At 39.1% G+C, this 122,691-nt stretch overlaps 2 protein-coding genes and 2 non-coding genes across 7 annotated transcripts; all 4 read left to right on the top strand.

The window, feature by feature from the left end:
• The first annotated feature begins 1,032 nt into the window (after positions 1 to 1,032).
• On the top strand, positions 1,033 to 5,864 carry RPL27A (ribosomal protein L27a). Its single transcript, XM_075755135.1, has 5 exons — positions 1,033 to 2,151; positions 2,472 to 2,535; positions 3,043 to 3,118; positions 3,944 to 4,118; positions 5,246 to 5,864. The coding sequence occupies exons 1-5, from the start codon at positions 2,149 to 2,151 to the stop codon at positions 5,372 to 5,374; spliced, it is 447 nt and encodes a 148-aa protein (XP_075611250.1). The 5' UTR covers positions 1,033 to 2,148; the 3' UTR covers positions 5,375 to 5,864.
• On the top strand, positions 3,497 to 3,628 carry LOC142602216 (small nucleolar RNA SNORA3/SNORA45 family). The gene has a single exon (XR_012835896.1). It is a non-coding gene; the product is annotated as a small nucleolar RNA SNORA3/SNORA45 family (small nucleolar RNA).
• LOC142602217 (small nucleolar RNA SNORA3/SNORA45 family) lies at positions 4,460 to 4,591 on the top strand. Its single transcript, XR_012835897.1, has one exon. It is a non-coding gene; the product is annotated as a small nucleolar RNA SNORA3/SNORA45 family (small nucleolar RNA).
• TRIM66 (tripartite motif containing 66) lies at positions 5,731 to 62,618 on the top strand. 4 transcript variants are annotated; one of them, XM_075755115.1, is made up of 22 exons: positions 5,731 to 5,863; positions 7,943 to 8,282; positions 9,007 to 9,181; positions 19,870 to 19,973; positions 24,891 to 25,038; positions 29,482 to 29,614; positions 30,252 to 30,368; positions 31,992 to 32,106; positions 33,470 to 33,616; positions 33,762 to 33,879; positions 35,224 to 36,113; positions 37,066 to 37,227; positions 46,412 to 46,684; positions 46,896 to 47,124; positions 50,306 to 50,366; positions 51,079 to 51,253; positions 52,034 to 52,341; positions 54,503 to 54,626; positions 55,566 to 55,640; positions 56,799 to 56,951; positions 57,552 to 57,770; positions 58,086 to 58,429. In XM_075755115.1, the coding sequence occupies exons 3-22, from the start codon at positions 9,016 to 9,018 to the stop codon at positions 58,143 to 58,145; spliced, it is 3,777 nt and encodes a 1,258-aa protein (XP_075611230.1). In that variant the 5' UTR covers positions 5,731 to 5,863; positions 7,943 to 8,282; positions 9,007 to 9,015; the 3' UTR covers positions 58,146 to 58,429. The 4 variants fall into 4 exon arrangements, 3 of the variants coding, with proteins under 3 accessions (XP_075611230.1, XP_075611229.1, XP_075611228.1); XR_012835787.1 differs by lacking the exons at positions 5,731 to 5,863; positions 7,943 to 8,282 and adding an exon at positions 59,677 to 62,618 and having other exon boundaries at positions 8,947 to 9,181; positions 58,086 to 58,204; XM_075755114.1 differs by lacking the exons at positions 5,731 to 5,863; positions 7,943 to 8,282 and having other exon boundaries at positions 8,947 to 9,181; positions 56,799 to 56,912.
• The last annotated feature ends 60,073 nt before the right edge of the window (positions 62,619 to 122,691 follow it).

The raw sequence follows: 122,691 nt of genomic DNA, 5'->3' as shown, positions 1-122,691 counted from the left end.
TCAGTGTGAGTATCATAGATACTGCTCCTGAACAGTGGTATTTTCAGGTTGGTTTTGTGCTACCTTGGTTAGATGATCAGAGTATGAGCAGCTTGGAGCAGACAGAGCCTTCGCCTACATTTCTGATGAGCTATTTCATGAGGGTTTGCTTTTCTTTTACATTAGCTGCAGTCCGTTTAGGTGGTGGTTGCATTTGAGCGAAGGCTGTTTGGCAGGACAGGAAAGATTAGCTGGCCACTGGCCTTCTGCAGAGCAGTGAATTAACATTTCTGATCTGGTTACTCGTGTTGAGATTCTATGAGCTTTTTCTTAGTCTGAAGAAGGAAATGTAAAATACTTGAATATATTTGCAAATCTGACAGCTAATGAAAATTAGCTAAAGTTTCTTTCTTTTAAAAAAAAAAAAAAACAACACCACACTGTATTTTTCTTCATTTGCAGCGTGATTTCTTTAGTTAGAATGGCTCTGAGGCTTGCGCAATTCCTAACCTGACAGTGGTTCTGGTTTGCTGTCAGCCTCACAGAACAAAATTGAGGGATTATTCACTAAAAAGGTGAAGTCGTTTCCTTTTTGCTTACCTCCCTCACACAAAAGCTTGTTAAGTGTACATGAAATGTCTGTAAAATATCAAGTGCTTTTGATGCAATGGAAATGTAATCGCAAATGTTAATTTCCATCAGTTTTCCTCTGTGATATGCTGTAAGTTCCAGAATGACTTGTAGATGTAGTTCTTCGGAGCAGAAGGAGTAACTTCACTTGTACAGGTGGATTCTGACTATTTTATAAACAACAGCTGCTAGTAAATATATGAGGAAATACATACTCTTCTTACAAAAATGATGGATAAAACATCATCGGCTGAAGGAAGAGCTGCAGAGAGAAGAATGCAGTACAAGAATGCAGCACTGTAAAACCCATCTCCCACACCAAAGCTGTTTTCCTCCACCTGCACTTTAAGTAGGAAGCTTTTAAACATTATATAACTCATCACCATGTTCCACTTGTAACGTGAATCAGAATACTGGACAAGGTGAGATCACCTTTCAAAAAATCTTTAGCTACTTTCTTGATACTCAAACTATGGCTACATAAAACAATCTTAGTGTTAGCCAGAGGTCTGTGTTTGAAGGCATCAGTTTAATGAAAAATAGGGAATGCGTTATTTTGCTTTCTGCGTAAGTAGTTCAAACTACTAACGGTGTTCCTGAGCGTGGAACGTTACTAGTGCACCACTTAACTGAGAAGGAAATCCTGAAGAAAAACAAATCCAGTACTGAGACCTGTGTTTCAAATTGGTAAAGATTTGTTTAAAGCCTTATGGTATAAAATACATAGAAAATAAGCTTGAGAGAATAGTAACTCTTCAGGAATTGTTCCTCTAGTGTGGCAGATAGTTTAAGTACATAGTATTTATTTTCTCATTGTTATCCATGTTTAATAAAGCAACCAAGCTTGTGCATTTTCCTAAATTCTGCTCAAAATCCTACTTTTGCTACAGATCACAGAGGGACGAGAAAGCAAGTTCTGTCTGTAATTAAGATGGAGCAGCACTTAGCGCTGTCTGCCTGCTAAATTCAACCCCCTGGGAAGGGCAGTTGTTCAGAACTAGAGTTACAGGGCAGCGAGCCCCAGCCGCAGGCGCGGGGAGGGCCCGGCAGCGAGCTGCAGCAGGTAGCTGGTGCGGTGGCAGCGGCCCAGGGACCGGTGTGTCCCCTCTGGAAGCCGCGGGTGACCGGCGAGCTGTGCCGGCGCTGCGGCCTGAGCGATCACACGACACGGCGGAGCGCCGCGCTTCCAGACTGCTCGCACTTCAGAAACCGCCTGAAGCGCTGCTGAAGCGCAAGTCGACTCGTCCTGACTGGCTACCGGCGCCTGCCTCGCCAGGGGAACTCTGCTCGCTCCCCCTCACCACCACCCTTCCCGCCGAGCGCGGCTCCCCAGCCCGTAACAGCCGGTACCTCAGCCGCTAACGGCCGCCAAAGCTGCGCGGCGGATGTCGCGAGACTCAGCCCCCGCCCCGGCCGCCTCAGCGAAGCCTCGCGAGAGCTCGGCCACGCCCCACCCGGCCCCCACTTCCGCCCCCGCCGTGCCTTTCCCCGCTCTCGCGAGCGCTGCGCTCTTTCTCTTCCCTCGCGCACGCCGACAAGATGGTGGGTGCCGCCGCCGGGGCCGCGCCGGGCCGGGCTGAGGGGTCCCGCGGCCGCTGCCCCTCGCTCCCGCAGTGGGATGTGGCTGGGGAGTTAGCGGGGGGGGTGGAGGGGTAGACGCTTCTCCGAGCTCGCGGCCTGTTTGGGGTGCGGTGCGGCCGCTCGGCCTTCCCTCGGCGGCCGCGCAGCCAGGCACCATGGCGGCCCGGGCCCGCCGAGAGGACTGCGGCCTCGGAGCAGCGCCGGCCCCGGGGGAGGCCGAGTGGTAGTCCTGCCTCTTGCTGCCCGTCTTGCTCACAGCTGCTCTCTTCCCTTTCCCGCAGCCTTCCAGACTAAGGAAGACCCGGAAGCTGAGAGGACACGTTAGCCACGGCCACGGCCGCGTTGGTGAGTGGAGGGGCGGCCGCTGGTGGGCTGAGGGCCTGCAGTGAGTGCGTACCCGTTGGTACTTCCACAGTACTGAGGGGACGCCGCCCTTCTTCACGGGTCGCAGAAAAATGCGGCTGTGGGGGCAGATACCACAGTGATGGGCTAATCTGAAGTCTTGCATGTTCTTTTAGACTTCACTGGATTTATAACTTAAGTAGTGCTTAGGTAATAGGTACCAGTTGTGTCACATCTTAAGCTTACAGGGCAAAGCTCTGTCCGTTGTAACTGGCCATTCCTGCCTGTTCTTGTGACCCCGCTTGTGCTAGCACTGGTGTCTTCCTGTACCCCTGTAAGCTAGCCAGAGGCATGCTAGGGTTATTTTTAGTTGGCTCATCTTGTTGAATTGAGATGGATGCAGAAGAGGGGATAGAATCAGAATAATTAGCTTAAATTGACATTGAATGTACCTCTAAGTTCAAGTATTATGTATATTTTTAGTGTAACAAACTTAATTTTTCTTTTTAGGCAAACACAGGAAGCATCCTGGAGGGCGTGGTAATGCTGGTGGTATGCACCATCACAGGATTAACTTTGATAAATAGTAAGCTGGTATTTTAAATACATATGTTTTAAAGCAAAATGTATGTTCCTGAAGTAGAAACAGTAACTTTTATATGTGAATAAACAAAATTCCCTACTATTCTGTGTATTTTTTCTTGTAACATGAAGTGTGGCATTATAGCTACCGTCAGCTCATGTCTCCATTTACCCTAAAATCAAAGACCTTTTCACTTAAACCAGGTGCCTTCAAGAATTCATTGCAGCATTTGGTAAACTTGACCAAATTTGCTTGTTACTGTGGTCCCTGCTAAACAATGCACATACAAAATGTTATGTAAATTCAAAACGTTAAGTTAAATCCAAACTCCATCCAATTTAGGTGCACACTGTAAAGGTAAGGGATGTTGTCTTCCTTATTGCCGAGACTAGAGTCACATCTGGACGCTGCCTGTTGTCCTGGTGTGCTAGAGTACTCGGACAGTAACCACTAATCTATATTCACTGGCTGTGACCATTCTTGTCTCAGTCAGTCACCAGGTTAGTGACAGCACTAAAGCTCCTCAGGCAGCGCAGCCCTCCCTGGATTCACTGAGGTAGGGTGAAATACAGAAATACAGGGCTGGGCCTCACCGATGAGGATGGAGTTGGGAGTTCAAGGGAGAACAAACACTTTCAGAGAAAATAATTTTCCTTTGATTTGGATGCTAATGATTATTACACTTAAATACTACATGTCTTAATACAAATAAAAGTATAATGTGACATTTTTATTAAGAAAGATGCTTGTTTTGGTGTTACTTTGTAGTTCTGCCTGTTCAGGATGAATTAAAAGTGTGATTTAATGAGATGTGTGTTTCTTTCACAGTCACCCTGGCTACTTTGGAAAAGTAGGCATGAGACACTATCACTTGAAGAGGAACCAGAAGTTCTGTCCTACTGTCAATTTGGATAAACTGTGGACGCTTGTCAGTGAACAGACGAGGCTCAATTACGCAAAAAACGAGGCTGGACTGGCCCCAGTCATTGATGTTGTGCGCTCAGTAAGTTTCTGCTCGTAATCAAACCTGCAGTTCCTGGTCACTTCATGTGTAACTTAGCTTTGCGTATCCAAGTAGGAAAATGGTGAACTGCAAATAAACAACAGTGCTTGAATATTTGTGAACTTCTCAGGACAAATATCTTGGCATATAAGTAGTTACGCAGATACTTAACACTGTTGATGTTTTTTCCTGTAAGAACTTTTTCCTTGTATTTGTGATTGTGGACAGGGACTTCCTTTATTTTGGAAGGTGGTGAAAGATTACTTGTTTAAAATGTTACTGAAAGCATGTGTAAAACCATGGCAGAACTAGTCTCATTTATATAGGGTCATTTTTCCAATATCGAGACTAGAGTCACATCTTAACATGTTTGATTGTCTTGGTGTGCTATAGTTCTCGGACATAAACATCTGATCCCTATTCGCTGGCTGTGATGTCTCATGTCTCAGCCAGCCACCGAATCAGTGACACTAACTAGTCTGCCACGTGGGCATGTTTGGTGTCCCAAATTGAGATACCGTGTTGGCCGGTTACGCCACTTCTAGCAACCGATGACTTCAGCGACCGTAGTATTAAGGGACCGTCTGCCATGATTGTCCTTTTAACGTAAAGGTCACGAGTGACAGGAGGGGATTCCAGTGGTAGAGAACAGCTATTGCTGCGAAGCTTGCAAAAGCTTTGGTTGTACATTTAGGATGTGCAGAAGCATCCTCTGCTCTGTCAGCAGCACCGGGATTCCCTGCAGGTAAAGAGCACCAACCAGAAGTTGTTGGGTAGTCGATAGTCTTGGAAGTGCAGCCAACTGCTCTCTCCTCTGGAAAAGTGGGGAAGGGTTGGTGACTTCTTTACCAGATTTCATGGTGTTTTCTGTATATGGAGCATCGTGGAAAAACATCCAGCTTTTAAATTACAGGAAAAGTTCAGTTTACCATTTCCACTTTTTCTCTGAACAAATGCAACTGCAGTAGGTCATGCAGGGTATTTTTCTTTCATTGGCATTTTATATTGGAGGCAGACACTGAATGAGGTCATGGTTTTGGTTTTAACTGGTGCCTGCTAAAAAGTCTGAATCTAGGAGCCTGCAAACTGATTACAAACACTTAATGGGTTTTTTTTTAATCTTTCAGGGTTACTACAAAGTCCTGGGCAAGGGGAAGCTGCCCAAGCAGCCTGTAATTGTGAAAGCAAAGTTCTTCAGTAGAAGAGCAGAGGAGAAGATCAAAGAAGTTGGTGGTGCCTGTGTGCTGGTGGCATGAAGGCCTTTGTTTTATTCAAAAATTTTGAATAAAGACAATGTGTAAAAAATGTGCTGATTTACAGAAGTTTCTGGTATTTTTTTTCCTGTCAGTTCCCAGACACTGTTCACACTTAAGTCTGACCTGCTTAGTTGTTTCTGGCAGTTTTTGATGAGTGGTTTGACTGTTTCTCGCTGTCTTCTGAGGTTGCCTGGCTGCCGTGTCCAGCATATGGCCTGTACCAACGCGTCATCCTTCCGTCTCTGCGGGGCAGCGGGGTAGGTGGCTCCTTCCCGCGTTGTGCGGCTCGCTCAGCTGGTGGTCCTCCTCACGTCAGGGTGAAGCCTCCTGCGGTGAGGGATGCCGCCGCGGCCTCGGGGAATGAAACGATGGGCGTGCGGGCAACGGAACGCCGCGGGGCAGTGCGAAGCGGGCGGTAGCCTACCAAAAATGGCTCTGGAAGGAGACGCGGTGCGGGAACTTGTTACCGCCGAGCTCCGTGACCGACAGGTCCTTGGGGGGTGGCGCCGGGAGCGGCGCTGGGCGGGCCGCCCCTCGCCATGGCAACGGCGTCCCGCGCCCGGCGCTACCTCGGGGAGGCCACTTCCGCTGACGTAGGGCGGCTCCCGCTCGCAGCTCGGCCGGTGGGGTCCCGCCTTAGTCCCGCCTCCCCCAGCTGTCTCGTGGCTGGGCGCGGCGGCCGTTGGGCGCGCGGGGGCGCCTGCTGCCGAGGCGGTGGCTGTGGCGGCGGTTGGGCGCGCGCCGTCCTGTCACAGCGGGGGTCGGGGCGGCTGCCTGCCTGAGCCTGGGTCCTTCACGGCGGAGAGGGTCTGGGGGGCTCGGCCGGGCTCTGCTGCCCTTTGGCCGCCCTGCCGTTTCTTGGGGTAAAATACCGGCGAGGGGTATTTCCGAGGTGCAAGAGGGCCGAGTAATCACAAACTAAGTGCATTTACCGGCTTAACAAGCTCCTGTGAGGGCTGATAGGAAATCGCCAGGATGGCTGTCCACGGTGTCAAACTAAGGGATTTTCCTGTATAAAAATAGGAGAAATTAAGCCCAACTAACTTCTTAAATGTAAAACCTGGGCCTTTTAATTTGTTTGGGGTTTTTGTTTTTTCAAAACTGATAAACATTATGCTTTAGTAGATGGGGATACTTTTTTTTTTATTTGATGTTTTCCAAATTCTTGGCAACTCACAATACTGCTAATGAAGCAATTATAGACAAAACTGGAAAAGTTGGTGTTACAACATTTTAAAATGCTGTAATGAGCCTCATGTAGCGACATCCACATTTAACGGAGGGAAGAAGATCCAAAATAAAATCATCTGGTTAAATCTGAGGAAAAGGAGGAACACAAGAAATTGAAAGACTTGCATAGAGAGTTTACTCCTAAAACACAGAAATTATAAAGTTCTGAGAGTGTATCATTACAAACTTATCTTGTATGAAATGTGTTAATGCTTTACTGGAAGTTCCATCTTGTGGTACCAGGATGCTTCCCTTCCGTTGGTGTTGGGGTGGCCACTGCCTTCCCCAGGCCAGGAGGCAGCCCCCAGTACGAGGCCTTCCCTTCGCCCTCCTCTGGGCTGATGCACCAAAAGCCCAGCACTTTTCTTCCCATTGCAGGTGTGGCTCAGTCTGCCAGCTGCCTCCCCAGCTCTTCCTGCCTTCACCCGTTTCTGCCTTGCGTCCTGCCTCGTTACCCTCAAGCACATCTCCAGATGCAATTGTTTTCTTTGTAAGCACTGCTGCTGGATTTGGTGTTTCTCATCAGTGTAGCCAAATCACTGGTAGTGTAGCTGCCTGACTGCTGATTTGCATACCTGTCTCAGCAGGAAATTTTAAACACTTTTTATCATCCTCATCCTTCCCCCTCCTACCAAAAAGCTTGTATGTAGTTTCATATGTTATGCAAAAAAGCATAAACTAAAATGTATGGTAACCCGCTTCTCAGTCAGCCGCAGGTTTGGCCTCTACGGTGATACAGCATTTCCCAGTATTATGCTTTGTTAGCACTGATTCTCTGTGCATGGATGCTTTGGTCCTGGGCTGTGGTTTCTCTGTCTAAACAATGTGGTAGTCTAAGACCTCAACTTCCCACTGCAGAAATTACATGTTTTTGTAGGTGCTGGTTTGTCTTCTTAGCAACAGCAGTTTCAAGAAACAATAGAGATGGAGCAAGCTGAGAAGCTGTGCTGCTCTAATGACATTTACCTCTCAAAGATGGTTGATGAAGAGGCACTGTATAAAGTGAGCTCACATAACAAGCACTGATACAATGTTTAGTAGTTCAACCACAGGTACCACAGTTCATTTCTAAAGGGACTTCTAGTTTTGAAATTAGAATCCTAAGTTTTAGAGGTAGATTGGAATTTGTCTAATGATTTCAGTAAAGTTGGTGGATATCTACCTATTTTCATTTGATCCTAGAATGGGTCTTGGGTATGAAATGTGATGCAGACTTTAACATATAGTCCATTTTTTCCTAAAATATTTTAAATAGCAATGACTTCAGGATGCAACACTTAAAAAAATCCTGGTTGTAAATTTCTGAGACATTCATTTTAATTTTTTTTTTCATTGCAGGGGAAAAAAGAAAGACCCACTTACTAACCATTTCCACTGCAATCTGCCCTGAGACAGAATCCCTCAAGAGAATATGTAGCCATAAGATTAGAACTGCTGCTCTTCTGTGCTGGAGAAATCTGAAGATTGTAGCTGCAAGTTATGTACTGCTGGTAGCAAGGACACCATGCCAAGGCAATGGGCAGTGACATGGGGCTCTGGCCCCAGGAGGTTCAGTCAGCTGGAAGGGTGATTCCAGGGGAGACGAGACTGTATTTGCTTTTTCTCCTCCGATGCAACTTGCAAAAATGTCCCTTCGCAGGCTGGATCTGAGCAACATCTCTCAAAATCTCAGAATCAGGTATGGAGCATGGTAAACTCTCAGTTTGCCTTGGGGAGCTTAGGTTGGCAGGAGGAAGACCGTCCTGCTTATGGGAAGTCCAGGTTTGCTCTACAGTTTGATCTGTGGTCATCTTGACAGTTGAAATTTGATTACAGCAAAGTGTATTTTATTAAATTTCTATTAAGAAGATTGGCAGAAGATGCTGTACATTTATCAAGGCAGCTTTCTAACCTGCTTTGCTGAAATGATGAATGTAGGATCAGTTACATTTATTATTTGCTTTACATTAAAACTGTAAAATATTAAGGTGAAATTGTAAAAGCAGTTGGAGAGTATTGTCATTTTTATTGCACAGTTTCAGTGCTTCTAGCAGGAAATGTACAGCATGTGACAATTCAGCCTGGTAACAGCTTTGTAAGTAGATCAATAGAACAGATTACTTCATTTTTTACAGAAGTTGCAAATACTATAGAGAGATAGTGGGATCATGGTTTGTAAACCTTAAACCACACTTTCCTGCACAACAATCTGCAAAGATATTCTTTTTTGTAAAGCAGGTATGTGATTTTCAGCTGCAAGGGACTTCCTCTTTCTTCACAAGGACTAAACAAATGTTGTTTCTGAGAACGTGCATCCCGCTGTTGCCTTCTAGTTTGCGCTTGAGTGATCAAGTGTTTTGTTCAGTGAAGGGGTTGTCATGAGCCATTTTGTGACTCTTCGTGTTTTCGATGTTAAACTTCAGCCAACAGAAATGGAGACCCTGGATCTGTTGAGGAATTGTTTGGTGTGCAAATGGGACCTGCGGAGGAGAGACCCAAGAATGCTACCTTGCCTTCATTCCTTTTGTAAGGACTGTCTTCCGGATTTGATTCAAGGATATAGCTGTATTCCCACTGAGTACGAAGTTCTATATGAAGGTAATATTTAAGAATCTCTAGCTTGTGCTCTTTGTACAACAGTATTTTAAAAATAGATGGATTGAGAAGTACTTTTTGTAGCCTATTCCTTTACAGCACTACTTTAAAAGAACAAACTAGGAGATTCAAGACTTGTATGAGCAGAGGGTGGATTTGGAACACGCCTCCTTCATTATGTTTTTCATCCAACAGCAATGTTTTGAAGAGAGATGACAGTGTCAGGCAACATTTAACATTTTCCAGAATGGGCTAAGTTTCAGTTATCAAGTGTGACATGAACATTTTATTTCCTTAGCTTAATAAATGAATAAATGCTACAAGGTAGTTTCTAGGCTACATCTTTATCCAATCTTTTGGACATGTTGGACCTTTGTATGGTACTGGTTGTGGTGATTGATAGTTTTATTCTTCCTTCTCTCCCCCTTCTGCACTCCCCCAACACAAAAACATCCTGTTCTTTGTTCCTAACAGAGGTCATAATAATTATTATTAAAATTTGTGTATTGTGGTGCACTGAAACTCTTTCTTCTGCCTCATTGTAAATGTGGTTTCTCTCTATCTGCACCTTTCTGACTGTAGGAGATACTGTAACTCACCCTAGCAAGCTGAGTAAACTAGTGAGGACAAGAAGCATTTTGTGACTGTGGCTTTTGAAATCCTGAAGCTATTTGTACAGTTTTTGGTAGTGATGTTAATAGAAAATACAAAACTTTTTTTGAATAAGACAGGACTTAGGTCACAGAATACAGTCATTTTAACTGAATGAGTCTTAATTGCCATGGAGAAGCATTCCAGAATCATTACTAATTTATAAGAAGAGCAAAGGCATGTAGATTGCTTGTGTTTTCACAGGCTTTGAACTTTAGATGAATAAGGGGCGTCATTCACTATCTCTTCCATGGCAGATTTGAGAAACATGTAGGAAGAGAAGATACCTTCCCTGAGGTGATGGTAATCTGAATTGACAAGGTACCATAAACTAGACAAGTTCAGGTTTGAGAACAAATGGAAACAGTGTAAGGAGATCACTGTTGAAAGGCTAGCAAAATGCAAAAGATGAAGGGAAAAGAATAACTTAATGGCAAAGGAGAAAGGCTATTCATGCGACGGGTACAGACAGAAAAAGATATAAAGGTAGGAGAAGACAACAAAGAGAGCAAAGCAGTCATTTCAAGTAAATGTCTCCTTAAAATTTTAAATGCCCAATCATAGCAGGCTTAAAGTCTGAGGAACCTACTTTATAATAAAATGCTGTTGAAAACAGCTACTCCATCACTTTTTATGTATCCTCATTTGACAGCTAAGCCATTCCTCTCTCCTTCTTGTTTCCGTTTGCCAAGTGGAAAAGTGAATCTATACCACTTGGTGGTCTTGGATGAAGTGCAGCTAGAGGTTCTCATGAGTTGTTAAAAGATTAGATATTTATTTAAGCTCCTGAGTGGACCGGGAGTTATTTGTCTATAGCAAATTGGAATAAATACTAGTTTATTTCTGTATTCTGGAAGTTTCTCTGTTTACTTCCTCATTCCCTTGTAGATAGGAAAGAGCAAGATTAGAGAAAAGAAATAATGAATGATGATGACCCAGTAAATGAAGTGAGACACCAGGTGCAGAGACTCAGTTAATATATGAGCAAGGAGAGCAGCAAACCCAAAACATCTGTGTCTTATTTAAGTCAATGACTGAAACTGCAACCATGATAGGTCAGTCAGGATAAATTTGTGAAATCTTCTGATGGTATGATGCTAAAAGTTGCTTATCTTATCTGCACTGATTGGTGACTTATGGGCAGCACAATACCAACTCAATTTTCAGTGTTATCTTTAAGTATGATCATATATAAGTGCTAAACTGCAAATGCTTAAATCATTTTAGCTGAGTGAACATGAAATATTGTCTGTAAGAAAAGTGTATTCCTTACTCACTATGAATTCTTTAAGCAAAATATAAGAATGGAAAAAGTGAATGTATTTCCAAGTGAAGTCAACCTGACATTTGCTACAAAAGCACACTTGAATTTGTGGTTTTTCAGTATGCTTCGCTATAAATAGTAATGTACTAACACAAAGCTCTTTTCTAGTTTATTGTTGTTAGTATTAAGATCGTCGAGAAGATGGAGGTAAGTGGTCCTGATATTTGATGAATGTTGATGTTGGAAACTTACTCTTATACTGTATGTGTTTAAGATGACTCCTGAAAGAAAGCTCTGAGATAGCCAGAGCTCTTATGGAAAAGCTGCATACACATCAGAGTTTATTCAAAGCTGTGAGAACTAAGAATTTGGAAGTAATTTGAGTGGAAAATGAAAATTAACTTTGTGAGTTTGGCTCCTAAATATGCTTCTTATATGTAGGGGACTTTAAGTTTTTCAGTCTTTCTTTTCTTTTTCTGCAGACCTCTGTCACTTTCCTTTTTTTTATTCCCTGTCTTCATGTAATAGAGAATCCACATTCTTTTCCTCTGCAGATCTGCATGTTGTGTGCTTCCAGTCTGTTCAGTACACAGGAAGGAATAATTTTAAAGAGATGAATTGGGTAAGAAAGAGAGAGACAAAATTCCCTCATCTCCTGAGATGGAAACTTCTCAGATAAGGACTTTCTCAGGCTCCTATCTGTGTGAATTGCTACCCACCGTACAATATGAAAACACACAAAATTGGTTCTTGCACACTGCTTTGGCTTCTTGTGTCTGGCTCTTTCTCACTGAGTTCTGAATATATTCAAAATCAGCTTCATCCAGGTTCCTGTGCTTATCCCTCCTTTCTGAATTGGAGGTGGGTGCCAAAATAAATTACCGTTTATCTGCATATCTTCCTCTCCATAAGATGTTCAATGATTTACATCGTTTTAGTGCTTTAAATATCACCAACATATTAATTTCAAAAGTAGTTGAATGGTGACCATTGTTGTGAGAAGTGCATTTTTTTGCATGACTGTCTCAGCTCAAGGGTTGGGGTTTATTTTTTTCCTTAAAAAAAAAAATCACAGGTAATCAATGCTCAGTCACAATTTAGACCCCTGAGAACAAGGCAGATCAGGAAAGATGTACTGGAACAGTTTCCAGATTTCTGCTAATTGATATGAAGCCCTGCTATTATTTACATTATGTGACTGAATTGGGTAATTTGTCTAACATGTAAAACGTGATTAGTAGCTGCCCAGCTTTGTAAATTGCTTTGGGAAGTGGTAGATTTAATTGTATCAAGTTTTTGTATTGAACTTATGCGTTGAACTATTTTTTCTGAAATTCTGTTCTAATAATGTGCTTTGCCCTTTTGTACTTCTTCAGGTTGGATAACAAAAATCATGGAAAATGACCACATAATTTCTATCCACATTCTGTGTATGTCAAAAACTGTCCACATCTGCATTATGTTAGTTTCCCACATGCAAGAGAGAGTCTGAGATCCCTGCTTAAATGCCAAGAAATGTAACAGGTTTATGCATTAGAGAAATGCCCACTGGTCGGATAAAACTAAGAGAAACCAGACTATTAAAGAGAACAACTGTGACTTCAACTGTTGACAGATATTCACTTGCTGCATTTTATTATTTCCAGCTGAAAATATACAGTTTTCTTTAGCTTGTAAGATAGGTGCTAGGTATAACTATAGATCCCTAATTGTGAACACTTTTTAGGGAGGCATATCCAAAACTCAGCCAAGTATTGGTCACACTTGTGTTTAATGTGTTCAGCGATATCTTCAAGGGGGTTTATTTCAAGAAAAGGATTGAGCTCTAGGACTCCTCTGGCTCTAGGCTCATTTTCAGTATGATGTTTTGGCGTAAGAAGTATGGTGTACTGGCTTCAGGAGACTCCAGGTGTCGACACACAGTGCCTTATCTTGTACCAAGTCTGTATGTTTAAAAAAAAAAAAAAAAAAAGCAAGCACATCCACAGAGTTCCTTAAACCATATTTAGGCTTACAGTGGAGTACAGTTTGGGTGCTTGGTGTTACAGCTGTTTTATCTCCAGGACCCAAATAACCTTGTTTTGATGCAATCATGTAAGGCAAGTGATGCAATGCATCACATCTATTAATTCTGAAGGAGAATACCCATTTGCTTTTATTAGATCCACTTAACACCAACTACATGTTTTATTTCTAAAAAGGGAAGTTGAAAGGTAATTCTAAAGAGGGAAATTGTTCATAATGTATGTGTTTAGTCATCTTCAAATGGATTTAAAGTTACTCAGCCCTTCTCACTGTTGTTCAGTTGCCAGATCCAAAAGGCAAGCGAAACAATGGGGGGGGGGGTTAGTTATATAAATATGAAGCTGTAGAGTGGGAGGTTGTCTTCAGAACTGTTTCCTATAACCTATAATTGGGTCTCCAAGGAAGTGTAAATTATGCCTGCAGCTTGAGCTGTAGCAGTAGCTAATGCTCTCTGAGAATAATTATTCTGATGGTTGTTGGAGGAAAAAGAATGGAGGAATAGATGCAACATGTGGACTGCAAGTATAAATGTGGTGTGTATGATAGCTCCACTGTTTGTTTCTTTATGCTAATCAATTCTCATGATAATAATAGGATAATTATCTGCATTGATTTATTCCTGAGACAACTAGCTTGAGGGTTCTTTCTATTTAAACCTGACCAGACTGGAAGACCTTGAAACAAAACTACAAGCTGTGGCTTTTGATGTTCAAAAGGTCTTTGTACTCAGTTTCCATACGTGGTGAAGAGGTTACAGTTTGCACTTTCAGAGATGATTGCTGCAAGTTATCCACAGCTCTGTCTGTAGAAATTAGATTGCTACAATATAGGTGGAGTAAAAACTTGAGAGCACTCAGAAATTTTAGTTTGTTCTTTGCTTGTGCTTCTGCAAAGGAACACTCTGTAAGAGGGTCACTACCTTGATGTCTGCTTACTATTCCCTGTGTCTGATGCAGTGTGGCAAATTTCATTAACAGAAATGAAAGTGTTGTGGGATGTGAGATCTGACCTGTGGGGAATTAGGGCTTGAACTGTATATGGCAGAACCTTTTTGTTTTCCTCAAAGCTGGTTTTGGATATCCCAGGCGTGAAGTCGGAGTGTCCAGACTGGGTATCTGTGTCTGACTACGGGATCCACTGCCTTTTTGCTTCTATTTTCCCCAACCTGCTGTCTAGTTACTATTCCTGATGGGAGTGTGAGAGTAGAAATAAACATGTGGCTTATAAAAAAAGGGCTGCAAACCAATTAAACTAAGTAAACATCTGCTGCTGAAGCTTTTCAGGCCTCAGATGTGTGCATATAAACATAACGCATATGTATGTCTGTACACATGTCACTTACTAGTGCTGGTGGCTTTTGTGGTGGTGGTCAGGTGCATTAGCCTACTATAGATGGTAGTTCAAGGAGTAGTGAAGCTCTGGAAGGATGTAGGTGTAGGAATATTCCTCCACATCCCTCATGTGATGAAACTTCGTGGGAGTCTGTTTAATACAATGTGGTCTTCAGTGATTGCTCAGTACTAGCTGATAACTCAAATACACTGAGAATAGCTTATATGTAGTTTATTCTGCATATAATTCTGAAATGGGGTTTTGTTCTGCATAGCACAGTGAAATGAGTCTTAAATCCAGTATTAGGATCCTTACTAGCCTTTCTAAATTCATGGTCATCTCTTTAGCAGTGAAATGTGATGTCATAAATAATGATTTCAAATGATAAACAGTAGGAGGTAATGAACTTCTGAAAATAATTTATGCAAATGTTCCTACCTCCTTCCCACTGATATTATTTCCATACAAAAACAGAGCATGTCAACAGCTCTCTTAGCTTTTTGCTACTTCTAGAGGTTTTGATAACAATAATGGACTTCATTTGGACATCACAGTTGCACCATAGCTGAATTTGGCTCCTGATCTCTTAATATGTAAACTGTTGTTTGAATCCTGTAATTCCATGTTGAATTGCTATTTAGATCCAGAAATTGCATCATTCTCATACGTACAAACAGTGAGTCTCTAGGGCTTCTGACTACTCTTCCCTTCACCCACAGTGCTGTAATAATGATATATTTAAATGAGCTGTCTGTAAAGTACAGGTTCTTAAAACAAATGTTGTTTAGAGGCAGCGATAAGGTAGGAAGGCAAGAACAATATTTAAGTAATGGTCTGCAAAAGTGGGAGTGAATGGCATTGTAAGACCTGCTGCTACCTGGATCTGGAAAAGCTCTTCTCTTTCCTTCTGCACACGTGCTCCAGGTTACTCTGAGGACCCAGAGAAGACCCAGGCAAGAAGGGAAGTAGCATGCTGCTGTTCATTCTCGCTATGGGATTTTTATTCCACTGCTACAGGAAAATTACGACCAAGGCAAGTTAACAGAGGCCTGAATGAATCTGAGAGGCAAGAGGGGGAAAAATATGCACCTTGTAGTGGTCCAGTATGTCTTTCTACCCAGCTGATTTGTCAGCGTTTCTGGCTGAAGAAGGGGGAGCAGGCCTAGATAGTCCGCGAGAGGTGTAGTGACTTCAATCTGCAGTATGGCAAAGCCTGATCCCAGGGAGCATGCTGTGTGTGCGGTTCTGCTTAATAACCACCCACTCCCGGCACAAGTGACTTTGTGTGTACATCTCTAAGTGACTGTTTATCCAGAGGACAGGTAAGGGGTTTCTAGGAAATTGTATTTTACTGGTGATGTGCACTCTGAGAACGAGCACAGTGTAGTGCAGTCGCTTTGTATTGTTGAAGTAGCTGCTGCTTGTGGCTATTTGTAAATATGTAAGTAAGGTTTGCTTAATTTCAGGGTAATTGCTTCACAAACTGTTCTATAGTGTATTTGTTATACCAAGCTGTCATAGCTTCAGAGATCGTACTTGTTCAGCTAATTGTGCTTCTTATTTGATTCTTTCTCCATTTAATAAAAATCTGTGCTCCCTGGAAATGCCCAACCTTTTTCAATATAAATTTCCAGAACAATCTACCACATTCAGGGAATCCCTCTTTTAGCAAGATGCAAATCCGTCTCCTGTGCTTTTAATAAAGTCTTAAATATAGAATTCAGTATTAGGACAGGCAAGAAGATGCTTACTGATTAGTCCACCTATGAGTAGGAGACTACTTCCAATACAGTATTGCCATGGTGTCCCCATTATTTTTCCTGTTAACTGTTATGCTCTTTGTTTTGATTTATTTTTTCTATTAAGCTCAGGGCTATACTTGTCTTATGCTCCTCTCAAGGGAGTTTTAGATTTGAAATCATAATTCACAGTTGCTTGGATATTTAAGACACACTTTGATGTTTACACAATGAAAGCTGTACTTGGCAGTCTGTGGTAGAGAGTCTAATACAAAGTTCTGACCTCTGTGTGTGTGTGACTCGATCCGTGTGTGTATCTGGAACAACACTGGTTTCAGTAGTATAACTTGGATCTAAAACCTGGGGAAAAAAATTGTCCCATGGCATCCAGGACATAACTTTTAGATATCCCCTAAAATTAATCAGTAGTAGCGTCATCTACATCCAAAATCATGACTGTTCCATATTTCTTAATACCACTGCATTTCTCTCTCTCTCTCTCTCTATATATATATATAAGGAGGCTTTTGTACAGAACTGAAATCCATGCATGATATATGTTTTCTTAGGGTGAAAATTATTGACATTTTCTTTAAATACATTTTAAATCATTAAAAAGACAGTCTTACCCATTGTCAAATTAATGCATTCTTTATACAATGTATTTTATACTTCACTGGTTTGTAACAAATTAGCAGAATTTAAAGTTCACATGAACGTGCCTGAGGCCTTGAGCATGCCATTAAATTATCATCCAATTGGTATAATTTGATTTAACATTCTGCACTAACTGAATAGTGTTGGGATGTAATAAAATAGTACCTTCAATATTAACTTCTTCTGCCTTACATGGTGTGTAGACAGAAGTTGTCCTTGCTATGGGAATGTCCCGAGCACTGCTTTTGTTTCACAGTAAGCAGCTGTTCCCAGGAATGTTTTGTGTAAGACTGTGCTCACCCATGTGGCATGTAGATGAAAGAATAACTGTGAGAGTCATGGATTTCTTCAGAAAGTAACCTGTTGATAATTTTCCCCTTTGGTCAATTTGCGTCATGTTATATAGTCTCAGTATGGAGGTTTTCTCTCTGTTAGCCAGATCAAGAACTGGCACTGCTTGGGCAATGCTGTTATGGGAGTAAGAAACTGGGTCACAGTCTCAAAGGGCTAGAGGCGATTCCCTGTAAAGTCAGTAGATGGTTTCCTATCAACTGCACCGAGAATTAGAGCAGGTCCTGTGAGACTTACTTGAGAAGCTGCTTGCAAAGTAGGTATTTTGCTTCCTAGCTTATCAATCAAAATGTATCTGTCTCTATTTCTGCTGCTGTTATAACTCTGTTGCTCTGTAAGGTGCTCACAGGAAAACTTGAAAACTGTTTCACCTTCTAGGAATTAGCACTACAATTCACTGGTGCTTGTAGTGTGCACCATTTACAAGGAGTAGGAGGGCGCTGTCTGTATAACACATCTTGTCTTAGGTACTGCAGCGCTACTACTGTTGTTACATTTCTCTAGAGAACTGAGCTGTTAACGGATATCTAAAAGACACACCACACCACAATTTGGGAAAGCATGGAGACGTTTCAGTGTGACTAATAGAAAAGCATTCTCTTGCCCTAGGGTGTAACATGAAGGTCATTAGCTACAAATACTGTAGGTAAATAAGATACTTTTTCAGTTGTGCCCCTTAATATAAGGGATGCAAAGTAGAGGCAGGGTTTAAAAGACTTCCCCAGTTTTCTGCCATTGCAGGCATCTTTATCAGACAAATTTTTAGCCTCTTTGTAACTGCTGTCACCAGAACGCACTTAAACAAGACTCAAGTTACGTGCCCAGAAGATGAACAAACCACTGGCAAGTGCTTGCATTGCCCTTTCCCTGGGGTGACTTGTAGCTGAGTAGCACAGGCACCTGTGGATACTGCCTGTTCCTTCTCACATCTGCATGAACACTCAGTGTTGTATGAAATGCACAGTTGAACAAGTGTGAGGTGGATCATAGTCTGTCACTTCGACCCCCAAATCACAGTTCTATCGTAAATGCAACCTTGGAAAATAGTAAACAATATACTTTTGCTTTTATAACAAGATTTAGGCTAAAAAAGACCTAAACCTCATGGAAGCAGTTCTTAGTAAGTTGTCCTCTTCAAAGGAGGTGTAACAGAACTCAAAGTTTCTTCAAAACATTTATGAATGAAAGTGAACGTATTCAGACATCTGAGCGCATAGTGCTTTTGTCAGAAGTGGTAATGTAGGATGGGTTTGGGGTTTGTGTGTGTCTGTCAATGTAAAGTGCTGTTGTTAAAATAGTAGCCCAGTTTGGAAAATGGGAGACATTCAGGGTTAGAATTGTGCCCTTGGCCAGGGACTGCAGGAGCCGTGTCCCAAGGGCAGGTAATACTAAGCACCTGGACAACACGAGAGTTTCTGATAACTGTCTAATGCAGAGAGTAATAAACATCTTAAGCTTTAATTAATTCACAGGCCACTCTCCTTATTAAAAAATAATTTTAGTTAAGGAAAAGAGCACATTGAACATTGTCAGTCCAGTAGAAAGTTGTCATTGATCTTGCTTTCACAATCTTGCTTTAAGTGAGTTTGCATCATTTAGTGATGGAAAATACTGCTGTTAGTTATCATAAACAGATCACTTGGCAAGGTGAGCATAGCACTGAAATTCTGTTCTCAACAGAATGGAAAAACCTAGATAAAAAAAGACTTGATAAGATAAGGTAAAAATAGACCAACACACCAGCACCATCTCTAAAGGACTGGATTCACATCTACAGTAGTTTACAGAAATGTGGTCAGAAACATGCACACTCCTTTAAAAAAAACCAACACCAAAAACCAAACCCAAACAAAACCAACCCAACACACTAGACCTTCTAGATACATTAAATGTAAGTCCTAGGCTAAGAAGTCTAGGAATGAAATAGCAGAGGTGCAAAAATGCCGGCATGCAGTTAGGGACACCTTCTTGAACTTTAGTTCTCAGCTCAGGCAAACACTAAGATTCATGCCAGTTGCACTCAGTAGCTAATGAAGGTGAAGCCAGGTTTGCAGCTCATGCTGCTCTCTTTGCTTTGCATTGCTTTGGGGGTGATTGTGTTTTGCCACCTGTGGATTTGTAGTAGTAGATGGTTTCCAATTCTGACATCTATTTATGAAACTTTTTTTTTTATACTTTACCTTTATTCTGACTTGGTGCTTCGGCATGTTACTCCTCTTTCATTTCACTTGGATAGCATGCTGCACTGGAAACTGTGTTGTATGCTTTGATATACCTCTGGTAGTGTAAAGCTGGTCTAGAAGTGCTGTGGCAAGTATCAGAAAGCATGAGTAGATCTGTAACAAGGGAATACAGTTTAAAGTGCAGCTCAGTTCTTATCAAAGCTGTGAACCCTAATGAATTAATGAGAATTTGGACATACAGATATCATTGATAAACACTGAAATAAGTCAATTGAACCACAGTGTATTTCTAGGGATTTTGTTACTTTGTTTTTCTTTCCTATGTATTAAACTAGGTCTAGCCACAAGTAACTTATGGCTTGAAGAATACCTTAGTTTCCTGTAACTAAGTGTATCTGTGTGCTAAGTGTGGTTTATATAATTTCCTGGTTCACATGGCTGGTGTGCATTGTTTTATTTGTGGTGGTTTTGTTTTTTAAAAAAATTCAGGTATCCTTTCCTGCCCTGTGTGCAAACAGACCTGCTTTGCAAGGGATGTAGTTGAAAACTCCTTCCTCAAGGACTTTCCCACTGGTAATTCAGCTATGGCAAAGGTAAGTGAAAACCACTAAGTTGTGAGTTGTTGAAACACAGCCAGATGAACACTGTTTCAAAACAGAGCAAACCTTGTAGTGAACAACAGACTCTCTTACTCTCTCTGCACTAATTACTTCATGCCTGGAGATGGACATACTGCCTTCATAGTGTTTTTTTAAAAAACTTTGTTTGAAGAATGAGTTTGACTCTATATACTTAAAATAGAGTTGGTTGAAAAATATTGATACTGGTGGCATAGGACTGGATCTGTGACAATATATTAGGAAGATACTGAATCTCTTGGATTCCTCATTGTCCCCTTTCTGCTCTCAACACAAAGTAAACAGAAGCAGACTATTGGCTGAATGATTACACCGAGATTACCCATTAGATCCTGTGGGCGATTATCATTTTCTGATTGCCTGTTTTAATGATAAAAAGTCACATCATATTTCAGTTTCCCATTGAGGAATGGATGCAAAGGGTAGTTGGGAAGCATAGGATTAGTGCCTTGTATTGACAATGTACATAGATGTTAAATAGCCAGTTAACAGGCAGAACTATCCTCACAGTTTTTTAGTTGTTACTACTTCGGGTCACAAGGAGGAACAGAGAAAGGTGTGTATTTCTTCCCCCTGTTAGAAAACATTATTCCATTATTTGCATGAATAAGATTTATTTCAGAATGTGGTAGCATTACGTGTAGCTGGGAGTTAAAACAGGTGAAAATTTGTAAAAACTATTCTGTAATCTGCTGACTGCTTTATCCAAAGTGATCCAAAGCAAGGGAACAGTAACAAAGAAGCAGGGGTACTGGGCTTCACCTTCTGAACCAGCTCCTGGACCTCAGTCTCTTTTGTACTTTTGATTCCTAAGTAAACTGATTAGCCACACCACATTGGTATTCAGTTTCAGGGCCTTTGGGTGAGGGGGAACGCTTGTTCCGTAACGTAGGACAGAAGATCTATCTTTCTACTCCTCTCAACTCCTGTAGGGGCAGCAACAATTTGTAGGTCAGTTCTGTCCTATACAGAAGGCTCAACACTTGCTCAGTGACATTGTTGCAAAAAAGTATAGAGGGGATGTACTTCTTTCCTGTCAATAACTTCTGCGTTTCATTTTCTCCGTTATTAAAAAGAAAAGAATGTGTAACCTAGTCCATGGAGTGTTCTGGGGAAATTAAAAAATTAATGCAAGCAATATGTGTTGACTTCAAGTATAAGGTGCTTGAAGAGCATTGGGTCTGGCTGAGAGGGAGTTAATTTTCCCTGTGGCAGCCCTCACAGTGCTGTGCTGTGTATTGGTAGCTAGCAAGGTGTTGATAACACACCAGGGTTTTGGCTGCTGCTGGGCAGTGCTCCCACGGCATCAAGGCTGTCACTCCAACATTTCTGCCTCCTCAGCAGCAGGCTGAGGAGGACAGGTTCTTGGGAGGAGACACAGCCAGGACAGCTGACCCAAACTGAACAAGGGATATTCCATACCATATGATGTCTGCTCAGCAATAAAAGCTGAGAGGAGGAGCGAGGGTGGGCATTTGTAATTTATGACACTTGTCTTCCGGAGCAACTACCACACCGACTGAAGCCCTGCTTCCCGGGAAGTGGTCAGACATCGCCTGCTGATGAGAAGTAGAGAATAAATCTTTTCTTCTTCCTTTGCTTCCATGCATGGCCTTTGCTTTTGCTTTATTAAACTGCCTTTATATTGACCTATGAGGTTTTTTTTCCATCTTATTTTCTCCCCACCTGTCCTGTTGAGGAGGGGAGTGATAGAGTGGCTTGGTGGGCACCCAGCGTCCAGCCAAGGTCAACCCACCAGAATAACTTTTAGATAAACAGGAAAAGGTTTATTCACATGCACTCTTCAAAGAGAAAAAGAAAATTCATAATATATTGCTGAATGTTTAGAATGCTCATATTCTACTGGGATTTCTTAATTACCATGACTCACATCATTTACCTTTCAATGAGAATTTGCGTAGAAAGGAAATCAAATAAGAATATCTAATATCTTCAAAAGCACTAGATTATTTTTTCAAACCTTCTTTAAAAGAAGGTTTTTCTTTTCTGTAATCCCTTAGGAGTCCTAAGAGCAGTTCAGCAAAGCAGATTTCTCACTGGAGCATAGGAGTATCCTAGAGGGACTTGTGAACGTTCCTCATAGGTTTTAGCTTACTTCCTTTTTATTAACAGTCAAGTCATGTATCACTGAAGCTTGCTTACTGTCTTTTAACCACCATCCCCACCCCATCCCCCCCCCAAAAAACCCCTAAAGCTGTAGTTTCACCATCAGTGATATCGAAAGGAGAAGCACCAGCTCATCCAATTGAGACACAGCTGAACTGCCATCAATTTCTTAATTTACCTATTATGTTCAAATGGGAATCTGTCAAAGCTTGTAACAAAGTGTTTGGAAGCAAGATGTTTCTCAGTGTGTGAGATAGTGAAGCATAAATGATAAAATGTACTTTATACCAGCAACAGGAGTTTCAAAAATATGCAATTCAGAATCTCTTGCCCAAAAGCCCATTTCCACATCATAAATAATGTAACTCTGGGAACACTCTGTGCTCTGCAACTTAAAAGTAACGTTAACACAGTACAATGCTAATATAAGTTCTAGTCAGACTGACAGTTGAACAGTTACAGGTAAACCTGTGATTAAGCAGTTTTGGTTATTGCAGAGAAGGCAGAGCATCCCTCAACTTTTGACCTGTTCCCTAAGCTGGTCCTTCATGGGTACGTTTTAGATTAGACACTTCTTTTTATATAACAAGCTTTGCTTCCCAGAAAAAATACCCTTGAATTTTGGTTATATAAGTTTTATTAGACTTTTTGGTTTAAATTATTACATATAACTTTTGGAAAACACTGTTTATAAGCAAATGGCTAAAATAGAATGGCTTACACAAATACTTCCCTACCTAGACAAACACACACATTTAAAGCTTTACTTTGTTGTCTTATTGTCAAGAATTGGCCGCTCTCTTTGAAAAAGATTGGGAATACTTACAAACTCTTGAACAATGAGTCAAGAGACCTGTTATGAAACTCCAGCCCCACTGAAGGGATTGATAAAACTTAATTTCAGCAGAACAAAACTTTTTTTTCTTGTGCTGAAGTGAATCACAACTTAACTCACTTGCGTCTCAGAATTTAGGTGAACGTAGATGTTCTGCTTAGTTTTAAAGCATGGCTTTAACATTAAGATGACCAGAAAAGAAATGTGATTGTTCTTCCTTCAGGCTTAGTGTTCCCTGAGACACTGCGAAGAGAAAGTCTTCTATTAAATTCACCAAGGTTTGCATCAGGGCTTATGTGCTGAGCGCACACTGGTATATCCTTCTCTTCACATTTCCCATCAGAATAGTTGGGATGCAATTGTAACTCAACTGAAGATAAACTGATGCCTAACAGAAGGGACACCATAGGAAGTAATTTTGCCATCTATTATTAATTGCTTATGTAGCCCTGAGTAGTAGCAATATTCAGGAACTATGCGTAAGTACTGTAGATATATTGTAACCTTGTAGGAAATGTTTGAGTTTGATGAAGTGGGGACAAAGCTTTTATGCTTTGATGATGGTAAAATTACATCACTATCTTCACTCTGCCCATTAGTACCTATTTGTGGTTATGGTAAGTCAAAACCATTAATATGAGGAGTTTTCCAACAAGGTATTTTATGCCTAGTGCAAATCCTTTTTAAAAGAAGTATTGAGTTCATTCTGGATACCAAAGATCAAACTACCCGCTTCATTTACATGCTGCTGTATGCATTTCCACTTTAGTGACACTTCCAGACAGCATGGCCTGTATAACAAAGGGCACTCCTAAATTTTTGAATCAATAGAGATGATCATTAATTAAGATTTCCAGTTGTTCTTATGTGCCTGTGTCTTATGTTTCCAGTTTACCATATGTGATACCAATATACAAATTGAGCTAACTTCTGGTCAGCTCTTTAAAGAATAGGAACTAAGTTTTTCATTAATAGTATGTGGGTGTCCCCATATTGTTTTCTAAATTGCCTTACCATTGGCATGTTTTATGTATTTTTCTGACAGTTATGCTGTATCAGAGTGATTCATACAATGCTAAAGCAAATCAAGAAAGCTCTAACTTTGAAGAAAGCAATGTAGATTTAGAGTAGCTCTGCTGAAGTAGCTCTGATTTACATTCATATACTTGAAAGCAGAAGTGGATTCTAGCCTATGGATTTTTTAGTTTGTTAATAAATAATTAGTAATGGACAGAAATTAATGAATGACATGGAAATGATATGGTAAAATGTTTCTGCATAACGTTGTGATTAGAGAGGAAATGGTAGTTAGATTAAAAAACTTTTTGATAGGCTCTTTAACACTTCAGATATTTACTTGGCAACCTAGACTATTTTCTGAGGTAGGAAACATCTATCTAAATATATATACATATATAAAAGTAAGGTGTACACTCATTTGATGTGTTAAAGCCATCAGTAAGTAGTACAACACTAACAGAAAGGGATTACAAAGCACACTGCTCATTTTCAAAAGTAACTTATAATGTAACCCTCCTTAACTGAAATCAGACAAGTCTTATTTCATAGCTTTATGTCTTTTCTGTTCACAAGAAACAATCATTGTGATTAGTTCTTGAGTTCACATGTAACATGGACCGTAGAATTTTGTTGAATAATTCTTGCTTCATGTCTTAATTATGCTTGATTGTGCTAGGGCCCAGAAAGACAACCAATTTGATTTAAGAGCTTCAAATCTTAATTTTATTCTGTTCCCTTTTACAACAATAACCAGACTCTTAAAATCACTTGAATTACATTAGTCTGAGGAAGGAAAATATTAAAGTTGCCAATCCAAATCATATATTAGAGATAACAGTTTGTATGGCTAATTTGTTATCCCTTTATGTAATTGCACTTTTTGTTCTTAGAGCTGCTCCACGTGTAAAGAGAAGAGACCTGCTCACAGTCTCTGTACAAGCTGCAATAAGTGGTTGTGCAGCTCCTGTACAGAGGAACACAGACATGGCAAGGAATCTGGAGACTGCTTCCTCTCTGTATCCCTGAAGGGCTGCACAGGTACCAAAGACCCACTTTGAAATTTTGTTTCTTCTCATAACAGCTATTCCATTGGAAAAGGAGCAGCTGCAGGCTCTGTGCCACAGACATCATGCTCTGTGTGTGTGACTCAGAAGGATATGCGTGTGTCAGAGATTATGGGATTTTTCTATAACTTTAGGGGCATTGTCACAATCAGCATTCCACAGTATTTGAAAAATTTTGGATATTTGTGTTTACAGAGACATTTTTTTCATATGCCTTTTTCAGTCTATGAAGTCATGGGCTATGATTTGGTAGGCTACCACAGCAACAGGCCTTGCTCTTTCAGTATTTCTGTCCTACTTTGGGTAATTTCTGTCAGGAAAATAGCATAAAGCAATTCCCATGCTTATAGGCAAGGTGTGGGAGGGAGACTCACAGACAGCAAAAGGCACATAATCACTGTAGGTTTCCTTTTCTAAACCTGGAGTTAAAAACGTATTTCCTGAGCACGATCGCTATATTGCCATCAGCAAGCACAAATGAAGCCCACTAGCAAATATGTCTCATCCCTATACAATGATGATCCACAGAAAGTATTATCATCTCCTATTACTGCTCATTATTTTCTTTACTTATATGCCAGAAATCTGCGGAGGATTATGCTAACTGAAACTTATGTAAACAATTTGTAACCTAAAATAAGAGTTTTGCAATTTTATACAATAACTTAAGTTTACATTTTGCTCACATATGAAGTTATTTGTGCTAGAAAGTTTGTGCTATGCTATCATCCTTCATAAGGAAGATGAATGACAGAACAAGGAATAAACATAGGTGTGGCCCACTGATTATACATTTTATTTTTTTATCTTTTTTTTGCTTTAGGATTTTGCTTGTAGAAGCCTGTACTTTGTGCTTACCATAGATGGAGTTCTTTTAAGTCCTGGATGTTCATATTGAACAGAATTTGAGGCACTTGAGACATGAAGTGCTGTTGCCAAATAGAGTGTAAACAACAACAAAAAGTCTGTAAGAATAGTAATAATAAAAAAAGCACAGATGACACTTAAATGTTTTCTGTGTCTTTTCTAGAGAATAATATAAACTGAAGTCCCCCCCCAGCCCCCCTCAAATGCCCTGATTGGATGGACGGTATGTTTTTCTTCTTGAGCCGATGGCAAGATAAGGACTGTGGTTTTCAGGCTCCAAATGTTTATAATTTCATTTCACTTTGAGTAAGATTATCAGCTCATATTTTTGACAAATAGTGGTAACCCGTGGCTTAGTTGTGGTTTTGTGTGTGCTGTGTAAATAAAAAGATACAAATACATAAACAAAATCTTTCTCATTTTTAGTCCTAAATTCTGTGTGCTGAAAAAAAAAATGAACAAGGAGGTTGATAGTGTATATATAGGCTAGTTAATCTAAAAAATGATTGGGGGATGTAATCTGTGCTTTTAAAATTATTATTATTTATGTATATATTATTTATTTAGGACATAGATATCTCCTCAGGATATTTCAAAGAAAGCAAATACTAGGATATACTAGAACTCAGGCAGATTTTTTTCTTTTATTTTTTTTAAAATTCTGGAAATAAAGCATTCTCTGCTTTCAGATTCAGTAGCTACCTTCAGTCTGTGTATGGTGCTTCTGAACAACAGCCACCAACTTTGTGGACCCCTGTAACCATTAGAGGACTCTCTATCCCATTGATCTTGCACCTTGCTTTTCCAAAGTTGACATCAACTGGTCTGAGGAACAGATATTTAAAACTTTGTTAATTGTTAAAGAGATCGACCTGAGATAAAGAACATATATGCTGTAGAAAATGGAGACTTAAATGATGTTAATTCAGAATTTAGGGCAACTGAACTTTCCCTGTTCTTCAACTGAGGTTCTTCTAAAGAAGCCAACATGGATAGTTGTGGTCAAGGTGTCTGCTCTAGAAAAAACAGGCTTGTGCCCTTGTTTAGCATCCGATTTGTAAGAATTCAACTTATTTTAAAACTGGAGTGTAGCTCTGAGCTGAGTATAAGATAGGTCAAGAATACTATGGCTCAGTGTGAGTTCTCACTGATACGTCATTTGAATCAGGGAATTACTAGTGGCAGAGACTGTGCGTCTGTGTTGTAATTAGATAAAATTGATTTTTATCCTCAGTTTGCAATTGAAATCTGCTTGTTTCTCAAATCTGACACAATACTAAAACCCCCAATGATTCTCTGGGATGATTACAATCATCCAAAGGCTGAAGAACCCTTCAGAGAGAGAAAAATGGAGGAATTATTATACAAGATTGTGACTAGACTTCATTGTACTTGGACCTTAAAGACTGCATCTCATTATAAGTTGGAGTTTAATATTGATAATTTGATCCTGAGTTTTCAGAAAAAACAGCTTGCATGTTCTGCAGGTGCTGAACACTTAGAGGGGCTTTTCCAACTCATGAGAATTGAGATAGTTGTTATGGACTCTTTGTTTTTCTTGTAAGATGTAATATCTGACCCCATAGGGGAGGAAAAGATGATCTTTGACATCCACCTTGGTTATATTGGTTATACAACCTACTGAGTTACATATTACTTGCATTGTCAGCTGCAGGTTTTAGTGCAAAAGTACATATTTGCACTACAATCAAAAGAAATCTGCTGTTGAAGTGAGTTGCTTGTACCTTGATAGAAAAAAAAATATTGGAGTGGGCTAATAAAACCTCTGATCCATTTCGTCTTTTAATAATTCTGTTAGCATTTGATTCAATAATAATATAAAACAATAAACTTCCCTGAAGAATAAAGCATGATAGTCTAGTAAATAATTCATAACAATGTAAACTATGTAATGCTGTTACATAAAAATCTTGGCCTAATCTATCACAAATTATCTTCTTGCACATTATGTTAAGGCAGCAGATAGGAAAGGCAATTGAACTGGAAGAATTAAATTGACCATCTCAGAAATATTTAGAGTAGATAGCAATCTAAAAAGTAGGAAATTTGGCATATTTTCATTAAAGCATGTCATGTATTTTCTCCATATTTTCATTCTCTTTGTTCGCCATCAGATTTTCTTAGCCTTTCTACTTCTATATTGTGTATTTTCCAATTTGAAAATAAAGTGACCAAATTAGTATAGCTTGCTGTATGCAATGTGTCTGTATTATTGCAATAGTATCACTTCAGAGGCTTGATTCTATAAAGGGCTCCATTTTGCTACAGGATGAGAGTATGGTCCCTGCCACATGTTGATTTTTTTGATTTTTTTTTTTTTTAAATGTTTAGATAGGTAAGATGGTGTGAGAAAATGGAAACATTTGTCTTATTTTATATGAGTAAATAATGGTATATAAGTAATTTTTTATTTCATTTAAAGTTTATGTCAATAATTGTTATCTAACGATGATTGTTTTGTTTAATTTCTCATGTGTTGGTAAAGAATAATGGGACAATGTCTTTGTAGGAATACTTTGAGGATGCAATCACGTGCTTTTCTTGTCCCCATATATGTCCCTATATGCCAATAATGTTGATGGTTCTGTGGACAGAGGATTTGAACATTGACCTGCATAACTCTGTCACTGTACTTTATCATTGCTTGTGCTTTTTGACCGTTTTGAGAAAATGATGGTTTTTTCACTAGTAATAGCATGGAGGTCCTTGCACTGGTTAATAAAATAAGGCTCTGGGGTCTGCATTTTTTGGGATCCAAGAAAAGAGCTTTGCCCTCCCTGCCTTAGCTATTAATGTAGATGTACTTGTGAATGCCTAACTGCAGTGGAAGGGGTTTTGGTTTAGCATGGGTTTTTTGCATTCTTTCATTGACAGCATTCCTTCTTTCTAAAACAATTCTACCGTATCCAGGAAAGAAGACAAGAATAGATTGTACAGGAGCAACGCTTCCACTTTACATATCCACTGTTTGTTCTTACTCTTCATCACATTACTCTTTAGAAAATCCTTTTAAGAACAGGTTTTAGTGCCCAATATCAATATGTCCTAGCTGCTGAAGTTTATATACTGCATTTACAACAAACACAATTTTGAAAAGCAATTCCCCATATGACATTCTAAGAACAAAGGATTTCCTTCCTTCTGCTGTGACTTCAGGCTTATTTAATCTATTTGCTTTTCTATGTTTCACAATACAGTTTTGTTGACTGGCTTGCCAGACCAGGGCATTCAAAATTGTGAGGCAGCTGCCCAAAATCAAGAGAGATATTTAAAATTCATGAGAGTTTAGAAGACAATATGAATTTGGTTTGATGACTTCTTTCTGAACCCCTTTGATGTGCTCAGTTTGTAGGATGTATAAGGCCAGGAAATATAAACAAAATCTGCTTTGTGTAATTGGATGTTTTCAGGGTCTGGGTCTTTTAAAAATAACATCAAGACTTTCAATAAAATTGTGAGAGTTTGGAAACTTTTTTCTGAACTATAATAGTAATCCTTGTCCATGACACCATTGCTTTATATTCCTCAGCAACTGAAAATGAAGCAAGTGAGTTTTCCTTATTTTGTCCAGTGCACACTCAAGAGCCACTCAAGCTGTTTTGTGAGACCTGCGATACCCTTATGTGCCGCAGCTGCCTTCTGACAGAGCATAAGGAACACAGGTACCACACATCGATTGCTTAATCATAATCCTGTCTAATGCTCGAGCTAATTTAAATTTAAGACTGTTCATCTGCAGTTCCTGTCAGCTGAAGTTGCAGGCTGGTGCAAACTTAAAAGCCACAGCAAGCTCAGTTCGGTTGTCTTATGCCCAAGCAGTGTAACACATGGGTTACTGCCCTAACAGAATCACTCACTACTCTCTGCATTGTGTACCTTCCCAATTGTATTGTCTGCCCAGATATTATGCATGCATGTATATAGTTCTTGTGATTGTGCTCAAAGGCAAAAGTTGAACTCACTACTTAGCATGGTTCAAATACTTCTGTTTGTCTTTATCCAAGACATGACTGTACAAGACTGGAGTTACCAGCACTTAAGCATGCTGCTTGCCTGTAGAAGTATATGAGTCATGTAAGGAATTGTCTATACACAGTGACACTTTTTGTGAGATGAGCTTGCCTATGTGAGGAGCGATAAAGTTTAGCTGTCACAGAGAACATTTGTAGTAGGAAAGAAGCAGGGGACCATGTCCAGACAGGTATTAAGGCAGCTGGTCCCCTGAACATATCAAGTGCTAAGGTCATTACTTATCAACAGGAAAAAAAGACAGTGTGAGAATTTCCCCTTCTTTCATAGGTTCAGGCATCTTGATGAAGCTTTGCAAAACCAGAGGGTTATCCTGGAAAATGTCATAACTAAAGTGGAAGAGAAAAAAAATGGGATTCAGGTTTCAGCTAAACAGATTGAAGACAGGTAACTGCTATGCTTTTTTTTTTTCTTTCATGAAAGTGGGTGATCGGAAAAAATGTTATTTTCACTAAACGTAGGTTAACAGAAGTAAATGCAGATGCTCTATTTTTTTTTTCTTGGAGGGTAGGAAATAACAGGAAGATTAAAAATAACAAATTCGTGTTTAAGTGGTACTGACAAGTCATGGCATTGTAATACATGATTCCATAGTCTTTATAAGGCATGTGACTTCAGAGTTAAGATTTCTTTGTAGAATCTGTTTCCGAACTAGAATTTGAAAAGATTAGAAATAAAGACTATTTTTAAAATACCTTATGTCTTCAAGAAACCTCAAACAAGCTGCAATTCCAGTCAAGACTAGTATAAAAATGAAAATATTTCATTATATGAACTGAATTTCAGCTACTGGTTATCTATTTGTTAGCAGTTGGATCTCTTCTGCATTAATAAAACCATCTCAAACACCTTGAAAGAGTACAAATCTATTTGTACTCTAGTATGAAGTGAAAGTTTTTTGGATATGGCTTCTGCCTGTGTGTGTTGACCAAGAACTTAAGACTGTTCTTGGCACGATATTTGAGAGAGTCAATCAGCATTAGCATGTCACATCCAGAGAGAAGTGGTCAGCAGCTCGGCATCCAGATGGAGATCAGTGACGAGTGGCGTCCCTCAAGGGTCCGTATTGGGACCAGTGTGGTTTAATATCTTCATCTATGACACAGACAGTGGGATCGAGTGCACCCTCAGCAAGTTTGCAAATGACACCAAGCTGAGTGGTGCAGTTGACATGCCTGAGGGACAGGATGCCATGCAGAGAGACCTGGACAAGCTCAAGAAGTAGGCCCATGTGAACCTTGTGAGGCTCTGCAAGGCCAAGTGCAAGGTCCTGTGCCTGGTATCAAGACAGGCTGGGGATGAAGGGTTTGAGAGCAGCCCTGCCAAGAAGGACTTGGGGGTACTGGTAGAAGAAAAACTGGATGTGAGCCAGCAATGTGCACTTGCAGCCCAGAAAGCCAAACATGCTGGGCTGCATCAAAAGAAGCATGGCCAGCAGGTTGAGGGAGGTGATTCTGCCCCTCTACTCCATGAAGATAGGTTGAGAGAGTTGTTCAGCCTGGAGAAGAGAAGGCTCTGGGGACACCATATTGCGGCCTTTGAATACTTAAAGGGGGCTTATAAGGTGGGAACAAACCTTCTAGTAGGGCCTGTTGCAATAGGACAAGGGGTAATGGTTTTAAACTAAAAGAGGGTAGATTCAGACTAGATATAAGGAAGAAATGGGGTTTGTGAAACACTCGAACAAGTTTCCCAGAGAGGTGGTCAATGCCCCACCCCTGGAAACATTCAAGGTCAGGTCGGACAGGGCTCAGAGCTACCTGATCTAGTTGAAGATGTCCCTGCTCATTGCAAGGGAGTTGGAACTAGATGACCTTTGAGGTCCCTTCCAACCCAAACCATTCTATGATTATGTTTGAAGAGAAGTGTGGGAGAACTTGTGGGAAATGGTACAACTTTCATTGGAGATCTCTGTCAATAGTTAATCAGTTCTGTAACAAATAACTATTAAGCTCTGAATAAATGACATACCAGCTGGCTCATCCAGGGATGTGTATCTCTTACCCATAGGTTGCTTGAAGTAAAACATTTATACAAAAAGGTAGAAAATCAAATAAAAATGGCCAAGATGGTTTTGATGAATGAAATCAATAAACGAACAAACATCCTTCTTGAACAACTTGAAGTAAGTAAGGCTAGTTTATTTGCTACCTTGGGAAATTAAACTAAATTAAATTTAATCCCAGTGCCAATGGAAAGGATATAGACTGTGAGAGTTATTGTCCCTTTGCTTATGTTTTCAAATATTTTTTTTTCCTGCAGAATTTTATGTGGAATCAATGGTTGACAAAGATTAAGGATGAAGTGGCAAAATGCTTGCTTATCATGAGTTAACCACATTTTCTAATGCAGTTACAGATAATATGTGTACACCTTTTGAGTACTTACAAAACAAACTAGCTTCTGTTTTTAATGTTTAATTTATAGAACACAGCTAGCAGTATACTTACAGTTTTGAAAATGATCCTCTGGTCTACTTTCTATAACAGAGCCTACAGTTTTGACTCTTCAGTTTTTGGCTGTCCAGTTGAAGTATATATGATTTTATTTTGAAACATGCTGACCACAAAAATTGCTATCAGATCTGATCAGAATTTCCAGTTCTCAGTTATTCTTGGGTAATTTTAGCAAGTTTTGGAAAGACAAGGCACTCGGTGCTTGCTGGCTACCTTTGAACTTACATATTTGACTCAAACATAGCTACTCAGCTAAGTAGCTTTACAAAAAAGAGAAACCTATGTTCTTGTTTCAGTATTATTAAACATTAAGTAAATTCAGTGTTCATGTGTTTTGACAACATTTCAGTGTTTGTCTGAGTTATAGCCACAACCAAACTGTGCTTATACTTGAAGTATACTTGAAGTATATGCACAGTGCACAGTTGAAGTGCATGTAGGGGGCATCAAATGAAATCGGGAGGTGCTGGGTGCAAGTCAAACAAGGGCAGATAGTTCTTCATGTAATTGGTAAATAAGTGTGGAACTCCTTGCTGACAAATATTGTGCATGGGTTCAAAAGTAATTAGACAAATTCATAGATAAATATACTGAGGATGATAATGTAGCCTCTGGGTTTGTGGTCCCTGAATCATTAATTGCTGGAGACTGGAAGACTATTCTGAGGAAATGTTGCATGCTTCTCCTCTTTTTATATTCTTTCTTGGGTCTCTTCTCTTGTGTATCATAAGAGACAAGAAAGTGGTCCAGGTGCAAATTTGACCCAACTTCTACAGCTTTCTTGGGTTACATTGTTCTGTTAAACCAAGGCCAGAATGATGTAAGTTGATTGCTCCTGGAGAAGTCATTGTTCTTCCTGAATTCAGACATTTCTGTTCAATAGTATTTGCTTTCTTTTTGTCATTGGTGGTTTAAATGGATTGTAAATAACAGTGTCTCTGCAAATAATGCATAATGTAGTGCCAATGATTGTATGCATTATGTGCATCTGAAGAATGACAACTATCTTCTACTGATTCACATTATTAACAGAAAATCACCAGTGAAAGGAAGCAGAAATTGGAGCAACAATTGCAAGGTGTTGTGGTTTTAAGCAGACAGGTAGAGCATGTGCAGAACTTCATCAGTTGGGCAGTGTGCAGTAAAAACAGCATCCCATTTCTCTTCAGTAAAGAACTGGTAAGAGCAATACTTATTTTCTCAGTAAACTGAAATTGTGCAGTAAATGTGAGAACTTTTTTAAGGATTTAATGTTTCTCAAACAAAACATTTTGCATGATCTTATAATTGTGAATAAAATCATAATCCTTTGATTTGTCACCAGATTGTATTTCAGATCCAGCGTTTGTTAGAGACAAACTGTAACACAGACTTAGGCCCTCCTCTGAAGATCAAATTTACTTGGGATCCCTCCTATTGGACTAAACAACTGTCCAATCTGGGTAAGAAAAATATATTGTTGTTTATTAGGCAAGTGCCCAAAGCTAGACAAGACAGATCTAGACAATACAGTACTTTCCCTAAAGCGGTCTTTTTTGTTTTGACTTCTAGTTTTGTACCTCTTGCCATGTTCTGAAGAAAAGCTAGTGTGGTTGAACTTTTCTGGCTTTCCCTCCAGTTATATCAATTCACCTATTAAAAGACATTGTTATATATAAATAGTACCTTATAAACATTACCTAGAAATACGCTCTTTAAATATCATCTTTGATGGTCTTACAAATTCACAACGGAAGAACATAACTACTAGTTTAGTCGAAACACTGTGCAGGACTAAACAAATAACATTTAACTGAAATTACTTAAAATGTATCGTCACTGGCTATCAAACAGCCTTGACTTTGCCCAATGTATTTGAAATTCGGTTCTGTTCCAGCAAGCTATAGCTCTGTACAATGCTGACTCTGGCAGTCATGCAAGGAGCACCCCGGGGGAAATGGAGTATCTGCAGTGGGCCTTGTGCTATTTCCTCTGCCTCACCCAGGGGTAGTTGGGCTCAGTTGTGCTTGCGCTCCTCAGATCCTTTCGTATCTTAGTGGCGAAGGGACCTGAGCAGTGCTTGAGACACAATTAACGGGCACAAAGGTGGCTCTAAGACATTGACTGTGTAATAAGTACAGTGTTATTTATATAATGAATGTGCAGACTGTGACTTTGTTTCCCACTAGCTATAAATTTCCGAACTGCAGTGGGTTTTTACAGTAAATTCAGTTCGGTGGGCCGATCAATGGTCTGAAAGATTGGTTCTCTTCCCATTTTAAGATATTTAAAACTAGATAGAGTAAAACACTATCAAAAGTATTACAGGGAATAATCTTCTCAACTAAAAACATGGACAAGATCAGTTCATAGGTCGCTTCTATTTCTAGCTTTTACGATTCTCACCTACATAACATTTATCTCTTTTATTTTTGTCACTTTCACCCTGGAAGCAGTCTTTTGTACCTGTGCTTATGGGTGAGAAGAAATGCTCGTAGTGTAGTAAAAAATGAAAGTATAAGCCATATCTATACGTTAAAATAAAATAAGTTGAGATCAGTTTTTCAAAGCATTTGCTGATAATTCAACCATGAGTTCCACTGACATCAGTGGGAGTTTGCTATGATTTCAAATCACTGAAAAATCTTGAAAAATTTGTCTTGAGGGTATGTCGAAGGACTGTTTGGATAGGATATTTTAATATCTTTTATATTTTAAATGAAGACAAGGAAATGCCATTGTTCACAGTTTTTACTGTGTAAATTTGTCAAGATTTTAGGAGGGACTAAATTTGCTGTTTTTTCCAGGAGGTTTCACTATGGAAGGTGGACACGTTTCTCACTCAGATGTGCTAGTCTGTGGAAATGTGCAAGGATTACAGACCTCCTTGTATCATGGGCACTGTTCCCCAGCATCACAGCTGGAGCCTGTGAATAGCCAGCCACATCAGTTTCCACCTGCAGTTCAGTGTCCTATGCCTGTGTGTTGCTCGCACTGCCTCAGCGTACCTCACCCAAACAAAGCTCAACCTTCTTACCAAGACATAAACCGCCATCAAAATTTTCGACAACCTCCTGAAGTGCATCAGCAGCACTTTCCTCTGCAGTACAGCATGCAGCAACATGACAAAGAGCAACGGGGTGCCCCCCAGCCTATGAAGCTAACACAGTCTGCACTGGAACAGCAGTCACTGTCAGAGCCAGAGAATGTGTCTGGGAGGATGGGAAAGCACTTACCGTCCCAGCAGCTGCAGCAGGCTGCCCCCCTGGGCTATGCTGTTGTATCGCATGAGGCTCAGCAAGTTCACATGAGCCATTCACAGCCGTTCCGCACACAGGCTTCTTTGCAGACATCAACTGTGCAAGTGCAACTTGGTCATCTCCAGAAGATAAAATCTAACCACTTGCAGCAGCTGCCGCAGCAGCAGCAGCTGCCACCAGCATCACCACCGTCAGGTCAGAATGAGAACACGCACAAACAAGTCATCCAGCAGAGCCTGGACATAATGCACCACCAGTTTGAACTGGAGGAGATGAAAAAGGATCTGGAGCTTCTTCTGCAGGCCCAAGGACAGTCTAGCTTGCAGCTGAACCAAACCAAGCCACCTCAACATGTTCAACAGACCATAGTTGGTCAAATCAACTACATAGTAAGGCAGCCAGCCCCAGTTCAGCAACAAATCCAAGATGAAGCACAAGTAAGCTCTCTAAAAGTTCTTTCCTATTGTGTTTAGTCAATGTAAGCTCAGAAATGGGAGACACCTTTGAGATTTCATGTGTTTGGTTGAACTTTCTGTTGTTGTCTTGTCTATGTATTCAGCAGAGGCTTCATGCCTCATCCAGATTGGGCCAAAATTTTCTGTAAAGATCTGCATAAACAACCTGGATCCCAAAGATCTAAATCTCTAAATAGACAAGTTGAGCAGCAGCGGGGGGAATAAAAGGTAACAGGAGGACTGCAGTAGTCTCACTCTCCATTTCAACTTGTTTTTACTGGAAACTTAAGCCCTGAGTCCTTGAAAAAGATTCCCTTTTGATTCTGAATGATAAGTGAAAAGAGTGAAAAACACCTTTTTTTTTTTGGTCTGAGAGTTATTTCCCTTTCTACTAGTAACTGCTCTTGCTACTGCATCATGTCCAGTAAGGTTTTCATCAGTATTCATACATGCTGTTCTGTTACAGTTTTGTCAGCAGGGCTAATTTCTTCCCTTTTGCTCTGTTGGTAAGAATCCTGCTTTTGAAAAAAAGACAGTGCTGGGTGGTGAGCATCCAAACTACAAGGCAGATAAGGTGCACAACATTCTAAACAGTGGGGATTGCAGTGGAAAGGTGACTGGGACTTCCCTTTGTGTAAATCTGTGCAGTTCTCACCTTGAATAGCTCTCAAAGTGGCTTACTTGTAGGGGAAGACTGCAGGCTTTTGAAATAATTGTACATTTCAGCAGCTTTATTAACTTTTTTTAAAATTCATTAATGTTTGAGAGAACTCTTTATTAGTTTATCTCTCTGCTTAGGTTTACTTTGAACATCTTTGTTGTTTTAGAGTCTTTCCAGTCTTGTCATATTGTGTATGCTGTGAGTTGATGTGAATTTGTCACCATTTTTCTTTCTGAGATTTTGAAAACACAAATTCTTAATTGTGATTTGTAGGTCTGTGAGAGTTCCACTGAACTTGATGCCCAGAAGCCTGTAATTCCTCTTGACAACAGTGATAGTCCCTCCCTGCCACAGTCTCTAGATGAAGAAGCCAGTGTCAGCAGTCACTCCCCTGAAAGCACATTGCAACAGTCAGCTTTCCAACCAGTGAGAAAGGTATAAAGAACTTTTTTTTTAAAAAAATACTTTAAAGGGTAAATATGATTTGATAATACTGAATATAATATGGCATTGAAATTTGCAATCATCAATTTGAAAAAAAATCAAAAGACAGTAGAAGTTGACAAAATGACTTGTAAATCTTGGAAGACAGTCATAGCCTAACCTGGTGGGCATCTCCCAGTAAGATGCCTAGACACTGTAGCCAGGATCAGCAACTGTTCTGTAAGATGGTGTCCTGGTTTCAGCTGAGAGGGTTCATTTTCTTCACAGTAGCTAGTATGGGGCTATGCTTTGGATTTGTGCTGGAAACAACGTTGATAATATAGAGATGTTTTTGTTATGTGGACCTGTTGTTGAGCAGTGCTTACACAGAGCCCAGGCCTTTTCTGCTTCTCGCACCGCCTTGCCAGTGGGACAGCTGGGGGTGCACAAGGAATTGGGAGGGAACATAGTACAGGTGACCCAAACTAGCCAAAGGGGGTATTCCATACCATGCGACATCATGCTCAGCATAAAAGGGGGGCTGACCTTTGATGACAGAGCACAGGACTGAGGAAAGCCGTGCAAATTTTCTAGGATAGGGCCACCTTTACTTTAGGATGTGACTGTAAAAATTGAAGATATGTAACTTAAGGCCTGAGCAAGACAATAAACGCAAGCACATACTTCTCTTGAAATGCAGACATACTTTCAATGTTATTTGTGAAAAGGAATGGTGATGCTAACCAGCTAGCTTTCAGAGGCTTTTTCTACATGCATGTTGAAGAAGCTGGCCTTTGTCTTCTGGACCTGTAAAGGAAGGTAATAGCTTAAACAAGAAAAGTCAGAAAGAGGGAAGAAAATGGAAGCAGATGTGCAAAGAGAGACTAGTGTAGTCTGATGGGAAAAGGAGGAGAAAAAAAGGAAGAAGGGCTGATTTCTTTCTGTACAAGTTGAGAAGGCAGCAAGAGGAGGATACTCCTAGAAAAAAAAAAGGATTTTTTTCTAATGGTGCTGAGAAGTGTATGGTCCTGTGTAGAAAGCACAGGTGTGTCTGGGTTTTTTACTAGCTTCCTGGTACCTCTGCAAGAAATAAGGACATTCAACAGATACAGTACCCCATCTTTGGTTGTATTTGTCTCTTGTAATGAGCTGTTTGGGATGAAGCCATAAAGTACTGACGGGTCTGGCAATGGCTAACTAGAAATGGCACAGTAAGGAAACCCTTGAAATATATTCTTCATGAATGCTTTTTAAAGATGTCTGACTGCTTTTGCTGACAATTAGATTAGATCTAGGTTTAAATGGGAGATTGAATCCTATTTAAGAACAAGGAGATGTGTCTATTCATTCTCATCTGTTTCACCTGATTAAATATTTTCAGAGTCGTCTACAGACAAAAATTTCTGTATAGGTGTTTGCCCATTTACGCTCATATGGCCTATATTCAGAACACTTCATCTCTCTCAAGTTCTTGGAGGACATGGAAAAAGTGAATGTGGAGAAGTCTAAAATACTGCACTTGGAAAATACAGTAGAGAAAATGGCTAGAGAAACCTTTTGCTACCTGGAGAAGAACTGTATTCTGCCTTTTGGAGAATAATTGGTATTTAATTTCTTGGTTTTGTGTTGCAGTTCCGCTGAACTCTGGCAGCATTCCTTGTGGAGTAGGTAATTCTCTGGCTGCTGAGATTCTTTCATTAAAGAGAAAGCAGTGTGAACCAGGATGTAGCAAAACTCAGAATTAACTGTTTAGTGATATGTTTGCCAAGATCTGTCAAAAAATAAAAGCTTCCATTAGCCCAGTGGTTTCCTTTATTTTGGAGGGGGGCAAGACTTGATTGCTCATGTAATTAAATATTTGTGCATTAATTCTGAAACATGTTTATGGTATGCATTTGATACTATTGACTGATAAGTAGATGAATTGTCTACATATGGGATCATATTTATGTGTGAAGCAATATAGAGCAGATGCTATTAATAGCTTGGGATCACAACATTACTCATAAACGGGGAAACCACAAGTACGTTATTCAGATCATCCCAGACAAGTGCTAGCGCAGCCGTTACACCACGCTGTGAGGCACTTGTATGCCATGTAAATGCCTTTGAGTTCAAAGAATGCCTGTTCGAGTTATTCTGATGAATAATGCTGTCCCTCACATTTAAAGCTGGTTATTGATAAGCAGAAGTAGAGAAACAAACATGAAATGCTTCACACACTTGTAAAATGTCCTCATGTGTTACATTTCACCATCTATCAGGACAAATTAGATCCAGCTTCACTGAGCAGACAGAATTTTGGCTTTCCAGTCATATAAAGTAGGGTTTCCTAGCTGGTGTCAATCAGAAACGTTGGCATCAAGGCTACTGCTGTCTTAAAGTTCAGAGTAATTCCTGTCTGTGCCCACCTGCTCTGTATGCATGTGTATAGTATAGTCTCTAAACACGTAACTTCAGTTATGCGTGGGTTTGTTTTCATTTGTTTCACTGTTTTTGGAACATTAATGGTGATATTTTGTCAGCCTTTCTGTCTTCCTGTGTTTTCCTCTAACTAATCTTTCTCTGTGAATTGAACTTTTTGTGCAGAATAAATGTTTCTATACTTAGACCATTGATTGTTTGATATTAAGTACTGCACTTAGCATAACTTTGGGCTTGATTAGCACCTTTTAAGAATACAAGGCTAGAAATGAAGGTTTTCTGCCTGTTTGCAAATTGGATACATTTTCTTTTCACGCTCCCGTGTCAGTATACTTCACTCATGTAGCTGGGACCTCTGTTTTGGATTGTGGAGTTGTTCCGTCTCCGTGCCTGTCAAATACCTAGCCTCTCCCGTAAGAATGCCAGCAAGAGAGAGGACAAATCTCAGAATAACTTTTGTGATACCTGCACTTTTGTTCTGGGCAATCAAGCCAAGCTCTAGCAAACAGATTTTATACAAGCTATTGAATTGCTGAGTTGCAGTGTGAAGGAATGAGTACTCAATTAGATTAACAATTTTGTGGAAAGGGTTACCAACCTTCTGCAATGATATGGTCCTCCTGTTGCTTTTACATAGTATGATACTGTGTTATTAATTTGTGCACAGGACTGGAGAGGTCATCTATTCTGGAGCAGAGGCGAGAATAATAAGATATTTTTTGGCCTAATTGTGTTTTCAGGAATAATAAAGGGCATACAATCCCTGTTTTGCTTACACGTATCTAATTGTCATTTGTGGCTGTGATGAGCAAGAGGTCTAGAGGCTGTACCTAGCATTTGAAGAAATGTCATAATTACTGTATTTCTATAGCACAAATTTGCAGTTTGAGCCTCAACACTGCTGCAACAGACATTGGTGTTGTTGCAAGGCCAGCTGGACATCTCTCTTCCTCAGACTCCATAAGTGCACCCCTTTCTCTAGCTAGGAGCAGGGCCTTTACTTCTGGGAGGGAGGATTCCTTGCCTTTCCCAGCTGTTGGGTTGGGTCCTGGGCAGTGGAACATTCTGTGTCATCCCCACTCATCCTTAAAATCCTAACTGGCTTGAGCACTCGTGATTCTGCCTTCTGGGACACTGATCAGTTGTACAGCGTTTGTCAAACTTGCGTTAGGTTACATTCCTTAGCAACCTTTGAGGGTGTCTCCCCTTGAGCTAGTATTTCACCTTCTGCTTAAAATAAGTCTCTGAATATATCATGCACTGTATTAGTAAATTATTACTGAACAGCTGTATCTGTTCATTTATAGCTGTAGCCAATAGCAGATGTTTAGGAGAGGGTATAAGAAACAGACAAATGTGAAGTGATCCTTTGATGATACACTATTCCCCTTTCTGAAAACCAGGACTTCGGGGACTTTCTGAACTCAAGGTTGTACCCAGACAATTGTGTGTTGTAGCTCTTCATGGACCCCTCCTCTGAATTTGTCCAATCCATTTTTGAGCCCGTTTTAAGACTATTGGTCGTCTCAGCACTTGGCAGCAACCGAGTTTTGCATTGCAGGAGAAACTCCTCTGTTTGCTAAGTCTGTTGCCTGATAATTCAGTAGGATGCCTTCTAGTTCTTGTGTTAGGAAAACTAGTGAGTAATCACTCTGTATTTACCACCTTCATAATTTCTGTATTTTATAGGTCTGTATTGAATTTCCTCTCAAACATTTCCTTTTCAATCTGAAAAGTGACTGCTGGTCTCTCTATCATAGAATCATAGAATGGTTTGTGTTGGAAGGGACCTTAAAGAAGTGTTGTCTTTTTTCATGGAAGCCATTCGATACTTGGGTCCTTTCTATCTTTGGCCATTTTCCCTATACTTTGTGGTTTTAATAAATCCTTTTTGAGACAGGGTGACTAGAAATAGTAATCAAGGTGCAAGCACATGGAAATTTTGTGTAGTGCTATAACAGTGATTTTAGTATTGTTCTTTTTGGTTTGTAATAAGTCCCAGCTTCTTAGTTCAAGAGCTCTATTTGTCTCAAGCACCATAAAGTACCTGAAACAGGGAAATCCTAGAAAATATTCCATGCCATCCAAGGAGCACTCTTGAGAGCGCTCTGAGAGAGGGTTCTGTTTTATTCCAATTATGTGCAATGGTGGCATTTCATGCAAGACTAATACAGTGACAGTTCATGGTGGAACCTCTCAGCCTCTCCTGGGACTTGATATGTGTGAACTACTATGCTCTGACATGCCAGTGCTGCTGTTACTACAGGATTATGAGAGAGAACAGTTCTTCTCAATCTGCTGTAGGTGGCATTCTTGGGTATTTTGCCCCAATGGACCTGTCCTAAGCTTTATTAATGACAATTCTTCCATCTTTGTGGCAAGTGCTTAACTAATGGTTGTTTTGTTTTGTTTTTCTTTAAAAGCATGTGAAATTTATGGGAGAGTGGTTGGGGGGCACAGTACAGGTTTTATTTTTGTTAATATTGCACTGAGCATGTTGTGATTACTTGATGACTGAAATTAATAATAATTTAATACCTGACCCTAGGACTTCGAATCTGAGCTTGGGACTGGCTGGGTTTGTTGTTGGGTTTGGTTTTTTTTCCTAATTACTATTAATTCTAGGGGGATTAGAGGTGAAGGAAATAATGATAAAAGCCTGGAATTCAGGGTCCTGCAAATTCCTAAAATATCAGAGTATTTTTTTACTTTAAAGAATTGAGCTGCTTACAGCACAAATGCATTCATGCTTAATGCAATTAGGTACATTTCCCAGAATGTTAATTTAACAAAACCTTTTCCTTTGACCTGGAAAAAAGGATAAATAAAACATGATGCTTGCTCCATACAATCTCTTCCTCCTTCCGCTTTAAGCCAGCTCCAGTTTATTCAGACAAAATGTTAAGGAAGATTTGGATTCTTTTTTCTCATAAAAACTGGAAAGGAAATCCTTTGGATTCTATTCTGAAATTGGGAAATACAAATAGGAAGCATGTGTAGACTGTGTTATCAGTGCTGCTGTGTGCGGTGAGTTAAACAACTGGATTGGAGTAGTACATTTGTTTAACCTCCTAGCATAATGAGCTGCCAGGGGGATTGCTCCACTTAATAGCAGCCGTTCATTACTCTGCAACCATTTGCAGCGTGTTATTTCTCTTATAGCAAAGAGAATTGGCGGTTCCTAGTTTTAGCTTTCTTTATCTATGACACTTAATGTCAACAGCCTTGAGACTTTGCCAAAACAATCCTAACAAATCCTAATCCCAGTGTTTCAAGGTAAGTATTTGCTTCTCAGAATTCTTCTGTATTAGTGCTGCATGTTTACACTGGACCTTTTTTAATGCAACAGTGATCAAAGAAATATTTGAACTGAACAATATGTTTATTTTTTGTTCTCTGAAGGCACTTTGCATGTTCTTTCTTCTTACCTTGCACTACCATAGCTATGAAATTTGTGGTAGAAGGCATTTTGGGGTGGTGATGCTGCTGCTGCCATTATATTATAAGGATCATCAGACCAAAATTAATTATGAGACAATGAGAATTCCATTTATAGTGACACAGATGTAGTTCAATGTACCAGGCTGTACATTAAAATGTCAAAAGTTTCAAAATTAACCTACAGCTGAAGCCACCCTCTACCCAAGAGCATAATTAATGCTTGTTGTTGTTCAAAGGGTGCAATGTAAAAGCAATAGAGCTTTTATAAAACAGAGATCAATTCTTTAAAGGCATCCCATTTGCAAAAAGTAGCTGAACTGTCAAGGGAAAAGAGAAATTTTTGCTAATGGCAAAAGAAATGATTATTTTAGGGAGTGAATTAATAGGCTATTAATGAGCCTTGTTCCCAGTGCATTGTTCACTTCACACTTGACAGCAGCTCCATGGATCAGAATGGAATGTGTCTGTTCTTAACAGTGAGTTTTAATATTTTGCACTGAGAGATCATAATGTTGCTTCATCATTAAAATAACCACAAAATTAACTTTTGCCCCAAGGGAAAGACAGATGGCAGTTTGATGGCCTCATTATTCTTTTTTCTTTTTAACAAGAGTAAGGTTTTATATTGGCTTATATAATCTAAAAATGTCTCTGAAGAAACTGATGCTAGCTAGAAGAGTAAAAATGATATAGCCATATAATGCAACTGAATTTCACCTTTCTAAAAATTCTAGTATAACAAAGTCTTATGCGTGTGTCTATTTCTTTTTTTCTGCAGCAGGAGTTGTCCCAGCGACTACTCCCAGTAAGTAAACTTGTCTCACTGAAGCTAGGAGTAATCCTACCATTGTCTTAGTAGGGCTAACATTTTGCCTGCGGTATATACAGTTACACACAAATGGGTCTTCACAGGGTCAGGTCTCAATACGAAATAGATGATGGCACACTCTCATAACATAAGTAAAGGAAGATGCGTGTAGTGATTAGAAGTGAACAGCCACAGGGTCTTCAGTTAACTTGCTATGCAGCTTTGGGTGATGTGCCTCCCATGCGTGTGCCTCAGCATGCCTGTTTCCAATGGAGGACAGCATTAGGTAGTTCCTACTGACGCAGACAGGAATCTGTGGATGCTTCGTGCTTTTGAGAATCTGGCTAAATAAATATTTAACTACCTCACAAAGACTTAATTAATGCTCATAATGGACTTTGAAATAAGGGGAAAAGGCAAGGCTGATAACAGTCCATCTGTTCAGTTCAAGCACAAATTCTGCTTATTTATTTTCTCTAAGTGATATGAGAACATTTCATATGTTTATTTTGTCATCTGAAAAAAGGCTTGTGATAAAGAGTGATGGAATGAAAAGGAAACAGTGTACTTGATAGGCCGCATTTGTCACTGCATGTGCAGGAACCTGTCACAAGCAAATTATGACAGCAAATGAACATTTTTGATCTTTGTGGACTTCTTTAGTATGTGTGACCATATGTGGATTCATTTCTGACCTACATATATTCCTTTGGTTTGAAACCTGAGCGTTCTTGGGAATGCTTTATCAGACAGAGTACATGGAAAACTGTTTCCACCGATGCATTTCCTCATTTGCTGTGTTCTAGTTTTCAGCTCAAATGTAAGGTAGGAGGAACGTGCTTGACTAGTTCCAGCTGGTTCCAAGAAGTTGTTATAGCTCAGACAGTTTAGTTTCAGGGACATTCATTTGCCACAAGACGGAGGAAAATGGCCAACACCTTGGCTGCAGAGACCCGGTACTCTCTGGAGTGCCTTCTATGTGAAAAGGCTGTTTAAAACACTTATTTAGAGCACTGTGTGGTAGAATGGCACAAACCTTCCCTAGCATTGCAGAAGAGCTGACCTCTTTCTGTCTCAAATGCAGTCTGTTTTGTCTCATATGTGGTCACTGTTCAGGCAAAGCTCCTACTGTAGCATCTATTGCAAATCGAGGAAAAGGAAATTAAATTACATCCTAAGGTGGAAATTAATGTCTGGGGGCAGAGTGTTTTCTTAGCACATAGGTGATACGCATTGCAAGAAGAGAAATTCAAGACTGGCTTCGTTGGCACTATGTGGGATTTGTCAGGCACAACTGACAGCTCAATCTAGGCCCCTGTCTTTACCACTGTTGGATTAAGATGGACAAAGGTATCAAAATCCAAAATGGAGTAACAGTTGACAAAAATACTAACTAAATCTAGGAAATGGGTCCTGTCTCAGATTCACTTTTAAGTCACAGGTCCCTAGCAGAAAAAGAAGTACAACAATGAAATCAAACTAATTCAGATGCAATCAACACATTTCTTTTGTCTTGATTTATATTACAATGAGTGCTACTTACTGTATTGTAGTCAAATGAAAAGGATGTATTCAATCAGTTATCAAGGTGAAACACCAATGAACTATGATTAAATAAATGGAAAATTACATATTCAAACGACACAGCTCTGCATACTTAAGACTGCTTGTATTTGTTTCATATGGATGCTAGAAGAATCCTGATTTCCATACAGTCACACATTCCTGGATGTAAAGCAGCTTAAGCAAGACACCTAGATGGGTGGATTTGCTTTGTTTTGCATAACAGTATTTCTGTATTTTTGACAGATCATGAGACAGTAGAAAATACATGTTGCTAAAACTATTTCAGAGCCTTTGATAAATACTCCCTTTCTTTAGAAACTAGAGATGTACATCCTTTCCTCATTAGTAAGTGTAGGATGTTTCTGGATTTGCACTATGAAATTTAAAGGGCAAGTGACTTAGGTTTTAATGGGACCGATTCAATAGCTAGCATAAAGTTTTCAGCATCATTAACAGTAAAAATAGTTTCATCCACTTAGGTCTGAATCTTCTTATTTCTTCTGAATCTTCTTTCTCAATAAAGTGATCTGATGATTTTTGAATAAAATGATAAAATTTCTGATCTGAAACTTATTTCTTCTGGAATAACTTAACGGAAGCTAGTAGGGTTTATATCAAGGATTGATCTAGTACAATATTCTACATGCTTAGATTTCCCATTCGTTGTAGGGAGTTAAAAATCAGGATCCCTTGGACTGATCAAAGGAAGACTTTTGTAAATCACAGAAGAGTAACCTAGGTGTCTCCTTTTCCAGTTTTCAGTTTTAATGGTGGAAACTCTAAAGCTTTTGGAAATGGTGTAAGATCACAACAGATACTTTCAAGCCCTCATGACACAACTGGTCGATTACGTATAGCTGAAACAGAACATCTCATCCATTATACAAAGAATAGTAGCATTTTGCTGCTGAAAAGCTTATTAATGTATTGTGGGGTTTTTTGTTTTCCTTTTCCCAGCATTTGGCATCCTTAAGCATTGTGGACTTTTCAAACAGTTTAGAAATGGAATTACCTTCAACAAAATTATCTGGCTCGACCGATCCACAGATGCGACATGCAGCCACTGCAACAGTTGGCCCATCCCTGAATGCCCTGTGTGACTGTGATTCTCCACCAGAGTCGGTGCCCAGCTGCAGCTTGGTGTTGGGCAGAGCTCCGAGTGACCTGAGTCCTGGGGCTGCCACTGGCCTTGCACCAGGTGATGCACTCCAGGGCAGCACAAAGTGCAAGGTAGGAATCGCTCAAACTCCTCTACTGAAAGGGAATCCACTTTCATTGATAGCATGCATTACTGTTAGTCAGTCAGTCAAAAGCAGTTATTTCAGTAAGTAAAGTTTGCCTTATCTGGTATTTGAAGACTGATTACGAATTATTTTCTTAAGATAGAAAGAAAACTAATAATAAAATCTGAGTTTTATTTTTTTTTTCCCCCTCCCTGAAGCTGGAAAATGAAGACTTCAATGCTGTAGATCATCCTCTAGAAAACAGCTTGGCTACTGCTGGGCAAGATGTAGTTAATGAATTAACTCTTTCTATGCAAAAAGTGCTGGAAGAACCTATTAATCTTTCGATCAAAAAATCTCAACATTGCACTTCTCCTTCTGACCTGATCAGCAACACTTCTTTCCTGCCTGAGAATGCCAGAATGAGACAGCTTAGAAGCAAAGAAGGTATCAGGCTTTTCATTATTTCATTTAGGTTTTTGGTCTGTCTTAGCACTGTGCATTGCAAGCATTGCAAAGCAGTATGCTTATTAATGTACTTACATATAAATGTGCTTTTCCAGCAAGCTTCAAATATTATCAGAGTACTTAATCCAATGGAAAAATGTGTTTGATCTCATTTGTGGAGGAAAAACATGGAAATTATATGCCTTGAATTTGTAACGTTCTTCATCTATGAACCAGAAATGAGTGTGTGTGTGTGAAGTATCTGGAGTATTAGTTCTCTTAAAAGCACTCCTGTTGGTGAGACCTGCAGTTATGACTATGGAAGAGCTGGTTTGAAGAGTCCAAATTCAATTTAAAAAAAAAAAAAAAAATTACTTCCAAAATGTAGTGTGCCTTCTACTAAGTCCTTCACATCAGTAGCATAGCAAATTTTTGTTAGGTTAATATATTGCACAGTGTGTGCTTTTGCTTGGCTCTGTCTACTGTGGAACATTCCCTTCAGCCAAGGCCTATTTTTTCAGCCTTAATGGAGAATTAGACCTTACTTAATTCTTTTCATGGGCAAATTGCCAGCATCCTTGTGCTACACTGTAAAGCCTCATTCCTGCAAACTCTAAAAGTCAATGGGACTATTCATGCAAGCGAAGGATTGCAGGATCAAGCTGTTATCCTGTGACTTATGCCAATATTTGGCTGCTTTTCTCCGTAAAAGATGAATTAGTATTTCTATCTCTGTGCTGTATTTTTATTCAGAAAATTCTAATTAGTACAAAGGAGGCCTAGCTCAGTGAGCCAAGGAAATGTATTTGTCTTCTCTTACATGTACTATGCCAAATTGCGACAATTATGCCACAATCATTTGTGTGAGTTGTAAGAATCAGGCAGACCCCTAAAAAGCTGTGCTTCAGTCAGGCTTATGTGTCTCATAAGAGGAGCAGCTTTGTAGTATCTGGTTTGGGTTGTGTGACGCTACACACAGAAAGCAGCCCCAACATACAGAACCTCACTATCTATAACAGATGCTGCAAATTTGCTCTGCGCAAAGCATAGGTCCTGTTGTGCAAGAGGATGGAAAGACTAGAGCATTGAGTTCAATGCTGCTCCCTTTTCACGTGGAAGGACCAGGAGTGAGCAATTCCCATCCTGCTCTCACCATTTAAAGGCACGCACAGTGAGGGGAGACCTGGGGAGGTACAGTCACCATGTGCAGTGTGCGCCAGTGAGAGACACGAACTCTGTCCCAAAGGCAACGTTATCTTTACTAGTGGCTCTCAGTAGGACTCACTGGCTTCAGCAGTGCTGTGCAGCCAAACCCCACTTCTTCTGGTATATATCTCCAATAACTCATCCTTTTCTCATATCAAATCTAAACATTTCAACTTAATTTACAACAAAATACTTCTTATCCTAGCCCTGAGGGATGTGATAAAAATTGTATGTAATTTCATCATTTTCCCTATTACAGCCACTTTTCTTCTTATCATGGCTTGAGTAAACACCCTTCCCTCCCCTTCTGTTTCCTAGACTAAACAAATCTGATGGTTTCAGTCTCTCCTCATGGGTCAGGGTTGTGATTTTTTTTTTAAAACCATCTCATTCCTGCTGTGCTATTCTGGGTTCTCTGCAATTAAGGAGTGCTGCCCACAGCCAAACGCAATGCTGCAGCTGAGGCCTCTGGGGTGCCATGCAGAGCCAGGATATCAACTTCTTGTGTTTTACATTCCTCACTGCTGGTAGTACACTGCAGAATGCCACTCGCCTTTTTTTGCAGCAGCAGCATTTTGTGGTTGACTCGCATGTAGTGAGTGGTCCAGATTAACCCTTAGTTTCTTCTACAGAACAGTTCCCTAGTCAGTTATTTTCCTTTGTGATTACATTAATCGGATCCTTCATAAGCATAATACTTAGAGTTATCTCAATTCAATCTTACTGATTTAGGAGATTATTTTTTTTTCTCTAATGTGTTGAGATCATTTTTTAATTGTAAACATTCTTCACAGTGTTTGCAACCTTCTAGTTTGGTGTTTTCCACAAATTTTATAGGTACTATTATTTCATGAGCCAAGTTGCTGATGGAAATGTTGATTAATATTAGGAACGCAGTACCACTGGAACATCCTCTGGTTTGACAGCGTGCAACGAGAGCAGCTCCTTCACCCTCTAGTAATTCTGTCCAGAGCCATGACTACCACCTTTCTCCTGAGCAAAAATCACAAGTGCGTAATGCTTTAGGAGTGACGTGAAAGGCACCTTTCCTTGTCGGTCTTGACTGTATTGTGTTTCCTGTGGCTAGGAACAACAGAGTATCTTAGAGGCACGTGGCTTCTGCCATTCACCCGAGCTAGATTTTCTTTAAAAAAGCATGTGTTCCTGGTACTCGCTTATCTCCAGATAGACAATACTAACAATCAAATATCATGGCTACATCAAACTAATTCCTAACAAAAGAAGGAGTTACTATGAAATTTGTCAGTGGACTGGTATTGACGAGGACATCCACTGGGGCGTTCATCTCTACCCTGTCCCATCTCTTCACAGTTGTTTTGTTCCTCTTGTGTCTAGTATCAGTCAAGAGCTACAGTTACTTGCATGCTTATATAACGGATAGATTTGAATTCATGTGTTTATATGTTACATACTTTGGAGGATAGAAGAGAATCATACAGTGTAGCTTTCGTTCCTCGATGGCAGATGGGAGACACAATTTCCTTCCTGTTTTCAGGTAACTAGAATTTATCCAGAAGCTTCTTAGCCTTGAGCAGGGACCACAGAGACTTCCTGAGCCTCGGGGGTTCAGACCTCAGTAGATCTATTTTTCTCAAGTGAAGGCTGTATAGCAAAGAGGATTACTTATGTTGTTCCATGTATATGGATGAACGTGGCATGGCTGCGTACATATATAATTCCTTACGAACGTAACCATTTTGACAAAAATATTTTGGAATGGCTCCTCATATTCGGTACAGAAGCTGTGGTTAAAAGCAAAGAAAAAGACAAAGACTGTATCCCAGAATAGAAAATAGCATACACATTTTCTATACATATAGATGAAATGATTCCATAATTCACTTATGATATTATATTAAACACCAGTCAGAAGTACATGAATATTGAAGTACTTTCTACTCTAATCTCCCTGATATTATAAATATTTTATTCATTTTCTTATCTTCTGTTCCAGATTCCAATAACTGTGAAAAGGAACATTTTGAAATGGATATGAAAAGCAATCAGAATGTCAGGTAACAGAATCTTTTTTTTATACAAAAGCACTGGCCATGAAATTTTATGCATGTATTTAGAAAATTTGTCATACTTAATGATAACGGAGAACTTAAAAAGAATGCAAGGTTCCTTATAGATAATAATTCTGAAAGTTGTAAACTATTTTCTTAAACTTGAAAACAACAATTTGAAAGAAGTGGTGAGTTCATGTATTTCTGTTATTCTGTGTAATTTTCCAGAATGAATAAATATTTGCAAACTTATCTCACTCGAACAATTAGAAACTGTTTAGCCCCAATTAAACCTAAAAAATATAATGGGAACAGGATTAACTTTATCTCAACAATGTTATAAAATTTTATTTTCAGCTACTGCTGTGATAATATTTTAAGTTGGTGATGTGCTGTGCTTCTGCTTGAAGCCAGCCACACTGAAAAGTATCAAACACAACTTGATTTGGAATAATTAAAACAAAAATATACAGAGCAGGGCAAAGTTTTAGCACAGAAGTTAGTAATGCATTTACACATCTGATTAAAGTGATGGCATTTGCGTTTCTTAAAGAATCAGCATGTGAAAAACATCCAGATTTTCAGTGTTTAGCTAGCAGAGGCACGCTCACAAAGGAAAAGGAACACAAAAAAATACTGTGAAAAATGTCGTAACTGAGTAAGGAGGGGAATTTTGTGGAATATGACTGAATTTCACCATGGGTCATTTTGGTTGTAGAACGGACCCTAAGGAGCAGAAGATCCCCTATGTGCGACTGGAACGTCTAAAGATACGTACATCAGAAGTGGGGGAGCTCCCGGTGTTTAAGCTCCAGCCACAGGACAATGAGCATGAGGGCAATTTCCTCCTGATTATTGAATGTGGGACCCAGTCTTCAAGTATGTCTATAAAGGTGAGTGGAATTTCCCCAAGGCTTTACGTGCTTTCTCTCCATTGTCCCACTGGCTTGTACCCACAGTTTCTGAAAGTCATTATATACTAAACAAGTCTGTTAATTCATTTGACCTTCAGATACTTCTGTGATTGGTTGAAGTAATAGACAATGCAGCTTTTAGTTTGCTATGTAGCTCCCTGATACTTCAGTTTCTGAGAAGTGTGTATCAGGGACTGGATAACTGTAGTGTTTTTGTATTCTAACAAACAACCTGGCTCATCTGTCTAGTTACAAATATAGGATAAATAGCTTAAAGCTGACCTGAATGCATATTTGAGTGATAGGAACTGATTCATGAGAAATCACAGTGTAATAGGTTTTTTAAAAGCTTTGTGTTCTATTGCTTCATTGGAGTCTTTGAGTGTGAACTTTCCACAGAAGGAAATAGGAATTTCTGGTGAGAACAAAGAACTGTACTTTTTAAATTTTTTTGAGCTGTTTACTGTAAAACTTGCAAATAAGATTGTAAAGTATCCTGTTTCTATCATCTGTGATATGAAATCTGTACAGCTGTCTCACAGTTCTATTATATTGTGATACGTGGAGAAAATGACTTGACCAAGGTGACCTGGCCAGCCAGTGGCAGAGATTGAGCTGAGTGTGGTCCTGCTGAAACCCAATGCCCTCTCCAGTAGAGTTCACTGCAGAGAAACCATTTTGTCTGCTGATAACCACTGCTGTTATATGCTTACGTATGAAAATGGTGATTGTGTGATCCCAGATTTTTCTTCCTTCAAGATAAATAAAGATAGTCCACCTGAAACACCGAAATCCAAAGAGGAGCACTTGGAGGACAGAAAATTTCTCATATCCCAGGCTGCAGGACATACACAATCTCCTCCTGTAGATACTCCGTCTGTTGATCAGAAGCTCAGCAATGGCATTTCCATCATGAAAAAATCTCCAGTTACTCAGGAAATCAATCCAATTGAAAACGAGGATTTCTGTGCTGTATGTCTTAATGGAGGAGAACTGTTGTGCTGTGATCACTGCCCCAAGGTCTTCCATCTCTCCTGCCATGTTCCAGCCCTGCTCAGCTTTCCAGTGTGAGTATGTATGACATTTCGCTAATATGCTCAGTTTCTGCTCACTGCCTTGGGGCCGGATATATCCTCAGGGACGTATGTGTCAGCCTTACACAAGAGCAAGGTTCTGCATCTCTCACTTGCCTTTTTTGTTACTTTTCTGGCAAAGGGAAGAATTGTCTACATGCTAGGAACTAGGTGAATTATTAACAAGAACTGTTTCCAGCCGCGTACACCCTTTCTGCAGTTAGCTGGCCAGTACAACAAAGGAAGTGGTAGAGCTGAGCTTTAAAAACATTCTGAGGACTTGCTGGAGAAAAGTAAAATCCTAACTCTCATGTAACATCTGCGGTGTAGACATCAGCTCTTCTCTGCAAGAACAGTGACTAGCACAAGGAAAGGGCAATCAGTGAGTTCCTACTCAGTTTTCTAGCCAATTTTATGGGATTTCTTTAAACACAGGATTATTGGGGCTTTTGTGGAAATGTTTAGGACATTGGTTTCCCTAAGACGTACATTCCCTAGCAACTTGTCACAGATGAATTGTATACAACACAGAGCCAGAATTAGGTACATATCCACATACCAAACTTTAATAATGTGCATTACTGGTGGTGTATAATTCTGAACGCTGTTACAAATCATTACCAGGTGGGACCAGAGGCTACTTCATTTGCGCCAAGCCCAAATAACTGTTTCAGCTGAGAAAAATACATTGTGAGATACTAGCTTGGAGATTCTGGTTTGTTCTTTCTGTTTAAAAAGCAGAAATTTCCATCTCTTGGCTTTTCATTCTTTTCTCTAATAGTTAAGTCATTATTAAACCTCTAGTTTCAAAACAATATGAAAACCAACTTGTCCTTTTAAAATAAATTTCTTAAGCAAAGTTAAATTCTAATGAAGTGAATTAATTCCCTTAACTAAAGTTCTGTATTCATAGTTCTTTGATATACCTTCATCTATAGTTATTCAGGTCCTGATGTTGCAGAAGTTGCATCACTGCCCTCATGAAATTCTTCAAGAGGTTTCTGAAAATGAAGCTACTAGGAAGGACACTTACGCCCATGCAGAATTATGTCTGTTTGGTTTGGGAAGCTGTGTACTAGCACACATTATGACCTTTTCTGATGACGTTGATTTCTTAGTGTCGTGGTTTTACCCCAGCCAGCAGCTGAGCACCACGCAGCCGCTCATTCACGCCCCCCCCCACATCGGGATGGGGAAGAGAATTAGAAAAGTTAAAGTGAGAAAACTCATGGGTTGAGATAAAGACAGTTTAATAGGTAAAGCAAAAGCCGCGCGCACAAGCAAAGCAAAGGCAGGCATTCATTCACCACTTCCCATGGGCAGGCAGGTGTTCAGCCATCTCCAGGAAAGCAGGGCTCTGTCACGCATAATGGTTACTTGTGAAGACAAACGCCATTGCTCCGAACGCTGCTGCCCCCCGCCCCCCCCCTTCCCCCAAGCTCCTTATAAACTGAGCATGACGTCATATAGTATGGAATATCCCTTTGGTCAGTTGGGGTCACCTGTCCTGTCTGTGTCTCCTCCCAACTTCTTGTGCACCCCCAGCCATCCCGCTGGCAGGGCAGTGCAAGAGGCAGAAAAGGCCTTGGCCCCATGTAAACACTGCTCAACAATAAGTCCATAGAACAAAAACATCTCTATATTATCAACGCTGTCTCCAGCACAAATCCAAAACATATCCCAACACTAGCTACTATGAAGAAAATCAACCCTCTCAGCTGAAACCAGGACACTTAGATAAATATGTCAATTATCATATCAATTGATAATAAATATATCAGTTAACAAATGGATCTGGTTTTGTCTTATGACCCAACTGTTGACTATTTTTCCTTAATATTTTTTTTTTAAAAACAGCACTTGAATCAATGCAGCTGCACACACTGCTGGTACATGACTTCAAACACTTACTATTTGGCCGTTTTCTTTTTCTCTGTGACAGAAAAAGTGCAATGAGTAGAATCAGAAATTATTATACTTCTAATTAGATTCAAATCTCTTCAAGAACATCTAGTACAACGGGCTTCAGATTGCCTGCTATTGTAATACTAGTTAAGGATGAGGCTTGTTTCCAAATACAGTGATTCCTGAGGTTTGTTATTTGACAAGGTTGCTGGCAAAATTCGACACAAGTTTTTGGTTTCTTGTTTTGCAGGGGAGAATGGGTGTGCACGCTTTGCCGTAATCCAGTGAAGCCGGAGGTAGAATATGACTGTGAAAACACACGCTACAGCCACAGCAATAATGTACAATATGGCCTTGATGACTATGACCAGAAGGTGGGAATAACTATATAATGTACTATTTAGAAAAGGACATGATCTCAGAATGAGGCTTTGCCCTTTCATCAGAAAGGCGACTGTTTGGACTTGGTTGCTACTCCAATGTTTCAGAGAGTAGTAAATACAAGAAAAGCACTGTTAATGTTGTTATTCTCTTCTATCTAGACATTTCTGTTCAATTTTAAAATGAATGACATGTTATAGAAAGATGAAACAGGCAGAGCTGGAATTCCTTTCTCCTTTGAACAGGGAAGTCACACTCAGCAGCGGAGCCAACTTCCCTGAGTCAACTTTACCTGGCTTTCTGCCACTGAATCTTTTTCCTTTAATACTTGGCACCTTCTCAGGCATCTGGTCAGGCCAGTTGCAATGACATTATGAAGCCTAGACTAAGGCACTGGTCTAGTCTGGGCACCACACATAAAGGCAATGGCAATGGTTCTTAGAAAACTGGGGCCCCTTGGCAAGGCCTGTGAGTATAGCCACAGCACTACTCAAATTCATCCGTGCTGTTTCCAGACCTGAGCTACTACCAACTACATAACTGACATTACATCCGTTTGTATGAATGGATATGAACAGTGCGAAACATTTTCCATTTAACTGTTTCCACGCTGTTGCTGCTGTTCTTTTAGTCAAGAGCCAAGGAATAGATCTGGAGTGCAGAAAGTGACCTTTCCAGGAAAGATACATGCATAGAAAAATTTTTACATAGTGCTTCTTTTCTTGCATTTCTTGACTATCCTCACTTCCAAAGCTATAAAAATGCTATGAGGCAAAACATCCCCCAGGTTAGGGTGAAGTGTGCCATTTTGCATCAGAAATGCATAGACTACGTGAAAACTCCCCTTGTTGTTAGTATGATTGATTAACTAAGGGCAAGAATGAAAGTCACTTGTTTTGAATTAAAATGTATTTCAAATTTGGCTTCTACAGAAGTGTGAAAAGCTGGTGCTTTCCCTGTTCTGCAGTAGTATGAGCCTCCCATTCCATGAACCTGTCAGCCCCCTGGTAAGTACTACACATGCATGGGTCAGAGGGAATCCAAAGAGGACTCTGCACACCTTGCGAGTTTCTCCTTTGTCTTCTTGAAAGATGTTCATTAGCTTTTCTTCTGAACAGCATGGCTTCCTAGGGAAAGGTAGGTGTTTCCCTCATGCAAGTGCTTTGAAGGTGCTAGGTCAGAGGCAGGTAAATGCTGGCCAATGTCGTCAGGCCAGGTTTGGGTGCCAATTTAAGATGCTGGTAGGTTACTAAAGGTATATGAGGGGTTCTAGTGATTAAGTTGACTTGCTGTATACATGGAGAATGTTGCACTGCCATAAGAGAGGTCTGCTTTAGAAATAACCCTGGACTCCCTCTTTTCTGGTGTTTTGCACAAAGGTGCAAAGGTAATGTGACTCTGTTCAGGGGAAGATGCAGACCCTGCTGTTTCATCCACGTACTCAACATTTGCAATATTAACTGGCTATTTTAAGGAAGATATAGATTCATGCTATTGTAACAATAGAACACAATGGGAGACAAGTTAGAGGAGGAAAATGAGAGCAAAAAGAAAAAAGGTTTTATATGAAGGAATAGTCCAAATAACAATATAAAAAACATTCCACCTAATAAAGCTTGCAATGAACTTATGGAACACATTACCTAACAAGTAGGTTTTGACCCAGAAAGATTTAAGGAGTGGGATATCTTGGTAGCTGGTGTCCATTGAAAAAGACTTTTGCTGAACTTTAAAAAGAGCACATAGTAGCATATTTTAATTCTTGGCAGACTACTTCCCACAGTATTGGCTGCCACTATTTCAGCACGTTATTTTTATAATTGCTTGGGGGAAATGCTTGCTAATTGTCAGTGTTACATATACTATTGATTATGGTTAAATGATGACATTTATATCTGGGGATAAACTTTAGAAAGTTCAGATAGCAGAGTAGTCACTGAAGTGTGCTATTTTCAAGATCAATCTTGAAAGCAAATATGTTTTTAGTCAAACTGAAAAGCACCCAGGAAGATGATGTGCAAGTGTAGGCACCAAAAGGCTAGAAATTTCTTCCTTGATGCAAGGAATCCTCTGCAGTGACTTCCGTCCAAATTTGGATAGAAGTCACTGGAGAGGAAATGTTTTCATTAAAAAGATTACATATCTGCATTTTATTCTTATTGCAGGCTCGGCATTATTATCAGATCATCAAAAGGCCAATGGATTTGTCAATCATACGAAAAAAGCTGCAAAAAAAGGACAAGTCCCACTATTCTGCACCTGAGGAACTTGTGACTGACGTGCGTCTCATGTTTTGGAACTGTGCAAAGTTCAATTATGTAGGTTTCTAATATGCATGGGTGGGGATATACAAACCAGAAGGTTGCTCTTTCAGGCTGTCATACTCATGTAACTATTGCTTCCATTGAAATCAGATACGGGGTCGGGCTACACAGAAGTATTAATCAGTTTTACTCTTTGGAAATTTTCTAATTTTTTTTAATGACAGAAATGGAGATATACATGGGTCTGAGAATTTGAGATACATATGGATCTAAAATTAAAGAAGGACATCTTAGCATCATTCCAAAAAGTTGTCTGCTGAGTTTGCTGTGAGAAGTTGGTTATAGCCAGCAGAAAAGCTAGGGAAAATTCAGGTGCATAGAAATTCCTAAGCAATGATGACTGCTATTCATTCTAGTTCACTGCACAGCTCTTTTTCTTAGAGGTGCAGAAACGTATTCCTTAATACCAACATCTGGTTTTTACTTACATTGTAAATGCAGAGGGACTAATAGGCTGTAGAGAGTGTGCAGGAGACTAATGGATATGTAGCAGACAGAACCAAGGTGAGACATTAGGGTACAGTAGTCATTTGGTTTTGATCCTTGATGACTTCTGTGTGTGGTAACACTGAATGGTTATTTATTCTCTTACAGCCAGATTCAGAGGTTGCTGAGGCTGGACGATGCCTAGATGTATTCTTTGAGAGCAAACTGAAGGAGATTTATCCAGACAGGCATTTTCCTTCGATGCAGCAAGAAGACTCTGATGCTGAAGAAGTGGACAGTCAGAATAGCAAAATCCCACCCCAAGATTTTCAGTGGCCATCGTACGGACAGGAGTGCATTCAGCCTAAAAGGAGACGGCGCCATGCTGTAAGATTGCAAAAGCAAAAGCATTTGGTTGCTAAGTGGCCACCCTGCTAATTCTGTTTACAGCTACTGATGGGAAGTTTTGACAGGGCTGTGAGGGAAAACTGTCAAGCTTCTATCACAGAGATGTGATCAGTTCTGCAATTTTATGTCAAGATCCTCTGAGTGGAATAAAGTGTCAGTTGTGTATAATTGTGTGATCATGAACAAATGAAGTCTCTCAGGCTACACAGTTATCTTCCTAGCAGAAAAGTCTGTCAAGATTTTTAAAAAGACTAAACCCTCTAGCTATTCACTGTTTGTTTCCTTTGTACACAGGAATGTGAAAAAACTAAAAGAATGGGGTTTCAGCCAGCTAACAGCCTTCCTCAGGTGTGACTTCCTCAAGATATGAGATTTGCTTTGAGGAATTCAACAACATAGCTGACAGAGTTAAGGTGTGTGGGAGGAAAGCAAAGCACTTGGGCTGTTTATTTAAACTCTCCTAATCTGCTGACCATATGCCTTATTTCTAGATCTTGTGGATAGATAACAGATCCAAAGTGTTTGAATCTGTCGATATTCAATTGTTAAATCATATATGTTTTGCAGTGTTTACACTGAAGTACTAATGTTTTGGTGATAGGTAACGATGATGAATAATAAAAGTAACATGTTAATAATATCTAATACTGCAGTACCATTTTATAATCTGTTCAATGTGACATCTCTATTTTATAGCGCACAAGTGACCATGTAATAATCTTGCAACCTCAGTGTGAATGTTTACTATGTGATGTGTAGTCATAAAAGCTGTAATCCTGTTTTCTTATTCAATGATTTTTCTGGGAGCTTGACAGCTCAAGGCCTATGAGATACTGTCTAATGTGATTATCTGATTAGCTGTTTCTTTTGCAACAGAGCATTTTCATTAAATCGTGAAAGAACAAGTGCTAATAGTGCTAATACTAGGGCTTTGTGTGAGCTGTTTCTAAGTGCATACTGGATGCTCTGTTTGCAAGGAATGATTCTTCAGTATCTAATTCATGCTCAGTAAAGCAGTGTGGGATTTCTTGGGTCTCAAAGGTAGCATTTTTATACAACACAAGCCAGCTGTTTTTCTTTAAAGCAGATACTGGAATTCAGTAAATTAATTATGAAGCAAATTACATGGTTATAGAAGTGCCTATAAAATAATGTCATATATTCCTGATTTTCTCTTTGCTTATTTCTCATAGTTGTGATTACCAACAGTGCTAGAAGATGATGATAATGTGTATATGTAGAAGATCAAACAGAATGAAAGGATATCTAAGTTGTTTTGATTTTTTTGTTGTTGTTGGTTTTTGGTTTGGGTTTTTTTTTGGGTGGTGCTTTTTTGTTTTTTGCTAAATTCCACAATGTATTGGCAGAACACCACCAAGGGCTGGAAGAGCAGTTTTAGAGTTCACTTGAACAAAGAGTAGCATGTAATTGTAAAGCCTGAAGGGTGGGATAGGTAACAAGACATGACACCTGATCAGAGAGTGATGGTTTGCAAGCTGTTCTCACCTCTTCCAGAAGCAAGTGAGCCAGATCTTTGCATGGTCAATGGTTTCTTCATGTGTCTGAGGCACATCTTCCTCCTTAGAGCTCTGCCCACCAGTGTAAAGCTGGGCTGTGGACTGGTTCTGAGAGATAAAGGTCGTTGCAGATCTCAAACACAGTTAAAGTTCATTTTAATTAAGTTCCTGTAAATAAAGATGATATTTTCAGCATAGTTTATATGGGCTATTTGGTCTGGTAACCATGTATGTTATTTTAGATAACACTTCAAAGTAAAGGTTTATGTATTAAATAATAAGACGTGAACATTACCTACATTCCGCTATCTATGTGACTTAGTTTGCCATTAACTTGGTAGTGAGCTAATGTTTTCTTTTCTTTGGAGAAATGAAAATCTGGATATTATAAGCTGACTGGAAAACTGTGAGATGAAGGGACAGCCTTTAAATTCTCTGTATGTGAATTCCTATGTGTTTGCTTTCTGTCAAACTACTCAAAACAATAAGTGTCTTGGAACAGGGAAATGAGTGCAGGTTTGTAACTGAATGAATCATCCTTACCTGTGCTACAGGTATCACATTTTCTCAGTTGGTAATTACTTCCTCAACCAAAGACCTGTCTTTTACCATTAATAACGTAGAAATGATATGCTGTATGGCCTTCATCTAGGGGCAAAAGTAGAAATAGGAGAGACTATTGATGACTTCCTCTTTTCCTGGAAGAGCAGAGTCAACAAGAGCCTGCTCCTATTTCTTAAAGGCTGTAAGTTTAACTGTACCATTAGTTCTGGAGAACACCTGTTCTAATAAAATTTGTCCAGGGTATATTATACCTTTATTAAAAATAAAGTGTACTGGTTTGTCATCATATATAAGATACCCTTTGGATGTGTGCTGGCAGGACTCTATGGCCTGAGTGCTCTTAAGGCTAACTTTGGTTTTGATTACTTTTCTAAGACATAGTAACAGTTAAAAAAAACACTTGTAAACTTCATGTCGTGTTGGTAAGCAGAACAAAAACTGAACTCATACATATGACTTCACATACTTTCAGACACAAATCTGTGGGTCAGCTTCATGATTGCATGTCATAAGAAGATTATCCATCTCAACCATTGCCTTAAAATTGCTGGCTTGTGATGTTCCTGCTGCTGATACCATACCACCAGAGCCCGGAAATTCTTGGGGCTTTTACTCTGTTGAAGTCCAATTGCACACTGGTAACAGCACAGACAGGTGCGAAAGGAAGGGTCTCTTTTCTAAAAATCTAACAGCCCACAGAGCCCAAAAGAGAAGTGATAGGTTATGTAGTTACTTTTTTTTCTATCACACAGCCTATTTCACAATCCAGAATGCATACGAAAAGAAGCAAGGAGGAAGTCCTGAAATTTTCCACTGGAACTAAGTATAGCAGAAATAAATGCCGGGAACACTGTGGAAACCCCAGCAAATGCACTAGGCTCCTGCAAAAGCAACCAAGGGCACAATTTTCCCTTTTGTCTTTAGTAATGGGTTACATGTAAAATGGGAAAATCCTCTTTGTGCTTAAGCAGTTGGAAAAGAGATTAATTACACTTCAGTAATAGGTCTGTTGAAGAAGAAATGACAACTACAAATTTAACTTTCATTCCCCTATAGACAATTTGAAAGACATACTTTTTCTGGTATCGTTACAGCAGAATGACATTAGAGTTAATACAAACAGGTGTTTAACAATTCAGATTATTGAATGACTGCATGTTTATGTGTAATGTGCTTTGCTGAACAATAAAATATGTGAAATGTATTTTTGCACATCAATCTGAAATTTTTGCTCTGAGTACATCTGCTTTCAATTAATATACGTATTATATAATATCATTTAACACTTATTAGCTAAGTTGTTGATAACTACTGATAGCAAAGCAGAACTGGTTACAAAAGCAGCTATGCTAACACAGGAGATCAGCTTTTATTTCGGCTGGAATTTTCAATGCCGATTAGATATTTTGCCTTTTTGTTTTTTCAATTGGTATAAGTTAGTGGGAACCAATGCCACGAACAAGTAACAATAAATATTTGTAGTTTAAATGTATATATACATTAAAGTGCCAAGGAACATACCGCTTACTACTGAGATGAAAAAACTATTACAGTGTATTTAATCAGAAGGAATTAGAAAAGATTCTAAAATCAAACACGCTAGAAATTGAAGAATTATGGAATAATTTACAAAAAATAGAACAAAAATACTCTATTGGTAAAAAGTCAAGCAGACACTGCAAGTGTTTTTCTATTCTTATTGGTTCCTCTCAGTTTGGGTTATGGGAGTATAAAACTATCAGCAGCAACTTTCGGACCTGGAGGCCTACTGGCTTGAGGGGTAAGGAATCCTTCTGTCAGGGTTACAGCTGTGCTGCTCTTCCAACATAGTTAAGAGAGAATTTGTAGATAGAGGTAATTTTTTTATTGTATAAAGAGGAAAATGTAGGAAAGCTTCTAGGCATGCAATTCCTTCAAGTGTGAAATACAGGCAATAGACTTCAGAGATATACACCAGCTGAGTTTCTCTGACTTTAATTAGATATCAGCAAGAGAATCTGAGGGAAAATAAAGATAGGCAGTAGTCGTGGGCTACGGAGGGTGCACATCTTTTGAAGCTGTCTTTGTGGATCAGGAGCAAGTAGTAAGAGGTGGAGTGATTGGTTTTTGAGAGATGTTACCCCGTTGTCTGTTCCTGTCCTCTAATAAATGTATATGAAAGTCCATTTTAGTGTGCAGTTATTCACATTTTCATGAGAGTGTTTAGTAGATTGGTAGCATTTAGTCTACTAAGTAGACTTTTGTAGAAGTTTATGTTAGGATATGTAACAGTAAGAGCATGGTATTTGGATGGCTTTGTTGTGAAAAGTGTTTACTGTGGTGGGAATACTTCCTGTGGAGATGAGAAATTGCAACGTTCAAATCTGCTGTCAAATATCTAGCTCCACTTGCTCCATTTTCATTCCAAGTGTCTGAAAAGAGGTTCTTGAAAGATACTATTCAGATAACTTCTTCCTGAATAGGGTGTAATTTGTAACGGATTCCCTGTAAATTCTCTCTTGCAGTATATTTTCGCTGTAGAAAAGTCCTTTTTAGGTTAAGGAAATAAGGCATGCAAGTGCTTTTCCCAGAGCACGTAGGGTAGTGTCTGAAGGTCAGGGCGTATTTTGCTGATTTTAGAGAGTGTTAGAGATGGTTACCAGTTTTATGGAAGTAGCAACACTGATTTATGGTTGTGCTGTGAATGTTAGTTTGCAAGTTACTATTCTTGATCTTGATTGTAGCCCCTAGGATGACTATGTCAGTACAGAAGCATTCCAGAGGCAGTCAGATACTGAGGCAATGCTTATTAAATTTGTTGTGAAAGTCAGTGAGGGAATCCAGGTTTCTGACACAGATGATAAAGATATCACTTAGTTATTTTAGGCATAACATAGATGCTATGTTCCTCAATGTTCTGTGCTGAGATGATATATCTGTCCTTTATTCCAACACTCCTTCCTTACCTGATGCACCTGATTGCACCAGAATGACTTTTTGACAGTGTTTCTCATTAACAGTCGTGAGTTCACTTTAGATGGAAAAAAATACAATCTATTTTTATACACTGACATTTGGGCAGGAAATGAAACATACTTGAATATTTTTCGTTGTTTGCTTATTAGCCTGCTCTTGCTTCTGATGAAGTTAGAGCAGGAATAGTTCTTACATCTTTTATAAATTCAGTACTTGCTCATTATTCCATGATACCCTGCTCTAGAGAATGTGTTGGTAGTATTTCATTTTTTACAGGACACTTCCTATCGTGTCTTGATGTAGTGCAGTATGGGACAAGCAGGGAAGTCATGAGGTGACTTATGGGAAATTTACAGTGAAAACATTGTAAAATATTCAAATCGCAGCTAATGTTTGGATTGCACCTCTGCAATGGTGTGATTTGCTCCTGTGGATAGACGTTATAGACTTAGCTGTTTGCCAGGTCCTGTGCTGACTGCCTGCACTGGGCTGAACTTCTCTCCTGGCTGAATGAACAAACGTAGCGCCCTAATACTGTTCCAAATGTTGAGTTATGCTCATAGAAACTCATAGAACTTAATCTGGTTTTATATTGGGCCCAGCAAATGTCAGCGTAGAACGATGATGAAAAACCAGCAGAACAGTGCTATCTTCAGGCACTGAAAGTAAAACAGATAAACTGTGTTGTAGTAGGAAAGTTAGGGTATAGGAGTGGTGGGATAATTTATGTAGTCATTTCTGGATCATACAATAATTTACAAGTCAGTGTATTTATTCTATAGATAATCGCACTTTCGCTATTTACTACACCTTTAATGTTTCTTACGACAGCATTAAAACAGACCTAAATTTAAGTCAAGGAAACAGTTTCTGCACATGTCTATGCCACATTGTGTAGTCTGTGGTGCATAGTGCAATGCTTCTGAATTTACAGATCGCTGGGCCAAGCTACGCAGTGTTCTCCTGCAGCTGAACAGCAAATGGAAAACACCCTTAATCTCTAATAATGAAAATATTACTAGAGTGGGATGATAGCTATATAACCAGCAGACTGTGCAAAAGTGTTCTGTAAATCACAGAAATGAAACAAAAAACTTATAGGATATTTTATTCTATGGTATAAATAAACAATATAGAGCTTTGACAAAGTGAAAATCAATTCAAAATTCATCCATACATCCTACCCAAACTCTGTGCTGTATCTTACACATAATTGTAAATACCTCGGGTATCTGCAGTGCAGTATATTAACACATACAGGTGGGCTTCAGTTTATGAGAAATAACATTAAAAAAATGAGTGATTTAAGCAAACGCTGGACACTCCTCTGTTTCTTGTTTCCTGTGGTCTCTGAGGGCTTTAGAAACACTGGTAAACTGGCTCTCATCCATGTTTGTGATGTACTTATAAATATTTCCCATTTATAACTGAAAAACAGCATGATAAGCTAATGGAACAAGTGAACAGCAGAGATGGAAATTGAATATAGCCCTCGGACCTGGTTGCAGGATTATCATCTAGCAATGTTAAATGAAAGTATGTGAGACATTTCAGGTTTGGGATGCACAGCTAAAACCATGCATTATGGAGGAGGGGCTTTGGCTCTGGCAGTGTGCTGCAAATGATGCTTGAGGTTAGCATCTCCGGCCCTGGAGCGGTGCTGAGAATCACACAAACCTTTTACCTAGAGGGAAGTTTTATCCCGTGAAGGGGAACGGGGCAATGCTCAATCCACTGCTGCGAATCTGCTACTGCCTTACAGCACAGAAGCAGTCGCAGTGGCCTGGGCAATGCGGTTGCTATAACGATAATCTCCATCTGAGTGAGGTAATCTCAGGAATATTACAAACAGGTTGCATTTTCTCCAGAGAATGAACTTCATAAAGGCTCCCCAAAAGTAATATTCCATACCATTTGAGAAAAATGAAAGTCTTCATCTTTATTTTTGATGTTTTAAATACCACAAAGATCTCTGCAGTGCCAGCGCTATTAATTGGCGTGAGTCTGCTGGACAAGAAATAACAGCAATGATCTTATGAGTTGACAGTCTCACTGCTTGGTCGTAGCTCTTGCATCATATTCAAAGCTCTCCCCAGACTGCTAGTGCTGTGCTATGCTGTGTTGTGTTGCATCATGCCAGCCTGAGACCCATGCCATGGGGCCTGTAACTGTAATCCCCCGGGGCAGGGGAGAGGCAGCCTGCTGTGGATACCTGCTGGAGAGGTGGGAGCACCCTGGAGACATTCAGCCCTGAGCTGGGAAAAGTGTTGCTCCAGCACACCCTTCATCTGCTAACTAGATGAGTCGTATAGCAGAAGGATATTTAATAGAAGGAGAATATATAATTTCACTGGTCCTAATTAGGAAATACTGTAAATATCTGAGTCTGTCTATAGCCACAGAACTCAGCTTTCTATTCCTCTGGCAGCAGAAGGAAAGATATCTGCAGAATTAGTCTGATTCTGCATTTATTAGATTTTACTGCTTTCAAATAATGTATGTTCACTTTACAAATAAATTTACACTGGTTGCCTCACCTCTTCCCAGCTGTCAGTCTTATCATGCCCTTCTCATTTTGCGTTAACTTCTCCTGCATTATTAATTCAGTAGTTTGTAATCAAATGATTAGCTAATCAAATTGTTCCCTCAAGAGTACCTGTGTAAATGGATTGAAGACTGATTGATTTAACTGAGGTCACTCGGCGATAGTTTAGCCTTCAAACTCACCGTCATCAAGGATGAGAAACAAAGAGGAACAGATCTTGTGAGGAAAAGGCTCTCTGAGCTGGGGGCAGCAGGACTGTGCCTTTTAACCTTAAGCATGTTTTCTTGTAATTCCTGTGGGGCGGGGAAAGTGGTTCTAGAAGTAGAGATCCAAAATCACATGGACTTTTGTGTTCATATTACTCTGTCAAAACTGCAGACTTTAAAATGCGTCATGGTAAGTATCTGCTTTCTCCTTGGTTTTACACTGTCCCGTCGTATGGGAACAAGAAAAAAAGCCCACCGAAGGGCGATGCTATGGGGGTGCCATTGCAGTGTTGTTATTGCTGGTTTTGTCAGAGAAGTTAAGTTCTGTGTATAACTGTCCCCCCTGATATGAGCAAAACTGCTTCTGCAGCTCATATGAAAAGATAAAAAGCAGTAGTAAAAGGGTGGGAAGACATGAAGCTAATTTTTTAAATTTTTCCTTCAGTTAGATTTTGCAACCAAATGCGTGTTTTCTCAGATTCCTGAAAAGGTACCGGTCACTTCCAGGGATGGTGGCACAGCCTGGATGGGTCAGTAAACTTTAATGATGCAGCAAAGCTCAGGTTTTCCCAATATTTCCTTTAGACCAAACAACGCAGGGAGGCAACCTACTGCTCTCTAGTAAGGGGAGATTCTCCACCCTGTGGTAAAGCAATGTAAAGATTTGGCACGCAGGCTGCCAGGCTGACTGTAGGGTAGCAGAGTTGGCACTTGTAAAACAAGGCAGTTGGCTCCCTCTGCTGATTTGCAGCGTGATTTTAGTTCTTTTAAGCAACGAGCTTAAACCTCCTGCTCCTGGAGGTTCCGGTGTCATTGTGCCTTCTGCTTTTAATGTGGTTTCTTTCTCTGTGAAGTAGCTATGAAGCTGTATGTTCCCCTTTAGCTTAAGATCTCTACAGACCTTTGCAAAGATTAATATATGTATTTATCACCGAGAATCAAACTGTAATGTGGCAGCTGAGTATGAGCATTTTAGGTAAGACCTCCATAAAACCATAATTACACCCATCTGTTTCTCTTAAGTATCCAGTAGAAAACAGTTAGCACTTACATATCTCTTGACAGCTCTCTCTCAATCTGGTATTACAGGGAAAGAGGGAAAATAATTTTCCCCTTTATTTTCTTTCTAGAAAAAGATGGTGCTTAAATTCAAATATATGGGAAAACTAAGCTGAAAGTGTTTGTCAAAGGAGATTTACTTGTGTATGAATAGTGTCAAAACAGCAGAGTTTTAAAAACAATCTCTCTAACCCTTGTGCACTAATTATGGAAGAGATAGAACAGCCACATTTCTAATAAAGCTGTGGCCATATAAATAGATATTAACAATAAACAACCACTATTTCTTAAAAGTATGTATAGTTGCATCAAAGCTGTTGGATATAAAAAGAGCTTTGTAAGTAGCTGTAAAGTGAAATCTCATCGAGAAGATACACAAACGAGCCTTACTCTTACGTAGTTATTTCCCCAGGTGAGAATCTGGTCTAAACCAGGGAGCACTTCAGTGGGGGGCTGTGAAAGGCCAGTTTCCCCTGCGGCCCGACTGATGCACTGACTCTGCAACTGATATGTTTCTATAGTCAAAATAGAAACTGATTTGAGATATTATTGGAAAAAAAAAAAATTGGACTAAGTGAGCTTGTCTGCTTGTGGGGTTTTTATCACTTATTGGTAACTATTTTGGAGACATTAATGTTAGGATATTTGATATTGCACACTTGTAAAAAGGGTCGCATGCAAGAATTTGACAATCTGGGTGCAACCAAGTTACCTAAACCTAAGCTCCTCACGCTTTTTGAAATGTCCTCATGTACCATATCGTCTTCATAGCTTCTATGGAGTCTCAGTGATTCTTGAGCTCATTTGTTGGTACTTGAGACTTTCCACAGCCAAATGAAGATGACATGCTCTGTCTCTCCTGTGGATATCTAGGTGAATCTTTCAAACCTTCCACATGTCGTGTACCAACGTGTGCCTTTCTCCTATCACAGACCAATGAGATTGACTGACTGGACGCTCCAGCTGTCAGAGGGCTGAACATCGTGGCCAGGCGGTGTTTTCCCTTTGTGGGGGAACTTCTGAATTTGCAGCAGCATCCTCCCGGAGAGGATCGCGTTAAATTTGCCATTCCACCTGCGGGTGCCGCTGCCTCTTGTCCCGAGTGTTCGGGTGCGTGTGGCCTCCCCGCGGGCTGCTGCAGGGTCCCTGGTACCAGCAGATGGAGCTAAAGGATCCCCATCACCAAAGAGATGGTAAAATTAACGTCCAAGATCTTGAGATTTTGCCATTTTCGTGCGCTGCTAATGTTTGCCTTTTGCTGTGATGCCCCGCCCTGCCCCAAAATGAGCCTGCATTGAGAAATTAATTCAAGTGGAGCGCTTTGCAAGATTTGAGAAGTCAGGTTGCCTAAAAAATTTTTAGATAAGTATTTACTGCTCTGTCTGTCCAAATAACACTTCCCAGATTTCACCCGTTGTCAGTGACGCTGCAGCTCTTAATGTCATATTGTCACTGGCATGGCAATTAGTTAAAGGTACTGGCACTTGATAAGCTTCTTATGCTCTGTGCTGTGAAGGAAGTAAAAATTGCTGTGCATCTGTATATGGGCTCTTACTAGAATCACGTTACTGTATGATAAATGACATCATTTTAATTCTCTGGTAACTGTTGGCTCTGGTGTTGCTATTGATGGAGGGGGGTGGGGCTGGTGGTACTTTATCTACTGAGTATTTAATGCCATACCTATCCGAGATAAAAATCTTCTGCAGGCCCTAAGGAGAGAAGCAGGTATACTCACACATCACAAGATAAATATTTAGATAAATAGCGAGGGTATCTAAAGCCGTATCTGAAGCTTTTCCATGGACTTTCCGTAAGTACACACTTATGCTGGATTCTGTTCAAAGCACAGTTAAGTAGCACAGAGGAGTGAGAGCTTTCTAAAATTCCCCTTTTAGATAAAGAAGTTTAGATGTCACATGTCAAACATAATGTGACCTCAGAGGTTTCAACCTAGTCCTTAACAGGCATTCCTCACCCTTCAAAAAGCGGCTGGCTTTTGAAACAATGCCTCCTTTCAAGAACTCTGGCTTAATATTATGGCATGAAGGTCAAGATTGTCTTGTACTGACTGAGAGGAGCACAGCAGCTTTCACAGTGGTTCCTTTCTTCATATGTGGCTCCTACTTGCACTTAACATTTTGAACTGAAAAATGAAATGTGGCATGAGAAAGTATCATTTTCTATGTGAGGCTTTGATGTGTTTTGTCTTTTAGCCTCACTATTGTTGTATTGTTGTAATACTGAATGTTTTTTCTCTTATTAACTGATGAGCTTTATTTGACAGGACTATTTACTTTTGTTGGTCTGAAGTTTCCTGGCAAGATACACAGATTATTTCAACTTGAACCTTTAAGTGGAAGGAACACAGAGACAATTCAGTGTCCTCTGTAAAGGCTACCAATGGGATAAACAAACGATGGACCTATATGAGGCTCTGAACAAGGGAAGTCAGCTCAACCCAGACACAATGGAGGTAAATTACAGCACAGGCAGGCTGGGAGCAACCACCAGAAGGCCTGAGATTATATTAAAACATCTCAGATCTGAATAGAGGGATTACTTGTGGTTATAAAAGGAGTCTGGATATTGTATGTGTGCAATTACTTCACAAGAGCAATCCTGCTCTAATTGACCCAAAAAGGCAGTTAGCCAGTCAGACAGCTGGCCGCAGACAATGGAGAAAACCCCCTGAAAACAGCCCTGCATGAGATTAGATGACATATTTCTGTTATCACCCATCCTGTATAAAGACCTCTTGCCCCTAGCCCAGATGACTGTTGGGCAGTTGTGTGAGCAGGCTCTTGGCTTGCTTTCCTGGGGGTGGATGAACATGCCCAAAATAATGCACTTGTTTGACAACTGTGTATTGGAACATCAGTCTGCAATGGAGGTACCTTAGAGGAGTCAGAGTTGCTCTTGGTTCGCAAGCCACTGTGGTCAAACAAGCAATTTTTCTTCTGTAGCTGGCATGTCACATATGACTTCTTCTACTGGAAGTGGCCTTTCTCAGACTTACCTACGTCACTCACTGTCAGCTCGGGCTCCGCTTGCCATGATGTATTTTTTTCTCAGACTGAAACTGAAGTCATCTGGAAAGGATGCTTGAAAGGACAAGAGAGAGAGACGGCTTAAGTGGGCTCTTCCCAAACTCTTAGGCACAGTAAATATTGAGGAATTTAAATATACTTACAATCCATTTCTTTCCTGCATTCATGCCTTTTTGTCTGGAAGGCCTTGTTATTTATTAAAGAAGCCTTTGAGAAAGCTCTCTTAGCACTGGTACTCCTGGTCACAGCTAGCAGCGTCAGTAGGAACAGAACTGGAGGCGCTGTGCCCACGTTAAAGCAACTAGGGACTCCAACACGAGGCTCACTCCATGCAAGGAAAAATTCAATACCCCTAAAGAAAGCACAGCACAAGTGCTCAAATTTTAGTGGGAATGCATTGTACCCAAAGCAGGGAGAAGCACGATTCGTCCCTAAATTGTGACCATAGCCAATTTCACTTGCTTTCAGATTATTCCAGAGCTGACAAATACATACCCATGTCTTTATGCCTAGGAAATTAATAATCTTTTTTTCAGGAAAAAATAATGACAACTACACTGGCATACAAGGAATGCATAATAATTTACCTGGAGTAACTGATTCATATATTACCTTAGTCCTTACAACCCCAGTTACTAAATGGGCAAATTTCTGAGGTTTAATATTAAACTCTGGCAATGTGGTCTATCTATTTGAATAATACTGGTTTCAAAGGTCTGTTTAATATGGTGATAGCAATAGTTGTGGAGAATGCTTTTAAGCCTGGCTTTTTGAATTTCTCATCTGTAGGACCAATTCTTACTGAAGTAAATCAGAGGAGTCAATGCTGGTTTTGGTAGGAGAAGCCAGACTCTTAAGAATGTAATGGAAGTCTAGGCAAGGGAGCAGGAGGGGAGGCATCTTAAAGATTGTCACTGACTCCATTAGGTTTGACTTGCATTCAGATACCTTTTAAGATTATACATCTACTTAAGTCCAATAAGCTATTATAATAGTTTTCCTTTTTTGCTGTAGCTATTCAGCATTCTCTTTCCCTTGCCCCTTCGTTCTTCCCTGTGCTCAGCTAAGACATTCAAGGTTTAAAATGGCATGATACCTGTGCTGAGAGAACCTTGCTGAAGCCATTGTCATGCACTGCTTCGCAATGCAGGAATTTGTGGGGTTGTTTTTCTGTCTTTCTGTCTGTCTGTCTTTCTTCTCTTGCCACCTTTTAATGCTGTGTTTGTTTACCTGCCCTCTGAAATGCAAGCAGGGGTGCATGCCACCTGCCTGGGTTGACACAGATCCTCCCCACATACCGCAACAGGAGAGGCTGCTGAAGTGAGCCCCTTCCACTCAGCACAGGCTGGGACTGAGTACCCTGTGGTACTCGAGGGAGACTGCAGCAACTTCAGATTCATATTTTATAATGAGCAGAACAAAGGCAATAAGGCTTTATAAGTATAATGAGCAGAATAAAGGCAATTTTAAAAATAGAACCTTTTTTTCTTTGTTTTTTACTGGAAAATCAAATACATTTCAATCAGGTACTTCAGACATTCATATCTATGAAAGTGAAATGACAATTTTTGGCATGGAAAGAATATTGGAAAATACAGAAAAGAAAATGTATAGTTACTGCTTGAATGTAGCTTTTAATGCTTGAATGTAGCTTTTAATGCTCTAAAGCCCAAAGGTGCTGTCTCTTGAGCTGGGAGCTGACTGCAGGCACAAGCATTGCTGTGACGTTGTGTACCCGCTGGCTTTACTGTCTCCAATAGAGAGCAACTTTGGGGGAACAAGTGTAATTAGTTGTAGTACGATTACATGTGATGTTCTTAACGTATATTAGAAATACCAATATTTAAGACTATTGTGGTGGGTTTTTTTCTAAGATAAACCTATCTGGGTCTGAGTTAATCTGATCCCAGAGATTAAGCTCTTTGTTACAGGCAGACCAGGCAGTAACTCCTACTGTTCAACTTCTCCCACAGAATTTTATGAACAGACCAGAATTTATGAATACACAGCACTGGGCCTGGATTCGCCTGCAGAGTATAGCCCATGGCTATCGAAGAACAACCCAAAACTACAGTGATAAATGGAACACACTGATGAGTCAGAGCACATGAGTCTGCCCATTCATAGCACATCCAAGAATCAGATGGGACCGGTCCAGTGCTGGGCTGGAAACCGGGACAGCCATGGTTCAGCTACTGCCTGGGCTGGGGTGATGAGGAGTAGCCAGGCAGCAGCAAACCTCTGTGTTGGAGCCTTCAGGGGAGTGCTCTGAATTTCAGAGGTAGGGAGGGGCAAGAAGCAACTCCATAGGTTTAAAGAAACCTGCAATAACAGACTTAGGAACAAGTTAAATTAAAAGGAAACCCGTAATTGAGTTAAGGGCACCACAAGCCGTGGCACATGTGGACGGTCAAGGTGGACATGGGTCCAGTCATCACCCTTGCCGTAGCAATCTCGGGGAACAGAACACGGTGCTTTTGCTAATTGTTGAGCAATTATTGAGCCCACCCAGGAGAGCGCATGCACCTGGCGCTCATGGGTGCTACTGCAGCTCTGACAAAATCCCAGTGCACAGAGGGTCCCCAGGGCGACGCGGGGCGGGTGGGGTGGGGGTTGGCCACTCCTGAGTCCTGTGAGGCAGGAGAGAGTTTGGTAAGGTGGCTTCTCGGCTGCTGGGCCAGAGCTTAGGGTCCGACTTTGAGGATGGTGTGTGCCCAGGGAGATGACTGGGGTTAAAAAGTACTGCAAGAATTAGGATTTTAAAAATTATTTTCCCTGAATTACCTGCATCATCCCTTAAATAATTCAAGCAAGAGAGTGTTTTAGTCCTTGTTGTGCAGGTGAGACCTTCTTCACCACACGGGCAGCAGAGCACAAGCGTGAAAACTCCACGCTCGAGCTGGCAGTGACCCCTGTCCCTCTACCTGCTGGTGGAGCTGCCCAGGCCTCCCTTGTGCAGCCAGACCTGGGTCCGTGACTGCCATCCGAGGGAGGAGGTAGGCTGAAGAAGGATGCCCTCCCTGAGGGAGAAACCCCTGTGCCTCCAGCTCTGCTGCCTGCGGGCAGGGAGAGGCTGCGGGGGGCCCTCGCCTTCGTTTCTTCCCTCCCTGCGTGAGCAGACCCCTCGCTCCTGCCAGCCCCTTCTGCAGACCCCATCGTACTGCGGGAGGTGGTGGATTTTTGGTATGGCTCTGAGTTTATCTACGTGTCAAATGCGATTTCTGTGTGTCATGCACTTTAAATGAGTTGAAAAATACAAAGTTAATTTATCTGAAAATGAGTAAAATTTCACTATCTAGATTTTTCTGGTTTAGTAGCTGAAGAATTTGGTATTTTCTCATATTTAACAGTTTGTTTTCCCTATGAACTGAATTTGTGATAAAGTACAGGGTTTAATTTTGATATTAAAAGTATTCTTAGGTAACATGCATTACTAACTTTCTCTGTTTGTCCATAATAATCCAGTTTATGCAGAGATTACAGAAAAGGTCATCTAAGAGTTACTTTACTGAAATACAGCATGTTAGTGATAGGAAACGCCAATTTGCTAAATGCAGCCATGAATATGTCCTTCAATTTTACTGCTACTTTTTTCCTCTTTCCCAATAATGTAGCTATGTCCTGATTATATTGCAATACAAACATTCAAATGCTTTGATCAAATCTACTTCATAACTGTGTAGACCCTGATCCTATAAAGCCCTTGCATTCTTCATATAGAAGTTCTGTTTTGTATTTTTCATTTAAACACAGAGGTAATGCTTTGCAGTCAGTTTATTTTGATGTTCTAAAACTAGAAAACATTGTCTCTGCCAGGGCTAAGGCACAAAGGTTAGATGCAGAGTCTTGCCTTCTGTTGCCATAGATGTTTTGTGGTTAAGATACGCGTTTCATTTTCCAGAGCTATGATATTATTCATAATTCTGGAGAGAAAAAAAAGTCAGCTAATTAAAAGTAAAGATTTTGATTTATGTAATAATGTCATGCAAAAGCAATACAGTGAGAAGGTAGGATTGCATTTGGGTGTTTTCCAACATTGAAAATGTGGCAGAAATGTTGTTCCTCAAAAGTAAGACGCTCTTCCTAAAATACAATATTACCAGAGACACGGAAGTTGTGGGGATTTGTGTTGGTATGGCAGTGATTTTAAGCCTCCATCTGCCTCCCCTAGACACTAGTAGCCATTATTTCATGTTCAGTAGGGCTTAGAAAATGCTTGGAGTGTTTAAAATAGTAGGTGGCTTAAAAGAAAGTGTAATTATTAGGTATAGATAGAACTACAGTAAAAAGTTTCTGAATGCTTTCCAGGAGGACACACAAGCTCAGACTTGCCTGCTCTATTTCCACCCATGTCCCTTCACAGTCTTTTTTCTGATTCATTTGGGAAGTTTCCTTATCTGTGCATTGCTCAGTAAGGGGTATGCCATCTGCATAGTATTGTGAATTAGAGGGTTCATCCATCTACTGTCTTAGATGAGTATGGCTTTCCTGCAGGAATTTGTTAAATTGTGTAAATTCAATTCTCATATCCCTTCTGGAATATTGAACAAAACTCATTTTATGACTGCAGGATTTTAAAGCAGAAGGGGCAGTAAACTAATATAATTAATCATTGTGTCATTGCTGCAGAATAACGGACTAATTCTCTTCCTAATTTCCAGTTATCATTTTAAATCTCATAGGCAAAGCAGCACTATATAGAAAGCAACAAGGAACAACCAATTAAAAAATGTTTTGTTTCATCTTCTTAAGCAGTGTAACAGAACTGAGGAAACTCTGGTTGTGATTTATTAGTTGTATTTGTTCTTTGGGTTTTCACATACAGTTAGATATTTCACTGAACTCCTTCACATGGAAAAAATAATGAATTTCCCCGTATTGAGAGATTTTGTGCATCAAATTTGCATTCTTAAAAAACACTCAAGTATACAGAATAATTGGCTTAAGCTTAAATGAATGAGCCATCTAAAACTCCTTGTTAACAATTTTTTTTTTTAACATCAACTGTGGAAAAAATTAAAAATTCTTGAAATTACAAAAATTCAGTTGTAATCTGACACTCTGTCCTGATTTGGGCCACTTAAACTAAATACTTCTGTTTTACTTACAACACTGTTTCAAATATGTATTTCACAGCTGCATTCAACTCTGCCATTACAGATTGGTGAGTATATCCTTTATCAGCTCATCATTTTAAATATATCTACTACCTGTCACTAGTTTGGGTGTGGGACTATGGGCTCTACTAAACCTTTGCAGGTTCAAGTTTAGACCGGCACGATAAAGATAACCAGTACCTCTGATATCTCCCACTGGGCTTGGAATTTGGATGCTTTTAGAGAGATTCAGGCCTTTTCTGCTAGAGGTAAGGGGAGAATACCAAGAAGGTGAAAGAGAATGGAAAGGAATGAAGCACTAGGAAAAACTGGTTCAGAGATAGCTAAGGAAGGAGCTGGGAAAAAATCATCAGTGAAAAGATGACTGGAGCCTGCGAAGATGCAGCTGAGTACTAGATGAGATGGAGAAAAGGCAGAGTGGGAATCCGGGAGGGAGTAGGAGGTGCTTGATGGGAATAGAGAAGCAAGTTTTGGCACACATGAGAGAAGAGTCCATGGGATGGGTAGGGCAGAAGGAGAGAGGGCTGGTACTATCTGACAGGAGTGAAGAGAGGAGGAAGATAAATTGGTAGTTCCTGTTGCTGTACAGGGTTCAGCATCGTTTCTGGCAGCAGGCTGGAAAGCACTTAAAGGCTGAGCTTTCAACTAAAAATTCTCATTAAGTAGAAGCCCAGTAACCCTCTCTGAAAGGTTAGAAGAAAAAACAGTAAACAAGGCAGCATTTTTTCCACTGGTTTTCATATAAGTACGGCTAATTGAACTGAACCTAGAGGAAGTACTGACTTGAACTTTTTTTCTTCTCTTTTTATTTTTTTCTTGAACAGGAATTCGGCATGAACTGTTTGTTATTTTCAAGTTTTGTTGATCTGGAAAAACTTTTGTCACTGCTGAACCCAAATTAGAATAATTAACATGTTTGACTCTCTACTTAAATGTAATAAATCCGTATCAGTTTTGGGCAATGCTGTTTTCTGCACTCCCTAGTTCAATCCCGCGTCTCGTTTATCCTGCTCAGATTCCTTCCAGCCTCCTGTTTTGAATCAGCTGGTGCTATAAGTTGCAGAAGACCTTCCAGGGGGATGAGTTGGAGAAAATTGGTAGGGTTTGGACTGTGTGAGTAGCATTGCTCAGAGTTCTCATTTTTTGGTATTTCTCTGTTACTGCTTCCATCCTCATGACGAACTTCATGAGAGGTGCAGAGGAATGACCTACCTGCCTGTCAGACACTAGGGAGAATATTTCTCCATGTTCTGTTGTACTGCTAAGCCAGCTGTCCTCTGTGCCTAGCCATCAGAGGAGCACTGCTGTGACAAGCCATTTGGAAAAAAAGTAATGGGGATTGTGTGGGTTTTCATCAAGAACTGACATCAGGCGTTTAAAACATTTTAAAGAAAATGCTGGGAAATTCATATAGAAATTGTCATGCAACAGTTCACGCCAGTTATGTTGTTAGTAAACTTAAATGCTGTACAAGCAAGCGTTTTGAGTTTGATTTTTATTTTACTCTGTCTGGAGAACATGGTGTCAAATGCCCGTTTTTTATTTGAAGAATAGTCTTAAAGACTTGATTGCTCTTGGATCCTAATGTTGAGTTGAAGGTAGTTCAAAGTTATAAGGAGTTATGTATGCTGTATCTTAACGAAATGCTTGTCTGAAACTGTACTGATAGCCTGCTGTGAAAAAAATCAATTTGCCATCAGCAAACTGAATGTACTTGATGCTCAATTTAGTTCACCCAACTATTTCACGTTCTTTCCCTATAGTAAAACAAAAGGGTCCTGAGAATTAATTACAGTGTTAGCATCTGCTCATGGCAGCTTTGCTGATACACTTAGTAGAATAAGATAGTTAAGGCGGGAGTGAGATGGAATGTAAAGTTTTTCCCACTACTGTTTGTTATGCAAATCTCTTTTAAAGGACAGGCCTCTCTGTTGATTCCTGCACATACTTTTTCTTTTTTGCAGTAGAGTACATAGTTGGATATAAAATCAGAAAATACTGATGGCTTCCAACTAATTTATGTCACTTTTTCATGGTTCATATTTCTATAAATATTGCTAGATGCACAGTGGATTATCTGGATTGCTGGTAATAACATTTCTTCCTTTAAAGTAAATTCCAAACTTTTTTTGGATCAGTAGATGAATGGGAAATTTGCTGAGATTACAGGTTCCTGAGATTCCTGATGTTGAATCTCGTATTAGTGTAATTCCAACCTACTGTGCCAAGTACACTGTGGAGCAACCGCGAATGCCGGACAAGCATACTTTTGTGTTGTGCAAAACCTCCTTTGACAGTTTGGTCTTTATTAATGTTAAGAAATGTTAGTGTGCTAACATGCCAATCTAAGCTGAGGTTTTATTGTGCTAAACATAGACTGTGCTGCAGCACAAGCCCACAAAGTATTGGTAATTTTAGAATTTTATTATTATGTAATTTTATATTTTAATGTATATTCAGGTAAATAAATCTCTCTCATTTCAGCTAGAAGGAGAATCAGGCCCTGTACTTCTTGTCTAGGCTTTTTCTTTTTGCTGAAATATCATGAGGTATAAATTATCTTTCTTGGAATGCCTGGGAAAACATGATCTCTCAAACCCAAGAGATTTTAAGTATTTGTAAATTCTCTATAATTTCTGTCACATTGGATTTGAAATGTGTTCATTCATACCACTGTATTTTGGAGAGGATCACCTTTAGATTTCTGTGGGAGAGTGCCTGAAATTTGGTCTTGTCATGAACAATTGTGATGCCGGTAATGGTGGTAGTTAGTCCTGTTTGCATTGGAGAACAATTTCAGTTCATGCCATTATAACAAACCTAAGTGAGGTAAGAACAAGTCCATTGTCTTCAGTAATTTGAAAGAGGAAAATTATGAGCAGAGCTAGTGGGAATTCTAAATGGTTTTAATATTTATTGTTTCATATTTTCTGACAAGCTGCAAGCGCAAATGGGAAAATTATGTTTGCCTGTCTGAAGGTGTAATATGTCCTCTAAGTCTTCAGAAATCTGCATGTGGCCCATTAGTTGCTTGTGAATTTTGAATGATAAGTCATTATCCAAAGAAATACCATCCGGACTTTCATTAGATTAAGCTTTTTCTTCTCAAAGACATTAGAATATTCTGTATGATATAATTTGTTAATTTTATTCTTTTCTCTATATATACACCATTATCATTAATGCTTCAGCCTTTATATTGGATACTATTCTTAATTTTATGTCCATTAGGTTGCCATATACCAAATGCTTTTAACATCTTAACTCATAAAAAAGTTATTGAAGCAGTGCCTGGCACTGGTCAGGTGCAGTGATAATTAATACTGAAGTGAAAAGAAAAATATCTAAATTATAAATTTAATAAATTAATATTCTTATAAAACTATAGTAACATAGTGTGACATTTAATATGCACGCCTGCGTATCTTGTTTCTTCTATCAACTAAAATTTTAACTAAGGGTTGAAAGAGTGGATCTTTGCTCCCTACTGGCCTAGCAATTGAAAAGCATTTCTGTATTTTGTGGATATGCTTTATTAGAACATCACATGGCATGAAATTGAAACTCTATGCATGTATAACAGTTTTTGAAAGAACGTGTGGTTTGCTACTCTTCCAGAGCAAACACATCCTCTAAATAATAACCATTTTGGTAAATACTTTGAATGATTCCTGAGTATGTCTAGAGAAACCCTTGAAAATAAAATGTGGCCTAAGTGAAATGAAAACACAGCTAAGCTGTCAATAACTCTGGCAATAAAAGAACAGCCTATCTGGGCCTCAGCACAGGCCTGTGCCCTCCCATCCTTTCCTGTTTGTCAGAAATGCGCTGCAGTTATGCAAACAGGGAAGGTAACAGCCTTAAAACTAAAACCCCACTTTTTCTAAAAAACTAGATTAATCATGTGCTTCATCCCCAAGTTTGAGAGAGAATAGAATCTGCCAGTTGTGTAGGGAAATATTACTGAAATTAGCAGTTTACTGAAATCATTGTGCTTTTCTCCCCTCAATTTGAACATAGTTAATTGGCAAATATCGTAAATACACAGTTTAGAATGGAACAGTCATTTCTGTTATTTAAGCTTCTTAAGCATTTAACATATATGGACTATTGCATGTTGTTAGCAAAAATATTTGATCTATTACATATAGAAAATGTCAATGTCTCTCAGAAAATAAACTTTCCTATATTATTGTTTTATGAAAATGGCTTAGTATCATGAAATGTTTTAGCTATTACCTTTCTTTTCACCATATAAGTAGTTCCCATTGTGCACATGTAAAAAGAGTATGTTGAACTTGAAAAAATATCTTCATACTTTGTTATTCCTTTTTAAAAATTATTCAGCATTTTGTATCTACTTGGAAAGACTGTCTTAAGTAGGAAAAAATCTTATATTTCTTTATAAAAATAAGATAGTTAATTATTGAAATTGTTGGTGATAATGTTTGTGATCCTTTTAGATATGAATATATACCCAGGTGAATTGAAAACTAGTGGGGTTTTTAATGATTCTTGAATATAGTTCCAAGCAAGGTATATGTTTTATATGTTGTTTAGCAGTATAAAATAGAAAAATGTTTTAGAACATTCTAGAATTTTTATGGCACGTGGTAATTGTTACCTTGAAAACAGTCAGGATACATTTTCACATAAGCTGTAAGACTTCCAAAACTATTTCTTTTTTTATGTTAGATTTGGTCCAGGAGGTGTGCAAAATCTTGCGATCTTCATTCCCTGTATTTATGTGAGAAAGAATTGTCAGAAATAAGTACTTTTTCTGAATACTTCACCGAAGAAAAAATAGAAACTTGTACGTAATATCTTCTGTGCTTTCAATTTCATAAGAGGGGAATAAATTTAGTAAATTTTTCTTTGGTGTGGGAAAAGCATTTCTGATAGCCTAATATGTCAGACAGTTGGGAGGAAAAAAATTTAAGTTTTGTACACTGCTTAATTTCTCTATACTTTGAAATGTTTTCATCTGGAGAAGCAGCATATTTAGCGTGACGCATTTTTCATTATGAATACTAATTAGCAATAGCTAACAAATGATGGTGTTATGATTAATACTCAGAAGAGCATCCAGGAGCTCCAAGAGCAATTGGATCCATTGCTGAGATTGGGGATGCCTGCCCCCAGAAGCTCTCAGCCAAATACCAAATGTATAAGTGGTATTGAAGCAGCATATAGCTTTGATTAGAGTAATTTTTATATAGTTTTAAATATGCAAAATGAAAGGAGCAGAAGTTCTAACAGACAATGGTAGGAAGGGAGATTTTATTTAATAAATAATTTATTGCAGGAGCACTGATATTGATTACTTCCTTCTTCCCATGGTCCATTATAGCTGATAATTTTGGTTACTTTAGTTACAGATGGTCTATTTGTTATGGGATTTGCAAAATGTTGTCTGACCTGTAGGGTCCGTTTTAGCATGTGGATTAGATTGTTTTGTGGATTTTTTCAAAGTATCCTGTGTGTGGTTGCCTGCAGCTGCATGGGATTGAACTTGATGATTTGGATAGTCCGAGGTATAAGCGCCAATGAAGGGGTGAGGGGACTATTATCTTTACCCATGTTGAATGTCAGCGAAATATGGAATATTTTGCTACAAGTAGCTCCTATTTAACATATGTCAGAAATGTTTCTGTAGTTTATTTTTCAAGCCACGTAATTGTTCTGATTGACTCCTTACCATACTACTTTATCTCTGTAACAAAAAGATTTTTCTTTCAGATGTGAAGTGCCTTCATGGCTTGTCTTTCCTTCATCTATGATAGCTAGATGCATCACATTGTAAACCTTGCCTTTTATAGTAGTAGAATTTTTTCAAGTCCACCTCAAAATACTTTGGGAATTTAACTCATACATGCAATTAAAAAAAAAATTAAAATCAAGAGAGGTCCTTCTTTCAAATAACACTCTCTCTGTTGACCGTGGCTGGACACATAGAGCAATTGCATATGTAACAAAAATCTCCTTCCTCCTTTCTCAGACTAGTCCAGCTCATAAATTTGACAGGTGTTAATTTTTTTTTTGATAAATTTTCATCAAATGATAGATTATAAACTCAGTTATTATTTATGAGGTTATAGGGCAGCTGCTGATTCTTTCATGCCTCTATACCTGCTCCCAACAGACCAACCAAATGGACTTTTAATTCATTTTTTTTGTTTGCTTGCTTGCTTGTTTGCTGCTTTTTGCTGAAACAATGTGTCTTCATCTACTTCCTTATCCAAGGCTGAAAAGTCTTGATTTAAACTTGTCTAATTTCTCACATGTTTTTAGCATGTAGGTGTAGAAAGTTTATAGGTTTTCTTGGAGATGATTTATCTTTTCATCTGCTGTCGGCCAAACCAGAAGTTTAGAGGGAAGCTAGGAAATTATATTAGAACAAGTCTTTAATAAACCATCACAACAGGTGCATATAGTTTATTGGAGACTATTGCCTTGCCATGGGCAAATGCCTAAGATAATTATTTATGCAAAAGACTGCTTTTTCTCCTTGCATATCTTATTTCACTTATCCTAGTTTTTTAACTATGGAAACAACTTCATATTCATTATACAGCAGTCTGTGCAAAACTTCTGAAATAGTTTCTGTTGTTACTGAAAAAACTTTTAGAGGTCTTCAGATTGAAGAAGTTTGGAACAAGTGCATTAAATTTAATGGTAGGCAATCTTTAAGAAGGAATATAGAAAGTTGTATTGGATGGGCAAAGTAAAATAACTGTAAGAATTAACTTTTACTCTTGACATTTCTATTCAGTAAATACGATCTTGCAACAGTGCATATAATTCACATTCCCCTGTTTGTATTCTTAAATTTTGATAGATTTCTGGTTTTTATGACTGTTCAAATTGCATGTCGATGGCAGTATAAAAATGAATGACATTTAATTTAGTACCACTGAGTTTTCATTTTCAAGAGAGATCTAAGTAAAATGCATGAATGTGATATACTCGGGAAGATCTTGGGAGCGGTTTTCTGTACCCTTTTCCCTCCTTCCAATTTTTGAGAGCCAATCTTTGAAATTATATTTCATATTTTGAATTTTTTTGCATAAAGAAGTTAGCATGTGTTTGTGTGCCTGCAGCCATGTGTGTTCCTGTGAACTTTTTTATTTAATGTAAAAGAAAAATTGGTACCTTCCCAGATCATGATAACAAAGTATGGAATTAAGGAATACATACATTTGATTATGGCAGAAAACCAAACACAAACGAAAAGCGATGAAAACAAGACAGCAGGGTTAGCATAACTTCTTGACAGAAAGACACGTTTGGTCGGTTAGCTTTTTCCTCTTAATACAATTACTTTATTTGTGACCTTGCATTAAAGTCTGCCTTACTGTCCTCTAAGAAATCTTTCTGCAATTTATGATTAATTTTTAATTAGCGCTATCTTCAGTGTTATTTCAAAGACACAGTAAGATCTGTGATTACTTGTCATTTTAGAATTTATTTTAAATACCTAATGATATAGCTGTTTATCTATGTAATATATGTAGTAGTATGTAACTTCATGCGGCGAGTACTTTTTTTGGCAGGCACATATTTAGCTGATGTTTGATTTTATTTTTTAATGATAAACTTTATATAACTTTTTAAATTCAGATCTTTGGGTGTAAGTATTGAATGACTGAACTGTTTCGATCAGTATCAGATAGGTGTAAGGCTAGCTTTACAGGTTGAGCTAGCTTTATACATGTTTATAGGGTTTTCATTTTTTAAAGCTTTAATACTGAGAGTACCGAGTATTAGTAGGCAGAATACCAAGAGATTTTCTGCAATCATGTCTAAAGCAATTTGTCTTTTATATTTAGTAGATAAATTGAATTGGAAAAATGTTGAACTGGATGCCGTGACTTGCGAATTGATTCCTATCTCAGTGGTAAAATAAGTAAATGTTTTATCTTAAAGGAAGAAACATTGATGATTTCTGAATATAAATTCTAACATGTCTTTTACAGTGGCTTCCACTTTTCATCTAAGGTTACAGTATTTATAAAGGATAGGTTGGTTCTATCTAGGCTATTAAAGAAGGAAAATGTAGAATAAAGATGCCACCTTGTGGGTGAAATAAATGATGCAGTAGACATGATTCAAAATAACTTGTTTACTAAATAAATTCTATGCATTTTTGACTGGTTGATAGAATTTGGGCTTATATTTTCTTAAACATTTACAATTATTTTGGAGATTTATGTTTGGTATTTTTGTATGAAGTATCTGAGTAACTGCAGTTGGACCATTTTGGTCTTAAGTGTTAAATGACTGCTGAACTCACACAATGTAATTGCATTCATGCTCCTAATCACCACATAATTTTGGTATCAAATTCAATGTGTTGTTCTTAATGTATTGAAGCACAATTTTAATGCAGTCATCCTAACCTGTGTGGATAACCAGAATTTAATATTGTTGTAGATATTCCCTGTATGAAAACAGAGTGAAAACAGGTGATGCAATTCTGTGCTGGAATTCTTCTCACTAAATACCTGGGTTAGCATGTTACATGTATTAACTTCTCTTTCTCAGCTGCACATCATGGATTTCTCACAGCAGTCAGTGAAACACCAGGTGTCTACAGACCTTGCTGCCATGGTTTTGAACCATGTTTGCTTGGACAGGTTTATATATGACATTCTGAATTTTGAGGACATTATTTCAGGGTGTTTTTCCTCATTCAGTGGTAATGACCTCTCATAACTGCTGTATATGGGGAATACAGTTGAAAGAAATGATATCAATACTTAAAAAATACAGACCTGCAGACTGTGGCTGAATCAGCTAAAGAGAGCTCTCAGCTGAAAGCAGAAGTGGTGCTCGGTATCCATGCCACAGTCCAGCCAGGTACCAGAAATTCCCCAAGCAGTTCGAGATAGAAATCTGCTTTCTGTTCCTGTCATGAAGTATTGTGTAGTGTTCATGTATTCTGTTTGTACAGCTTCCACAGAGTGAGAGGGGTCTGTGAAGTGCTTCAGGTGAAAGACTCCACATAAAAAATATGTTCTTCTTATTCTGGCTATTTTACCTGAATTTACTTGTCGTCTTTATTCTTGTATGGGTTCTTGAGGAGTAATTGATTTTGGTCCTTTGCTCTGGAAAAGCCATGTTTGCTGTTCAGCCCAGGTTTATTGCGTAAGAATCTCATAACAAACTCTTCAGGATCAGTTAAGCTTGTGGCATTGTGAATCTCTGATGTGATGCTGGCGTGGGGAACGCTTCCCAGTGTCATGAGAATTTTTCAAAAAGTACTCCTATGACTACATGCTGCACAAGATCTTTTTTTTTTTTTTTTTCATAGGTCGTGTTGGGGAGCTCAGAGTTGTGTGACCCACACAACTCACAGTTGTTGCCATGCAGCATGTGCATTTTGTTGCTGGTTGAGGGAGTATACGTGTGGAAGAGCATCTGAGTTATCCACATCTTAGATGTGGCAAGAAACAAGCTAATGGGGGTTACCATGACTGGTGTCAGGTAACCACTGAGAATTTGCATTCTTCTGCCTCCAGGCAGGTACCTACCTCCCCCTGACAATGTCTAAGCTGGAGAAGGCTGCTTCTGAGTTCCTGCCTTCCGCTTTGCCCCTTCACATGTCCCAACACGTGCAGAGCAAGACCCAGCTTCTCCTGAAGCCTCCGTTTCCATAAAACCTTGCTGTGTGTACTGGAAAGCAGCCACGACACAGCCCTGTTCCTGATGTGAATTACCAAAGCATCAGGGCTCCATGGTGCACAGGAGGGAGTACTTGCCCCTCAGTTTGACCACAGTCTCAATGGCCTCAGTAATCTGATAAATGCATTTGTATTGTAGTAGCTGTTCTTTGTGGTTTTCTGTTGTCCAAATTTCAGAGATATCCAGAAATATATGATACTATTTTTTTTCCAATTTAGGCAAATTAAGTACTCTGCATTTCCAGCCGACCGCAGAGTAACAGACTTGTGCCAAACAGGTAATAGGTCCCTAGCTTGATGTGTTTATCATCTCAGTACACAAAGGGGAAAAATCAAGTTCTCCATGAACAAAGGCTGTGATAAAGCAGGGTCTTGTGACAGCATGGAGATGGCTAGCCAGCCATTTCCTGGAAAGAGGCTGCAATGTTTTGATATTATTTTTCATCTTACAGTCTTCAAATGAGGTCTTATTGGTAACATTATTTTAAAGGTTAGTAGATTTTTTTCTTTTACTTTGGAGATTTTTTGCCTAAGAGTGTACTCCATTGAAAATATATCATATGTACATCAGTATGTATTGGAAACCAAGTTACTAAGCTTGATGAGCCTCCAAAGGAAGGGTTAAAAAATTCCAAGCTCTGTCAGGGGGCAAAAACCAAAAGTTATTTAAAGTTGCTTTCTTTAGCACAGCTTCAACTAAATCAAATATACTACTCAGTCTTCCTGCTTATTTGAAGTATCTATGAGCAACGTAGTGTTCCTTTGGCTTTGGATTCAGTTCTTGCTGATTTGTCTGTAGGTTTCAGGAGGATTGTTAATGTAACCTATATAAATACCTAGGTAGGTTTCTTCTTTTCCATGACTAACTTTGGTTCAGATTAGGCAAAGGCAATTTCAGCCCATTTCCTTTTGTATGGACAACTGGAGTAACGCGGATGGGAGTTCTGCTGTGCAGTTGAGCAAGTCATGGCCGACAATTACTTTCTCCATGTCTGGCATCTCAGATTATTTTATAAAGGACTGGCTTTGCTTCTAAGCAAGAGCTGGAGTCAGCCCTTCATTATTTGGTAGCTGGAAAGGTAGCGGAATTCCTGACGCCAGGCCACAGCTCTGAAATCTCATGCTCACATGCCGTCGTCATGAACTGCGGAGCGGGCTGCAGGGGGTTTGCAGTAGCACAGGCTCTTCCCTGTGCTGAGCAGGGCTCAGGCTGTCAGACGTGCTGTCTCTGGTCTCTCCCGGGGGCTGAATAGGAGTGTGGGGCTGTTCTTGGCTGATGTTTACCATAAAAAGTCAGTTATTAAAAAACCCTCTATTGCGGCATAGGAAAAAGAAAAAAAAAATCCTAATTTGAAGAAGCCTTTAGCTGTTCTGTGTTATGCTTTAAGTTAACTGGTTTGTGTGCCGTTAGGAAATAAGTGATGATATTAGAATCATCCAAGAAGCCAGGTAAATACTCTCGTTATAAGTGTCAGGTGCAGCTTTTTTGTATATGATTGTACAGATCTTTTAAGCATGTCGAGCTCTGCTTTATAACCCCTTGGCCTATTATTACTACAGTGTTTATGTGGATTTAAACACTAATGTAGTCCAAGAAATTAACATTGTATTTACTGGTTCAAAATATATTACTGCAGCTATCTGTTCTTGTCCTGTAAGAGTCCTTTGCTTTGTCTTTCCCATAGCAACTCAGTGTTCTGAACTTCATACTTCTTTTGCTCCCTGCTCAGAGATTACAGGGTAAAGAAAACATACTCTGAAATTCATTCAAACTTTTTAAAACTTATTACATTTAGGAGAGACAGATTTAAGATTACTGAGGTTTCTGGTTGAAGTACTTCAAGCAGAAATCCATACTCCATTAGGTTTTGTAACATTATGTGACCTTAATTTTCCAGGTATTTTGCCCTTCAAATTGAAGATAGTATTTTAATACTATTTAAGTCTCCTGAAGAGCCTTATAATATGATAGGCTTAAGTTGTGAAACATTTGAACAAAATGAAAGATAAAAAGTAATTTAGGATTTTGTTTTTTTTTTTTTAAATGTATATCAACATAAAGATACACATCAAATAATACATTGAAATAGGTGATAAAAGGGTGGGTTTGGGTATATTTATCAGTCAAATTATGTAAACATGCGCCAGCCATGTTTCCTGTATGAAGGTCTTTGTTTGCATTTGATTATTTTAGGCAAATCCATTCCCAGTGCTTTGAATTTAGGGATTTGTCTCTTACGTTGTGGTGTACTTCAAATGAAATTCTACCTGGACAACAGCTATAGGATCCCATCTTGAGAGATGAACTAGAATTACAGAGCTATACTGACTTGCTGGGGAAAAAGCAGAATTATTTTTTTAAAATCTTGTACAAAAAGATAGGTGAGAAACTTTTGTTTTCTTGTTAATAAAGGTGATATAGTCTTTAAGTAATGTTAAATATGAGGAAATAAAAATTATCAGCAGCTGCATAATATGTTAGAACTGAACCTAATAAATTACAGCAATAGCTTCTGATGTTTTACCATCTCTAATGTAATCCTTGAGCAGTCAAATAGCTATGCAGTGACAGGTGAAAACACATCACTTTTGAAAAATCTCCAAAAAAGTAAGAACAGTATATAATTGAAGTGTAACAGCACTTCTACTGGATGTGCAATTATATATATTCACATGTATATTTGTACATTTTTTGTGTATCTCAATGGTTATCCTAGGCATTGGATATTTTTGTCTAAAAATCATCTTTTATTCATATACACCAAAAGCATCAATTGCTAGGTTTTCTCTGTCTACAACACTAGTTCTTACTCTATACTGTAACAATTTAGCATAGATTGCCTTATTTAAAGATTTTCATTATTTTGCTGATTAAAAACAGAACAGTATGTAAAGGAATGTCCTTTTTGCAGGCTTGCGTGCTGATTACTGCCTAGCAGATTATATGCATGTTACAGTGTCAAACAGCGTCGCCTGAGATGTGGGTATTAATACTGAGACATTTTTCAGTCACAGCTTCAGGTTGGGTATTCTAGTTACTGAGTACAGGAAGGAATTTAAAATACAACTCAGCAGGCAACAATTAATTACATTTTGCTTGTCTGAACTGTTGTTTTCTTGTTCTTGGCTGCCAAACACTGGGATTTTCTCATGTATTTCATCAGTTCTTTCCCAGTCCCTTGGGCTTAGCGGTATATTTGGTACACTTCTCTGACAGTTTCAAATGTAGCGGTTGGTAGTGGCTACTAAATTTGGTCTTACAGGCTGGTCCAGTTTTGGTGGAGTCGGACTAAACTCCTTTTGCTGACAAGACTTCCAGTTCTGAATTTTAAGCATCGCAGGCTGCCTTGGCACTTGGTGAGTGTGAATGTTCACCCTGCATTCCTGCCAAACTTGGAGTAGGACAACTGTGAGTGCAGAAAGGCAGCCAGGAAGCTTGAATCAGAGCTGTGAAAAATTAAGTCCCCTTTTGTCTGTACTTCTGGACTCTGTTTTGCCAAAAACTACCGGCTTGACCTCTGCTTTGCTAAATTTTACTAACTAGTAAGTGCAAGTAATCAAAAAAAAAATAGTTCCAAGTTAATAGAGATTGCATATTTGTGTATTTTTTTTGTTGCTGTTTCAGCTAGAAAACTGTGAAGTTTCATGTCTACTTTACTAACTCGAAGTAATTAACTGAGCGTCCTAGCACACTGAAATGCAGAGAGAAGTGTTCAGGAAGATTGCGGAAAGGAAATTGCAGTCAAAATATGAAAAGGTTAAAAACAAACAAATTTTCAATGTTGGTGGAGTTAAGGAAAGCTTTAGTACTGCCTCAGCTCAGAGGAAGTGGAAGGGAAAGACAGAAATAACTTTGCATCCTGAAAGTTCAAATTAATAGTTTTGTGGTAATCAGTTTACTAAGTGAATATCACGACAGCTTCTTAGTTCACGTAATGAATACATTGGTCTATATCCTTTAGCGTGTGTGATTGAGATCTGAAAGGTCTCTGTCAGATATCTAGAAGTACTGAGTTCATACTGTAACACATCAACTTACGTTATCTTTTAGAAGTTTTCTGAGCCAGAATTTTTGTAATCCCATTAGTCATTATTGAGACAAGATTCTGTCTGAGTTTGAAAGGACATGTTTTTACATCTTACAATCAGTAAGAACTAAATATGTTTGTGGCCACTGTTTCTGCTGATTGCAGAATCACTTCACAGTGTTATGTCAACTGTAATGGTGGCATCACCAGTTTTGTGATCTCTGGTAGTGCTGCATGGTAAGCACCGTATGGCATTCTTAAGTGAAATCAAACTTTCAGATTCTTCACATTCCAGTCACAGATAAAAATAATTCTTCTGGTAAAATACAGGGCAAGAATGCTTCTGTCTAGCATTTTACAGGCAAAGAACAAAACTTAGTTTTAACTTTGAAGAAATGCCATGATCTTGTCCTTTTAATTGAAAGAAAGGATCCTTTCCCTGTGAAAATTAAATCCTCCATGGCTTGTAGTTGCTTTTCAAATCTCGTCAACCTGACAGTGAAATTATGTAATCTGGCAATAGCATGCCTGAGGCTTAGTGCAGTCTTTTTAGGCAGTGGTATCAGCAGATGATTCTGATCCCACTGACCTGGGTGTAAATGCAGAGTAATTTCATTGACTTCACTGGAATTGCCAACAAAGTCTCAGTGTAAATGAAATCCCAATTTATTGCATCGCATTTATGGTCCCACTATAGGATCTTCAGAAGTCACCAAACAAAGAAAGGTATGGATGACTTTTCCCATCTCTTCGTGACAGCTTTCTTATTCAAATAGCTTTCCTCTCTCACCAGTCGTTCAAATTGTCACGTATCTGTCTGTGTGTTTGCACTGAGGACTCAAGGTCGTTGTGCTAAATGCACACGGTAGTTCACTTTTCATTGTCTTACAGTCAGTTTGAGTTGCTTTAAGGTTCCTGTGGCTTGTCACTAGAATTTCTCTTTATTCATGAGCTTTTGCACTGACTTTATAGTCAGTTTGAAACTGATATGAATATATTTTAGTGTATCTGGATGGATGGAGTAATTGGACATGTTCTAGAATACTTTCTGGTAAGTGGCCATAAATAAACTAAACTATTGAAATGTAGGATCTAATCCTGCAGTCGTTTTTTCACCTCTGATACTGTCAATGGGAGATCTGTCTTCAGAGCAGGGATTAAGGCGTTAGGGTGGTACAGGACAGAAATGTAGCTTGTTCACAGCAGATTTTATAGCGCAGATGTCTTCAGTGGCTCAGATGATGTGAATGCTTGCTATTTAGTGAAGACTTTTTCTGAACACTGGAATCTTGCTTTGCAGACTTGTAAGCCATGCTCTCCACAGCAGACCCTTCAGTAGTTTGGGGGATTTTCTTTAATGTGGTGCTGAGCCTGATGTGCGTTTTTTCCTTCTTTATTTTACTGACCAATGAAAATTAATGGGAGTCCTGTGCCTGTTTGTTACTTGTGTGTCTCAAAATCTCCCATTTCAGTATTTAAAAAATTTGAATAAAAAGTGCTAATTGATGAAGGTCAGAGATATCTGTGTTAATAACTACTAATTGCTACTTGTAACTAGAAATTAAGTAGTACCTAGTTTCTGTTATCTCTGGTAATAAATTGGTCCGCTGTAACTTTTATGCATCCTCAGTGTAATTTAGAGATAATATAGAAATGTTAAACAAAACCAATAGAACAAGAAAGGAAGAGCATGAAAAAAGTGAGTATGGGCTGTATTTTTATATCAAAAAATTCCTGTTTATTGTGACACAGTAATACGGTTTAATTGAACATCTGTCCTAGATTTGACTGTGGTATGGATGTGGAGAAACAATTATCTATAAGTATTTCTAAAGCCCTGTAACACCGGTATATTTAGACTTAGATCAAAAAAATATTTGAAGTATATTCATGGTCAGTGCTACATTACAGTACTTCTAGGTGTTTAAGTTGTGGAGGAGAGCTTAAGATCTCAGTCTGTTGTGTGTGGGGAGACATGTCTGCCTTAGAGAGGTGTTTGTCCTGCAGGAAGGGATGTGTCTTTGGTCCTTTTTATTCCCAGGACTTCAGCTGCAGGGCAGCCCTGAACCATTCCCCTCGAAGAACTAAAGAGGTCTTCACCTTCTTTTAACACATGGCCAAATGAGGAGCCATGGTGCACACTCTGTACAGCCACAACAGAAGAGCTGGTGACTCTGTCCTGATCCCTGATGAGCCTAAAATGCCATACTCTTCAGGGAGAATGCAAGATGTGCACTTGGGCCTCCAGCGTTAGGGGGGCTTGTGTTCCCCATAGCCTGCCTGTGTGGCTGTGCAGGGTGCAGCAGCCTGCTTGCTCGGGCTCCCAAGGGTGAAAGCACTCCTACAGAAATGCTTTGGGTGCTTGCCAAGCAGCCAGCAGGGCAGACCACACTGGAAATCCAGTCTGGATTGAGATGCAAACTAACTTTTGAGCTACTTTTTTTCCTGGCACAAGTGGAGCAGCTGGGGACGTGTGAAAGCAGAATTTTAGTGTGTTCAGACTTTGAGTGCTTGCAACCTGCAGTAGGGAAGCTCACCCCTACCTTCTGCCTCGTCTCCTTTGTGTATCTGACTCTTAGTGGCTGCAGAAGAAAACAAACAGATCGGTCTAGAAGAGAAAGCGTCTAGAAGTGCTTGACCTAAACGATGGCTTTATCTTTGTTTGCACTGCCAAGTTATTTTTCTTATCTGAGGGAAGGGGTGTTAATGTTTCCCAGCCCTTTCTGGGGTCTGTACAGAAAAAATGGATGCAATTGTTAAAGCTAGACTGTGGTGCTGTGTGTGAAAGACCTGACTGGGTGTCTCTAGGAATTCCTGGCTTGCTTTCTAGGAATTCACCCCTCAGCTTTCCAGGCATTTACACTGTACTTTCTAGGAACCCCCACCTTCTGCTTCCTAGGTATATTACCTCTTTGCTTTCCAGGATTATTTCCCCACCTGCTTTCTAGGAATTTTCCCTGTGCTGTCCAGTAATCCGTCCATCCCCGCCCCCCTCCCCAGCTTTGTCCTTTGTAGTAAGCTCCTTGTGCGTTTTAGAGCTTTTCCTTGTGCTTTCTAGGAATTCCCCTCTGACTTCTAGAGACTTTCTCTGTGCTGTCCAGATCTTTTCTCCTGTAAATTCAAGGAATTTCCCCTCTGCTTTCTAAGACATTTACTATGTGTTTCGTAGAAATTTCCCACGTGTTTTTGAGGATTTACCCCCTTCTTTCTAGGAATTTATCACAGGCTTTCTTGGAATTTACCTTTCACTTTCTGGGAATTACATTATTTTCATTTAAACTGAAGGTAAAAACATACATCTTATAAATTGTTATGTATTAATTTATTAACTAATAGGATCAACTCTTTTTATAGTTTATATTTGAGGCTTTTTGTGTTGAGCCTTTACTTTTTGCAAGAGGGTAGGATTAGTTCTAGCCTTTCTTTCTAGAGGATGGTGCACTGTCAGATTTTGGGAAAACCTACATAGCGTGAGAAGATATTCACTGCTTTGTTAGAGCAGTCTGTAGTAAGCTATGTGTAGGCAGAGACCGTTGTCTTGCTTTTTGTATGCACACATTGCCAGCTGCAACGAGGTCCTGACCCTGCTTTTGTGTGTTCTAGGTGCTGCCTTTTTATAAGTACAAGCGCAGGAGGAGGCCACAGTATGAATTCATAGCTCTTGCAGTACTTCCTGTAAAAATGATTTTTCATGTATTAATACTCTACAACATTAATTGTGATAAGTAACATTATCTTAATTTAACAGATAAGGAAAATTGTAGCAGGAGGGTGATGTAACTTCTCAGCTCCCAAAGGAGGTGCTACACCTGAAAGAAGATTTAATTTCTGACTCAGTTTAGAAGTGGATATGCCAAAATTAGAAATGAGCAACCAGTAAGGCTTAAACCCCAGCATTCTGGTTTGTTTTGTTTTTAATCAAGTTCGGGTATTGCAGATGTTAAAAATCGTAGAGGAATTGAAATAAAAGAAGGCCTGGGATATTTAATTTTAATATATGGGCCATGTAGCTCCTACCTTTCAACACCAGAAAGTTGAAAGTGGGAATTCCTAGTGTGTGACCATTCTTTATTCACGACAGCCAGAGTGTCCATTAGTGTATCTGCCTTGACCAGTGACAACTAAATATATCGATGTGAGCTCGCATTCCCTTTGGATCCCTCACCATTGTAATTTTGATCAAAAGCACCTAAAAATACTTTTGGGTTGGGAAGGAAAAATAACTTCAAATTGCTTTTTGATCACATTGTCAATTCACAATGGAAAAGAAAGCAAGCTGCCAGTCTGATAGGGAAGTGTTTCTAGGTGCCTAAAGCTGTCATATAACACTTCCTCCTCTGCTATTTCCCTGTTCGTATCACATGCATATTATATTGTCCCTGTTTATTAAAAAGAAAGCAAATATTTGTTGGCTCCTCCTGTACAGCTTTTAATTGTATAAAGCATGCATTTATCATAGCTACTTAGAGTGGTTAAGGCAGATAATTCACTGCTGGAGCATTTGAGATTTTGGATATTTATTGCCAAAGGATATCTAACAGCCATACTGTGTATTCCAGAGTACTCTCTTCTTGCTGTATGCTGGATTTCTCTCACCCGCTCTAATTCTTATCTTCATAGGGCTGTCTGCCATGCTATCTGTTCAGTCTTTAATTGGTTAATTACATCAGTTGTTATAGTTTCTAGTTTAAGTGATTAATAGAACATTGGAAAATAATCTGTTAGGTGCACAGAGACGTTGTGGTAGACTTTGCCTGATGTCTTGTCCTATAGTACTGACACATGTAAGGGTCTGAGAAAGGCCACATGGCTGTCAGAAGGTGATTAAAGTATTGAGAATAGCAAGTGTCAAGAAAAAGCTAATGTAGAATCAGGGTTTTTTTTCTCTTTTTCTGTTGGCAGTAGTTTGATTTGAAGCAGCTATAGGTCCCTCCCTCTATTTATTTATTTATTTTGAACTAGTAGTACTTTCTTGTTGACTAGATGAAGGGTTCACAAAGGGTTTCTAGAAAAGTAACCCCTCCTTTTTCTTGCATAGTCTTATGGATAATGTTAAAAAAATATATCCTTCAGTTTATTGATTTGTCAACAGAAGACTTTACTCAGTTCAGAAATTTTTAATGCAAGAATTTTGTCCAGAAGCAAAATGTAAAATAAATTCAGGATTTTAGCCTTTTTTTATATTTTTCCGAATATCTTCAAGAGAACAAAAATATTTCTATGTATCATCAAGCTTATCTCCTCTTTGTGCTAGTTATCATGGGTTTTTTTTTTCCCCCCTGGTAAGATTCAGAGAATCAAAGATTGTAATAGTTTTATCATATTACAGTTAAAAATTTCTTAGATGGTACGAATAAGAGTACTAATATTGTCAGAGACTTAAATATGGAAATAGGATATTAATCACATTTCACGTAAATGGCAGACTGTAGGCTATCGAGTGAGATTAGAAGCTATCTTTCTTTATAAAAGCACTACATCAGAAAAGAACATTCTCTTAAGTAGTTTTTTGCCTGCATGTAAGGATTTCGTACTATTGTTTTCTAATAAGCCATCTGTCATTCAAAAAGCAAAGTCCTAGATCTGGGAAGTGAGGGGATAGGAAGGAACCAAAGGGCTTAAGGATGTTCAAGTGACATCTGAGTTATCTCTGGATGCATCAGAGGTATTGGAGCAGATGAAACTTTGCAGAATGCCTACTGAAAATTTGGTCCTTGTTTTCTGCAGTAACACAGGTTGTACAGTCTCAGCTTAAGCCAACGTTTTCCATTTTCTTGAAATTTGGATCGTTCTTTTATGTCATTTGTGTCTCTCCGTCTCTAAAATGCCATCACCCTTGTAGTATCCATAGACTGAAGCCTCAAATTGCCTGAGATGAGGGATGTTGTCTTTCACAGCTGGAAACGGTGACAGCTGCTTCAGTGTGGGGAGTAGGCACTCGGTGAGGGATGAGCTCAAGTGTAGGCACGCCCATCCTGGTCCTGCAGGAGGTGAACCAGTATCAGCAGTAAAAGGTAGTTCTCAGTTCCTTGCTCACGTTAGCCATGTAGAATGCAAGAACAACTCTCTTTTTATAAAAAGTTGGGTACCTTCAACTTGATGGTTTTCCAAGAGCTAAAGGTATAGTTCCCTCATTAATCCTCTAACACTTTCAGGTATTGCCTCTTAGCTCTCTGCTGTGGAGGAATTGAGCTCTAGCCTTCTTGCCTGAAAATGTTTAAATAAGCATGCCTTCTTTACTGTATTTTAACTTCCTCTGAACCTTTTTGCACAGCTTATTTTTTGAGAAATGTAGACTTTGAGGAATCATGTGCAAATCAGTAACTCTCCAGGGGAATTACAAGTGTACCCAGAAATACTTGCTTTTGTTATCACTGTCTTGGCAGTTATGCTGAAGTAGAGTGCACCCTCAGCAAGTCTGCTGATGACACCAAGCTGTGTGGTGTAGTCGACATGCTGGAGGGACGGGATGCCATCCAGAGGGACCTTGACAGGCTGGAGGGGTGGGCCCATGCGAACAGCATGAAGTTCAACAAGGCCAAGTGCAAAGTCCTGCACATGGGTCGGGGCAATCCTAAGCACAACTATAGACTGGGCGAGGAATGGATTGAAAGCAGCCCTGAGGAGAAGGACTTGGGGGTATTGATTGATGAAAACTCAACATGAGCCAGCAGTGTGCGCTTGCAGCTCAGAAAGCCAACCATATCCTGGGCTGCATCAAAAGAAGTGTGGGCAGCAGGTGGAGGGAGGTGATCCTGCCCCTCTACTCGGCTCTTGTGAGACCCCACCTGGAGTACTGCGTCCAGCTCTGGGGGCCCCAGTACAGGAGAGACATGGAGCTGTTGGAGCGAGTCCAGACGAGGGCCACAAAGCTGATTGGAAGGATGGAGCACCTCTCCTATGAGGACAGGCTGAGAGAGTTGGGATTGTTCAGCCTGGTGAAAAGAAGGCTCTGGGGAGATCTGATTGCAGCTTACCAGTACCTGAAGGGGGCCTACAGGAAAGCTGGTGAGGGACTGTTTATGAGGGAGTGTAGTGACAGGACAAGGGGTAATGGGTTTCAGCTGAAGGAAGGTCGATTTAGATTAGATGTTAGAAAGAAATTCTTTCCTGTTAGAGTGTTGAGGCACTGGAACAGGTTGCCCAGAGAGGTTGTGGATGCCCCATCCCTGGAAGTGTTTAAGGCCAGGTTGGATGGGGCCTTGGGCAACGTGGTCTAGTGGAGGATGTCCCTGCCCGTAGCAGGGGAGGTGGAACTAGATGATCTTTGAGGTCCCTTCCAACCCAAACCATTCTATGATTCCATGATTCTATGTCCTCACATGGTGTCAGTTAGAAACAAAAGTTCATATTTATTTGACTCTCCAGATCAAGAACTTCCCAGGTTTAATGATGTATTTTGAAATGCTCTAAAAAATATATTGTATACTATTTGCTTTGAAGGAAAAATCTATTATAGTTTTGTACTGTCTGGTGGAAAAAAAAATGTTTTTTTTCCATCTCTGAATGCAACCAGCATTCTGTAGATAGACAAGCTGAAGTATCATTTTTGACTAAGTTTTTTGGTTTTGCAGATGTGCTGTCCAAACCAGTATGCTGTGTTATGCCAATCTACTTCCTCGTCAGTGCGGCAGACAGCTGTAGTTAGAGTACAAGGCTTTTGTGTTCCACCAGCGCCCTTATATCAGGTTTTATTCCATTTATTCAAGCAGTGGACACGTTTCTGCCAGTCTCTGTGTTTTATTTAATTTGGGCGGAGCCTATATAAGACTGAACAGATGGCTGAAAGCAATGAAGACCATAAATTGTACCATGTGCTCAGCCTCATTTGAATCGAGCAATGTTGGATTTTTTTGCCCACATTGCAACAAAGATCACACGTGTTTTGGAGGTGCCTTAGCAGACAGTGACAGAGAGGATAACAATTAGCATCATCTTGTGAAGGATCCAGCATGCATTGAAGAGGTAAGCAAACTGGAATTAGACCTGTATCGGTCCTGTATCAGACCTTGGCTATGTAATTTTGAGGTGTGTTTTCAAGAGTAGGCATTTATTAATATTCTACAGTTACTAGTGCTCATTTCTCTGAAGTCAAGAAAGGATTATATTTCCCAATGAATTCTTTAAATTATTATATAATAAAGTAAAATCTCTTCCACAGAGAATATTTTGAACTCTTTGAGTCTAATGACAATTTGACGTTACTTTCAATGGTTGTAGAAAGTGCTGGTTTCCAAGAAATTCGTGAAAACAAAGAGTGGTAGTTACACCAAGTAGGTATGACAAGAATTTCACAGCAGGAGCTTTTCACTGCTTAAAAGAATCCATTCATTGGAAGACATGTTGAAAAAATTAAAATAGTGAATTCTAAAAAAAAAAGGTGGGTTTTTTTTAGAAACATTTAGCATTATTCTTTTACCTCAAGGCAATATAATAGATGGGATAAATTATGTAATATTTTGAAATGGTGTAGTGGTTTTGTAGTGATGTTCATCTGATGATATCATGCCTTAATTCTTAAGATTGAGCCAATTCATGCAGAAGGTTTGTCTGCACACCCGGTAGATATATTTTCTTACCAATGTATAAACTGGTGTGGAAGAAACACATGCTCTAGAGGGACTTATTAGTCCTACAAGTAACCTAACATATGTTAGATTATTTTTATAGGCTTTAAAATTATAAATTAGTCTAAGGATTTAGCTCTGGGTAACTGTGAAGGGAAAACAATAAAGTTAAAGAGATAAGTTAAACTCTGTTAAATCCATGTCAGCAATAATCAGGTGATACTCGATTAGTTGATCTGTCCTGCGGTCAGTGAGTACATGCTCAGTCTCTTCTGAATTTGGATTATTTGTTGGCTCAAACTCTGAGAAATTGACCTCTGATGTCACGTGCTTTACAGCTCTGTTGAATAATATTCTAAGTACAACTAACTTGATAGAAATACTGGGAATGCACACATTCAGTTGAAGTTAACGAAATCTGCAAGTTCATCATATTTTTAAAATAAAACTTTTGTTTTACGAGTCAATTTGCATGTGTTGGGCAATTTTCTGTTTTCCTACCACCCACTTGTACCCCTGATGTCTTTCAAATATGGTATTCTTCAGCTATATGATAGTGTGTAAATGGTAATACTATACTAATGATAGTAGGTGAAAAAATTTAGATAAAAGTTGGATTTGAAGTTGATTGTCTTTAATTTCTCTGTAGTTCATTCTTATTGATGTACAGTCTCTTTTCTTATCATTCCTGCAGTAGTTAACACACTGATGGAGACATATTTATCTTGTATCATCATCCCTTCTTTAATATTGTAGGCTTTAAAATTGTTCAGTTGAAAACTTTAAATGCTTTTGTTGAAGGAGTTTGTATTATATGTACATCTGAAAAGAAAATTGAAAAAAGCACTGAAATGGAAATTTCAGAATAAAATCCATCATTTTGGGCATTAACATAAATGGGTCCCCTTTCAAGTAGCATTTCTACATATACATTTCTTTATGTTCATATATAAAGGTATAAAGTAACTATTATCCTAAATTAGTCATATTCGAATATACAACCAATTATTTGCTTTTGTGAATTATGTGGAAAATGTGGTTAGTAGGATGACACACAAAGTCTCAACAAGGTAGTTAGAGACGTGTAGCCATAGATATTGTGATACTGCAAGAGCAGGATCAGATTATATTGGATAGTCACCCTTATTATACCGAGCAATTGAACTTGTAGTAGCTCTCTAGCTGGCTATTTTGTTGCTGGCATCTAGACAGTATCCACTTTTAGATCACATAGGAGTTTTATGAAAATGCATGAGAAAGTTTGATTATGTGACACTCCTTATGTGAAACATGCTTGTGTTTTTCCATGTTACATTCAGGGAGTGCTGCTGTATTAAGAACAATTTTTAATACATAAATTCTCAGTTCCAGACAATTTTTGCAATTCCCAAGCCACAAGCATTATGGAAAGTGTTTTTTGTTTTATTTACCACTAGCATTTATACAGTGACTATCCACTCACTGTCTTGGTAGCTGAATTGCTTTCAGAGGCATTATTATCCCAGGCTGACCAGAGAAATCAGTCGATATTTGTTCAGACAGTGGATAAGGCAAGCCAAGCATTTCTCTGTGTTTTGATTTCCATCCTCTGCAGTTTATTCCATCAGCTGCTGCAACTTAAGAATTTGCTTCCCCCTCCTGTTCCCACCACAAGCTTTGTAGTACCTCTGGCAAAGACAAAGTGTCCTCCTCAGCAAAACATTTTGGAACTAACATACTTTCAGATACCTGAGATAAATATGTGACAAATAAAGGGGACAATTCCTATGAAACAATGGGGACTCTTCCTAGAAAGCATGTGGAAAGTTTCCTGGAAAACACGAGGTAAATTCCTGGAAAGCAGAAGAGATATTTCCTAGAAAATGGAAGAGATTTCCTGGAACCCATGCGGGTAGTTCCCAGAGAGCTGTGGGTAGGCTTCCTGCAAAGTAGAGGTGGGATTTCTTAGTAAGCATATGGAAAACTTTCTGGAAAAATTGAATGGAAAATTTCCATTCAATGACCAGAGGGAGGTCTACATAGCCGAGAGGGGTTTCCTAGAAAGCACATGGGGAAATTCCTGGAAATCAGTAGAGGGAATGCATAGAAAGCAGAGGTGGAAGTTATTAGAAAGCATTTGGGTGGTGAGAATTTGTGGAAAGCAGGTGGGAAACTGGGAAGCCACAGGGGAATTTCCTAGGAAGCACAAGATGGATTCCTGGAAAACAGGGACAGAATTCCTAGAAAGCAGAGGGGGGTTTCCTAGAGACCACATAGGGGGAAACACCTGCAGAACAATGGGGAGATTTCCTGAAAAGGAAAGTAGGAATGCCTGGAAAGAGGAGAGGATGTTCCTAGAAAGCACAGGAGGGGAATCCTAGGAAGTGGAAGGTAGAGAAAGGAGGAGAGCAGGGTGGGATGTGTGGGGAAAACACCTGTGAAGGCAGAAAGGACCCAGAGAATTTCTAGAAAGCCAAAGGGGAATATTCTGGAAAGCACACTTGAAATTCCTAGAAAGCTGGAGTGCAAATTCCCAGAAAGCACATGAGCAAGTCCTATAAATCAAACGGGGAATTACCAGAAATCATGTGCAAAATTATGGACATGTGGAAAATTTTCTAGAAAGCTGAAGGTTAATGCTTAGAAAGCAGAAGGATATTCCTGGAAAGCAGTGGAGTGCATTCCTAGAAAGAATGAGGCTGATTCCTACAAAGCACATTCTGGGGTGGGGATGGGCACTCCTAGAAAGCAGCGTGAACCATGACCATATAATACGCTTGGAAGGGACGTCTGAAACACCAAATGTAAGATTTCATTAACTGCTGCACTAGTGTTGGTAGACTGAAAAACAAACAAACGAACCATGTCTGTTCCATGGAAACTCACTATATATCTTATTTAACAGTTTTGTCATTTGACACAAATCTTACTGCTCTTGACAAAAACATTGTGGAAATATTTATATTTTATTTTCCTCTAACCAGAAATACAAACTAGCAGTAAAACAGAAGATAAAAACAGTTTATATTGAAGGAAATACCTGACTAAGCCTGCTTTGTTTGTTGGTCTCTCATAGGCAGAGACAATTACTATGGCCCTGGTTTTAATTTCTTCCTTCTTCCAATTTTCATATCTTTTTCTTTTTTTTCCTCTCTTTTTCTTTTTCTTTTTTTTTTTCTTTTCTTCCCCTATTCTATTTGGAACTATTGCAACAATAATTAAATACAGTCGCCATGAAAATTACAGGGTAGTTTCTTTCCTCTGCTTGTTTGCTGTAGTGCTCTCTAAGGTAAGTCATCCTCTTGTGTGTCCATAGCATTTCTAACAAGGGGAGACATCAGCTGATAAGCAGTCTTTCCATTTTTTATAGAGGTCGGTTGTTTCAGTAATTATAAAGCCAAAGAATGGGTGGAAATCTCATTTTTGAGGTTAAATTATGACTATTCTGCCTGTAACTTACTGTATTACTTGTTGGAAAGGTGTTGCTGAGCTGAACAGAAAAGATCTCAGGAGTTTAGAATGGCAGCACCATATTATAAATATTGCATTAACATGTGTAAAATAATATTTGCTGTTAGCTGTAAGCATAGTTATTTATTTTTTTCTTAGGGTATTGAATTGGTCAGAAGTCTCATTTGAGTAATATATTATAGTTTTCATTCCTAGTTGCTGAAAAGTTGCGTTTAATATTTTTTCAAATGTTGGTACCTACTTTGGCTTTCTGTAAAAGTCATTAATAACACATTGAATGGAAGAGGCTTTAAGGTAAATCAATAATTAGTCCTTGTTTTGAAATCATAGTATTTTAATACATTTTAAAAAAATGTATATGTTTTGAAAGCTTGAGATTTTGTTGTAGTAAACACTGGTGATATTTATGGCACGTCAATTTTCTTTTGTCTTCTGTTACAAAATACTAAGTGCATTGGGGTTCTAGGTTATCACTGCAGCTGGAGCACAGCTATTAATTATATATAGCATTATTACATTAAAATAAACTAAACTCAGAAATAAAAAAAATCATTACATTGTCTATTAATATCAGCAGATGTATCTTGTATTGGAGCTGTGTAAGGATGGAGAATTTTAAAAAAATCTTAATAGTAAAGGATGTTTTACAGAAAATGAGACAAGACACGTCATTTAGAATCTTGCTTCAGCAATAGCTTATCTTCACAAAAACAGTAATTAAGTTCTTCTGTCTCTCCCATACGTTCATTGATTTTGAGTGTTCATACATTTAACAACCACTACTGATTGCTATTCTTATCTATTATTTATTTCATAGAATCATAGAATGGTTTGGGTTGGAAGGGACCTCAAAGATCATCTAGTTCCACCTCCCCTGCTACGGGCAGGGACATCCTCCACTAGACCACGTTGCCCAAGGCCCCATCCAACCTGGCCTTAAACACTTCCAGGGATGGGGCATCCACAACCTCTCTGGGCAACCTGTTCCAGTGCCTCAACACTCTAACAGGAAAGAATTTCTTTCTAACATCTAATCTAAATCGACCCTCCTTCAGCTGGAACCCATTACCCCTTGTCCTGTCACTACACTCCCTCATAAACAGTCCCTCACCAGCTTTCCTGTAGGCCCCCTTCAGGTACTGGTAAGCTGCAATCAGATCTCCCCAGAGCCTTCTTTTCACCAGGCTGAACAATCCCAACTCTCTCAGCCTGTCCTCATAGGAGAGGTGCTCCATCCTTCCAATCAGCTTTGTGGCCCTCGTCTGGACTCGCTCCAACAGCTCCATGTCTCTCCTGTACTGGGGCCCCCAGAGCTGGACGCAGTACTCCAGGTGGGGTCTCACAAGAGCCGAGTAGAGGGGCAGGATCACCTCCCTCCACCTGCTGCCCACACTTCTTTTGATGCAGCCCAGGATATGGTTGGCTTTCTGAGCTGCAAGCGCACACTGCTGGCTCATGTTGAGTTTTCATCAATCAATACCCCCAAGTCCTTCTCCTCAGGGCTGCTTTCAATCCATTCCTTGCCCAGTCTATAGTTGTGCTTGGGATTGCCCCGACCCATGTGCAGGACTTTGCACTTGGCCTTGTTGAACTTCATGCTGTTCGCATGGGCCCACCCCTCCAGCCTGTCAAGGTCCCTCTGGATGGCATCCCGTCCCTCCAGCATGTCGACCACACCACACAGCTTGGTGTTGCTGGCAAACTTGCTGAGGGTGCACTCGATCCCGTTGTCTGTTTTCGCCGACAAAGATGTTAAACAGCGCCAGTCCCAGTACTGCTCCCTGAGGAACACCACTCGTCACCGTTCTCCACTTGGACATTGAGCCATTGACCACAACTCTTTGAGTGCGGCCATCCAGCCAATTCCTTATCCACCATGTGGTCCATCCATTGAATCCATGTCTTTCCAATTGAGAGACAAGGATGTTGTGCAGGACAGTGTCAAATGCCTTGCACAAGTCCAGGTAGATGATGTCAGTTGCCCTTCCCTTGTCCACCAACACTGTAACCCCATCATAGAAGGCCACCAAGTTTGTCAGGCACGATTTGCCCTTAGTGAAGCCATGTTGGCTGTCACCAGTCACTTCCTTATTTTCCACGTGCCTGAGCACAGTCTCCAGGAGGGTCTGCTCCATGATCTTGCCAGGCATGGAGGTGAGACTGACCGGCCTGTAGTTCCCTGGGTCTTCCTTTTTTCCCTTCTTAAAAATGGGGGTTACGTTTCCCCTTTTCCAGTCGGTTGGAACTTTGCTGGGCTGCCAGGACTTCTCAAATATGATGGCGAGTGGCCTGGCCACTTCATCCGCCGGTCCCCTCAAGACCTGCGGATGCAACTCATCAGGTCCCATGACTTGTGCACCTTCAGGTTCCTTAGATATTCTCGAACCTGATCTTCTCCTACAGTGGGCGGTTCTGCATTCTCCCAGTCCCTGCCTTTGCCTTCTGTGACCTGGGCAGTGTGGCTCACACACTTGCCAGTGAAGAGTGTAAAGATAGTCTGGTAAAGAAAAAGTAAAATATACTACATGAATTCTTTTTAGAACTTTCTTTTTCTTACAGATGCGATAACTGCTACCCTTTTTCTTTTATTTCTCTTTCTGTACCAGCGATGGATAATAACATGTACTATTATTTCTTAACTTGCAACTGCTTTGCATTATAGCATTAACTTAGTTTAGTTCAGTCTATGGTCTGTTACAGGAGGTAAAAAAGCAGAAGCGGTTTGTTTCTGATACTACTTAACAGTATGCGTTGCATTTAGGATTCAGTAAACATCAGCATTTCCATCCACCACACAGCAGCATTACAATTCTGCACAGTCCACAACAGAGTTAACCTATCCAGGCAAAAATTTAGAAGTGGCAGATAATGTAGGATTGTGAATACTTCTGGAGTTTTTTACACAGAAATCATTCTTTGCTCTATTACAGCATACTACTACTAGGAATCCTTCATTTACCCTTTTTTCCATATATATAAGGTTATGGAATGTGCCTTGTTTAAAGCCTTGTTTCTTCTGTGTACTCATTGAAAGAGCAAAAACGCCTACTGGTTTTGGATATGAAAATGAACTCCAGGTATAAAAATATGTGCAAATTTGATAATTATACAATATAAACTGCACTTTTTTGTTAGATGATGTCAGGTGATCTACTGATATTAAAGACTGAACCAAAAATAACTTTTTCCTTTATTACAGGATTGGGGGGGGGGGGGGAGGGAATGAGATTTGAAAAATTGAAATACTTGTATGACTTTCTTGATAAAATGGGAAAGATACTTTTAGTTAGGCTTCCAGTAGTTCAGAGTAAAATGCACTGGAATTGCTCAAAGAAATTACTCAGTCGAAAGAGTTTAAAACATTTCTGTCAGAATATCTTTACTGCAGCTGATAACATTTTATTTCTTACTCTCTCTTGGCAGATATTGTTCACAGAGATCTAAAACTGGAAAACATTTTAGTTAAAAGCAGTGACATCGATGAAGCAAATGAAATGAAATTAAACATAAAGGTAAGATGACAATTGTAGCAGTTCTGCTTCAAGAACTGGTTTTAATATCCAGGTATTACTAGGAGACCTGACTTTGATACATATTAGCAGCTTTTGAAATGAGCTACTAAATGGTGTTATTAGGGAAAAAATCATTTTGGAAGCTAAGTGCCACTGCTGAAAAAGGGGCTTTTTTTTTTTTTTCAAATGATAAGCATATTTCTAGGTCAATTAAAGAAAAAAAAAAAAAATCCTTAAAGTAACCATACCTTGTTCATCTACATTAGCACAGTTCCAAGCCACTAGTTATAGGAAGCCAGCAGCTGCTGTAAGATGTGATTAATTTTTAAATTAGGAATATTGTCAACTTAATGTGAATCTGTTAGTAATTTAGGAAAAAAGACTATTTAGACTATGCCCTTGATTGAAATACAAATATATTATAGGATTCTTTTGATATTAATAAATATTTACTACCTAAACACAATGTGCCATATGCTTACATCTTTTTATTGAAAAAAATAGTCTTTGCTTAATAAATCATATGCTAATTATCTGTCACTGATGATTTGCTGTTTTAGTAGTACTTACTGTGAAAAAGCAGGCATCTTCTAAAATAACCTTGTAGAACTGAATTATTGGATCATGACTGTACTATCTGGGGTAGAAAAGTCCATGTTGAGAAGCGTTTCAGACACTGAAAAGTGTGGACAACTCAGTAATTTCTGGTGGAAGAAATCAAGGGTACAGAACTCTGTTTGCTATGTTTCTTAGATCCCCTGTATATTTATATAATACTATACTTGTTTTAAGAAGCATAATTTTGGATTTTCCTATATTCTTCAGGTTTGGGCAGTTTGTACCTTTCTTCCTGCAAATCCTGGATGTAGGTAAGACATTAGTATAAATCTAGTTTGTCAACAGGCTTTCCATCCTTGTAGTTAGTTCACCACTTCCATCAGTAGAAATCATCATGTCCAGCTATTCTTGTTTCATGACTTTGCTTTATTTGGAATAGCAAGTGTCACACTCTATCATCTCCCCTTCAAGGTGCAAACCTTTTTCCTGGCCTCTGTCCTCTGAATGAGAAAAGATATTACCTCATTTCCCTTGTTCTCCTCATTTTAAAGTTATTCTCCTGAATAACTTTATTGGAAGAAGCTGAAAACAGGGAAGCAAACCCTGAAGCTGGTATGGCTATCAACAATAAAAGCAGCTACAGGAGAGGAGCGGCCCATCATACAGCATGAAATAGCTAAACAGCTAAGAACCAACATTTATCTGCTTCAGAGGTGAGGCTCCTGGTTTTGGCTGTGAGAAAGTGTCTTCCTCAATCTTTATGTTTTTCTGGTTTTGGGCAGGGCATGCAGGGAGAATTATGGGAGAAATCCAGACAGATTCCTTGTGGTGAAAGAACAGAGGTTCTTCTGCACGAAACACTAGTATGTGGCACAGGTGCATACTGCCATGGAGTTTAGATGAAATTGTACTTATAAGTATAGATAGACCTTCAGTTTCAAGCCACCTGTAGGTATCAGGGCATTTCTTCCCAAACTCAGAGCTACCATCAACTTCAGGTATATGTATTGTCTCATAGACTTTGAGATAAAAACTGTAAAAATATACTGAAGAAATTGGCTTATCTACTTAAATATTACACCTGAATTAGTCTTTACTATCAGGATAAAATCCTATCTATTAAAAGAAATAAAATTAGCATTTCTTTACACCCTTTGAAATGCTTTCCCACATGAGGGATGAAGTCAAAGTCCAAGGGATGGGCCCTAATTGCTTCCAGTTTTTGCAGCAAAAAAGAGTTTAAGTAATTTTTTTATAAGGAAAGATCACTCTCCAAAAGGAAACAATCAAGTTTCCAGTTTGCTGTTTGTGGGTAGATAGATTATTATACCTGTATGGAAGATACTGTGAGTGATTTTTTTTTTTTTTTTTTTTTGTTGGTTTTAATTATATTTGATTTTGAATATCAGGGCTCCTCATGGTTTTGTCACATGGGAAAGGAAAGGGAAGGAGGCAGTGAGTTTAGGTAATCACAGCCTATTCCAGGACACTCAAAATGCCTACAAGGGCGTACTAGAAAAAGGGTCTGCTACCCTCCGCCCCAACACGCACCGTTTTTCCCCCTGTTAACAGAAAAGGTAGAGTGGCTGAACTGTGATATCCTGGAATGCAGAAATACTAAATTTGTGACCAAACCTCACTTACCTCATCATGATGTACAGCATGACTCTAACACTTCAGGTAAACTTTTCTTAGTTCCATGGCTTTGATTTTGTGCTGCGTATGGCATGACAATTATTTGAAAGACATAGACTTTTAGTTTTGTGTCCTTACAGGGAACTTCTAGAGGCAACCATAATTTGGCCCCATTTCATTTCACTGGTCTCAAATACTGGTGCTTAAAGGGGTGAGGAGACAGAATGCAATAATCTTATTCCTTCCTAATGTGTTAACTAATGTAGATTTGGGGAAGTAGTTTTCACTTATAGACGCTGGTAAAATAAAAAGGAGCAGCTATGTTTAACAAACCCAAAAACCTCCAGCTTTGTAATTAAAGCTTTGCCCACTGTAAAGATTTTTTGAGTATTGAGAGAGGGTGGACACATAAATGTCTGTTCCAGTGAATTCCAGAATTATAACAGGATAAGAGAAAAAAGTTATAGTTTCTAAGTGTGAGTGTATTCTCTCTCTCTCTCAATTTGCTCACTTGACTTCTGTCTAGAATAAAATTCATTTGGTTCATCTTAAACCAAAGCAAAAGTAACACTCTGGTTTTAGTTAAGATTTTCTAGCTGTCACCTTTTGGTTGAATGTTGGAGCTGATGTTGCACTCTGCCTGGTGTGTCAGTCTACCTGTGGGACTCCTATAAACATGGGTAAGTCCAGTTCTTTGGTCTCTTTAAGAGCTACAACTCGCTGGGTTCCTTCCAGATCAAAGAGTCGTAGAATGTCGAAGCCCCTTCTTTTTCTGCTTTTCTTTTCTCACAGGGATTGTTGTACTACCTTAAACTGCCTATATTTCTAATCTCATACAATTATCTCTGAAACCCAAAACATCAGCTTCAGAGAAAGGTGCGGCTATAACTGATAACAACCTGTTAGCGGGGCTGATCAGATCTTATGCAGCTGCTGTGGAATAAATTGTCCATCATTATAAGAATTTACATTTCATATGCGTTTTGCATTATATAAACATTAGTGTTCATAATATCTATTTCTGATGTGTCCATTTTACTAAGTTATAGCTTCTACGAAGCAGCAAATTCCACAGATTAACAGTGTTTGTTCACAGTATGGTGCAAATGTTGGATCCTTGGCACACTGCTCACACTGTCTGTGGTCTGTCAGAGATCAGGTCTTCTGAGGATCAGGAGGGGACAGGTTGGAACAGGTATCAATAGGTATCAGGGCAAGGCAGCTGGCAAAATCTTGATACTGCTGGTGTTTTAAACATGCTTACTACTCGTTAGATAAATGGGGGTGGGGGGAAGTGAATTTATATGGCTTCTTCAAATGCTTGTCCATATGCACTCCACTCTACATGCATTTCAGTTTTTTTTGGCTAGTGATGTCTAGTTGGAGTGACCCCTTATAGTCTTTATTCAACTGAAATGTCAACACTTCTTGCTAAAAATATGTAGATTGGCTGTGAGATCTGCAAGGGTCAGCGCTCTCAACTCTTTCTCTGCTGATGGTAGCCAGGTTCCACAGAGGACTTGCACCTCCAGCCAGGAAGTGCACATCTTCTGAATTTCTAAGGTTTTTCTGAAGGGAATGATAGAACCATCCTTGACCCAATAGCTGCATAGGTTGGTTGTTTTTTTTTTTCTCCTTTCCCTCAACTTATTTCGTGAAATGGGTCTGGGTTTGTTTGGCGGAATTATGTTTCACTCTTGCCTACACACAGAGTGATATGCAAGTTTTACTTCAAATTTGTGTATTCTGAATTTCAGTTAGGATTCATTCTTCTTTTTTGATTTCTACTTTAAGAAAAGGAAGCCAATGTATGTGCCTTGCAACCTCAGATTTTGTCCTACAGAAGAATATAATCTCTTCAGCTATTTGTAGCTTTTGTTGAAAGGGTACGGAACCACCATTGTAGTTTGGATGTTACCTCTATCAAACAACATTAGGAATGACCTAAGATCTCTTGGAAAATAATTGTATTTCATTGTGCTGTTATTCAGTCAGCCTTCATAGGTCTTTTGAGGCATATATTTCTGGTAGGTAAGCAGAACAGCTGCAAAGGTTCTTTACATCGCCTTTTCAGGGAAAGGTGCCGAGTGGTGCTTTTTGTGGTAAGGTTTCTTTAAGAGTCATGGGCTTTATTGTCTGCCTTTACAGGTTCAGTAAACTGGAGTGGAGATAAATGGGGCTCTGATGAAAACAAGCAATGATTTATTACAAATCAACTCTGAGATATGTTTGCCTACACAAGTGCCTTCTTTCTTTTGCTATTCTGGAAGTTTGAAACCTTTGAAATTCTTCATTAGTTAAGAACTCAAACAGTATTTAAGCTTGTGCCACCCTTTAAGCCTCCTTTGGAAGATTCTTGGATACTTAAAACCTGGACAAAGTTGACAGGAGACATTACTGACCAAAGAATCTGAAATCAAATGCATGTGATTTTTGCAAATGTACAGTTGGCGGCCAGAGGTAATCAGAAATTCAAAGAGCTGGTTTTAACGCAAGGTAACTATTTTCAAACTGCCTTCTGGGTAGGAGATGGAAGAACTGCATAATTCTCAACTACTCATAGGAAAAGAGGTACAATGATTGCACACTGGCTGAGGACTGCAAATCACCACTCGGGTCAGCTGATGGAGGGGGTGCTCTCACTCCATTCGCTACCCAGTTCCTCAAGCAGATCAGCAAGCTGGTCCCTACAGTGAGGACAAACAACGATTCCAGCTGATTATACCTCTTCAGTGCAAGCAGTGACATGCTGTGTCATGCAGGGAGTGACTTCATAATCAATACCTATAGGCTGCTTGAAATTATGTCTACTACAACAAAGGAAGGCAGCAGTTAGGCAAGATTTTGATCGGATCTTAGATGTTGCTTTAGAGGAGTCCATGTTCTTGTCTGATGATATTCTTTGATTATGCTGTACTGTTCATTGTCAGGCACTTCTTTTCTGCTGTTTGTGTTAGGTTTTTTTAATTTGTTGTTTGTTTTTTTTCCTGTCTGCTCCCCTAGTCCATGAGGTACATATTATAATCTCTTAGATGATATGCAGAACTAATTTCTTCTTATTTTCGCATGAGCTTTATCGTGCCCTCCACGCAGACAACGCTCACTTTGCATTTCCATTCTACACATTGCTGTCTTCAAACTGCCTCAGTCTGCCTCACATTATTGCTAAGTCCAGTGCAAGTAACGTATTCCGTTGTTACAAGGGCAGCTTTTTCCGTGTTGCTGGGTGTTTTTGAAGCCAAGAGGGCTATCTGGATCACAGTACCCCTCTCTGGTTACATTAAGCTAATTTGTAACTTCTGAGGTGCTGCAGAAACTTTTAGGAATCTCCAGCTAAACAACGGGACTAAATTCTAAACCATTTTTTCCTCGGAAAATTTCCATCCAAACAACGTGTCTTTTCCAGTATATGACACTGATTATTATTTGATGTTGAAAGGGAAGTTGAAAAACAAAACACGAAAGCAGGTAATTATGAGGTAGCCTGTCCAAAGGGCATGTTTTTCAGGGTTTTTTCTTTGCCTATTCAGGCAATGAATGCTTTGCATTCCATATAAAGATTTGTACCCCTTTCTGACTTCTACTGCATCCTATAGTACACTTCACTTCATTATCCAATATAGCATTAATTTTTTAATTCTATGAATTTCTTTTTCTCAACAGTATATACCAGCAATGCATTTCACAGCTTGCTCATAACAGGCTGAAGCAAAAAAGAAATCCTTTTTGGAGGAAGATAATTAGTCCTTGTGACATTTTGATTGATGAAATACTAGTAGTATTAAATACTTCTTTAAATGAGGGGGTTGTCTGGGATGAAATTACTTTCCAATTTACTAATCATGACAGAAACATAGTCTCTCAACACTGGAAGGGACCTCAAGTAATTTGATTTATTTCTCTGTTCAAAAAAAGCAGCAGCTATACTTAAGTCATTTCTGATGAATATTTGTGTAAAGTGTAAAGACCTCCAGTAATGGAGACTCTGTAATCTTCCCAGGCACTCTATTTCGATGCTTCATTATCCTCCTAGAAATTTTTCCTCCTGTCTGCCCTGAACCTTCAGTTTGACAATCAGCTTAAACTTATACCTACAGGCCATGATCTAATCACTTTTTTCATTATAAATTTTCAGTTAACTCACCTGCAGCCACATAATTGCTAACGCTGACCTAAGGGAGGTGATGGGAACCTATGTGTGGGGCTAAGGAAAAGGGTGGAACTGCGCTTCGTATTTTCAGACTATTATTTCTTGCCCTATCCATCATAGATGTGAAGAACAGGTAGCCACCTTCCTATTTTCAACAATCTGATATCGCACTTCTCCCTTGTTCTTTAGCCTAAACAGGATGCATTTTCCCAGTCCTGTCCCGCATTTCCGATCTTTGCGATTGACTCGCCATGCTCCCTTTGGTACCTATTACATTAAAATCGGAGTATCCCAAACTGAGCACAGTATCTAGTTGAAGGCTCACCAGTGCCGGGCTGCGAGGAAGGACTGTTTTGTACGTACTGCAGACCTTAGGCTTGTGTATAAAACACAGGTGATGACTGTCTTTCTGTAATGTATTTCTGGACTCTCAAGTCCATGTAAAAGAACACAGAAGAACATAAAAGGTAAGTGCTGGGAATTAGGCTGTCGGCCTGTTTTTCACCTGGCACATTTAGATAGGCTTCTAACCCAGACAAGGGTAGGAGCATCAGCCTTGGCCTCTCAGAAAGGGCAGGTATGTGCAACGAGGTTTTGTGGCTGTTTTACGCTACCCCTGCCTTGCAGAGGCATTGTCCGGCAACACTGGAACTGCGAGCGCGTGTTCAGCTTGTGATTCACAGCGGTCCTTGAGCTGCTGCCTGACCAGCTCTGCCCCTTGTGTTTGCATTCTGAGCTCATCTTTCAATATATTTACAGTCATTCCTGTCTTCAGATTTAATAAGTGCCTTCTGCCTTGGATCATCCAGGTCATCAATTATAATGGTATCATGCCTAGGACAGACACCTACAAAACATCCTTTGATGCTACCTTCCACTTTGACAATGAACAAGTTACAACTACTTTCTGAGAAGTGTTTTTTACAAGCATGTGTACTTTGTTCCTGTGATATTTTAATGTAGACAGTATTATGAAAAAAGTTACATGAAAGAGTTTCAAAAGCCTTACTAAAACAGCGATATATGATACTTAGTGTTCCTCCTCTAACCCCGAAGCCTGTCAACCTGTGCTACATGGAGATTTGTTCCTGACGGGTGGATAATGGCTGTTACTTACCTCTTTGTTTTCTTCTAGGTGCTTATTATTTCCAGTATTTTCCTGGGAATTAAAATTAATGGGACACATCTGTAATTCTTTGATGCCAGCTTTTCCACCCTCTTACAGATAGATACCATGATTGCCTTTTTCAATTTTCAAGTATTTTACCTGCCTTCCACTAATAGTTCTTGAACCACTAATAGCTCTGAAAAGTCTTGTCAGTTTTTAAAGTACTCTAGAATGAATTTTATCGGTTGTGGCTGATTTTAAAATTTCCAACCTAAGTACTTGCTAACCTTTTGCTTCTCTGTAAAAAACCTGAGGTCTTGCCCCTTTGTCATTGATATTGATTGTGCTCTCCACTGCTTACACTTGACATTTTGGTTAAGATTAATGTAAGATGACATTAAATACATTTGCCTTCTGAGCATCATCTATCAATTGCATTCTTGGTTGAATACAATACCGGCCTCTTTATTCATTGTCTTCTTACTACTCACATACTTATACATTATTTCATTTCTAGTTACATCCCTTGTTAGTTGCTCCTAATTTTTCCTTTCTGATTTTCTCCCAGCTATGCTTATGTTTTCCTTTTGTTCTTATTTCCATCTTTTCTATGCCCCCTTCTTACATGTGAGACTTGTGGAAATTCACAATTTAACCAGACTGGTTTATTAATTAAAAAAAAAAAAAAAATTTCCTGACTCAGTCATTTTATTTTCTGTATGTAAGGATATAAACTTATTTAAGTTTTTAAGTTTTCCCAGGATGTTTAAAATGTTCTCAAAAAAGTCAATTAAAAATGAGACGATACTGTAGGTTTTGGCCAGTTTGGCAATATTTTGGTAAGAATTTTCTTCAAAGTCTTGTTTTACCAGTTGTGGCATTAGCAAACCATAAGTTAACCATTTTAAGTCCCTTGACATAATCATTAGGTGTCTGAAGCTTGGTATCTACCTAAAACATAAGAACGTGAGATTACAGTTAACCAAGCTTTTTGCTTCGGTGGGACAACACCAAATAAAATACTCTCTGTCAATCTCCTCTTCTATTGCATGAAGGTTTTTATCTTCTGTTCCTCAATGGGGCGAAGTGTGACATCTCCATTGATTCTGGAAGTGAAGACTGTAGATTTTGCTGTGTTCACAACCATATCTCCCACGATATAGTAGATAAAATATCACTAAGATGGCCCCAAAGCAGCATCTTTTTGACATGTGACTGAAATAATATAAAATGATTAATGAATAGATTATAATTAGTGAAATTTTAATCTAGGATACAAGTAAATAGATTTGAAAATTTTTATATCAGAGTATTTTGGCATGATTTTGCTCATCATATGATGTATTCACGCTAATATGTGCAAAAAGGGGCTCTTGTGTTTTGCAAGAACCCTGTGTTCTTATGTACTACGCATATCTTTGAGAAAAAGAAAAGTTTATATGGTGTCTTGCAGTACTTAAAGTCAGTGTGTTATGAATACTGCTTTAATAACTTATTGTGGGGAAAAAGAATACTACGTTTAATCACACAGCTAATGTTACGATGTCACCACCCCCTTAACAGCTAAATGATAAAAGTGAGGACACGTCAGCATGAATTGTTAAGGTCTGTACATTATTCATTTAAACATCTGCTGTTGGTTCCTTTTTACATATGGGAATAAATTATACCACATCAGCACATTCTTCATGCTTTGTGTTTAAGCATTTAAAAGTTTTTTTTTGTATTATTAATACTATTTTTTCTGCTTGGTTGGCAGCCCCTGAAGTTATCAGTGCCTATGACTACAGCCAACAGTGTGACATTTGGAGCATAGGTGTCATTATGTACATGCTGTAAGTAGCTTGTAAAAGTAATATAAAATGTACAGACCCATTTATAATACAAGTACTTACAATTTTGCACTGAAATAAAAAATAAACCTGTGTGCTAAACCTTCACAAGACTGAACTCTTACAATCATGTCTATGTAAACATTACAAATTTCTATGCAAAATAAAGCAAAAGATACAGTTCAGTGTTTAAAATCGAGTATTTGATTTATGCCACTTCAATATTCCGTATAATCCTGAAATAACAGAAAATTACAGTGTAACACTATAAAACTAAACTGAGAGTTTAGGCCTCTCTTTTTCATATGTTGGCTGGGTCTATATATGAAAACTAAGTTATTGATTTACAGAATTTTGGTCAAAACCTCAAATGGATTGCACCAGCTGCACAACCAAGGTAAGGGCTTTCCTTCCCCACCTTTGCCTGTGGTAACTTTGTAATGGAGACGTTCGAGGGCTGCCAGGTCTCCCTGTACAGGTTATCTGTGTCCTTTGGAAGTTTATTAGTGTGGTGGTGGTAGAGGAAGAAACGAAATTTTACATTTGTAAGAGAACATGCATACTTTTATTGAAGTCTTTCATCATTTATAACATTTGTCTTGGTTACAAAATAATGTCTTCTCTGAAAAATCTCATCTGCCTATACTAAATAATATAAAAAGGTACCCCAGTAATTAAACATAAATCATAGCAAAGTACATAAATTACCATTAATATGCTGCAACTAAAGTGTTGCATTGTATGTAGGGATTTTTTTCCTTTCATAATGTATTTGCATGTGTTTTTTCTCCCACTTTCAGTCTTTTTCTTCTCTCAGTTGCCCCCAGGTGATGCTTTAATGCCAATGTTTTAGAACATTGTCACTTGCCGCTTCATTTGTTGTTGTTTCTGTCCTGTGATTGTTTTACTTGAGCTGAGTTCCTTTATAACTTAAGACTTTGTACATGGGCATGCAGGCACAGGCACACAGTTTCATAATCTCTTTTCTGGATTTTCTTTAGTTTGGTTCCTCAATTTCTTTTCTACACGGTTAGCTCACTTTTCTTCTTATGTCAGCATGATGAAGTGTTCATAGCTTTAGTGCCTTTATTATTATTATTATTTTAGTTCTAAAATCCGTGTGTACTTTGTATGCTGATACAGAATGAGTTTTATTGTTGTACTTCATGATATTAATGTTTGCATCACGGTAGTACGATTTGCACAACATAATACAATAGAATATATTATAACCTGGTTGGTAGAAATTGGATGGTTTGACTGGCTAATAAGAATCCAAAGCAGTGCCTGCAATCAGCACAATTCGCAGCTCAGAACTTGTAAAATTCAGAGCAGCGAACTGTGTTGATTGCAGCCAGAGCTTAGAACTTCTGACCTTCTTCCTTAATTAGCAATATAAATATTTTTTTAAATTAGCATTTTGTAATCACAACAGTGTCAGAACAAAGTAACATTAATTCACCCCTCGTTGTGTTGACTACACAAGAATGAAAAATACCGTGTATGAATTAATAGAATACAATTCACACACCTTTTTATTGCTTAATTTGAAAACAGTAATACAAAAGCCCTAAGATCATCTTCTGATTTTAATTCTGGTGTTGCAAATTACTTTTCTTCCCACCCTGAATAATAGCTTGTGCTCCTGGTGCTCCATTAATGGGCTAAAAGATACTGTTACAGCCATTACCGCTACCGTCTCACTTTGACCCTTGTAGGCTACAGCTAATGCCTCCCTGGCAATTTGCTAGCTGCCAGAGCTCCTTTTGCAGTGCAGATGGCATGCTCCATCTTGGTACCAAGGGTATTATTGCCACAACAGGCTCAGCCTCTACCTATACGCGGAGCATAAGCCCTGAGGTGACTCATGAACTCTGTTTTCATGAATGTTAATGCACAGGGTTGCTTCTCAGAATGGGGCAATGCCAGCGTGATGGATTTTTATATGTAACTTAAACTGAGGTGTACTTCATACTTTCCATTTCATTTCTGTTTTAACATATACTAATAGAAGCGTACCCAATAGTAACCAACAAAAAGAAAATCCATTAAAATACAAAAGTATGTCAGCACATTGAAAGTGTAGACTAGCAAGAGTCCTGCTGCCTGTTCCCACTCTGCGAGCACGGCCCATACGCTGCTCCCTAACAGGAAAGGGTCACGGGCATCTTTGTCTTGTGCCATCTACGCTGTTGGATTTCTTGCTGGTTCTTCTAAGCCTGCTCAGAGACTCTGGCCCTGCAATAATTCTCGAAAACCTTTGTGCAACTAAAGCGGTCGAGGAGGCCTAATAAATCACTTCCTGCATTGCAGCAATAAGAAACCTATTAGGAAAATGTGGTACTTTTTTGCCCCTTTGTAAAGGCACAGAAAATTTCTTCACAGATCTTCAAGGCTCCATGTGATACTTCTCACCTGCTTAACTCGATTGCTTTAGCTGAAGTTATCTGTTGTCTGTCACTGCCTTAGTCTGGAGAGAATTTAGTCCTATCTGTGCATAATGGAATAGTGGGCATTGTCACCAGCCAATACTTACGGTACGGAGTCCTGAAACGAATGCGTTCTTCCCGTTTTCTGCTCTTTAAATTGAGTTCCATGTGGATTTAAGTCCTGAGGGAGATTGGGAAGGAGAATTGGAGGATAAAAGAAAACAGCAATTTTTGTTGAAGACATTTTGAGATTAAAAGTTTAGGGGAAAATGCACTAAAATATTAATTTTATGTTTTACCTTAAAATTAGAAATTAAAGCCATGTGAATGAAACTCCAGAATGTTTTACTTTGATATAAAGTGACAGGCATCCTTCACTAGGATGTGCCAATTACATTTTCAGTAGCTACTTCGGTGTTGTGGGAGTAGAACTGAAAACATAATTTGATGCAAATAATTTATTTGATGAAGTTAGCTTCTTTTTTGTTTTAAATGGCCATAAATAGGTGTCTTAATTTTTTGAAAGTATTTGCTATTTATTTTTGCATGTCAGTTGTGCATGAATAGTATGATGTAAAATCTATTAGAAATTTAATCTGGTTTTATTAGTTTTGATTGAAAACACAGATCACATGATGCAGCTTTTCATTTGTTATGTGATTAGTAGAACACAGATCAATATTTACTTTCAAAGTATATTATCTAATAAACATTTACAGTTGCTGTTTCTGGTTAATACTTCTGTTGGTAAACAGTAATAGTCACTGAAATCAAATAGAAAGCCAGTTTAAACACTGGGTTTGATATTAACACAATTTTTTTAGGAATGCATTCGTTTTACTTTCATATATATTACTTTTTTATTGTTACCACATCATTAAGAGTACAACTGGCACAAAGGAAGCAGATAACACAGAAAGAGCAAATTGGGTTTACAGGCATTCAGATACCACACTTACTCAAATATTTTACTCAAAATAACAAGAAACAGATACAGGGTAAGAATGCAGCCAAGGTATATTTTTATGAACCTATGTACTCTTAATATGTACACTTATGGGTATGCCTGATCATAAATGTCAGAAAAATTTTTATCTTTGCCTTTTTATTATCCTGTTTCTACTGATACCTTAGTTTAGATGAGGCCAGGTAAGGCAATGTTCAAACTACGTAACTATAGCAGGTACAGCTTGATACGAGAACAAAACGTGAAAAATTAAAAATGATGTTTTGTTTTGCCATAGTATTTTCTGCTTTATGTTTTTGTTCTGAAAAATAAATCTTTTGTAGCAGTACAAGGATATCATACATTTCTATGAATGTTTTTCTGTGAATCACATTTGCTTTAATTTACCGCTATTCAATGAAGAATAGCACCTTAGACTAAGAATTGAAGATATTTCATAGATTGAGAGAATTTGGAACTGAGTTTATCACATTTTGAACAGCAGTATACTTGACTTTAGGGACACAAGCAACCACTTATGTACGACTAAACTGATTTCTTACATAAAATAAGGCTACAGAATAAAACACTCCTAGTAATCCTTATAGTGAGTCAGTGACCTGTGTTTGATCCAAATCCCATTTTTTTAGAAAGACAGCTCATTGGGACTTAAATGCCTAAATTGAGAGCGGTTTCTTTTGTCTTGTTGCTGTTGTTTCAGTTCTTGTGATTGGTGTTAACTCAGTGGGGTTTCAGCTCACTGGTCTAAAAACAGTGGGACACGAATGGTTCTTATTACCGAAATGCAGTGGTTGCTAGGACAGAATTGTTGAATTGTTAAACAGAAAATTTTACTTGGACATCAAATCAAAAGAAAAGGTAAGTATAAAGTGTTCGCAGCAAACAAAACTTCTGTGGTGGAAATATAGCGCATGGTGGCAACAGGTCAGCTTTAGTTAGCCAAGTGATCTGGATGAATGAGTTACAGAATGGCAAAATACTGTATTTTCAGTTTAGTTTTTCCTAGCTTCTACCTTCAGTTGTATCTTGTTAAACCTTTGGCTGCTACTTTAAAAATCCATATCATATCAATTATCTTTTCCTTACGTGGATACCTAGTAACCAAGATTAAATCACCTTTTAACCTCATAACCTTTTTGCTTTAAATCTCTCTGAGACACATTTTTCAGAACTTGAGTCACTTCTGTAGAGTCCTTCTGAAGCTTTCCCAGTCCTGCGAACTTTTTGAATTCACAGTGATCCCGTAATACATAGTTTTTCCTCACCAGTGAAAAATAGTAGGTATCTGTTCACTGACCCTAATTTTCTTATACCTTTTATAGCAAGCTTAGAAGAAAAGCTTTTTGAACTAATAAGAAAGCAAGACCTGGGCTTTAAAAATCTCTTCTAGGAAACAGTGAGGCTGCTAAGTACACAATGCTTTCACAAAATAAATGCTGACAGTATTGCAATGAATTCCACAACTGTAGTAGTTTTGATCTCTTTTTCTTTTTTTTTTTTTTTTGCTTTTAAGCAGTATGCATTTTCTGAAAAGCAAAATTGATGTTAAGAAATAAATTGACATAAATGATATCATGAACTAATTTCATAGCATTGTAAGTAAAATATTCTCTGCTGAATTAAAGCACTCAGTTGAAAATGTGTTGAATTGTTGTTAGCAGAAATGAGATGTATCAAATTGTGCGATTTTTTTCCTAGCAAAACAAGTGTTGAGAGTACTTCTGAAAGTTGATCCTGCTCACCAAATCACAGTTAATGAATTACTTGATAATGGTGGATAACAGTGAGTTTTGAGGAGGTATCATTGCTTCACCTTGTGACCTACCTCTTTCTTACTTGGTACATAAAGATGCTGTATCGCCTCAGTGGAACCCAGCAGGGTGGAAAATTTAAAAACCCACAACCTAAGCAACAGAACACTTGTAGGGGCCTTATCCAAAGCTCCCAAATCCATTAACATGTTTTGCTTGTATCCCATGGGCTTCTGATAAGCCCATTAACTAGGAGAAGCTTTACACTGTGTTCCTTACCCAAGACAACTTTACCTGATTTCCCATATGTTTTGACATAATATGGAAGTATGGGTAAAAGTTTGGTTTTTTAAAATTTAAAAACAGAAGATTGAGCTACAAGGAAAGCTGGCTGTTGTGAAGGCAAGCGAATTGTAGTGCTGCAAAGGGAACCAGTGAGCTCCCAGCTTCCTGGCTGGGCTACAGACCAGGCCACTGAGAATACTGAACTTTCAGCCGTCTGATGAAACTGTTGCACTATTTTGTACTTGAAATTAAAACAGGGGGAATGTATGTATCTTCTGCTTAAAGATAACACTGATGATAGCAAACCCTAATTTCTTCCATAGCTGGCTTCAATGCCACATAGAAATCATTGTGAATCATTGAAAAATATTCTGGTATGTGGGAGGACAAATAGTTCGCTCTATTCAAAATGGAACACTGGTTTTGCCTCACACCTTCATCTACAAAAGAACCATTCTGGACTAGCATACATCTTTCTTCTTTCCTGCTAATTGGGTAGTACTGAACAAGAAGCTTTTTTTTTTTTTTTTTTTCCCAAAGTTTCGGTGCATTCTTGTGTGTGAGAGAATAGCCACAAGCAAATGCAAAACACAATGGCCTGAAAAAAAACGAGACAATTTTCATTCAGTTCTGCCCTGCCATACCATGAGTGCCACACTGTCCTTGCTTCATGAAACCGAGGATATGATGGAAAACTACCATCCGTGTGATTTTTTTCAACTTTTCACCATGTATATTCATGAAGTTCGAGATTAAATTCCTTATGATAACATAATTGCATTTAACAAAACCTTCCTATAGTTCATAGTAAACCATTCCTTCTCTCCATACCATACAATTCAGGCACAATAGATTTTAATTTACAATGCTTTTCTTCATTTAAGAACATCTACAAATACAACCCCATGTTAGTTGCCTTCCACTTGCACTTTCACAGTAAATGTGCAACACCTTTGAGCATTAGTTTCAATGCAGAAAGTTTGAATGTTTCTAAATGTTGAGAGCTGGCCGTCATAGATTGCTGACAGAATTCCCTCATGCCAGGGAGCTCGCTCTGAAGTCTGTTATGGACAGCTTCTGCAGACATTATTCAGTCAGAAATAAATACCATCAGAAAGGAGCTCTGGAAATACACTGAATCCATTTGTTCCTCCAGCTGATCTACTCCTAGCAGCTTTAAGCTGCTCCCTTAAGGGAAAACTTTCTGGACAAGACAGTGCTTCAGACAATGATCTTGCCTTCATGCTTCAACCTTTCCTGTACGTGACCAGCCAGTGTTTTCTATTACAGTAGAGTTGCAAAGAGGCATTTTGGTCTTTTAAAGATCTCTACATTAGCATGAGCTGACTTTCACTGCCATTTTAAGGCTTGGGTTGTTGTGTCTCCAGTTCTAAAGGAGGCTTTGGCACCCATCTGCCTGTGAGCAGTAGCTCCAGCGTTAGATGCTTTGGATCTGCTGTGTGTGAACGGGGTGTGCAGCTGTTCTACTCGTGGATGGTACTTAGTTGAACTTGCTCCACAGGCTCAGTACTGTGCGTGTGCGATGCCCAGTGTCCTGGTGTGGTCCTGCTAAATTTCTTGAAAAATGGTTTCAACTAACATGCCTGTTTTCTTGAATACTGATGAACCTGTTTAGCATTTTTACTACTAAATACATCCCCACCTCTGTCCAGTACTGACAATTCCAATTTATTTATTTAATAACATTTTTGTTTCATTGGTGTAAATGATTCATTTTGTCTAAGGAGCGAATAACACCAGAATGATCACACAAGGTAATGTTAAAGGTCTTTTACATTATCGGTGGTGGCCAAGGATAGGTGCCAGCCTTCAGTCTCTTGTTGCTCAGGGTTTTCTGAACCAAAAAAGAGTGGTGGTAATAAAGTTCAGTTCACTTTTTTCCACTGATTTGTCCAAATGCTTTTAAATACATAAAAAATTTCCTCATGGCAAAGAATTCCCCAGCTTCAGTCGGTAGACTGTGAAGGAGAGCCTCCCTTGTTGTTCTGTACTTTCTGCCTTCCATCTGCATGTTTCATTTGAAGCCCCAGTTGTCTTATTTGCATTCCCCTATGCTGCTTATGGCTTTCATGTGTATTACATATTGCAGTGTTTGAAGTGGTAGTTAAATGTTTTTCCATTTCCAGTAAAAACCTTAGGTTTCTAGAGGAGTATAAAGAGAAGAAACAGGGACTTAAAGTGACACTGCAGAATTCTTTAACGAATGCTCATTAAGATGTCCGAATCTGGCCTGGTTTTTGGAACTACTGCGTACCTGTGGCTCCCATCTTCCTTCAGTGGGAGTTGCAGAAACTCAGAACCATTGAAAATCAGGACACCAGTTTCTACTTCATGCTTGTGCCTTCACAGCCTTTGTGATTTTACAATAGCCAGATGGGGAACGTGAAAGTGCATTATCATGTAGAGAATTCTGCAGTAAAAAAATTAACCCCTTGGTGCCACGTGACACATGAGCTTCTGCATAGGAGTAAATGTGTTTGGCACCAGAGTGTCCCACCAGGAAAATCCCTACCATCTGTACCAAAAATTTATGAAGTCACAAGTCATTCTGTATGATTAAAACTGGCGTTTCAAACATAGGTGCAGCAATTTTATATTCCAGAACAATACTTTAACAATAAAAATTTTAATTTAAAAGTTGCCATGTACTTACAGCTAAACAAATGACCTCAAGCTCAGTTGAAGTGAGTGGATACCTCTGGAGGTTTCTGTGTTGTCAGTTTGAGACCATATACAGTTTTGGCCAGGGGCTATGCAAAGGGTTGATGATTAATTATTTACCAGAAATAGTAATTAATGCAGTTCTGTTACTAGTTTTGATTATTCTGATCTTTATACCAGTTAAAACTTTTCCAGACATATATAACTTTTTACATCTGCTCAAAAGTAAGAGCAAAAATATGGCAGGATAGCAGAATATTTTTAAGTTTCTAAGAAACACAAAGATTGTATTACCACTACATGTTGTTTCTGCATAATCTGCAGGAGTATATTACTTATACACTGAGGATAATATTAATGAAATATAGGGTAAATCTTATTTTGCAATAAATATTTTTATGGATATACATATCTTGATTTGATACTGGAATTTCCAATTACTTTAAGCTAGATTTTTAAAATATGCTCTATTCATTTTTTCCTACCTAATATTATATATTAGGTAATATTATATATTATATATTTGGTACATAATATTATATTATTAAAATATTATATATTTTATATAATATTATATATTATTAAAATATTATATATTAACAGAAAGTGGTGTTTCCTTTCAGGTAGTGAGGTTGGTTTTTTTTCTTCTTTTCTCTCCTCTACTGATTTTTGTTTTTCTCGGAAGAGCTTTTGAGCACATTGAAGGTGAGCTCTGGATTAGAATTCTGTATTATCGCTGTGCTTTTTAGTGAAGTTTACAGGTACATGAGTGCGCTTGATTGAAGAGTAAAAGCAAGACCCTAAATATAAAATTTATGTGTACAGCATGCGAGATTTCTTATTTCTTTTGGGAGCAGATTGACTTCTACAAGGAAACAAAATGCCTAAAGCCCAAATCCTCTTGTGCCTGACTTACAACCCCGTTCACCAAAAAGCATACACGTGCCTTCCTGTCCTGCAACTCATTTAAACATGTTTCCAAAGTTATGTGAGGACTTAAAAAATTTGATCCAATGAAGGACTGAGATGCCTGAGGACACCTAATGATTCTGAAAAGAAATCTGCTTAGAGCTCTTGCTTTACCAAAGCAGCCTCTCAATTTCCCATCTTAAATTTTCTCAGCTCTCTGGAGTTGGATCTTTCTGTGCACCTAGACCTCCCACCCTTGGCAGCTCTGGGCAGTTCGGAGCTGAGCTACAGCCAAACCAGGCAGTTTCCTGACAGAATGCAGTAAAAATCATGGCTTGCTT

This window comes from Balearica regulorum, chromosome 5 (assembly GCF_011004875.1).
Source record: "Balearica regulorum gibbericeps isolate bBalReg1 chromosome 5, bBalReg1.pri, whole genome shotgun sequence".
Taxonomy (NCBI): Eukaryota; Metazoa; Chordata; class Aves; order Gruiformes; family Gruidae; genus Balearica; species Balearica regulorum.
Note: the sequence above shows the minus strand (reverse complement) of the source record. Positions and strands in the feature narration are given on the sequence as shown.

Coding starts and splice junctions, on each gene's coding strand:
- TRIM66 (XM_075755113.1), top strand. CDS start 8,962: ATGAGCCATTTTGTGACTCTTCGTGTTTTCGATGTTAAACTTCAGCCA. Junction 25,039..29,481: donor ATCCCTGAAGGGCTGCACAG/GTACCAAAGACC, acceptor TATATTCCTCAG/CAACTGAAAATGAAGCAAGT. Junction 37,228..46,411: donor CTTTCCAACCAGTGAGAAAG/GTATAAAGAACT, acceptor TCCTTTTCCCAG/CATTTGGCATCCTTAAGCAT.
- RPL27A (XM_075755135.1), top strand. Junction 2,536..3,042: donor CCACGGCCACGGCCGCGTTG/GTGAGTGGAGGG, acceptor TTTTCTTTTTAG/GCAAACACAGGAAGCATCCT. Junction 4,119..5,245: donor TCATTGATGTTGTGCGCTCA/GTAAGTTTCTGC, acceptor TTAATCTTTCAG/GGTTACTACAAAGTCCTGGG.